At 38.5% G+C, this 144179-nt stretch overlaps 2 protein-coding genes across 2 annotated transcripts; one reads left to right on the top strand and one right to left on the bottom strand.

The window, feature by feature from the left end:
• Window positions 1–2204: 2204 nt before the first annotated feature.
• ENPP1 (ectonucleotide pyrophosphatase/phosphodiesterase 1) lies at window positions 2205–69448 on the top strand. The gene is made up of 25 exons (XM_030853434.2): window positions 2205–2444; window positions 34252–34324; window positions 36528–36644; window positions 37416–37541; window positions 38446–38506; window positions 40658–40755; window positions 42635–42714; window positions 43616–43735; window positions 45259–45368; window positions 46742–46807; window positions 47115–47187; window positions 48339–48447; window positions 49427–49558; window positions 51679–51710; window positions 52468–52595; window positions 53845–53914; window positions 54781–54868; window positions 56338–56507; window positions 57345–57396; window positions 58757–58911; window positions 60454–60583; window positions 61656–61736; window positions 62573–62705; window positions 64307–64469; window positions 66059–69448. The coding sequence occupies exons 1-25, from the start codon at window positions 2205–2207 to the stop codon at window positions 66227–66229; spliced, it is 2778 nt and encodes a 925-aa protein (XP_030709294.2). The 3' UTR covers window positions 66230–69448.
• A 41486-nt stretch (window positions 69449–110934) lies between these two features.
• On the bottom strand, window positions 110935–114020 carry CCN2 (cellular communication network factor 2). The gene is made up of 5 exons (XM_030853433.3): window positions 113861–114020; window positions 113530–113752; window positions 113020–113271; window positions 112677–112888; window positions 110935–112279 (listed from the first exon to the last, which is right to left on the bottom strand). Exons 1-5 carry the CDS (start codon window positions 113924–113926, stop codon window positions 111983–111985), a joined length of 1050 nt encoding a protein of 349 aa, XP_030709293.1. The 5' UTR covers window positions 113927–114020; the 3' UTR covers window positions 110935–111982.
• Between the last annotated feature and the right edge of the window lie 30159 nt (window positions 114021–144179).

Below are 144179 nucleotides of genomic sequence, written 5' to 3' on the forward strand. Positions count from 1 at the left end.
TTGAATGACACATTCATTGTTCACCTTTACACTAACCGGAGAAGTTTTGTTGCAATTTCTGTCTCTTGACCTTATTGTGCTTTGGAGTGTGAAGCTGTCCCTCAGATCATTTTGAATATAAACAAGATGGAGACAAGACTTGTCTATAGCTCAGCGTGTGGCTAAACAACATGCGTGGCCCACTTGATCCACTTTTATTCTAATTTTAGGGTTTCAACTGGATTTTTATAGTTACCCATAAAAGTCCCAGTTGGGTGCTTCCCTGGTGGCGCAACGGTTGAGAGTCCACCTGCCAATGCAGGGGACACGGGTTCGTGCCTCCGTCTGGGAAGATCCCACAGGCCGCAGAGCGGCTGGGCCCGTGAGCCATGGCCGCTGAGCCTGCGCGTCCGGAGCCTGTGCTCGGCAACGGGAGAGACCACAACAGTGAGAGGCCCGCGTACCGCAAAAAAATGATTTTTTGACTTGGGATGCAGACAATACACTTATTTCATTTGTTTTCTCAAGTTCAAAGCCACTTTGGAATGACTCTGTTGAGTTGCTTTCAGAAGTTTTTACACTCATTTGACCAGTCTCCGTAAATCTTTGTCCTTGACTCTGATTTTTGGAAACAGTCAAAGGAAAATTTAGAGCCACGTTTGGGGTAAAAAATTGTGTGACTATGTGGTAGTGAAAAGCTGTTTCTCTTGGGTGGTTTGGTTTGAAAGCTGACTCAAAGGTAATTAAAAAAAAAAAAAGAGCTCAATAGTGCTTTGAGGGATGGCCTTTACTTCTTCCAGATGTCAGTTACCCTTTCCACTAAGCTCTCGTAATATACTATGTGTGATTCTATTATGCATATATAATTTGGGTTTTAGTTTTTTGTTTACTGCCTTCACCCTGTTTGATCAGACTGAGAGCCACTTGGGAAAGATATACTTCTGTGCATCTTTGATATTGTTGGAGACCACTGACATTGTTGGAAGCCAAGAGATTGAACTGAAGGATTCATTATTAGAATGAATGAATCAATCAAGCAGTATAAATGGAAAGCATCCCAAGTTAACTATTTTAAAGGGGACAACACACACCTTATATGTTAAGCATCCATTCTCATTTAAAAAAATATTTGTATATATTCCTGAAATCAAAATGAATTGAAAATTAATTGATATTGGATGGTATAACTTTCCTTGGTCACTAAAGTCAGTTCCGGGTATGGAAAGTCATTGTTTTCCGCTTGACAACCAAGACTCACGTCACTACACACTTGTGGCTTTTCTAATTGATGAGCAAGGAAATGTAAAAGTTGTAGAATCAAAGGTGAAGCAAAACCCACCAAGAATTATAGCCTACTGTTCGTGTCCTAGTTCAAAAACAAAGTATCAAAGTATTCCAGACTGTTGAAATTTTTGACGTTGCTAACAAGTATTGGCGGCAATCTCAGGAGAGTGCAGCGCGGACACTTTGAAGCTTTCGATGTATAAGGTCTAAAAGAACTAATAAACAAATAAAGCAAGAGCAGCCCTCGCCCCCAGCACAGAAACCACAGAAAATTATATCTCTTTTATGTGTGCATTTGTAAATTCAGGTATTTTAAGGTTGGATAGTCCTGAGTAGCGTAGGTAGTGGATAGCAGGGCTTTGAGCGAATTCTTGTCTGTTTCTACGTAGGAGACAAAGGTCGCTTCCCCCAACGCTTGACCCCATAGCCTCTCTGCTTGTCCATCCAGAAACACACACGTCTGTCCTGACTGCACTCTCCCGCCTTTGAGAAGCTGCACTGGCCCGGAGGCCGGATCCTTCCTCTCCTACGCTCTATTTTGAGGCCCCATGATCTCATGCCCTCTGCAGACCACGCTCTGCAGTTCCAGTCCAGCCCGCGCCGCGAGACCATGCAGGGCGATTCCTCCAAGTGTTCGGCTGGTGGCCGGGGCGCGAGGCGGGTAAGGCTGGGGAGTGGGAGGTGGGGAGTTAAAGACGCGCCCACGTAAAGGACCCAAAATAACCCACACGCAGAGCGACCGCCATCAGACAGGAAGCCAAATAATCCGGGGCGTTGAGCTGCTTTCCCCTCATTCGCAGCGCCGGGCCGCGGGGGCCGAGCCAAGGGTCTGGCGGCGAGGGGCGGGCGCGGCGGTCGGGGCGGGGCGGGGTGAGGCGGGGCTCGTGCGGAGCCTATTAAAGGAGCGGCGGGGCAGTGATAGCCGAGTGCCCAGCGCCACGATGGAGCGTGAGGGCTGCGTTGGGGTTGGGAACCGCGGCGGCGAGGGCGGGCGCGGCTCCCGGGAGGGCCCTGCGGGGAACGGCCGCCACCCGGGCCGTGGCTCTACAGCCGAGGCGCCCGGGGAGCCGCCGGCGGCCTCGTCCCTGCTGGCCCCCATGGACCTGGGGGAGGAGCCGCTGGAGAAGGCGGCGCGCGCCCGCACGGCCAAGGACCCCAACACCTATAAAGTGCTCTCGCTGGTAGGTCCCGGCCGGCCCGGCGCGCGGGAGGGCGGGGAGGGCGGCACCCGCTCCTGCGCTCCGAGCGGGCGCGGTCAGCACCCGGGGCCCGGAGAGAGACAGCTTTTGTGCCGCTCCTCTTCGCCTTCTCGCTCTCCTCTACCGGCTTTATCGGTGCTCATCACCGCCGAGCCTTCTCTTCCCCCCGGGGGAATAGTTCACTCTCACTTGTATTACTGATGCTCAGAAGGGCCTGTTTATGAAACCAGGCTGTTAAAAATCGAGATCTTTAGAAATCCCATCTCTCCCCCGCCCCAAGAGAGCACAAGGTTTTTCGTGGGGAAAACTGACCAGCCCGAAAATTGTTGGTCTTAGGAAGGACGGACAAGGTGTTTTTGTTTCGTTTTGTTTTTTTAATTTTATTTTTTAATTTAATTTTTTACCTCTTTTGGGGGAATCTGGGTGCAGTATTGATGACTTTCCTTGCATTAACCGATTCCACTTGAAAAGATTTAACAGAGCTCTTTAAGTTGTATCAGGAACTCTAGAAAATACTTTTTCTCTTGGCTCTGTGTAGGAATTTCCATGCAGCTGTTCAGAAATTCCGTCAATATTCATGTTATGTGAATGTGAAGAAAAGTTAATGATTCTTCGTCTACTCTTTCAATCATAGGTTACACGGTTTTCGTTGCTAAAAGAAGTACTCACTCTCTCTCTGCTATTTTGTCGTGACAGTTGCAGGATCCACAGTCAATTTTATGAAGTGTGGGGTGGCTTTTCATTCTACATGTATGGTAGGAAGTGCTGGGCTGAGAGTCAGAAGCCTGGGTTCTTGCTTTCATGGCCGCTATTAATTGCTGGGGCCTCCTATAACTCTCCCCAAACCTCAATTTCTTCTATGTTAAAATGAGGACAACATCACTTCTATGTGCATCAGATAAGATTATTGTGAGGGTCACTGTGCAACATTGCATGTGGAGGAGTAAATTCGAAAACTACAAGGAGATACAATCATTTTACTGTATTATATGCAAGTGACAGTTCTATGTATAGTGTACCTTAAAGCATATAATCACTTACATATTATGATTAAACAATGCAGTGTAGAGGATATCTTTTCTGATTTTTGAAATCTTTCCTTTCATAAGCATTTCCATTTTCACTACGTCTTGGGTATCGTGGAGATGATACAGTGCTCTGAGGAACCAACATTCCTAGACTAAAGAGATGGTGTCATATAATTAGTACTTAAAAATAAGCCTAAGATTCAAAGGGTAAGTGTCCCAAAACACATACTGTTTGTATCTCAAGATACATTTCTGCATCATATATCACTGTTTAAGAATACCTGATATTGATGAGAACTTAGTTTTAGTCTTTTGAGTCACCTTTTTTGTTTTTGTCAATGGAAGACCTTAGCTTTTGCAACACTATCACTTAACTTAGTATCAGTACTTTTCAGTGTTTGGCAGGCATTCAATAATTGTACGTCGAATCTGTAACTCCGGTGTGAAATCACTTCAACGTGCCAATCTACAGTCTTGAAAGTTTGGTAAATTGCCAGTTGCTAAATTCCATTTTAAAATCTTTCCTATTCATTTACCCATAAATCCACAATAGGTATCAGCAGAGATCTGCCTTTGGAACATGCATTTCAGTCTTTGACACCTGCAGTCAGCTGGTCAAAAAGCATTTCTTTATGCTCTGATGATGCAACTCTGGGCTTTGACATGGAAGTGTCTTTAGTACTTTTACAAGTAGGACAATCATGAATATTTTTTATGCCATTAGGAGGGGGTCTCTTGCTGTAACACACGTTGAGTTGGACAGAATTCTTACTTCATGACTTTTGATGAAATACAGTGGGCCATTAATGTACACCAAAACTCATTGCTGTATTTTTGAAACTCTTAATTAATGGTTTCAGGTGAAAGTGAAACCTCTTACCCATTCTTCTTTCCCTTCCCTACTTCAATACCCTTCTTCCCTCTAGACTTTCCCAAATGATGCATTTCTAAAGGGAAAAGTCTCTAAGAGGAGCCTGACAGTTGTCATCAAAGAGCTCTGGGACATGTCTTCTAGAGAGAAGCTGTAATTATGGGATTCCTTTTTCAGGTGAAACATCAGCACACTTTTCATAAACCTGAAGAAATGGGTTGACTAGTTGCATCTGGGATTGGGATTACAAGAGCCCAACCACTGAGGTGGTCCTCAGCCACACGGTTGTTATCTAGTAGGATAAACACAAGAGTTGCCTTCTGGAGAGATAGGCAGTGGTGACACGACTGTTGCATTTTTCTGAAAATGTTTCGGATAAACTTAAATGCCGGAGGTATGTGAGAGTAGATGCAGAAGGGACGATCCCGCCCTACGCTGGCTTCTCCCCATTTGATCCCTAGGAAGACCACAGGCTCTGCTCTGGAGGCTTTGGCCCTGGGCTCTGGAAGTACTCATGCCTAGGCCCTAAGCCAGACTGTGGAAAACCCCAGAAGGGCAAATAAGTACATGCTTCAGTAGATATGTTAGATCTGGATGCCTTTACTGGTTCCAAGTTAAGTTTTGAACTGAAATGTCAGCTTCCACTGAGGTTGGCCACGGACATTTATTTGAAATAACTTTCCTGTTCCCTGGCAGGTATTTTCAACCACGTTGCAGTACACTTCTCCACTGTACAGTAAGCTCTTCCACGGCATAATTTTGTGTTTGTGACCTTCTGCTGTCCTTATGAATACATATACCTGTGTGTGTGTTCATAAGGGGCCTTGTGTGTGGGTGGCTGTGAGTGAAGACAACTTTCACCTTTTGATGAAACAGTTCTTTGTAAGTGGCAGAAGTTGCCTTGTTTATTAGAAATTTGAGTGTGAAAGTTATTAATTCTGTTAGCTTTTCTCTCCCTCTTGCATCATATCATCTTATTTCTAGAATACAGCATGGAGAATATTCAAGACAGTCCTCTGCTCTTAATCTGACTCAGAATTGACATTGCTTTTTGGTTTGTAAAATTTTATATCTGTCCAGCTATAGTTGAGCATTTTATTTCAAAAATGACCAGAACATCTTAGGGGCCAGAGACATCTCCTGTTTTCCCTTATGGTGTTTGTTGCACATGTTCTAATAAAATGTACCCAAGGTTTTTAGGAACCCAGCAAGACTGTTGTGTTTACTTCTGGGCCAAAGATGGTACCTCACACTCAGTGTCAGCTTTTGGTCAAATGAATGAAGTGCACTTTTACTTAGACTGAGTAACACTTTGACTTGGAAAAGGACAAGATGGGAAGACTAAATACACAACCACATACCCATATGGCCAGTTGAAAGTCAGGAATCCAAATACAGATGCATTAATAGAGATGACATTGGGTATCAATTCAGGGATAAGATCAACCTGAAATATCATTTGTTTAGCACATAGGGAGACGGAAGAGGCAGTGAATGAATGATAAACAAAAGTTCCCAACTAAGGCCAGCATATTGAAGAGGCCAGCAGGGCCTCCATGATAACTTGGATTCAGAATCAAGATCTAGCTACTGGGCACGCCCTCAGAAAGAAACAAGGCAGGTGCAGCCGTTTGGCAGGTACAAACAAGGCCATCCTTCAGGTACAAATGGGTCTCCCTTGCTTATACCAAGGCATCTTCTGTTTTGGTGACTTTGCTGTCACACCCCAAATGCAGTCCTTGTGGCTCTTGTGGGGAACTGTTTTCTTCAGCATTGCTTTCTGTGACTTCCTTTCTTCTGCTTTGAGTCATATTCTGGTGTTTCTCTCTCTCACCATTTATATTTCAGCGGTTTCTACTTCATGCAGCCTCTTAGGAATACACAGGCACCCTTTCAACCCCTTTTTTTTTTCCATTCTATTCCACTTTTTCAGTTACCTCTGGGCACTCAGTTTTGCTGTCTCCTGCCCCATCATATCCTAATCATGACTGTGACTCATGACTCTCGCTAGAGCCATGTTGAGAGACCTTATGCATTTTGTATAATAAAGATCTTGGGACCATTAGCCTTTTTAGAATATTTATAGGAATTTTTTTATCAGCTTCTTATCTTCCTCCAGGCAACTCTTTTTCTCAGATATCAGTATTAAAGGCAAATGAAAGTAGTTTTAAATTCAGTTTTGTTTTTGAGTTTGATCATTTCCATTGCAAAATATCTGTGTTACTCTTAAGACATAGCAAATGTATTTCATCTATATTATGGACATTTTAGACAAGCCAAAGAACTTAATCATGATTCATAACTTTGGGGGAGGGTAGGTAGGGGGAAAGCCACTTCAAGTTTCAAATAACATAGGAACAAAAACCTTTTGGAATACAACTTGTAATTAGAGATCTGCCTCTGGTTAAAATAAACATGCCTCCACCAACCATGAAATATCCCCCAAACAACAAAAATAAACAAGAAACCTTTTAGCAGATGAGCCCAAGGCAGAACATAGGTTACTCTTCTAAGTTGTGTGCAACAAGAACTGATACTCAGAGTGCTGACCCAATATGAAAACCCTTTGGCATCAAACGAGAGCTAAGTTATGTATTTACCAAGGAAAGAAAGTATAATAATATATTTAAAAGGGCTTCTCAAAAGAATGACCCGAATGTTCAGCTAAATATTAACTGGAACATTCTGTTTCCTGAGTGTTTTAATTGTATGAGGTTTGATTACAAGAATTAAGATATTATCGCTATCATTATAGAAATCAAATAATGTGACATTTGTCTAAACTATGAAGTATACTAGAAGAAATAACTTAATAGTTAGTGAAAGAATACCACTATTAAAATCTAACATTTCTCTTTTTTTAAATTTCATCTCATAAGGTGAGATACTAATTTTACCTTGATCTTGAGCAAATTCAGAGATGAGAAAAATATTATCAAGCTGCGCATCCGTAGGTAGGGGAGCATGGGAAGATGTAACCGTCTCATCTTTAAGCAAGTATAAGGTCAGTGACGTAGAAATCAGTTCTGAAAATCCTTTCTAGTTCCATCTAAGTCAGTCTATCTTGTGCTGGGCCCCCTCCCACCTCCCTGAGAGTCTTCATTAACAAACAAACAAACAAACAAAAATATATTATTGATAGTATTTTTCATTTTATCCTCCCACTTTTGGTTTTTAGAATAACGTTTGGTGGAAAAGTAGGCGGTAAAAGTTCAGATGATTATTACATAGCACTTTGCACTTTCAGAAGCATTTTCTCATATATTTTTAATTGATCCTTGGCATATCAGCAACTCTGAAATAGGAAAGTATGGTGACAGTCAATCCTAGTTTACAGATAAGGAAACTGAGGCTCGCAGAGGTGTTTCTTAAACATTAGGGCGCATAGGAACCAGCTGGGAACTGTTAAAAGACCATAGATTCCAGGGCTCCAATCCCAGAGATTGTGATTTAGAAGATCTGAAATTCTTATGGACTGAAGGGTTGTGTCCCTCCCAAATTCATATGTTGAAGTCCCAACCCACCAATGTGATGATATATGGCAGTGGGGCCTTTCAGAGGTAATTAGATTTAGATGAGGTCATGAGGATGGAACTCTCATGATGGAATTTGTGGCCTTGTAAAAAGGGGAAGAGAGAGAGGAGGTCTGAGCACACACACCCACCCACAGAGGAAAGACCATGTGAAGACATAGTGAGAAGGCAGCCATCTGCCAGCCAGGGAAAGAGCCCTCACCAGGAAGCAAATTGGTCAATTCCTTCATCTTGGACTTCTGAGCCTCTAGAACTGTGAGAAATACATTTCTGTTATTTAAGCCACCCAGTCTATGGCGTTTTGTTATAGCAACTTGAGCAGACTAAGGTAGGAATGGATCTAAAGAATCTGTATTTTTTAAACAAGTACCTCAAGTTGTTCAGATGTAGTTGGTTCAGTTATTCCACTTCTAGAAACAGTGGGTTAAAATTATAGGCATAAGTCACATCATTTGTAAGTAGTGAACTGTGATAACTGAAAGGACTTTTAACTACAGAGTTTTATTCTGGACTAATGGCTAACCCCCCGTCCCCCATTTATTTCCCTTTTATCAGTGTGAAGTCAATAATCATGTTATCATGAGCTTCCAAAGTATACAGATTTGGGGAAAAGTGACTTCCTTCTTAATCTGAGTTTCCTTCTTAATATATCTTTAGGTGTACTACAACAGGAAAATAGAGTCATGATAGTCGTTTTGGAGTGAGTGAATTTTCGCAAGCATATCTCATTTGTGGGTCAGTCATTTTCTCACCATACCTTAGGACTTTACACAGATTTAGGTGGCAAATATCCTGTCACTGATGTGGTTTGAGACCCTTAAAGATCACTCTATCTTGGTTTTCAGGGAATAGTCCTGAGAAAGTATTGGGCTGGCCAGAAAGTTTGTTCGGTTAATGAATATGTTGTTCAATAAAGTTCTTGGTGAAAATGAAAAATGTCTTTTATGTTTACTTAAAACCGAAGGAACTTTTGGGCCAACCCAATAGTTTATTCCTAGAGCTGACTTCTTTCCCTTGATAAGTTTTTTGGCATTAGCAAGCATCTGGAGCCTTTGGTCTCTCATGGAGAGAGAGAACTGAAAAACTCAACAGTTTTTTTATGATGCTATTATACAATAAAATAAATTTAGCTATTATTATGTGATTTTTTTTTTTTTCCAAATAGAGTTTCATATTACTCCAGAGTACCTGTAAGTGATTTTGGATAAATATGTTTAGAAGCAAAAGGCAAGACAGGTAGAACAAAGCTTCAGCCAGAGTATTTCAAGCAACAGTTCTCAAAGTGTGGTCTGTAAATCCCTGAGGGGTCCCTAAGAGCCTTCCAAGGGGACTGTGAAGTCTAAACCATTTGAACATTGATAGACATTATTCACCCTTCTCACTGTGCTGCCGTTTACACTGCCGGAAAACTGCTTGCCCCTCAGCAGGAATCAGGGCAGTGGCACCAATTGTACAGGTCCTCATGCATCTGCAGTTAAAACCAAAAAAGCCAGTTTCACTTAATGAAGAAGTGAAAATGTCCTCAACGAAGCAGATTTTATTAAATTTGAACCTAAATTACCTTCCTTTTTAATATTCTGTGCGACGACATTGGAAGTCTGCCTTTAGCACGTCTGCTGCAGCCTGAAGTACTGTCGTTTTCTGGAGGGAAAGCAGTCGAGCTGCTGTTTGAGTTGTGAGCTGAGCTAGCTGCCTTTTTCATGGAACACCATTTTTATTGGAAAGAGCAACTGACAAACCAGTGATTCAGACTTGGGTATTCGGCACATACTTTCGCAAAAATGAAAAGCATTAGCTTGTCACTTCCAGGAAAACAAAATGAGGTACCTGCTGCCTGTGATAAAATTCGATCTTTTAGGTAAAAATTGAAATTTTGGAGAACTTGTTTCTGCCACTGTAAGCTTGACAGCGTCCCAATCCTTAAAGAATTTTTGGACGAAATAGATGGAGATAGTAAGGAATGTGATTTTTTTCATCTGGTACAATGACATGTGTCAACATTTGAAAGAAATACGTAGCTCAGTGAACCAATATTTTCCAAAGGACCAATGGATGATTCACAAAATTATGCATGGCTGTAAGTTCCAATCAAACTGCAAGATAGACTAATGAATTTTAATATAATTGCATTTGCCCCTTTCCTACCTTGAGCTTAAGAGGCACATTGATTAAAGTAGCCCCACCGCTCTTGTGTCTACAGGACATTTCATACACAGTCTGTTTGTTTCTTTAATTGCCTTTCCTTACCCTGCCTTGGCTTGTCCTTTAATTGCTCTTTATTGCTGTCCACTGTGCCAGTCTTCTGCCTTTGCTGTTATCTGATAACACTCCAGTGTTCTTTCCAATTCAACCATCCATCTGTCAGAATATCAAGTAGATTTCACTTTACATTGCTCCATCAATAGAACTCTTCAATTCAAAGTTTCCACTTCAGTACATTCTCAACAATCTACAATATGCTTGACATAATACCAAAACAAAGGAGTCTTAGACCAGGGCTTTTTCCAGTGGTGTTGATGTATTGAGTCAGGTTTGATGTGTTTGGCACAGAGTTTACTCCATAATACTTCATCGTCCAAACACACTGGCTTCCTGTAAAGTGCCACCCCGCACCATTTAGATTAGAAACTTCCGAGACCAGGAGAAATAGGTGAATGCAGTATATCAGGTGGGAAGGGTGTAGGTTAGGAGCACTGTGAATAGACTGTTGATCTTATCTCCTTTTGGATTAACCAGAGAAACAGTACAGAACAGCTCTGCTTGTACACTAATTAAATACCTTACTGATCAGCTCACAGGAAGTAAATGTGAAGAACGTTGACATAGGAAAGTATTTATGCCTTTGTCATTTCTTGGAAACTTTCAAAGGAAAAGAGAACATTGATTTTTCTGGGAAGCTTCAAAGATCTTGAGAGACGGGTCATGTGAAGGGTACTAAACCTGGAGTCACAAGAATTATTTGCTCTGTGACCTTTGAGCAGTTGTTTCACTTTCTGTGACCATAATATGAGAGTTTTGGATTAGGTGGATTTCTTCTAGGTTTTAAATCTTTGTATAGAGAGCTTATAATATTTCCCCCTTGTTATAAAGATACTACGTATTGCAGAAATTTCAGAAAGTGTAAAGGAGAAAATAAAGATTGTGTACTTGTTATTAATAATTTGGTTTTTTCTCTCAGGACTTTTCTATGTGCATGTATCACTTTTTTTTTTTTTTTAACAAAAATGGGATCATGCTGCATATACTGTCCTGTTTTCTTTTTTAACTTATATTTCCATTATGAGATTTTCCCATTGCTAGATGGCTTTTTTTTTTTTTTAATTTTTGGCTGTGTCGGATCTTAGTTGTGGCACGCAGGATCTTCGTTGATGCTCGTGGGATCTTTCATTGCAGCGTGCGTGCTCTTCCTTGCGGTGCGCAGGCTTCTCTAGTTGTGGCGTGCAGGTTTTCTCTTCTCTATTTGTGGCGCGTGGCTCCAGAGTGCCTGAGCTCTGTAGTTTGTGGCACGCAGTTTCTCTAGTTGAGGCGCATGGGTTCAGTATTTGTGGCACTCGGGCTTAGTTGTCCTGCGGCATGGGGGATCTTAGTTCCCCGATCAGGGATTGAACCCGCGTCCCCTGCATTGGAAGGCGGATTCTTTACCACTGGACCACCAGGGAAGTCCTGCTAGACAGCTTTTTAATGCACCTTTCATGAATGGGATTTGAGACTTTTATCAACTTTAGTTCATGGGGTAATCTTTGAAAGCATCTCTACTCATACCTCAGACATAATCATTCCCCAAGAATTTAAATATTTTTTAGGACACAGTTTTTGTTTTATTCATCCCTCAACTCCATCTCCATTGCCTATGTCTCTTCTTATGGTTCAATTATTAGTTTTCTGAAAATAATTACTTCCTTGCACTTTGTTTCCGCTCAGAATTTCTCAGAGACTGCCACAACACATGTGGGAAATTGTGTACTCCTAAATGCACTCTTCTTTTCAGCCTTATTTCTCGTCACTCAGGTAACAGTGTTACCACTGAGGGCTTAACACTTACAGCTTCATCCATTCATAGCAATCCTGCAGGCCTGGGACATATATGTGTAGCTATTTATTAGTCCATATTTGTTAAGCACTCAGAGCAGACCCATCACATAGTAAGTGCTGTGTGTTTGTTGAATTCCCATAGGCCTCTGTTGAGTTTACTACATGTCAGACCCTATGTTAAGCCCTTTATCTGCTTAATTGGCACAGTTGTGTGAGGCAGAAGGGAGCAAACGTGTTGGCTGGTGAGTGAGTCTGGTATGGAGCTCACACCTCAGGGGACTCTATGTCCCATATGTTATAGGGGACTCACACATGTTATATGCGTAACTTGGATTTAGAAGTTCAAAGGGTTCAGGTTATTTTTCAGCTTCTGCTCTGGTGGTACTTTCCAATTTAGAGGGTCAGAAAGGGTCTCAAGATGCCTATCTCACAAAAGTTCCAGCTGTGTTGAAACACACCTTCCATTACAGCTCAGATTTTTACTGTTCCCCAGATACACTTTACAGGGACCATTTCTTTTCTCTACCCCAGAAGTGGTCTTTCACCTCCTTTTTTCTCACCCAACACCAGGTACCCCCTGGAATCCAACTGAATTTATCCTCCCAAAGGAAACGCTCCTTTACTGCTCTTTGGCTTGTATCCCCTGTCCCTGGATCACTTAACCGCAGTTGCCACTTAATCATATAAAGGCCGTAGAGCTTAGAGGTTAAGGGCCAGACTGCTGGAGTTGAATCCTGTCTCTGCCCATAACTGTTGTGTGTCTTTGGGCAAGTCCCTTAACTTCTCTATGCCTCTGTCTCCTCACCTATGAAATGGAGATAATAATAGTAGCTACCTCACAGGTTTGTGGTTTTTTGGGGGTTTTTTTTTGCGGTACGTGGGCCTCTCACTGTTGTGGCCTCTCCCGTTGCGGAGCACAGGCTCCGGACGCGCAGGCTCAGCGGCCATGGCTCACGGGCCCAGCCGCTCCGCGGCATGTGGGATCTTCCCGGACTGGGGCACGAACCCGTGTCCCCTGCATCGGCAGGCGGACTCTCAACAACTGCGCCACCAGGGAAGCCCTCACAGGTTTGTTTTGAGGGTTATATGAATTAATCTATGTAAACTAATTAGAAAAGTGCCTGAAAGATAGTAGAGGCTAGATTAGGGGTTATTGTTATTATTATGGTTATGGTTAGTAACTTTTTCAACAAATATTTAGAGTTCCTATTGTGTGGGCAGTAATGGTTAAGAGGCTGGGGGCTAAATGGTGGTGAGGGGAGAGGAAAGACTTACTCCACGTTCTCATGGTCCATCCCCACAGGACTGGATGTTTATCAAAAAATCCTGCAAGAGTGTCTCTCACTGCAGCTGTGATTGGTGTTGCCTAGAAATTATACGCAGGGCTGTGAGAGAGGGTAGTGACGGGGAGTTGGCCTAGTCAGAGAGGTCTAAGAAGGTGTCCAGGAGGAAGTGACAGGCGAGCAGAAGAGGATTCTGAAGGGAGGCAGCAGCACATACAAAGGGCCTGGGGTAGCAGTTAGCATGGTGTGACCCAGAATTGGGAGATGACCAGGTAGCTGGTAGGCAGAGAGATGTGTGATGGGTGATGAGGCAGGAAAGGTAGTCAGGGGCCAGGTCCAGGCAGGGCCTTGCAGACCATCTTAGGGCTTTTGGGTTTTGTTTTAAGAGCAACTGAAAATCACTGACATATTTTTCTGTTTGCTTGGTTTTGTTTCCACTTTTGTTCATAGTGACAAAGTCTCATTTACATTTTGGAAAGGTCATTTTAGCTTTAGCGGCAAGAACAAATTAAAGAGAGCATGTTGGGTGTAGAAAGAGCACCGTCTTATTTTTTTACTTGGCTATTTCATAACTACTTTCTCTTTTCTACTAGATTTTTAAGTTTCACATGTGACTATGCAAATTAAAATTTGCATGAATTAAAGTTCAAAAGCGTAAAAAGGAATTCAGTTCGTCATCATGCTGGCCACTTTTCAAGTGCTCAGCAGTGATGTGCTGGTACCACCCTGTAGGGCAGCACAGACAGAGGGAACATTTTATCATCTTAAAAACTTGAATTGAATCATGCCAAAGATGGTGATATCATAGGGTTTTTTACTTTTATGTTTTTTTCCAGCAAGTAATAATGAAAATGTACGTAAAACAAATGTTGTTTGTTGAAGAAACATTTGTTAGAAGAAAAGAAGTTGCTTAAGAGAGCTAAGTTGTGAATGCTTTTACAAATATAATTTTAAGATTCCTTATCCAAATGAATGCATGTAATTTTGTTGACTTAAGCCTAAATATACACATTAAATGGTGACACTTTTCTAAAATTATGGTTCCCTCCTAAATTATAAACCTCTGTATCCATTACCAGATTTTAAGTTCTGTCTTTAAGTTGTGACTGTAATTGTGATTGAGTGTAATTGTGATTGAGTACCTAACCACTGGATCTTTGAAGAAAGTAAATGGTCATTTTAATCTCCCTGTTAATCCCATTCAGTCCTCAGGGAGAATACCAAAAATCCTCTGGAAGTTTTTTTTTTTTTTTTTTTAAAGTGAATCATGCTGTATGGACACAGCAGGGTTTTGTTTGTTTGTTTTTAAGAAGATGTTGGGGGTAGGAGTTTATTTATTTTTGCTGTGTTGGGTCTTCGTTTCTGTGCGAGGGCTTTCTCTAGTTGTGGCAAGCGGGGGCCACTCTTCATCACGGTGCGTGGGCCTCTCACCATCGCGGCCTCTCTTGTTGCGGAGCACAGGCTCCAGACGCGCAGGCTCAGTAGTTGTGGCTCACGGACCCAGTTGCTCCGCAGCATGTGGGATCCTCCCAGACCAGGGCTCGAACCTGTGTCCCCTGCATCGGCAGGCGGACTCTCAACCACTGCGCCACCAGGGAAGCCCCTGGAATTTATCTTTTTGTTGTCTATTTCCACTGAGCTCATTTTTCAAGAATAAATGCAAGGTGCTCTAGTCATTATGTTCCAGAAATTGTTTCAGAAAAAACTAGAAATCAATCACATAAACTTAAATGAATATGATGTTCTTTCTCTTTTTGTGTTTCTTCGTCTCTGACGTACCACCTGCATAGGCAGGAAACCTGCCTAAGCAAGAAAAACAATGTCGTTTAGACAAAGCCCATAGCCCTTTACCTCTTAGTCCATCTGTTTCACCCTCCGCGTGAGGGTGGCAAGGGCTGTCCTGTACCATTAATAAACTGGTTTTCTCTCTTTCCTGTCTTATGAGCTAAAACAAAACTTAAAACATTTTTTCCTAAAATGACTTAATACTCCTTTTATTTAGTGAGTCATGTCTTTCTTGATTGTAGCTTCTAATGAAACAAACTGTTTTCAGGATTATTTTGGCAGTGCTTTTGTTGTTTCCCCTTGAGATCCAACTGAAGCAAGATCTAATTAAAATATGTTTTGCATCTAGGAGACTGAGAATTAAAAACAAGTAAACTCTCAGAATGAAAAGTTCTTTGCCTATATTTAATTTAGCTTCGTTTATGCCTTGGGGTATGTGTATGTGTATATCTGATGTCTGATCATTTGCTGTATGGCCAATTAGAAAAAGAAAAGTCTATACCTGGTAATTTAATCAAGAGAATTTAATATAAGAAACCAGTTACAAAGGTGTTGGAAGAGCTGAAAGTCAAATATTGGAAGAGCCGAAAGCCAAACGGGATGGTATGGCAATGTGGCAACCCAGGGAATGGTACCAGAAAGAAGCTTGTGCTACCTTGAGGGCAGGAAAGGCAAAGGGAAAAGCTGATGAAACCCAGAGCTGGCAGCCAGGACTTCCCTGTAGGAGCTGGGACTCTGGAGAGATGCAGCCCCTGCCAGGGGTCCTGTCTGAGGCTAGAACAGGGAAGATGTATTCTGACTTCTCCCGTCCTCCCACCCTCCGATCTTCTGTCAGTGTTTCCCATTGGCTTATCCTGGTCTGATGCTGGAACCAGGGAGCCTGGGCAATATACTGATATTTACTAAGAGGTCCTTTCTCTGAGATAGAAGCTCAGGAGAAAGACAGTGTCAGAGTTTGGGTTTCTCAGGAAACTGACTCTGAGATGGAGACTGGCATCCCAGGGGTTTTATCAGGTGTGCCCTTGAGATCAGTTCCTATGGAAGGAAAAGGACTGCGGGGAGGGTGAGGTGAGCTGTGAGGCAGTCTCTCAGTGGAGGCCTCCCCCCGACTCCGTGAACTCTTCCTCCTAGCATGACCATTTAGAGCTGTCCAGGAGGGAGCTGGCTTTCCTGGGAAGGGGTGTGGCATTGGGCAAGTGCGCTCTTCAGTTTGAGGCAGGCCCTGCCGGCTGGCACCCCCAGCAGCCAGGGGAGTAATTCCTTCCTTCCCGAAGGCAAATCCAGGCAGCTTATCACAGTCTCCATCACTGACGGCGGCAGATGTGAAAGCAGCATCTGCACATTGTTTAGTTTTAAAAATCACGTAGCACTGAAATATATAAAGCGGAGGTTCAGCTTTTTCACTTAACAATACCACGTATTGTTTAAATGGGTCCATATCCCAACCTATGGCTCTACCTAAATTTAATAATATATATATATTTTAAAGAATTTATTGATAAAATAAGAAATGCTTATGAAATAATATTACATACAAAAAAGAAACAAAATTATGTATAGAATAATTTCTTGATTAAAAAATGCATATAGAAAAACTTGTGTACATTTACGTGTATGCATTTTTTTAAAAATTAAAAGTAGCCAACGTTTTTAAATAGTGGAAATTTTGTGGTGGAATAATATGGATTCATGCCTATTTCTTTTTTTCCTTCCCTTTTTAAATAAACTTTATTTATAGAATGGTTTTAGATTTACTGAAAAGTTGCAAAGCTAGTACAGAGAGTGTCGATATACCACACACCCAGTTTCCCTGTCACTAACATCTTATATTAGTATAGTACATTTGTCACAGCTAGTGAACCAGTGTTGGTACAGCCTTATTAACTAACGTCCAAACTTCATTCATATTTCCTTAATTTTTTCCCGAGGTCCTTTTTGTTTGTTGTTCTGGTATCCAACCCAGGAATACCATGTTACATTTCAATGTCACGTCTCGTTAGGCTCCTCTTGGCTGACTTTCTCAGACATTCTCAGACTTTCCTTGTTTTTGGTGACCTGGACAGTTTTGAGGAGGCCTGGTCATGTATATTTGTGGAATGTCTGATGTTTTCCCCATGCTGAGACGGGTATCATGTGCTTTTGGGAGACAGACCACAGAGGTAAAGTGTCGTTCTCAACATACCATATCAAGAGTCTATGCTATTAAGGTGACTTAATCATCGATGATGTTAACTTTAATTACCTGGCTGAGGTAGTGTTTATCAGGATTCTCCACCTCAAAGATATTGTCTTTTGTGCCTTTCCATTCTGTACTCTTTGGCAGGAAGTCACTGTGTTCAGCCCACACTTAAAGAGGAGAGAGTTCTGTTTCACCTTGAGAGTGGGCTATCTACATAGATTGTTTGGAATTCTTCTGTACTGGAGAGTTGTCTACTCTTATTAATTTATTCAATCATTTATTTATATCAGTATTAACTCATTGATATTTATTTTACACTTTGGATTATAACCTAATAATATGTTGTTCATACTTTTGCTCAAAATTATTCCAGCTTTGGCCATTGGGAGTTGGCTCCTGTGTCCCTTTGACATACCCCCATCATTGTGTATATGTGTTTAGTACTCCCTTACTTTCTGGTGCTAGAAGATGAATCTGAAAGTCTAAAATGTCGTCACACATGGTTACAGTTTTTTGTCTTGTGATGAAAAATTTTAAGTTCTACTCTCTTAGCAACTTTCAAATATACACTACAGTATTAGTAATTATAGTCACGATACTGTATATTACATCTCCAGCACTTTATCACTTATTTATTATATAACTGGGAGTTTATACCTTTTGACATACCCCATCATTGTGTGGGTCTGTGTGTGTGTCTGTATGTGAGTGTATGTGTGCCTCCCCTTATTTTCTGGGATAGGATTTTTAGGCTCCTCTTGTCCTATTTTTTCTCCCCTAAATGTTTACTAACATTCTTGCTGCTATAAAGCTAGTGAGTGTAACCAAAAGTCCACTTCTCCACCTGAAAATTAGAAGTGGACTTATGTAAACATATATGCCTAAACTCTCTGTGCATTTACCAAAGGGAGAAAAGTACACATCACACCACTCACATCCCTTTATCACTCTGTGGAATAGTTTCCAGACGTTTCCCTTCTCTGTGAAGTGATGAAGAACCAGGTGGTTACCTCTGAATGAAGCTGGCCAGCTGTGCACTTTCAGCAGAATCAGCTATTAGATTCCTTCATTTACCATTTTGCTGTGGAAACGGTTTAGGCATAAAGTCTGGGAGAAAGAAAAGCAAGCATGTTCTCTCATGTGGTCAGGAAGCCATGTTGGTTAGTACTACCAGCTTGATAAATTCATCTCTGTTCAGCATCTGGCCATCAGCTCTGTAGACTCAAAAGCCCCTAGTGGTTTTTGATGGGTCAGGGATTCAGGAAAGGCTTGGCTGGGCAGGTGTGGCTCAGGGTCTGTCATGCAGTTGCAGTCACATGGTGGCTGGAGCTGCAACAGGGAATGGAGCATCTAGATGCTGGCCAGGCATCTCTCTCCCACTTCATGTAGTTTCAGGACTTCCCCACTGGTCTCTGTGCCTGGGATAGTCTGGGCTTACTCACAACACGATGGCCTCAGAGTAGACTGCCAGCAAGGGGGCTGAAGGCTTTAAGAGTAAGTATTTCAGTATGGATTTACATAATTTTAAAGTAATTGGATAGTATTTTATATTGTTTGCGTTTACCATAATGCATTATATTAACTCAGTTGTTTATTAACAGAAATTTAGGTTATTTGCCTGTCTTTGGTATTACAAATAATGCTGCAATAAATAAATATCTCTATGCATATCCTCATCTGCTTATGTGAACCTTTCTATCAGATAAGAGATTTGGAATTGCAAGAGTGGAGGATATGTACATTTTGAATTTAGATAGATTCATCTAAATGACCTTTGAGAAAGACACTTATGCTTCTATGAAGACAGTGTGAAAGTGCCTGTCTCTCCTTATATCCTTGCCAGCACTTGTAATTATCAATCTTTTTAATATTTGTCAATTTCATTGGGTAAAAAAGGGACTCTTTGATTTATACTTCTTTGATTTTTAATGAAGGCATATGACATATTTTTATTAGCTGTTTTATTTCCTGAAATATCTGGTTTATTACTTTTGGTATTTTAAAATTGTGAGTTATCTTTTTCTACTTAACTTTTATACACTCATAATCTATCATGGAAATTAACTTTTTGTCATATGTTGGAAAGTTTTACCTTAGTTTCTCCCACCCTGATTCTTCTTGTGTTAGGGGTTCTTTTTTTTTGGAATTTTTACAGAAATTCCTAATTTTTATGAAATCAAATATATCAGCTTTTCCATTATAATTTTTGGATTTTGTGCCATGCTTGTAAAGGTATTTATCACCCTAAAAAATAAAAATATTTGCCTATATTTTCTTCTAGTGATTTCATGTTATACCTTTAAATATTTATTTCAGATGTTATTTTGTTGTAAGGCAAGAGATAGAAATCCAGTTTACTATATACTTCCCTCAAGATCTCTTTTCTCAATAGATTGCTTTTCTTAAAAAGCTAAGGTAATTCTGAAGGTTAGATAAAGAGAGGCCACAAAAATGTATTTTTCAATACTAACAGTCCTGTTGAAGACAGAAGACGGTTAAATAAGCCATCAGACTAAGAACAGTGTTGATATTTAATAATTCTGTGATCCCTTGTGGGCATTACCCATTGGTGGATGTAAATAGAAATTCTAGGGGCAGGAGGCTATATCTGAGGAGTTACCCACCAGCTTTTTAAGAGGATCCTGCTTTGTGTTGAGGTGTTTGCTGTTACTGATCTTGTTGATTAGGTGCTTGCATCTCAAGATTCAGTGAGGGTGTGGGAGTCATGGAAGGAAGCTTGCCATCAAAGCTGACTCTCTGCTGAGACCATTACTTTAAACTACCAAATGGACTTTTATCCTTTGACCTTTAACTTCAGAGGGAAACAGAGGGAAAAGTCTGTGAAGGAAAGTCTTCAGAGGGAAATGTCTGTGAAAGCAGTCACTGCGATCTGGGAGAAGTGATTTGCTCACTCAAGCAGAAGTTATAAGTACTGGATGTTTTTTCCTTTGAAAACGTTTGGTACTTTTGGAAACAAAAATAAATGATCATGTTTTTCTTTTTATTGTACCTGTATGAGATGATGAATGTTAGCTGAGCCTGTTTTGGTAATCATTTCACTATATATTTAAATCAAACCATCATACTGTGCGCCTGAAACTTATACAGTGATATATGTTAATTATTTCTTAATAAAACTGGGGGGAAAAAATGAACACTATAGGAAAGGAGAATTACTGGCCTAGATAAAGCAGTTCTCTGGAGGCCTTGCAGGGTCCCCAGGAAAAGTTCTGATACGGAGGATATGGCTCAGGTGAGTTTCTGACCCCCTTTCTGCTTCACCTGGGAAAGTAAGGCTTGCAGGCTAGTGTTTCAGGTACTTCTCATGACAGGCCTAATAGTTTATTCCAATGGCCTGTGTCAACAAGAAATCTTAATACATGTATATATTTGGGGTAATATTCCTTAAGAGAGGAATGTGGGGCTAGGGGTGATCCAAATAAAGGTAAGATCAAATGTCAGGGGAAAGTAGATTCATAGATATTTTAGATTTATTAGGGAGAAGAGAAAATACCCAGTCCAACCCAATAAAGGGGCTACAGATAACGTGCTTTTCTCAGTATCACAAAGCTCCAGAAGTAACTCACATCTTAATTTGGACATAAAGGCATGAGAGTTATTGGTCTCTTTGAGATTAGGGCTACAATTCTGCCAGACTTATATTTTTAATCAAAAATGGATAGAATTTAAATAATTTACTTACAGTTTATGGTAAAGTTCTAACATTGTTTCTGTTTTCTTAAGCTAGAGTTTTAATTTGATATTCCGTTTTAACCTGTTCTCCTAAAAAAATATTTTCCAATTATCATTACTAGCACCCATGGGCCACTAATTTGAGCTTTCTTTGAGACTTTTCTTCAGATGCTTATTTTACCAGGATAATTCATTGAAAATTAGGGAAATGATGACATGACTATTTGCTTGAATATTAGAAGTGCCAAAACCCTTCTCTGGACTATTAAGAGTTTAGACAAGACCCTCATAGTTTTATCTGCCCGGGAGACTCGTTCAACCAAGTGTGTACAGCACTGTGCTTATTCAAGATAATTGTTTTGAACTGCACTTTCTATTATCAGCGACTCCTAACAGATTTATGTTTGATTGAGGGCATTATCTTCTCTATCTTTCATGTACATAGTGTCATATCTGAATGGTAAAAAATATGTCTGCCATTATCTTTCTTTCTCACTTAGGAAAGGGTTAAAAGCTCAGAGCTGCTCAGTGACAGATGGGGGGAGCCTTTAAGAGCCAGTGTTAAAAATAATAATAATATAAATATTACATTAAATATTTAAATATTAATTTAATGATATTTTGTACCTCATAAAACTGCTCTACTGCCTTCTAAGTTTATTTCTCCTGTGTTCTTTTTTAAAAGGATATGAGAAAAAAGAATACCAAGGAAGAGTGTGTAGTTTCTCAATGTGAATATATTTCTTTTTACTCATGACTAGAATTCACTTTGGTAAAGTCTATTAAACTCAGCCTGCTACTGATTTCCCCCATTCACTAAATATGAGAAGTAGTTTGTATCTTAAGAAATGTGCCAGATTTCATGGCAATATTTCTGACATAAATTGGAAGAAGTACTGTTGGAAATGATGATATACATCCAGCAATTCTGTTAATCATTATTGTAAAAAATTGTGTCAATGATGAATTCTTAGAAAGTCAACCAAATTTTCTGTGATACGTCTTTGAAGCTTGTTTTTGTGGACTCCTGTCTTAGCATCTCTCATTTTAAAGGTAATATTTTCCCTTTTATAAAGTTTGTGGAAAATATAGTCTCCTCAGAGCAGAGGTTCCTTCTATCCGTAGAAGTAAGAGTCTCTCTGAGGGGGAGTGCTACGGCTTGTGATCTTAGCTTGCTTATAACTCATACAGAGGTCCTAGAAGTGCTTTAGCAGCTGGCCTTGCGCAGGTAGTGACACGTTCTTCCCCACATGTATGGATCTGTCCAGAGTCAAAGGAACCCACCATGGTGTTCCTCTCCGTTATGTTGTCATTAGCCTTGTGACTGGTCCTTCTAGTTACTCTTATAAGCAGTGGTTTGATAAATGGCCTTGATCACCAAGACCCTGGATGTTTTTGGGGTTTTGTTGTCATTCTTTGTGTGTGTGTGTGTGTGTGTGTGTGTGTATTATAGTTTAAGAAATTGCTAGTTATTGCTTGAAACTTCATAAAATGACTCCCCCATTACACTTTTATTTTAGCACCTCTTCTTCCCCTCTGTCATTGTAATCTTCAACCTATGCTAGTCATAAGCTGGTATTGTGATAATGATTTCTGTGACTCCTAATTGAGACCTGTCAATAAGAGAATAAATATTATCATTATTTTCTTAATTGCCAATGCTGATGTAATTGTGAGGGTAAAGGACATTCAGCTTAATACAGTTGTCGTATGAGATATTTCCTGGAATAGTACTGGCAGGGACTAATATTTCTTAAATTGAAATTGAAGAGGTTGAGCATGGGCCAGAGAGACAGAGATATAAAATATATATTTTTGGAAACTATCAGAAATCAGAAATTGAGATATGGTTTTGAAGTCATAATTTCATTTTATGAAGAAATTGTGCACGCTTATATACCTTATAAGCTATGTATTATAAGTGAATTATCTTATATATGTAATATGTTGTATGAAGTTGGAACATCCTGTGGAGGACATAGGTATTGTGTAATTTATGGCGTATCCTCCATATATAAAGATATATGCAAGCTGATCTCACTTTATCTACCTCAAGTTGTGAAGGTGCTCTCAAACTTGAAATTTCCCCAATGTTTTTGGCAGAAGCAAAACATAAATCCTTTTTGGAGGAAAACACCATCATCCTCAGCGTCAAAGAATCCTGAAAATTTTTAACATCGATGAACAGAACACAGTTAAAAACAACTAAGCACACAAAGGAAAATGGCAACATGAGCAAAACCCAGCAGAAGTATCACACAGCAGAAGCAAACAAACAGTGGCTTCAGATGGTAGCGTTATCAGACACAGATTATAAAATTCTTGTCCTTTTTAAAGAAAATATGGAAGAAATAATAGTGAATTGAATTAGAAGGATAATTTCTTGTGACCTTTCTTTGTGATACATGCTAGATGATGTCTTCCGATCTATTTTTCAGCTCACAAATTCTGTCTTCCACTACTCTACATCTCTTCTGATGTGAAGCCTAATCCCTTAATTAATTTTGTTCATTTTATTTTTCATTTTATTTCTAAAAATTTTATTTGGTTCTTTAAAAAACTGTCTAGGTTTCCTGATTACTGATAGTATTACCCCTTTTACCTTTTATTTTGGACACTATTTGAAGAGATGACAATTTTCTAGAACTGATGAAAGACATCAGTCCTTAGATTCAAGTAGCTCATTGAATCGTAAGCAGAATAAATAAAAGAAATATATGTCAAAAAACAACAGAATAACATTGCAGAATACAAAGGTAAAAATAAAAATCATTGGAGGCATAGGAGAAAAATGGCAAATTTTCTTCAAGTGTGACGGACTGACAGCTGAATTCTCATAGTATAATGAGATCTTCACTGTGCCGAAAGAAAACAATTGCCGGACTGGAATTGTATCCCCTGCAGAAATACCGTTCAAGAACGAGAGTAAAATAAAGACATGTATATACTAACAAACACTGACAGAATCTGCCATGAGGAAAATTTATAAAGATTTCTTTATGTAGAAGGAAACTGATTCCAGATGTTTCCAGATGAAAAGTGTAAAGGAAAAAATGCATTAAAATGCATAAACTTGTAAATATTTGGGTAAACCTAAATGTACTTATAAAACAACAATGTCTTAGGGGTTTAAAAGTTAGAATAAAAGTAATATTAAAAGAGAATAAAGTCTGAAAAAGCTAAAACCTAAGCGTCCATATCAACAACTTAATAAAAGAAAACCCAGAAGATTAGACCTGGGATATGGAAGGAAAGAAAAAAAATAAAGATGAGACCAGAAATCAGTAAAATAAAAAAGAGACTGACAAAGTAAAAAGCAGATTCTTTGAAAAGGTATGATCCCCCATGGTGAGCCTGATTACCTCGAAAAAGAGAGAAGGCACAAATTACATCAGGAATGAAAAAAAGGAACACAAATTCAGTGCTACAGACACTGAAAAAATAACAAGTGATTATTGTAAATCACTTTATACCAATGTAGTTGAAAATGCAGATGAAGTGAAAAATTCCAAGAAAAACTGAGTCAAGAAAAATGAGAGAATCTAAGTAATTCTATAATCAATGAAGAGATTGAACCAGAAGTCAATAAACTTCTTGCACAGACCTTTCTAGGCCCAGAGAGCTTCCACAGTTAGTTCTGTCCTTCAAGGAAAAACTAACTCTGATCTTATACTTCTTTACTGCTTATTGTGAAGTGAAGTTGGCATAGCCTTTCACTTGAAGATCTTTTTATTGTTAGTGTTCTGGTATTTTATAGTGATGTGAATAAGTATGAGCCTTTGATCTATTATTCTGGTTACTTGATATTAGTAGTATGAGCCTTTTGATTTCAAGATTTGTATGTAACTTCTTGAATCCTATTGAGAATACTATTTAGATGGGTTTGTTTTAAATGTTTTTCTCTCTTCTCCTTCCTGTTTTTCCTTTGTGTTGATCTTAGACCTTTCCTTTTTGTTGATCTCATATTGTAGGCTTACCTCAAATGACTGGTGAATCATGGTGATTCATTGATATTTAAGAATGAGGGATTAGGTAGGTTAAATGGAGGCAGAATTTGTTGATTAGAGTTTGCTTAGAGTAAGTGGGCAGGGAGGACTTCTTGTTATGCTGAAGATCACTAAAATGCCAGAATGAGGTAAACTTTACTCTGGGTCACTAGTATCCATGCTAGCCCCCTGGGTTCTCCAGTATACTGATTCTAAAAGTATATGGGTTCATTGTGGAAACTGGAAAATAAGGGTAAGTACCAAGAATCACTGTGAGCCCATCAGCCAGAGATAAGACTATTTGTAAACTATGTATTATGTATAACATAAAATTAGCACCATATTGCCTATTCTGTTTTATAGTTTGCAGTTCATACTCAACGGTGTCTTTCCCCAGGTCATTAAATATTCTTCTAAATCATAACTGTTAATGGCTGTATAATACTCATATACATAGTCCATATTTTCTTTAGCCATTTTCCTATTATTAGACATTGTACATATGTCTGTTTTTGTTATAAATAGTACTGCATGTATATATGTATCTAAATATTTGTACGTAATTTTTTTGCCTTAGGATGAAGTGTAGGAAGTGTAGTTTTTGAGAAGTATGTATACTTTAAGGTGTTTGTTTCAGACTTTTTCTAGAGATTTTTATATGCACAGTGCTTGGATCAATCCACAGCTAATCTTTGTTAAGTGTGCAGATATGAATCTGTAGTAATCTCTAGTACACAAATTGGTGTTTACACGGATCCCTTTTTCAGTGGCATGGGTTGGAGAGCTGCTGTATAGGTACAACTGAAGTTACCAGTACAGCCATTCCCTGCAAAATAATAATTTGCTTTTCTTCTCTATTACACCTTTTTGACATATTTTCTTTACCAGTGCATGGTCTTCAACCACTGTTAAACAGATTACTGCAGAATTAACCACCCCCCCAAGAAAAAGGGAAATATTAGTATACTAGTTTATGGCATTTCTTTTAACAGCAAATAAGAAAGAATGCCCTGAAGTTTGATTAAACATTGATAAGGTTATATTGTTCCTGTGGAAGAATCTGTAATGTCTCAGTGCTCTAAGTGAGTTGGATATTCTTAGTAGGAACTGTCATTTATGGAGTACCTCAGTGCCCCAGTCACCAATCTGGGTACTTTCTGTAAATTATGTCCAAGGCTTGTGCCAATTTTTTGAGGTGTGTATTATCACCACTTCATAGATAAAAAATAATGTTTAGCAAGGATATGAAACATTTCTAAGTCACATAGTTGGTGGTTGTCTATAAGTCACAAGAAGGTAAGCTCCATGAAAACACTGAAATGTTTCCATTTCCTGGTGTATACCCAGCACGAGACTCTTCTTTTTTTTTTTTTTTTTGGTACGTGGGCCTCTCACTGCTGTGGCCTCTCCCGTCGCGGAGCACAGGCTCCGGACGCGCAGTCCCAGCGGCCATGGCTCACGGGCCCAGCCGCTCCACGGCATGCGGGATCCTCCCGGACCGGGGCACGAACCCGTGACCCCTGCATCGGCAGGCGGACTCCCAACCACTGCGCCACCAGGGAAGCCCACGAGACTCTTCTTAACACGTGGTAGCCTCTCAGGAAATATTTGTTGAATGCTGAAAAAAAGGAATGAACGGAGGTGGGATTTGAACCCTCACCGTTTTGAAACAGAACCCCTTTCTGCCAGGTAGATGTCAACTTCTTCAGCGTGTTCAGGTTTCACGGAGAGGTTGAGCGTGAGGTTTGCCTCTAAGTGATGTGCTTGTCCAGTGCGTAGTATCTCCTTCCCCCTTTTCATTTGACCAGTTATATAAATTGCTTCACATAAAATTTCACTGCCGTTTGGGAGAATCTTCAGTTAAGTCAAATGTAACTAAAACGATACTGAGTATATAAGAGGCCAAGCAAAAGTTAGAACCTTGTCTTCAAAAAACTTCTCAATACACTCAAGCAGTTGTTCTAACTTCTACACTGAACTTTGTAACACTTCCAAGTTCTTCAAAAACAAGACATTATCTTTGAGCGTGCCATCCCTCTGAGCCGCCGGTGGGAGTTTCTTGGCACTGGGCTCTTGCATTAGGATCTAATCCTTATCCTCTAGGAAAGGAAATCCCCCGAAGACTCCAGCAACGCATAGGTCTGAGTTCCCACAGAGTCGTTTCCAGAAAGCATGCTGCTTGAGTAAAAGATCAGAGGACTGACTGATAGGCCATGTGGTCAGCTAATTCATCTTCAAATTGGAGAGGCATCTGTCACATTTGAATACCAAATCCAGCAGTTGTCCATTTCCTAAAAAAATGCTTTTCCCCTATATTTATTATAGGCACCCTTTATATAAAGGCACTTAACAAACTGATTGACTTTGTCAACTCAGATGAAGAAAAGGGGGAGATTTATAGTTTCCCCCCAAGTTGTTTAATTAAATCAGTTTACTGATTTTTCAGGCCAACAGTTATTTTGAATGTCTATGCGCTAGGCGCTCTGCTAGACCTAGAAAATACAGAGATGAGTCAATAAATCCACGCCTCCCTGGAGCTCACAGTCCAGTCAAAGACAGACAGATAAACAAATCTCCCAGAGCATGGTCAGGGCTGCAGTAATTGGAAAGACCCAGAGGAGGACAGAGCATCTCCTGAGAGAAGACAGGCAGGTGAGTGGCTTACGGCACAGCCTTTCACAGTGTCACCAAAGGATCTTTCTAGAATTTATAAATCCAGTCATGTCACTTTCATGTTTAAATCCGCAGTAGCTCCACACTGACTGCCCCGAAGGCCACAGTCACCTTTCAGCCACTCCCGTGTCCACCCTCCTGCCCCACTCCCTTTACAATCTGACTGCTTCTGACTGCTTAAGTCCTAATCTTGCCCATGTCGCTTATCAACTCTGTGAATCTTGGCAAGTTGCTAACCTCTCTGCGGCTAAGTTTCCTTAAACTGGGTAAATACAATAATCTGTGTCACAGTGTTATTGTGAGGATTAAATGATTTGATAGAAAACTCTTAGAAAAGTGCCTAGCACATAGGAAGTACTACAGAAGGGATGGTTGCTGTTGTTCTGTAGAAGTGATGGCTACTACTCTAATCACTGTTATTCTCTCTTTCCCAGACTGGTGTTATTTTCTATACTTCCCTGGCTTTGCACAAAGCACCATTGCATAGATTTGTTACTGAATTAGACACCAGGCCCCTCTCTTGGGGCGCTAGCTGAACTGAGGCCCCCTGGCTGGATCAGGGAGTTCTTTCCCGCGCTCAGGTTCACGCTGCCAATAACGAAACTGAGTTTGGTGCAAGCAAGACAGGCTTTTATTCAGTGGCCAGAGAATGGAGAAGGGGAGCTCATGCTCTAAAGGCACCATCTCCTCTAAGGGAGGGGAGTGAGGGAATCTTAAGGGTCAGGAGGCAGACAGGTCATCAGGGCACTAGGAAAGGGGTGGAGATTTCCAGGGGCAGCCCGGGCATGTGCGGTCTTCCACACTCCTTTGCACACGGCACCAGTTGTGCGAGCAGAGTACCAATCCCCCTATTGGGCAAAGATCTTAGCATGGTGATGAAGCAAAGGTAACTCTTGGACTCCTCCAGGTTTCATCTGCACAGATGCGGTCCTGTGGTCAAGTCAGGGCCGGGTTCTGAGCGGTTGACCACTGTGTATCTCTCAAAGCATGTATCTCTCCCAGTAGAGCTGCAAACCATCGGCCCAACACCAGGTACTTTTGAAACAAACACAGAGATAAATCAGGGCAAGTGTCCTTCAGCTCTCAGGTGTTGATATGGAAACACAGAGATAAATCAACTCAAGGAAAATGGTGACCATTAGCATACTTTGTCTGCCATCTTGGATCTAGCTGGTTCAGTCTGGTTTTGCCGCGGGCCTTTGTGGCATCTTGTTGATAAAACACAGCTAGCCTGTACAGTTAAAAAATAGTTTCTGTACCTATGCATGGGTGCACGGGTAACACATTGTCACTATGTAGTTTAATTCTTAGGTTACTTCTCACTGTCTCATGTCTTTATCATCAACAAATTCTAGAGTTGTTGCCCTGAGTAGATTATCAACTCAGATTAGGGATTTCACCACAAATTCTTTTTGTTTTAATTTTGTGCTTCTCCACAGAGTCGAAGTCCAGTGCATGTTGCAGGCACTCCAACATTTGTTTATTGATTGAAGGGGAAATTCCTTTTTTCCCCCTTTCTCTTTGTGAAGCCTTTTGTAACCATTCTCTCCTTTTCTTCTCTCCACTGTGCTGGTAGCATGTTAACATTTTTTACATATTTCAACTGTAGCTCTTTTCCACTTCCATTGTAATCATTCATTTTAATGTCCACACGCTTTCTCTGTCAGGGGAGGAATTGCTTTCATTTGCATCTCTGGCCTTTAGCAAAGGCCAGTAGACACATTTGTATGAATACTTGATAAAGAAAGAATAATATTATGTTAACGCCACTGTGTTTGACGGAATTTATGAGAAAAAAAATTGAGTGATTTCTTTATATCTGTTTTGGTTCACTAAATGTCCAAGAAATGATTCAGGGACTCTAACTAAACAAGCAGGAAACTCCAAATAAATATTGTTCTAACATAGAGGCAAAACATTCCAACAACTTTACTTTTGCTTATATGTCTCCAAGCTTCATGTTTTCTAAGATAAAATATTTTGTCTATAGCTTCTAAGAAAATATCAAAACTTGAAAACTACCTAAATTGTTATAGAGATATGAAAGGATGGTGGATTTTGACATTGTTGGATTAAACTACTTTGAGAAGAAAATTCAAATTGAATTAGATTTCACAGCTCTGATAATCGTTGGAGAGAAATTTCCTACTAAAAACTATTCTGATTGGGTGTTGTGTAACAAAGTAGTAGGTAATTTAAATTTCATCTTTTTTTTTTTTTTTGCGGTACGCGGGCCTCTCACCGCTGTGGCCTCTCCCGCTGCGGAGCACAGGCTCTGGACGCGCAGGCTCAGCGGCCATGGCCCACGGGCCCAGCCGCTCCGCGGCATGTGGGATCCTCCCGGACCGGGGCACGAACCCGTGTCCCCTGCATCGGCAGGCGGACTCTCAACCACTGTGCCACCAGGGAAGCCCTAAATTTCATCTTTTACAGAGGTGAAATGATTGTTTCTATGGTCATACTTCAGTTTCAGTTTCATGCTATGCATTATCTAAAAGGTAAATCTAAATAATATATTTTAGTAACAAAGAGGTGATTAAAAAAATCAGCATGCCTCTTCTGTAGCTTAACAAGAGGGCAAAGATTTTCATATATCATGTATGCTTTAAACTCATGGTTGCAATTTAAATGCTTGCTTACCACTAAATCTTTTCATAGTTTTTTTCAAGATGAGACTTATTTGTAGCAGAACTGTTCACAAGTTTTGTTTTATATTTAGTTAGAACAGTAAGGTTATTGGTAATACATCTTCATGACTGAATTTCTTCAGCAGTGAGGGAATATGTATTGTAAGTCAATAAATTTGAGAATATAAATAACTTCTCTTATCATGATTTTCATTCATTGTCAAAAGGTTAACTCCGATTACTAGTAAAAGTAGTAGAACTTTTTCGTCTTCTTACTTCCAGCAAGTACCTTACGCCAATTTCAGGTTTGTACTTTTGGGTTCACCTCCACTCCAAACCGTCCCACTTCTGAGAACTCAGACTCTGAAATTCTCTTCAGAGTCCATAACTTCTGTTCTTCTTCCTTCCTCACTCCCTCCCTCATTCCCACTCCTTCATTCGCTCGATCCTTCACTTCTCACGGTTCTCCAGGCAAATACCCATGTTCACATGGTCCTAACCCTCCCTGTTCAGCTGTTGCAGTCACACCTTGACTCTCTTGTTCCCTTTTCTGTTTCCCCTCCCTTCCTATCTCCCCATGCCATGTTATCTTTTTACCCCACTCCCCCACTCCCACTCCTGGAATTCCAGGCCTCTGGGTCTTATTACAAACAATTCATAATCTCAGTTAAGCTGGGCCCCCAGAGCTGGAGGGTCTGTTCACTCTTCCATTATTGACTCCATCTCTGTTGTCCCTACTGATTTGCTGCCATCCTTCACGTGGGGTCTCCTAAGCCCCCTTCATCACTTCAGAGCCCCACCTTGGCTTCCTCACTCTCCACAGATGCTTCTTACTTACAGAGAAGGATTGAAGGGCTGCTTCCAACTTCCTATGGCTACCCCTCAGCTTTTTTTGGTTTTTGTATCTTTAAGCCTTCTTCTCACCCACCTATCTCTGAGGCTAATCCCCTGAGAGTATTTTATTGTATGATTAACCTGACTGTTTAAACCAGTTTCTTATAATGAACTTAGGTTGTTTCTGGTTGTTTTTTTTTTCAAATACAAACAGTTCTGAATTAAACATCCTTGGATATATATATTATTATGTTACATACTATATTACTGCCCACTTATGAGAGTACAGGCAGTGCTAGCTTTGCATGGTTCTCTGACATGTACAATTTCAGTTCCCACAGTTTAATTAAATCACACCAGTCTCCCAACAACATGGTTCAAATTTCAGTAACTAAGATTTATTGACCATGAGTAATTGCAAAGTACAATCTTTGCTACTAGCTTTTTCAGTCCACAAAACACTATGCAAATAGCAGATGCATATCATGGTCAGTGACCAATGTCACTTCTTTTAAAGTGTGTCAGTGATTGGTTACTATGCATCTGTTGGTCAGTTCAGCACAGACAGAAAAACAAGTACTTGTGTTGCTTTTTTATCTGCCAGTGGTAGACCTACATCACATTTTATAGAAATGAGTAATTGAAAGAGGGAATTGGCTGATAAAGTGCAGTTAAAAAAAGAAAAGTGATGGGCTTCCCTGGTGGTGCAGTGGTTGAGAGTCTGCCTGCCGATGCGGGGGACACAGGGTCGTGCCCCGGTCCAGGAAGATCCCACATGCCGCGGAGTGGCTGGGCCCGTGAGCCATGGCCGCTGAGCCTGCGCGTCCGGAGCCTGTGCTCCGCAACGGGAGAGGCCACAGCAGAGAGGCCCACACACCACAAAAAAAGAAAAGAAAAGAAAAGAAAAGTGATAATGCTGGAAATGAAATTCAGATCAAATGTGGATGGGGTTACGGAAGAGATAGCTGACTGTGGGTAGGCTAACACTGCCGCTGTTCAACAGACTCTACATATGCAGCCAAAGGAACGTAGTGACAGCGAATTTATTGACATGAGAAGCATGGTTGTGATGGAAAGGATGAAGATGTCCCAGAGGAAGCGACAGTGATACAAAGGTTCATATTAATGGAATTTTTGGAGCTATTTCATGATATTAAAAGTACAAAGGTTAAAACGTTGGAAACTTACCTAAACTTAGAAAGGAATGTGACAATTTGCCAAGGCATATAAAAGATTCTCACTCTGTATTGTGAGAAGTGGATAAAACACTGTTCAAACTATTCTTGATAGGTTTATTACAAAGAAATAAAACTTTAATTTTCCATGGTTTAAATTACAGGATACTAAATACAGATTAGTTTTACTATTTTTTCATTTCCCTATATATTTATAATTGACAGTAAGAGAGTTTTTATTGTTTTTGATAGATTCTTTAGAATTACTCTTCCATAAGTTTGTGTTAGTTTACACCACCATTAAAGGCTTAGGAGAATCCATTAGTACTCTTACGACATTGTTCTATTTGCCATTCTTTACTTATTTGTTCAAGCTCTTCTTCTGATGCCTCTTTATTTTAATGGACATATATACATTTGGGTTTTTGATTTCCTAAAAAAAGAACCTGACCTAGACCCTGTTGTATTTTAGACCCACTGTACTTTCACTCTTTTTTCCTTTACCTTCGTTTTCTTTTGAAATGAGTTAGACCTGCTTCCTCAGTTTATTTGCCATTCACTTCCTCTTTAGTTCTGCAGTCCCTTGACAGTAGGCATGCTGAGGACAGAGGTCATGTCTCTTTTATTACTGAGTACCCAGTACCTAAACTACAGATCAGCATACAGTCAATACTCAGTATTTTATTGGAGGGAATGAGTTCAGAAAACATAAAAACGCCTCTACCCACCACCCACCCTGTCCCATTCACCCATCCCTCCTGTCTTTAGTATCTCTTCATCTTGGCTTTGGGGAAATGCCACGCCACCTTTCCGTACTGTGTCCATTCCCCTTTTTCATATTCTGGGTTCCAGCCAAAGTAGGCTGTTCATCATTCATCTGCCACCTCCCGTATGCCTTCCTTCCTGCAAGCCTTTCCTTATACCGGCTTTTCTCTGCTCTGCCCTCTCTTCCCTTCCATCAGCTCTGCCTGGCAATATCATGCCATCATTTCCCCTCTTCAGAGTCCAGCCCAGAGGCTTCCTCTATGAAGTCTTTTCTGATCTCTTTCTCACCGGCCACCGCAGCCTTTCTTCTTTAAACAGCGATAGAACTCTGCAACTAGAGTCTACCAAATATGAACCATTTGTGCTGTTGCTTTTGCCTTTTCCCAAAAGTAGAAGCTCCTTGGGGGGTCTCTTATTCTTTCCTTCAATGCATAATATAGTCTTTACACATAGTTGGTGCTCAATGAATATTTTATTGAATTGTCCTGAAATGTGACATTCCAGAGAGCCGCTCCATTCCACTGAAAAATATTGAGGACTATTTTGTAGATTATTCTGCTTTTTTTTTTTCTAACTCATAAATAAACTTCTGTCATTGTTCTTGGGAGTTATATGGTGTAATCGCTTACACCATATTCACCAAATGATCTAGTTAAAGTCAAATGTCAAAGTCCAGAATAGTGGAGAATGAGGAAGTTGCAAAATGTTAGAGCTGGAAAGATTTTTAGGGATCCAAGGAGTCCAGCCCTTTAATTTTATAAGTGAGTAAATTGATATCTGGAATGTTAAAGTGACCTGCTCCAAATCTCTACACAACCAGTTTGTGGTAACATTTGGGTCCGGGATGTAGTCGTCCAACCCTGTCTGTTGCTCATTCCCACAAGCTGTCACAGTGAATATGAGAATAGTGTTTAGGTTTGTGTAATTAAACTGTTAAAAGAGGCATCTGATATTCTCATATTGCCTTTTATGGATTAACAAGTAGAAAATTGTTAGGTTTTCTTTTCTCCCTACCTTAATTATTATAAGTTTTTGGACTGGATTCATTTACATCAACTGGAAAATTTCTGGCAACATTAACCTAGGAAGGCATAGATTTGTTTGCTAATATTTAAGTAAACTTTGTTGAAGTATGACGTACATACAGAAAAGTACCTGAAGCAAAAATGTGGTTTGAATTTTTCCAAGGTGCACACATCACGTGACCAGCACCAGATCAGGAAACAGAGCAGCACCAACAAGTTTAGAAGTATTTAAAGAAATAAAACATTTGAAGAAATAAAAGCGCTTGGAAACTACATCTTTTTTTTTTTTTCTCTCCACAGGTATTGTCAGTCTGTGTGTTAACGACAATCCTTGGTTGTATATTTGGGTTGAAACCAAGCTGTGCCAAAGAAGGTAATTAGTACAGTAATTTGTGTGTGTGTGTGTGTGTAGGGGTACTAGTCAGCCTTTTTCAGAATATGATTGAGATAAGCATTATGTCCTAATCCCTTGAGTACTCCATAGATAGTGCAAATTTGATGCTGGTTTGAACCTTTTTCTTGAAGCTCTTTTATTATTTTAGCCATATACTATTTTATTTACTTGCAGAACTTCATCCCATAATGATGAAGAGGGGCTATGACCAAAAAACCAACCAACCAATCAAACAAACAGAAAAACCTCAAAACAGCAAAAAATAAAGAACAAAGACACAAACAGGCAGCTGGCTGACAGGTTCTGGTGCTGTGCTCCTGGAGCCTGTCTCCCTGACTTCCTCCAGTGACTCCCAAACACTTTTTCTCCCTAAGGAGTTAGCCCTGGAGGTTACTAGGTAACCAGTTAGCATCCCTGGGCAACCAGAAACTTATCCTTACATGCTTTTAAGTCTTTTAAAATTGCAGACATTTCAAAGCAACAGTGATATTTTTAAGCTAATATATATATATATATATATATATATATTTTATTGAGTGCAGAAATCTAGCCAACACTGACAAGATTACTATGAATAATAAAACTCTGAATCACAGTACACTGTAGCAGTCATTATTTTGGCTCTGAGGTAGTTTTTATTTTTTCCCCGTTAAAATCACTGATGGTCTTCCTAGGGAATTTGGTTTTGAAAATTGAACAAATCCTTCTGTTCAACTATTCTGTAATTGTAATATTAGTCATTTAAAAAATTTTAGTGATTGTTAAGCTGTCATTTATTGTTGAAATGAATGAAATGTAATTTTATATATTTAGTCAGCAACTATTCAGAGCAAACTGTCAATGTTTAATAAAATTAAAAAGCTATAGACTTTAGTGTTCACCTGTGTAGCCTTTAGACACAAAGTAATTCCCCTTGAGTTCAGTTTGGCATGTAAAAATAAAACCGAATGATTGAAAACAGTAATTTTAATCTAAACTCAACATGGAATGCATATTATTTTTTAAATGACTAGGAGCATATTAGTGAGCTCCAAGTAATAGCTATTATTATAATAGCTTTTTCCCCTTGGGTCAGGAAAGTTAATATTTTTGACCCTAGAAATTATTATTGTCATTTCATCTCCTTAAAATTGCCTAGTTTCCCGGTGTTAAATGAGAGTTAAACTCTGTGGCAGTGACTTCTTGGGTCAGGAGACCATTGCAGTCAAGAGCTAGGATTATTCATTTTTTTCTTTTGGACTTCCATTATTTTATAAGTGGTTTTTTTTTTCTTACCACCCTGAATTTTTAGTAATCCAATAAAAACCTAGCTTATTCTAGGTAACTAGTAAAGAGTTACAATGTAAAATTGTTTCTAATGAAAAGTATTTTCCTTCCATATCTGCCATTTATCCATTTAACAAAAACTTATTAGTACCAGCTATAGTCAAGGCTCTTGCTAGGCACCAGGGATACAGTGTACTGGCTAACTTCCAGATGTGGTCTTTGTTCTTAAGAAGTTTGTGCTCTAGGGTGACACTGGGATATTAACCAAATGATCTAGTTACAAATGGAAGTAAGTGACTGAGATGAAGGGTAAGGTTTTATACAAACTTAAGAAAAGGAAAAAGGACCTAGACTGGGAGTTTGGGAAAGTTTCTCAAAGGGAGCAGGCTGGATCTGAAGGTGCAATGGATGTTTTAGGTGATGGTGGGAGATGGGTCCCACAGAACATGTTCTGTACAAACACATTACTTCTCCTTTACACCAGACTGAGAGTGATGTAAGTCAGGTATTCTCTGTCTTTCTGAAATATTCATAGATTATCACTTTTTAGAGAACTCTGCATAAAATCTTCAGAACAAGCTCTTCTTATTTTTCTTTTCTTTATTATTCAAAAGTATTTAAGTTTTATTACCCCCAGTAGGGTTTATAACATATAAAAGAAAAAAAGTCATCTTTTTTTCCTATGGCAAGAGATAAAATTGCAAACTCTGTAAGGTTACTGCCTTATATACTGCCTTACTGTGTCACTTTCTACATGTATTTGTGAAAAGATTCTTGGTTAACTTTATTGCCCACCCCATCTGTGTTTTCTAAAACAATATTTGAACCTGACTATAACTAACTTAGGTGTATTAATTGATGTTTGCTTTGTAATTATATAATGATTAGAAACATCTAACTCCTTCAATATTTTCAGTTAAAAGTTGCAAAGGTCGCTGTTTTGAGAGAACATTTGGGAACTGTCGCTGTGACGTTGCCTGCGTTGACCTTGGAAACTGCTGTCTAGATTACCAGGAGACGTGTATAGAACCAGGTAAAAATATGCAGGGGAAAAGATGGAGTCATGGGCCTTGGTAAAAGAGCAAAGAAAAGTTCTGCATCTTTTAGGTATGTGATTTACCTAACCCATTTGAGATTTTTAAAAATTTGGCCTTTATATTTTCTGAGAGAAAAAATTTACATATTTTGCCTTGTTAAAAGTTTTATGGATAGCAAAACTGCCTGTTTTTAATGTATGCTGACAGCCTATTTAGTCTAATTTGCATTTCACCTAAGTTCAGAAAGGCTGCTTAAAATATATGAATATTTCTATGGGCTTATTAAAGCAAGAGTTCTGAAGATGTCCGCTTAAACTTCAAAGTAAAACCATCAGACTATGGAAATTTTCTGTCTGATTTGGTCTTCTCTACGTATGACATGGAATAACATTTAAATGAGAGCGAGCCAGGTTTAGATTAAATTTTGAGAACTCTGACAATGACTGGTGGAGGAAGCCAAGATGGACATGGGAGTTGTATAATAAGAATTATGTTTGTTTACATTTTAAAATGATGAGATTCTGGCTTTTTAGTGAATAATAATTACTGAATTATTAGTGAATAATAATAGTGAATAATAATTAGTGAATAATAATAATTTCTCTCAGTTCAGATTGACCACTGTGGTGGCAGGTTCTGTGACTGACTAAGGGTTAGAAAATGGTCCATTGTCTCTTCATGGATGATGTTCCAGAGACATTTTTGTATTCACTTTGGACATGTTGAATTTGGACCATGAAATGTATTATGTTGATATTTGTTTCTAGAACGGATATGGACTTGCAGCAAATTCAGGTGTGGTGAGAAAAGGTTGTCCCGAAGCCTCTGCTCCTGTTCGGATGACTGCAAGGACAAGGGCGACTGCTGCATCAACCATGGCTCCGTGTGCCGAGGTCAGGAGGTCATGCCCTCACCGGGTTCAGAGGCAGGCTTACATCTTCCTAGGTCCTAGCGGGGTTTAGCACAGATGTATTTTTTACATTAGAAGTCATAGTTATTGACCCACCATATTAGCTGAAAAAATATTTAAAAAACATTGTATTAAGGAAAATTTCAAAGATATATACCTGAATAGAGAGAATATGTGATGAAGCTTGCATCACCCAGCTTAATAATTACCATTATCTAACATGGCCAGTGTTGTTTTATCTGTAGTCACTCACTCTTCTGCTACAACCCCCTCATGTTATTTTGATATTAGCTGCATATTTAACGCTGTACTTGTGGAAAGATCACTTTTGCGGTCCTGGCTGACTATATAACAGGTTCCTTTATAGTAAGTGAGGGCGATGTCTGCTGTGCATTGAGAGAATGGACGTGAAGTTAGGGCATAAGATTCTGTGTAAACTGATGTTATGATGATGTCTCGTCTAGGTGTTACAGGGTTCCTTGAAATTCTTTGACAGAACCTGGCTCTGTATGAGAGGAACTAAGACATCAAGGATTTAATACCAGAAGATTTTGTTGGGTGGATAGAAGGAGGGTTGTAAATTTTGGCTGAAAATATTAACAATTTGAAAATGGAAAAGGTGCCTTCAAGTTCTCCCAAATACAGTAGTATGTTTTCATCTTGCAATTATACATTCATTTTTTAATTCCTGATATCAGCTAACCTTTATTTTGAAACAGAATAACTCCCTTTATTTGTTTTGTTTCCCTAGAATCACATCCCATATTATCTATGTATCTGTTAACATATTTTGTTTTTGGAATCTGTCCTAATGTGTCTCACAGGCATCACAATCATTGTTTCTATTGAGTATGTTTAACTCATTGTACTTCTTGAAAATGTTTTAGGTGAGAAAAGTTGGGCAGAAGAAACATGTGAGAGCATTAATGGTCCACAGTGTCCAGCAGGGTAAGATTATATTCTGAGATACTAATTTTTTTTAGGAGTACCATTTTTTTCTCTTTCCAAATAAAAATAATAATTATTCATTGCTTCAGTAAATATTATTTTTAGTTAAGCCTTCTTTTGGCACTGGTGGTATAGAGATGATTATGGCATGACTCCCCACGGTGGAAGCTAGTGGAAAAAAGAGAGGTCATAAATATTTCGTATTCATGAGTGTTGGGTGAAAGTATTTGTGTTTTCCTTCTTAGGAAGGAAGGATCTTTACATTCATTTGAAGTTTTTCAAGTTGAACTTACAGCAAATTACAGCTTCTTCTTATTTTTTTTGTGTGTTTTGGTTCATTTATATATTTTTGGGATAACATGTCTGTGAGAAGATGTTACATAATTTTTATAATTTATACTTGTTATTTTTGTATTTAGAGTATTTTTATAATACCTTATGTTTACAAGGTCATCAAAAAAAATTGGTGTGGAATTCAGAAGGTAGAAATTTGGTGACAGTATTAAACATAATCATCTTTGCTTCACTTGAACAAAGATATATGAATTCAAATTCATATAATTTGAATTATTAATCTTCAGAAATATATTTTTATGTCTTTAAAATAATGATTTTTCCAGACTGTTAAACATTTTAAAGCTGTATTTTAGCTTACTTATGTATATAATTTATTTTTGTTTTTTAAATATGTATTTTTGTTTTCTGTTGGATGGAAGAGTTCTTTTCTGTTTAAAACAACAGTAATAGCAGCAAAAACTAAACCCAAAAAATTCCAACAGAAGAGACTTTTTTCAAAGAGGACTTCTCATATATCCTAAGATGTCTGTTAAGTCCAAGGTATATTGGAAATTTTACACTTAATGAATTTTGAATCTTCCTTTTCCTTCTAAACATTGACTATTATTTTCCAATTGTAATGTTGACTCTGTTAGTGGAAAATATAAGTCCTTCTTTCTTTACAAGAAGACCATAATTTAGGACACATTTTATTATACAGGAAATTATTATACCCGTATATTTACCTGGAGGCCCAGCAAACTGTTTTTATGTTTTCTGTTGATTGAATAGAAATAATTTTATACAGACATGGACCATTGAGACTATATGCAGCTGATTCTGCAGTCTCCCAACAGAACTCTGGTACAAATACTAGTTAGTGGAAATTATACACAAATTTCCTCCTTTTTCCATTTGTGTTTGGGTATGAGAGTAAGCTGGGGAGGCAGTAGGGTTGGAAAAGGCAAGGTAAGGTAAATCTTTGTGCTCAGATTTTTAAATTACTGAGTAAACTTTCAGTAGAAAGTTTTTTCATGGTTATCCAATGATATACGACTTTCCTACTGTCTGTCTATCAGATGTCATTAGAAGCTGCAAAATTTCTGAACCATGCCTGTTTTGCTGTAGCCATGGAATGGTTGTCCATAGTTATTCTCTTTTGTTGGGAATATCATTATACATTTTTTTTTTGCTTCCCTCTTTGGATTTCCATACCACACATGTAAATCTGTGTGTGTGTGTGTGTGTGTGTGTGTGTGTGTGTGTGTGTGTGTGTATGTGTACCTTCATTGTTTGTTCATTTCTAGCTTTGGATCATTTCTTTGTTGTTTATATATTTAAATGTAGTAAATACCTCACCAACTTCTCTATTAAATATTAATATCTTTTAAATATGGTAAACTTAAAAGCTAAATATTGTATATAATTTATGTGATATGAGATACTATCTACTAGTTTCAAGTAGAGACAATATCAGAAAATGCTTTTACAGAAAAAAAATAGTGGAAACAAGAAACATAATTTAGAACATGCTATTTGTTAACATTTATTCTCTTGCAAGTTGGGAAAATATGATTACATTTTAGTTGGCTTTGGTCTAGCTTTTGGAATAGCAGGAATCATAAATGATGGTCTCTGTGTGGTGGCTCAGAATGGTATGAGTGCTTAATCAGTACTATTTGATGATATATATGATAAAATATAAAAGCATATATGTGAATATAGATGCTTACAAAATATTCTTTATGAGGATGTTTGCTGAGCTTGTTAGTTTACCTAAGATTACATACCAACCTCAGTGGAAAATCTTCACTGAATCTGTGTCTTCTTTCTTCTTCTTTAAACAATTTTTTTTCTTTCTTTCTCATTATCCAGGTTTGAAATGCCTCCTACCCTCTTATTTTCTTTGGATGGTTTCAGGGCAGAATATTTACACACTTGGGGTGGACTTCTTCCTGTTATTAGCAAGCTGAGTGAGTAACTTCAGAGTTTACTATTGGAGTGCCACAGTTTCAGTGAGATAGACTAAGGAAGGAGTCTTTTTTTCGAAAAATACTGGCAGAATCTGTTTTACTAAACTCCTCTATTGAAAAAGAGTTAAACCTAATGATAAGGAACTAGTGTTTAATATTGTAATTGTTCTGAAACTGCCTTTTAAATAATTCTGAGATAATAGTAGTTATTTTAGGATTTTTATGCCTTGGTGATAGATGTAGATATAAGGATGAGATAAGATATACTTTTTTTTTTTTAGACTTGGATTCCTTTTATGGACAAATTATTTATATATTTATCTGATATGTATTACATCTTAAAATAGCATTTCAAAAACTGAAGATATTTCTGCTACGTTTCTAGTAGGGTAGATATAGAATATTTGTTATTTATCTTATAGTATCATGTAGCATCCTTCCAACTTCTTTATCTCAATAAAGCCTTAATTGAATGATTATTGTATAAGTTACTAATGCAATAGTAAAATTGTCTTTTCTCAGTATTAATGCCAAAGTTTTAAATCACATTAACCACCAGTAATATGAGCATCACTTGTATCATCATGGTTACTGAGAAAAGAAAAAATTAAATATGGGTATAAAAACCATAGAACATTGCTTATCAGTGATCAGTATGTAAGTAGCCACAGTGTAATGCTGGACTGAACTAGAAGTAAGTAAATACACTGTTTTGGTGTTCTTCTGGAGTTCTGAAACATTATTTACTAGACTTGAGTATATGAGGTTGGTTTAAACATCAAAGTCACTCTCAGTAAATACATAGGTACGTTTATTGTACTTCTTTTGTGACAAACCAAAATAATATTTGGAGAACTTTTAAAAACTTCAGTTTCTAATTTCTCCTGGGAAGAAAATAGTTTTTATAAATAATCATTTGACATAAAAAAGTCTTTAGCAGAGAGCTTGCTTGGGCAAGGAAGGCTCTGTTCTTACCAGCCAGGCTCATGAGCTTTGAGGTTTGAATATGGCCCTTTGTTATCATCAGGAGGAAAGTTTGTTTCCATAGCACCAAATATGAGTTCAGAACCTGAGTTCAGAATTAAGGAGCTGTAGGTACCTATACATGAAGTTGAAAGGAAATCAATACACAGTTAGACTAAGTCCTCTCTTTGGGTAGTTGGGGAATGTAGCTTGTAATTCTGAACTATTTGGAAGACAGTGAGATAGACAGACACATGCCAATCTGAGGAATATTTTCAGGCAATGGGGTATTGATATGCTAGAATCATTAGTTATGTATTCCCTCTTCAGTAGTAGAGGCAGAAGACGAATGTGACACTAGGGCTAAATCAGCAACAGTTTGACTTCTGTCCTTTCTTGTACTTGAAGCCAGAAGATGCTTTTTATCTTTAGAGCAGTGTTGAACTTGTCTAGAGTTAGCTAGATTGGATTTTTGGGATGGGACACTGTCATCCCAGCTACTGCTTCATTCTTGTTTTAATTTTGCAGATTTAGCTACTAGTGCAGTTTTTTGTTGTTAAAATATAACTACTTCCTATAATTTAGTATGTTACCACCAAGTAGTAGCAGACAAAGATCTAGCAAGAATCATTATGGTCCATCTGGAACTTAATGTTATTGATAAGTATGGGATAATTATTTCATTGGCTTAACTATTTTGTTTAATGATTTTCTAAGTAAGAGAAAAACTAATTCTTAACATTGAATTCGAATCCAAAATGTTGCTTTGTAATTCACCCTGAATTTTTATATGGTTGTAAATCCCTTCTAGGTTCACTTTTTAGTACTATTTAGAAGTCTGTGGTATCAAAGCTAAATGAGGGAAACAGATTGTTAGTTGTATTTAATAACAATATTTAATTTTTTTCCCTTGTAGAAACCTGTGGAACATATGCTAAAAACCTGAGACCAGTATATCCAACAAAAACTTTCCCCAATCACTACAGCATTGTCACAGTAAGCTCTGCATTTCAACTGTTATATGTTCACAGAAGTGAGATGTAAATGTAATATTTTTCAAGAGAATAAGTAGATTTCAGATCAGAAAAAAATAACTTCTTTTTCATTGTGTAGTTAAGCAAGGAAACCTAGGATCTGGTCTTAGCTTTTCTACTAACTAGTTGTGGCCTTGGGCAGGTCACTTTACTTTCTGGGTCTCCATTTCCCATCTGTGAAAAGAGGTGACTAAAGACTCCAAGAAATGATTTCTTGGTTCCCTTTCAATTTAAGAGTCTCTGATTCTTGGGTCCTGTTTTTTCTCATTAGTTTTTATCTTACTTTATTTGAGCCCCAGACTGTCTGCACTCACATGTTCTCAGCTGTCTTTCCAGTCATCTTGATGTATGAGTTCTAAGCAAGCCACTTTGCCTGACTTTAGGTAGGATTACAACTCTATTTTTGTTTCACTCAAAGTTTGGAGATTTAATTTGAATCCAGAAAAAAAAAAGTAGAATTCATTAGGCCTTAGGGTTGAAGCCAGAGAATTAATACTTTAGCTTGTGTTGGTACAAGCTATTCTTGGACCCAACCAAAAAGGAGTTTGTTCTGAAGAAATGTTTCACTGAGCAATGCAAAAGGACAACACAGTACATTTTTCAAAATTAGGCTGCTTCTTTATATAGAACTTCATCCATATCATTCCTAATTTATTTTCTCCTATTACATAAATTAAAACACAAATACTCCATAAAATCTCGAGTGGTTGGTTGTGTTTTAACAATACCCATTGTTTTTTTCTCCTCTCCTTAAGCTGGATTAAGTTCTGTGTAGCTAAAGTTGTCTATTTCTCTTTGATGATTTTGTTCTGTAACTTTAAAAACTTAAAACTTGCATAAAACTTCTATTTTATATTTTTTAGGGACTTTATCCAGAATCCCATGGCCTCATTGACAATAAAATGTATGATCCCCAAAGGAATGCTTACTTTGCACTTAAAAGTAAAGAGAAATTTAATCCTGAGTGGTACAAAGGAGAACCAGTGAGTTGTTTGTTTTATCTATTAAAATTATTTTTATTATTCTCATCTGTTTCTATCAGAGTAAAATCCCAGATTCCCTGGAGCTTTTAATAACTCATTTCATTTACTATGTTTTTTGCCATCCTTATGCAAACAGAGATGAATTCAGGTAACTCTAAATATAGCTTGTATCATTATGTAGTTTATTCCAGGGTGGGGTTTGGGTTATGCTGAGCCAGTTCTCTTTTCTGCTTGATCTTAACCTTTTTGTCCTAGTAGCGAAGAGCAGTAGTCTGGGGGTAATATTTTGATCTACACAAAGCTAACTGTTTCTACAGGTGTAAACTTTGACTTTGTTTGCATTTGCTAACTTAGAAGATTCTCTCTGATTGTGATTTAGATGTGCTCTCCTTTTGAGTTTTTATAAATTGCCATGACAATTCTATAAGGTCTATTTGGATAGTCTTGCTATTCCTCTTGGAAGGAGAAGAGCATTTGCAAGTTATAAATTCAGATTTTAGCTCTGACATTTAAAGCTGTGTGACTGTGGGTAAATTATTCTTCCTGTGCCTCAATTTTCTCATATCTGTACTGTAAATAATACTGTAAATACTGTTAACTACCTCATAGAGTTATTGTGATGATTAGTTGAATTGATAATCTAGGATGCTATTAGTTGAATTAATTCATTGATTAGTTGAATTAATAATCTAGAATACTATTTAGAACTGTAATTGGCAATAATAAGTGCTTAATAAATGTTAGTTACATAAGCGAAAATGTCAATAAGTTAAAGATATGTATATTTGTAAATTTTTCTTTTCTTTTTCCTTTCATGAATTTTTCTTCTTTTAAGAAGGAACCTATTCTAGTGGGAAGCAGCCGCATAGCACAGGGATATCAGCTCGGTGCTTTGTGACCACCGGGAGGGTGGGAGGGAGGGAGATGCAAGAGGGAAGAGATATGGGAACATATGTATATGTTTAACTGATTCACTTTGTTATAAAGCAGAAACTAACACACCATTGTAAAGCAATTATACCCCAATAAAGATGCTAAAAAAAAAAAGGGGGCTTCCCTGGTGGCGCAGTGGTTGAGAGTCCGCCTGCCGATGCAGGGGACACGGGTTCGTGCCCCGGTCCGGGAAGATCCTGCGTGCCGCGGAGCGACTGGGCCCGTGAGCCGTGGCCGCTGAGCCTGCGCGTCCGGAGCCTGTGCTCCACAACGGGAGGGGCCACAGCAGTGAGCGGCCCGCGTACCAAAAAAAAAAAAGAAGGAACCTATTAAGTAGAAGTATGACTATAAAAGTTGCAGGAGTTATCAACTGTTCATATTTTTTAGGTTAATTTCTGATTATTTAATTTCTCTTTGCTGCTGTTCACAGTCATATTACATTGTTATTTTGTAGTCTAACTGCTGGAGCTTATTAACGTCAAAAACACTCTGGCATTTGGGAGGAAAGCATTGGGGTTGCGTGAACAGATGTTTTCCTAAGAAATGAATGCTTGCATAATTTCCTAACTTTCCTTCACTGGCTTCCCCAGATTTGGCTTACAGCTAAATATCAAGGCCTGAAGACGGGCACATTTTTTTGGCCAGGATCAGATGTGAAAATTAATGGAATTTTCCCAGACATCTATAAGGTGTATAATGGGTATGTATAGCTGTACTTTTTCTAGGACCTATAACATAGAATTTTTTATTTTCTTATCATAGCCTGAGTTCTCTCATTTGAATGATATGTTGTTTGAAAAATGAGACCTGTCAGAATAAGAACTCTGTCTCAAAGAGTTTTAGATGGATGATAGATAGACAGTAAAACTATGACGAGTTTTTTCCTGGAGGTTTTCTAGAAAGCACTGGTAACATGTTAGAGTTTGCATTCAGATCTTTGGGCAGGAATAAGATAAGTCCTGGTGAAAGTAGAGGTCCTGCACATTTTCACTCTAGGGAGAAAGAACGAGGAGAAGGAGGTGAAAGTATTAAAGGGACACAGGTAGGAGTGACTCTCTGGTATCTGGAAATATTATTTAAAAGAAGATATTAATGGTACCCCTGGATTTGCATTTTCAAATTACTTTGTTAAACGTTCCATTTAATGTGAGAAGTGATTGAAGTAACCTCCCTGTGATATTCAAAATCCATGAGGTACCACGAAAAAAACAGAAACTTCTTTTCTGGAAAACTCTCTTTGGATCATTTTAGGGAGACTAGCAAAATAGTTTGGTCTCTCACTTGGGAAATTATGTCATAAAATCAATACGATAATGTATTTGAGGGACGAAAGGAAAAGTTCATAAATTCCAAACAAGAAATGCATAATGATTTTCTATGGTGACCTTATGCTGTTGTTTATTCCTTAGGGTACACACGGGCACCTTGTTATTTGCCGTTAGTTTCATTCCATAGATGGTTATTGAGATTCTATGTGACAGGCACTGTCCTAGGCCTGGGGGATTTGAAGAGTAGTGATATATATTCTCTGGCTTCTCAAGGTCTGATAGAGACCTTCTCAAGGTACAACTAAGTGTACTTGAGGTTGGGCAAGCACTCTGATGGAGACATGTAAGCAAAATCCTGTGCCCACAGGAAGGTGTCGTTAATTCTGCCCAGAAATTGTTGCCTGGAGAACTGTCTGCTCATTAGGTGTCCACTTCCCAATTTTACCAGGAGTCATCAATGAGTGAGTTCTTCGTGAGGTCCTCTTTGAAGAGTGTATTGACACATGGGTTATTCATGCCATAGCAATTGCTATTCTCAGGTCCAGGAGTAAGATCCTGAGGTAGAGTATAGGAAGCAAATCTTTTAAACCCGGCTACAACTTCCATATGTGTAAAATTTAATGTTCGTTTCTTTGTCGAGAAAACAATTTTAAGTTTTCAGATGAAACTCTTACATTGCTTGGAACACATTTGATGCCTTGAATTGTTTTAGTCTCTCTGCAATTTTCAGTGAGACACACATTTATACCTTAAACCCAAACAGTTGTCACAGATTTGTTTTCATTTTGTTTATCTTTCATATTAGTTCAGTACCATTTGAAGAAAGAATTTTAGCTGTTCTTAAGTGGCTGCAGCTTCCTAAAGATGAAAGGTATGTAGACGATTAATTTCTGTCATAAAATACTCCTTTGTTTTATAAAAACGTCAGAATATTTTAAATAGATGACAGGAAAACTTTGCTATTGGCTATGATGTTTTATATCCAAATTAACTCTTTAGTGTCCTATTACAGCCACATTTTGAAGAACTCTAAACATGTAAATCATTTCTCAGCAATTTTAGAAATGTTACCCCAGTGTTGTATTAACTTTTATTCACTATCAGTTGTTGAATTATTCTTTCTATTCTGTTTTACAATGTGTTCGTAAAATATTACATTTTGATACTGTTTGATTTAGACCACACTTTTACACTCTGTATTTAGAAGAACCAGATTCTTCAGGTCACTCTTATGGACCAGTCAGCAGTGAAGTAAGTACATTTTTATCAGTGATTACTTCATTAAACCTGGTAATATCTAACTGAACCTTGCTTTGAAGCAGGTTTCTAGACCATTCTATAAGAATCCATGATTTCTGGAAAGAGTGAGTATTAAGCACATTTTTATTAAACCAAAAGATGCACTTTAATCAAAAAGAGTTGGGAGCATTGTTTTACGCTATCTACAGTGTTAAATTGAACCAGTGATGAGTTAAATTCTATATTTTCAATTTCAAATGAGACTTGTCACACTCCACCCTTTGTACTCTTTCCATGAAAACCTATCTCCAGTAATTTCAGTGTAGTTAACAACCCACATGCCCTTGCTTTGATTCTGTCCTTCAGCTAAGTAGAAATGCTCCTTCTTAGGGGTGGGAGATGTGTGGCCGTCAGTGCGGCCATGTCATAATTAGACAAATGGAAGTTTCCTGTAGTTCTTATCTTGGTTCGAACAATTGGCCAGATGCTAGTATAATTTTTATTCTTTCACTATTAAGACCTGTGTCTAGGTCAGTTTGGCTACAAGAAGTCTAAGGATCATTTTGTAATTGATTATCAGATCACATAAGTTTTAAGACCAGTGCTATTTTTTCTATTCACTAAAGATTTCCCAAAGTACCTGCTTTTCTGTTTCATCTTCAGTCAAGGTCGAGCCCATCGCTTTTCAAATCATATTCATCAATTTATAAACTCAGTTAAACGCTAGTATTATTTGCTCATCGAAACCCACTTTATCTTCATACTTAAAAATTCCAGTCCATGTTGCTTGGATATCTTTGAGTGAAAGAAAGACCATGTTGAAAGAGGTTGTTTCATAATACAGTGAAATACACAGACTATAGATAAAGGTTAGACTGTTTTGATACAGTACCGAAGACACAGGCAAAACTGCACAAGAATTTGCCTCCCGTGGTTTTGCCCGGAGAGAGGAGGAGAGAAGAGCCAGAGGTAATTTGCCAAAATCATACACCATTCTGTGTCCTTGTGGTATTCATATGCAAAATAATACAGTTTGTATGGAAACAATGGGCTGTATTCCTAGAATTTTAATTTTAATTTTAAAAAATTAAGTACATAGAACTATAAGAAGCATTTCATGAATACTTTTAACTGCATGACATGAGGTTATTTCCCTTTCTTAGGTCATCAGAGCTTTGCAGAGGGTTGACAACATGGTTGGCATGCTGATGGATGGTCTAAAAGAGTTGAACTTGCATAGATGTTTGAACCTCATCCTTATCTCAGATCACGGTAACCTGAATTTGCATCATTTTTCCTTCAGGTTAAATGGTGCCCCCAGAAGTTTACTTGATTGATTATTGTTTTATTATTTCCTCTGACTTTTGTAGTTAATTCTTTCTTTTAAATGTGATTTCTTGTAGAAAGCCTTTAGAAAATACTACATTAAATATAAATCACAAGTGAAACGTAGAATTCACAGAAACCTAAGAGCCTATTAACCACAATGCACTCATCTCCTGATTTGGGGTGGGATTACACCAGGAACTTGGAGAGTTAAAACAATTTTTTTAATATTAAATTTTGGTAAATCTACTCTAAAAATTTTAGGTGTAATTTGAATAGATTATTATGTGCTGCTTCTGTTTTCTCTAGCATGATAAAGCTGACTTTTAAAAGCAGTATGTATTAATTTTGGCAATATTTTAAGTTAACTTTTACTTACTGTGACCTTTAGAACATGTATGTGTATAGCCTTGGGACTGTAAAAGCAATGTATATACAAGAAAATAGGAAAGACGTTCTTTTTGTTTGTTTGTTTTTGTTGTTATCATTGTTTACTTCAGAAATAATTACTGAAAACTATTTCTAGAAACAGTCCTAAGAAGCTGTATCCTAAAGAAGCCCCCAGTCCTGGAATGAGGTTGAGAGTTTTATACTCATAGTTAATATGCTAGGTGATTCTGAGAAAGTAACTACGCTTTCATATTCAGTCTAAAACTGTGATATTCCTCATCACTCACATAAAGATACTGTAATATATAAATAAGAAGAAATACTAATTTTGGATGAAGGAAAGGGAAAATTTTTTTTTTAAGTGACGTGGTAGGTATACATGAAATTCTGTGTCTTACCTATTAGATGTTCAGCTGTCATGAGTGCTGACCTCATGTTTATTGATTTAAATTCTGGAAGGGAAAGAAATTCTGTCCTACATGTTAAATGTTTTTTATTAAAGTTGTAACATGTTTGGGGATTTTTTTTCTCCTAGGCATGGAACAAGGCAGTTGTAAGAAATATGTGTATCTGAGTAAATATCTGGGGGATATTAAAAATGTTAAAGTTATATATGGACCTGCAGCTCGATTGAGACCCTCTGATGTACCAGATAAATACTATTCATGTAAGTATATCTCTATGCTAATTTTGAATATGATTATATTCACAATACATTCCTCAGAATCATTATGTCTCTAAATTAAAGAGGATCAGTTAATTTCCTTTTCATGATTAAATCTCCAGGGCTGATCTTCTGGGATTTTATGGAACTAGATGTGAGGGCACAAGTCTAACCGCTTATCTGTTATTCATGGCTAAGAATATTATTTGATGAACTTGGTACAATTTTATGTTATCGTTGTATCTTTTGCTTGTGTTGGGTTCAAGATTACTTGTACTAGAAAAATAAAAACTTAAGAGAAAAGTTCGACTACATTTATTCAACTTTAATTAATGTCATTTCATTAAAATAATTTACCGATGTTATAGGATAATATTCCATTATGAGGAGGAATGCTGGCAGAGATGATTAATTCTATAAGCAACTAATTTTTATTCTCAGAAATGACTTTCTTAAAGTGTTCCAAAAAACAATGAGAATGTATTTTTTGAATAGAGAAGAAGAAATTTCACATTCTCTCTTGACCCCATGTTGTACTCAAACTAAACTACCAAGAAATTTTAAATATTCATTCTTTTGAAAGTCAAGCCTATTTCAGAACTGATTGCACCTCTATTATACCCCTCTTTTTGATTACCATCCTTGGTAATTCGCAAATACTAAGGGCAGTTTTGTTTATCTTTTTGTTACAATTACCTTTGAAATGGAAAGAGAAAAGAGCTTTTCTGGCAGTCGTCAGCATTGGATTAGGTTTGGGTATATGCGGTGCTATATGTTTCAGTAGATACTGTTGAATATTCATGAGAAGAAGTAGATTTCCCTGCAGGAAAATAGTTATGCAAATATATTAACATAGTAACCCAAAGCACAGACACTAACTTGTACAATAACAAGTTTTAATTAGTGTTTAAAAAATTTATTAAAGTAGTACATGATTGTTAGAAAACCTGTTATAAAACTATACGGGCAATGGCAGTCCCCAGAGATGTTTAGGATAGAATGGCTAAGCTTAGCCACACCCTTATCTCAATTAGGCCCCTAAGTTTCCCAATTTCAAGTAAAAATTACATATCTCTGTATCTACATTCACACATTAAAATATATATACAGTACATATTCTTTTATCTGGATAATTTTCTCAAACTTATGTAAAGTATAGCTAAAAGAATCGTAGGGAGCTGGGCAGTTACTGTTTACATCACAGAGTACACTAAGTAAGTACACTGTGGGCTTGCTGTGAAAATTCAGTTTCAGAGCTCTTCTACCTGCCCTCACTTCTAAATCCCCCTATGTCCTTATCTGGAAATTCTGGAATTATCCTTGAATATCAAGGTATGTAAAAAGTAACAGTTTTCCACCCTAGATCCCCCTAATTCACAGCTCAGTTCCTCTCTCTAGAGATAAATACTTAGATTTGGGATGTATCTTCCCAGGTATTTGCTATGTATATGTAAAACACATTCATTTTAATTTTTACAAAGTGACATTATACAGGATCTAGATGGGTGGATGGAAGGATGGATAGATATTTGGATGCATGGACAGATAGATAGATGGATGGATGGATAGGCAGATGGACAGGCAGATGGATGAATGGACACACATATGAATGACAGATGGGTGAACTGATGTTCTATAACTTGCCTTTTCACTTAACAATAGGACATAATTTCACAGGCATGGTGGTAGTGGAGGTTGGGTGGTTCCTAAAGATCTGTCTTATTCCTGTCAATGGCTAATATATAATAATTGAAATCAGTGGTCCCCAACCTTTTTGGCACCAGGGACTGGTTTCGTGGAAGAAAATTTTTCCACGGATGGGGAGGGGGGATAGTTCAGGCAGTAATGCGAGCAGTGGGGAGCGATGGGGAGCGGCAGATGAAGCTTTGTTCACTAGTCCGCTGCTCACCTCTTGCTGTGTGGCCCAGTTTCTAACAGACCGCAGACCGGTACCGGTACGTGGCCTGGGGGTTGGGGACCCCTGATTTAAATGATGGGTTTGAAACCAGCTTTGGTATTTAAATATAGGGTTTGAGTCTGACATTATATATTTTTTGTATTATTTTTATTTCTAATGATAGCATACCATTCAACTCTTAATTCTTATCTTTGCCCCCCTTCAGTTAATTATGAAGGCATTGCCAAAAACCTTTCTGTGAGTATCTTTTTTCCCCCATTACTTTGTTATTACTAGTTTTGTATAAAATATATTTAGAAGAAAGTTTCAGTATTTGTTCTTGGGATTGTAGAATTTAATCTAATTTTTTGAGTATCTGGGCCAACATTTAAATGCTCTGAAGTTTTTAAAGACCTTTAAGGACACGCCCCAATAATGTAGGTTTCTAAAATTTTACGCATTTATTTATTGACATTGTTAAATTTATATGACAGTACAAGAAATAACTGAAAACAATAGAAGGGAAAACCCTAGAGCTGTACTACCATAAACACTGTTAGCATTATGAGGTATTTTCTGCCAGTCTTTCTTATGCCTATTTTTTAAAATAAGCTTTTGTCCTAGTGCTGATTTATCTATACTACATGTTTTTACTTGATAGAAAATTCTTAAGATTTTAAAGAAAATTCTTAAAATTGTTATAAGAGTGTTTGAAAATATGATCATCAGTAATAACACAAAGGTAAATGAGTGACTCAATCTAAGCATCCTGGGACTCTTATGTAATAATTATGATTTTTCTAGAAAAATAAGAATATTCAATAGTTGGGAATATTCAACTTGTACTTTATATCGCTAGTAAGAACTCAGGTTATTTGCATCTGTGACTTGTTGGGCATACTGATTAAATGTTTGTGAGAAAAAATTCATATGGGGTTAGGAAGCAATTTCAAGGGAAGTTTACACTTACGAAAATATGGAAATAATGGTTTTTCTTTGCCTTCTACAATTTCAGTGCCAGGAACCAAACCAGCACTTCAAACCTTACCTGAAACATTTCTTACCCAAGCGTTTGCACTTTGCCAAAAGTGACAGGATTGAGCCCTTGACATTCTATTTGGACCCTCAGTGGCAACTTGCATTGTAAGTTCTGACAATCTCCCAGGTAAACTTAGCTTGATCTTGTAGTAATTCAAGGTAACCACTGGGCCCTTTCCAATGATGTCGTTATATGAAAACTACAAATATGATTCTCTTCAGTCTATCCCAGGGTCTCTCAACCTTGGCCTATTGACATTTTGGATCAGATAATTCTTTGTGGTTGGGGAGTTGTCCTGTCTGTTGTGGGATATTTGAAAACATCCCTGGCTTCTACTCACTAGATGAAAAAACACCTTTTCTGTAGTTGTGACAACCAAAAATATCTGCAGACATTGCCTGAAGTCCCCTGGGGAGGGGAGTCACCTCCAGCTGAGAACCACTGCTCTGTCCCCTCACATCCGTCTTGATTATTTCTTATGCTCCACATTTGTGTAACCACTTGCCATTGTATCTCTTCTGCATGTTACAGTTGTGCCTAATAATACCTTCAGAGTCTGACAAATAATTGGCAAAACTCTTTATAATAATGAGCCATTATCTTCTTCATTAGACAAAGCTGTTTTTTCATTCTTGTTATACTAGTCCATTAATAAACCTCAGTTTATTGGTGTGTTCAGCAAATTATTTGGATGGTTCGTATTGTTAATATCTCAAAACTTGATCATTAACTCTGTATGGTTGCCAGGAAGCCAGGGATGATAAATACCCCTGTCCAGCAAAACCTAAGCAGGGAACCAGAATTCAGTCAACAGAACTGCACTGTCTCTGCTTTATTAGAGAGCTGTGCTTTCAGTGTTTAGAAAAAGAATATGAAAGAAAAGGAGGTCCTTACCTTCATGGGAGAACTAATATTAGTGAGCATCTACTGTGTTCTAAGCACTTCTTTAGTACAAACCGTTTAATTTTTATAAACCCAGCATGACAAATTGAAACCACGAGAAGATAATTAAATCGCCAAAGTCACAGCTGAGTAAATAGTACGGTTAGGGTTCAAAACCATGCTAATGGTTTTCTCCTTTATACCATATTGCTTATAATTGATTCGTCTACAAAATGAAAGATAAAGGTGGCTGTCCCTTAATGCTTTTCAAAGACAAGTGTTTTATTTACTTTTTTTTGATTCGCTTAACAATAGTTACTTATTTTTTATCAAAGAATATTAAAAATGTACAAAATTATTAAAGAAAAATATTAAAGAATAGTTACTTTATTAATGGAAATAATGTCATGATTGTCAGTTTTGCTTTATGAATGGACTTTACATTGTTAATTTATATTATGTGAAAATTAGGAATTCTTCAGAAAGGAAATATTGTGGAGGTGGATTTCACGGCTCTGACAATGCATTTTCAAATATGCAAGTGAGTAAACCTATTATACAGTAAAAATTATAGTTTATATCTGAAGAAAAAACTGATATATAAAGTTTTAGACTTAAAATCATAGACTGTCATTATATGTCTTGAATGAGAATTAATGAAGCTTATAATTTCATGTAGCTGTTTTACTTTGGACATTAAATAACTTAATAGAATTTTGTTAAATATTTATATTCATGTTTTATGAATGTGACTTATACCTCATACTAAATTTCTAGTAATTATTTTGTATGTATTTGTGCTTCATTAAGAATGTTGCTCCACAGTAAATGAAAGCCAGTAATTCAATAGGTGAAAAGATATCATAGTTATGTTTCAAATAAAGATAATGCCGGGAATTCCCTGGTGGTCCAGTGGTTAGGACTCCGTGCTCTCACTGTTGAGGGCCTGGGTTCAATCTCTGGTCAGGGAAGTAAAATCCCACAAGCTACGCAGCGCGGCCGCCCCCCAAAATAATAATGCCCTCCATTTACCTGGCACTTTAAAAATTTCAAAATATACTCATAATAATTTTCTGATTTGATCCCTACGGCACTGTGTGTGGTGGGAAGAATGAGATTTAGATCCCATTTCACAGTTGAAAAAAGATTTCATCATCATTCTGTTCTGATTGTCACGTTAGGAATTATAATGCAGTTAAGAAAAAACCTAGATGTCCTTGGATTAAAAGTGCAACAGGTGTTAAAATAATATCCTAGAAAGTCCACTGGGCACAGTATTTTTCCACTTACCTTAATATAACCAGTTTATATATGTACAATGGGGAAGATATAAAATACCTCTTTGGTGACCAACTCCATACATAACTGAAATGAGTAGATAAACTGTTTCTTTTCTGGCCAACGTAGGCCCTCTTTATTGGCTACGGACCTGGATTCAAGCATGGCATTGAAGTTGACTCCTTTGAAAATATTGAAGTCTATAACTTAATGTGTGGTAAGTGTGAACAGGCATCTTTTCTCCCTTCTGAACACAGAGCTGGGGTAGGATTATCAAAAGTAGGTCACATGTTGGGCACCTTTCTGGAAGTGATGATATGGCAAGACAGACCCTTATATTTCCACCTTTCTTCTTCCTGACCTAGAGTCATTGAAAAAATGTGCAGAACATAATCATCTGATGACTGACCTGTTCCTTCCACTAGACTGCACAGTGGTAAAGTACAGCACTCAGAGTAGGGAGGTCTGTACATCCCAAGCGCCCAGTACTTTGCCAGGCCCTGGACTTCATTAAATGACAGTTGAACCAGATCAGGGTGGAAGCCAGAGAAAAGAGTTTGGGGTTGTGAAAGGTAGACAAAACAGGTGGATCCTCTGGTAGCAATAATAGTTGAATGGATGGCAATGTCAAGGTTATAGAAATGGAGGAGGACATATTGAATATGTTCTTAGTTGACTCTGTACCTTCCAAATTAGTACTTTTATGGTTGAGTATTGTATTTTAAATATTACTTCCTTTTTCTGATAACAATACTGGGCATTTGTAAAACCTTAAATACGTTCTAAGTATAATTATTTTAGTGAGAGCCTGTATACTTAAATGAGTTAGTATATCCTAAAGCACTTAAACAGTGCCTGGCATATAATAAGCGCTTTAGTGTATAAGTGTTTGCCATCATTATTTTCAAGAGCGTGAGTCTTAGACTTGGACAGAGCTGGTTTTGAATCCTAGGTCTACTACATTAGTAGCTTGAAATCTTGAGCTAAGCACTCTGGTTACAGGCACACCTTAGAGAAATCGCAGGTTCAGTTCTACACCACCGCAGTAAAGTGAATACTGTAATAAAGCAAGTCACGTGATTTTTTTGGCTTCCCAGTGCATATAAAAGTTACATTTATATTATACTGTAGTCTATTAAGTGTGCAATAGCTTCTGTCTAAAGAAACAATGTACCTACCTTAATTAAAAAGTACTTTATTATTAAAACATGCTAACCATCATCTGACAATGTGGGGTTGCCACAAACCAATTTGTAAAAAATGCAGTGTCTCTGAAGTGCAGTAAAATGAAGTACAGTGAAACGACTCTGCCTGTACTCATCTACCAGGTGTTGACAATAACTTATTCAATTGTTTTGAGGATTAAGTAAGAAAAATATATTAGCATACTGATCGGCATATAGTAAGCATTCAACGGGAGATAACTATATTTATTGTATACATTAAAATTTAGAAATTTTTATAGCGAAGTACAGCATGCGTATCAGTATTTCCATTGAGAATAGCATGGTCATAAATACTCTACAACCTAAGAGAGAGAGAGTTATAGTTTTATTTTAGGTACAGAGTTAAGGACTCTTAAATAGATTCGGCTTTAAAAGATAAAATTCATAGTGCAAGTCTACTATTTGTTTAGTTTTGAAATTTCTAAGTAAATCTTTATTTACCATTCTTGAAATTATGCAGATTTACTGAATTTGACACCAGCTCCTAATAATGGAACTCATGGAAGCCTTAACCACCTTCTAAAGAATCCTGTTTATACCCCAAAGCATCCCAAAGAATTCCGCTCCTTGGTCCAGTGCCCCTTCACAAGAGCCCCCAGGGAGAGCCTTGGTTGCTCGTGTGATCCCTCGGTAAGTAGTCCCAAGAAGTTTAGCCCAGTGGGTATGATTTTTTAACACCCTCTGCATAGCATATGTTGTAGAAATACATAATGATTAAATTAAAATTTATGAGTGGGAGTAAACATATATTTATTTTCAATTCCAGTGACACGTGCCGACCGTCTTATTATTTATTTTTGCTGCTCCGGGTGTTTGCACTCTCGCTCTATTTTTATCCCCCTGTGTCGAGACTTGAATTGGCTGCAGGCTGGGAGAGGTCTAGCCGAGTCCTGAAATGTCCTGAATCCCAGAATCCGTGCTGATATCCTAGCAGTGAGGTCTTTTATGAACCAATCACAATATTCCTTTTCTAAAATACATCCCAACCTATTTTAAATTTAGAGGGAAAATATCAGTTTTTGGCATGAAATGGATTTATGACACTTTTCCTTTTTTACTCCTATCATAATATACAGTTGTTGTAAGGAGATGAAAATATATGACAAGTTATGAACAAAATTGATAGTGTCCATAAAAATAGACATTTGAGTAGTTCATCTTATGCTTTCCATTTTGTTTTAGGTTTAATTTAGACTTGTATAAAGACTGTTAGAGTAGAGATAAGAATTATAAAGCAGCAAGTACATTCTTGTTTTCGATGACTTGTGTTATGCTATGCTAACAATTTTGTCTTTTTGCAACTGTTATCCCTATTCTTTTATCTCTTCTTCAAAAAAAAATAACTTTCACTTGCACAGAATGATTTTAAATTTATCTTTGTTCTATGGAGGAATACTGTAAAATCCATTTATTACAAAATGAAAGCATGTTTCTCAGTCCTTAAAAATTGTATCATTAATTTTTTAGATTTTGCCAATTGTGGATTTTCACACACAGTTGAATCTGACAATGGCAGAAGGTAAGGCATGCTTAGTCTTGAGCCTGGGATGTGGAAGCAAGCTTTTTCTCAACAATGTGAACCACAGAATTAGTTTTGGGTCATTGTTTGGGAATAACCAACAAAATAAGGTGGTAATGGAGGACCACCTGATGAACCGGAGAGATTTCTTTGCTTGATAGTCTAGACTATTAGTCATAAGGAAAGAAGGCGTGTTTACAGTGGAAACAGCATGTAATATAATTAGTGGAAGCTGAATCACTCTTTATGAACTTAGTGGAGTGTTTTGAGATTTTGAAGATATTTATAGGTTTATACACTATTATAATAATAGAGCCTCAGATTTCCATTTAAAATACCCATTAGCTTTCTATCTTACCTAATTCTTAGTTAATTATAAGGGAGTATAAATTGATTTATTTATCTAAAGTTATTTCTTTATAACTTTTGAATGAAAGTTAAGAATATGCAGGCAGCTGATGAAATGTGGATATTAAGTATCACTTTGACACAGTCTCTGACCCTTAAGTTACTTGGCTCACAGCTTTTTCTTGCTGGAATAAAAAGGTGAATTATGCATTCATATATGCAGAATGAATGAAGTTCTGCATTCATTTATATGAATGAAGTTCTGTTCATATAGAACTTCTCTATATAAAATCTCTGTAAATGTTCAGATTAGAGAAATCTCTGATGGCCCCATGGTGGCAAAGTTTTGTGGTGAAAAGTGACACCTTGGAACTGAGCAGATATGGGTTTGAATATGAGCTTAGGAACCGTATGTCCATTGAAAAAGCATTTACTCCCTATAAATTGCTGTTTTCTCATCTATAAAATGGGCATATAACCTTAATTCTTAGGGCTCTATAAGAATTAAATTCAATGATGTATACAAAGAACTAAAAAAGCATCTGATGCTTGGAAAAAGGGGCAGTAAACGGTATACATACTATTGTTGTTTCATTCAGTGTAGTCTCATCATTTCAGTTTTGAACTTTTGCTTTCCAGGTACACACATCATCCAGAAAATTTTCCTTCTGTAGTGTATCCTGGAAAATAAGTAATAAAGACAATGTTAAAGTATTTTAGTAATATAATTTAAGTCCTAATTGCTGAAATTCCTAGCAATTTCATGTAGTGTCTTGTGATATCTTAGTATTACATTGATCTTTCAGAATCTTCATAGGCAAAAACTGCAGTGAACTCCTTTTATTGTAAATTGTTTATAGTTCTGCTCTTTGTAATTAGTTTATAGTTACAAATAATTTTTCAATAGGGTTAAGTAGAGGAAAGAATTAGATCAGTGTATCATTATGTATTATCATATCATGCACACTAAGTATATTTGAATGGTGGTTTCATTTTCCCCCTATGACCCAAGAGAAGGCCATTAAGCGTGGCACTCTACCTTATGGAAGACCCAGAGTTCTCTGGAAGAACAGCACTGTCTGTCTGCTTTACCAACACCAGTTTGTGAGTGGTTACAGCCATGACATCCTGATGCCCCTTTGGACAGCCTACACCGTCGACAGAAATGCAAGTATTTGTCACCTCTTTATCTCTGTGTGGTTATTTTATATTATCATTAAGCAAAACATTGAAAGCATCGTTTCTCACTGTCAATCTTGGCTCTGTAATCAGTTCCCAAATTAGAAGATCACTGAACTGAGAGTCAGAAAAATTAGATTCTGGTTCTAGCTCTGCTGCTAACTAGCTATGTGACTTTGACACTCAGAGCAAACTTCTTTTGTGAAATGAGGGTGTGCAGTGAAGATTTCTCCCTTGCTTTTGTTTTTTCTCAGTTTTAATATTTGATGATTCTAATTTCTAATTTAATGAACTCAGTTTTACAATCAATTTATCTCAAAATACATAGCTGTGTAAGTACAAGGATCTCCCTTGGCTGCCCAAATCATAGGGGGTCCTCAGTGATGGAGAAGGCCATTAAAGTTCACTTACCTCACTGTGTGTACCACCTATAGGAAGACATCCACACCAAACCAGGGAAAGGTCAGGGATCCTGTCTACCACCCAGGCTAGAAGAGTTTGACTTTGAAAGAAGTAGGGGAAAATATCCCAGAATAAGACCACCATTCCCCCTCACTCTCATCCCTTGGGTGCAGTGGTAGAAAGATAAATGATGAAGGAAATAGGCCTTGAGAAAGAGAATGGGGGGAGGAGATGAGATTTAGATCTTATCCGGAAGTGAAGTTTTAAACTAGGCTGACCAGATTTTCAAAAACTGAAAATGTCTGGCAAGCTATAGGATGCCCTTAAGGGATGGAAAGGGGATTTGAGAGAGCTTAGTTGACTGTAGCAGTTAGATTTTAAAAACAGAGCTTTTGTTACTACTCACTAAGACTGCTAAATAAAAAGATAGGGAGACGTGTATATATATGTAATTTCGGTATATTGAATACACACAGACATTTCACATATTAACATGTTTTTACCTTAATTTGATTTTTAATTTTTAAAGAGCATCTTCAAACACTTTAAACACATTTTACTTGACTTTGTAGTATATAGCAGTTTACCCAGTGTTTTGTAGGTCCCCATCCTATTTATTATTGTTTAATACCTTAATTATGGTGTTCTTGGACTCTGAATTTTCAGTCTTCTTATATAATGAAAGCTGCAAAAATTCAGAGTCATCACTACTCCTGAGATTTTCATATTGAATTGCTGTTCAGTGGCTTTTCTCCACCCCTAAGCCCCACTACTTTTGTTGTTGTGGCTGTGTTGGATATGAAAGAGTCTGATCTCTAAAAATCAGCAATTCACTACACAAAAGTTTGAAACTGAGTAGACAAAAACATTATAAACAAAATTAGCACAACATAGTAGGAAAATATTTGCACATATATGATTAATACCCTAACATTTTAAAGAGTTCTTACACTTCGGTTAGAAGCAAGATGAATACTCTCGCAGAAAAATGGAAGATGGTGAAGGACATGAACTGACAGCCAGAACTCCATGATTTTATGTTGTGGTTCACCTTTAACTATTTATAAAACTCTCTCTTTTTCTTCCGTATGCCTGATCCCTGATGGTCCTTTTCATTTTGTTCTTCAGGATAGTTTCTCTACAGAAGACTTTTCCAATTGTCTTTACCAGGATCTCCGAATTCCTCTTAGACCTGTCCATAAATGTTCGTTTTATAAAAATAACACTAAACTGAGTTATGGGTTCCTTTCCCCACCACGTAAGTCTCTTCCTCTTTGGCCTTCCCTTTCCCTTATCTTCTCTCTCTCTTGCATTTCCTTTTCTTTCTTATGGGGCAGTGTACGTCTTGTTTATTTATTGGTGAAAACTGTGAATGGGAGATAGAACTATTAGGGAAAATTGTCAAGTGTCTAAAAACTTGAGTTTTGGAAACCTTTTTACTTTTGTTTGGAGGGTGATGGATTTAGTGCAGGCCCTGTAGGTAGAACATTCTTCACTTTTCTGCATTTCTTTTCAACAGAATTTGGGAAAACTCAGGTCAGAAGGATGCATCAGGGTTCTTAGGAAGGAGGTATCATTTTGTTGTTTGAAAAGAAGAATGTGACTTGTCAAAGAATTAGGTAAAGGGAGAGCCTAAGTGTGCTTGTTCTTTCACTGATACAAGGCCCTCAGGGAATGGCTTTTTTGGAAGTTAAGTGTTCTGTGTTTTCAGTGGCAGACTTGTATGTGAATGAGAAGACAATTTGAATCTGTCCTAAAAAGGCAAAACTCAGAAGCCTCCAGGTGCTCAAATACACTCAATATCCAATCGAGTCCCCAGAGCGAGCTTCTGAAGTCAGAACTTGGCTACTGCATTATTAAAAATAGACAGGTCTAAGCCAGAAGTCCATACAAAGAAGCCTTGTACAGCATTTTGGGGCAGACATCCTGTGATGTTTTTTCTAGTTAGTAGGTGTTGTTCTGAAGCCAGATATTCTCTTTTTTTCTTTTCACTCTGAGAGAGTTTAAGGAAAGAAGATTGTTAACACTATATACTTTAGTTGAAATAAGGCAAATGAGGTAAAATTTGAATATGTTTAATTTGGGACCTTCATGTTAAAGATTCTGTTTCATTGATAAATTCATCTTGAAGAAGAAAAGATCCAAATATTTTGTTTTTTTAAGGAACTTGACCAAACACATTGCATTTCCCCTTGACCCAGTACCTGGGAAAGTTTTACAAGTTTAAGATGATACTCAGCTGATGTTTTTAAATGCCTCCCATGAGAAAGTATAATTCCTGGTGTTATTTGTGAAGAATGAAATAGTTGACCTTGTTATTTTCTTTGTAGAATTAAATAAAGGTTCAAGTCAAGTATATTCTGAAGCATTGCTTACTACTAATATAGTGCCCATGTACCAGAGTTTTCAAGGTAAAAAATTTTAATCTTATATCTCATAATTTCAATGAATTTCCCTAAATTATAGGTATGATTTATATGTACTAAGACTGATGCTCTAAATTAAATGACTAAACATCAGATATGTTCTTATAGGTTTGTTTAACTTTGAGAATACCAGTACATAAAAAATTCTACAAGTATTAGAATTATGGTATATTCCTATAGTTATTATTATGCTTTGTACTTAGGTGTTTACAAGGATTTCTGGTGGAAAAAGTATGTAATGTTCTTCCTAAGTTATATAGCTAATACGGTCTACTAGCATATATTAAATTTCAGTCTGTTGTACTATTTAACTATTTGGAAGTTCTTGATAATTGTTTTTTATTTTAAAAGAAATAGATTTTACATCATTATTAATTATTGCAGTACTTGACTCTTATAAGAATAAATACACATTTATACTTTGTGACATAGAATTTCAAAATATAGAGCATACAAGGAAATTTTTACTCTAATTTACATCTAGAATGCTTTTGAATATTTCAGAAAAATTCAGATATTAACAATAAATTTGAATAACCTGCCTTGTTTGTGTTCATGATTTTTTTTTTATGCTTAATGATGATGTGTGATCACAGCTTCATGATAATGCCCATGTTTAAGGATGGCTGAAATAGAGTTGAATTCAGCATTTGCTGGTTAGTCCTTCCAAGGGCCAAAGCTGAACAGTGTATTTTTGGCCAAACTTGACTTTATCCCTAATTATGACAGATGCTAATTTGGAATCATGGTGTTGATTTATTTCACATGACAACATGGCGCCTTGTTCTTTTGAAACTATACTGTCCTCCTCCTTGTTTCAGTTACATGGCACTACTTTCACGGCACCCTACTGCAAAGGTATGCTGAAGAAAGAAATGGTCTCAATGTTGTCAGTGGTCCCGTCTTTGATTTTGATTATGACGGACATTATGATTCCCTGGAGACTCTGAAACAGTAAGAACGTATTTCATTTCCTCTTGAAAACAGCTCTCAAGTGAGATTACCATCCAGCTGAGTCAGCAGAACCTTTTCTATCTGATACTGTTCATATTTATGTACATGACATTTCTGATTACGCTGGAAGCCCCTTGAAATGTCTGATTAATTTTGATGTTTTGCTCAGTGTTAAATATTTTTTAGATGAAAGTAGTGCTTATCGCCCACTCAGCTCAGATGAATAATTCTGTGGTTCCTATTAAATACTGAACTCTGCCTTTGTTAAGAAGATAACATCAGTGTTGAAAAATCTCTCTGTGTGGCTGTTGTTAAGATACTGTCTCAACTTGCATACTGCCAATTAGAAGATGAAGAATGATATAGTGTGGCTGGAGGCACCCCGAGTCAAGGAAGCAGAAGGCTTATAAAGCGGTAGTGCCCCAGGGTTGCCCCTGGTCTAATGTCACAGCTTTTACCCAACTCTGCCGGGAGGGGAATGATACAGTGACCTTCTTGAGAAACCATCAGTGGTGCTGTTTTTATAAAGGAGAGGGGAAGAACATTTTAGAGACTAGTTAATCTTTATTAAAACAATAATTAACAATATTTTGGGGAGCAATTTTGTTGCTATTCAGACTGTAAGAAAAAGAGAGTGAAACATCCACTGAGGTTCAGCCCCTTTCTGAGAACCACTCTCTCAGGCAGATTTAGGGATTACTGTTTACACACATACACCTGTGACCACTTTAGTTTGTAAAATTACATTTTTCTTTTTGTTGTTTTTACTATATCCCTTGAGGCATAAGGGTCCCATGTAAATGCCTCAGAGATGACAGCAGTAGAGCGGGTAAAGAAGAGAACTTATACCTTTCCCATTCACAGCTTCAACCAGAGCGCTGTTTCCATCTATTTTATGTATCATGGTTCCACATACGATTATGTTTAAAAACAATGATACCACTACCTTAAATTTTGAAAGATGCTAAAATACCACCCAAACAAACCTAGGTTGTCTTTTTTTAAAATTTCAAACAAATCTAGTTTTGAGACCAAAGGAAATGGCAGAATTAAGGTGAGGTAAAAGTGTCACTTGGGACATCTTTGAGAATATGCTTCAATTAAAAAAAAAAAAAGTTATGGGATAGGAAAGAAGATCCAGGTAAAACATAGGAGAGTTCATAGGTTCTCTGAAGGATCTAGAATAAAAAAGTCCCAGACCAGTTCTCTTTCACTCTCTGTTCATAACTGCCTAGAATATAAGAGACTATCAGTAATGCTTTAGGGTCTTGGTTGTACAAATTCAAAATTGATATTTTTCTCTTTAGTGTCTCAATTTCAGTTTGTTAATGTAGAATTACCCCCCAAAATCCAAAGTTTAATAAATTTCTGTAGAAAATCACATTATTTGGATTGTGTTTAGCTGTCTTCTAATTCTTATTCTTTCTCCATCTGGCAGAAAATGTTGAGGTATTATGATAACTAGCTTCTTACAGTATGTTTAATTATTTGACTGAATTTTATTTTGGGATGTGTTGTATTAACAATATACTTGAGTGAAATATTCAATAAGAGGAAGATAGTTATTTCTTTCTTAAAGTGAATATTACCATATTTTACAGAAACAGCAGAATCATCCGTAATCAAGAAATTCTGATTCCAACTCACTTCTTCATTGTGCTAACAAGTTGTAAAGATACATCTCAGACTCCCTCACAGTGTGAAAATCTAGATACCTTGGCTTTCATTTTGCCTCACAGGACTGATAACAGTGAGAGCTGTGCTGTAAGTAACCTTTTTCAATTTACCTTAAACATTGATACATAAATATGTTTGTGTGTGTCATATCTAACATAACTGGTACATACATGTACTTCGAAATTATAGGGTGGTTTTAAATTTGACCCCCTAAGATGACATATCTTCAGAGAAGATCATTCTTGTCTGTTAAAAGCACTAACAGTAAGATCAAAATGTCAAAACTTAGTGACTTCGTATGGCTTAGCCATTAAATCCATGTATGAATTCTGGGCCCTTCCCTGCAAAAAAAGGCAGCAATAGACTTATGCTTACATTTCACTGACCACAGTGATGTTAAGTGCCATGAATTAGGCATTGAGTTCCTTTTCCATCTGTACATTCCAAAAGCTATGGTACCGATACCTTAAATACAAGCGTTTAACAAATTCTATAATGGCAGTGTAATTAGAAGACACTAAATATTGAACGTGATCCAGAAAGAGGATTATTTGAAGGTGTATCACACATACTCACAGAAATGGTGACTAAGGATTAGCTGGATATTGGCCTGAGAGAACAGATCCCTTGTGTGTACTTTTTATTTATTCCTGTAAATATTGGAACAGATGGCAGATATCTACTGGCCAAGTAGTCTATTGAGTCAGAGAGTGAGGACTGCTGCCGAGGAGGAGACCGAGTGGAGCAGCAGTTTTGGGTAGTGGATGATTGGAGGCTAATGGGAAAGTGGAAATTATTGGTCTGTTCCTTTTTATGTGAAACGTCTAATATTTGCCATTTCCAACTAACAATATCTTAAGGGTACATGAACCTTTATTGAAGTATGCCTTTAAAGTATAATCATAGCACACCAACCAGTGGATATATTCTTCATCTGACTTTCTCCAGTAGCCATTTTCAGAAAAATGTATACCAGCACATGGATGTATGATTTCTATCCCTATTACCTGCCTTAGCTACCATCTCTGCTTCCATGTGCCAGAGCCTAAGGCTTTAATTCTTTTTCGATCTCGTATTAGCTAAAACTTCACCACCTCACCAGAAATGAAAGTGCGTTCTACCACTTCCCCTAATCCTTTCTTCATCGCAACCACATAGATAACTGATTCGGATAAGAACTAGCGTTTGTACGGTGCGTTTGCACACATCATTACATTTGATCTTCAGAGTAACCCAGTAAGGAGGGTGCAGGTAAGAGAATTAGGATTCAGATGTTAAATAACTTGCCTCAGTTTACCTGGTAGGATAATGGTAGAAACAGGACTTGAATCCAAGTTTCTTTATGCTAATTTCCATATTCTTTCTACATGGCATGTTGCTTCTGTTTTCTAACATTTTTTAACCCCATACTGTTGACGTTTCTTGCACCAAAGTAATAGAGGAACATCTGTTCCACGTATACTTTTCCCAGATTTGATACATCTATTAAACAAGCATGCATGGTACGTATTAGATAGCGAGCTACTCAAGAGGGGATTGTGCCTAACAACTGTCGTGGTATATGCCATTTAAAAGCCAAGGTGTCACGGCTGATTAAAATGGGGGAGATGGAAAGTTCATAGGGAAGGTTAATTGACTGCTCTCCAGTGACTTTTCTTCCTTTCCCACGCTCATAGCATGGGAAGCATGAATCCTCATGGGTTGAAGAGTTGTTGAGGCGACACAGAGCTCGAATCACAGATGTTGAACACATCACTGGACTCAGCTTCTATCAAGAAAGAAAAGAGCGAATTTCAGACATTTTAAAGTTGAAAACACATTTGCCAACCTTTAACCAAGAAGGCTGATGTTTTTTATTCCAAAACCACGCCGTAAATCTTTTTGAAAGAACCTTCTATTTTATACATCCTCTATTTACACTATTGCATTGTTTGGAGACTGTTGACCAGAGTTAGAACTGGGAATCCTCTTGTGATACACAACCATCTCAGGGAAACTTGTGGCCTCCGCATAACAGTAGGAAAGTGTTCCTATTGAGTCACGCACGTGTCTGAATGTGTAAGAATTGTTCAGATTTGGGAATAAAGACAGACCATACCTAAAACTGCTCTTCTACTTCTCTTAAGGGCAGAAGTAGCTGTGAACATTCTCTGGACACCAGATGTTTGAATCTTACTATCATTAATAAACTTCTATGTTGCTGGCAAACACTACACTAATGAGTAGGATTGGAATAGGCCATGTTTCATTCGTTTCTTCATAAGAATTGAAAAGTGATTCTGGATTCTTTTTAACTTGGAGTTTATTTTAATTTTAATCATAAAAGTTAATGGAAGCAACAATATTTGAGGCCCCATTTCTATCTTTTCTGTACAGCCCCTCAAAAGCCAAAGTATGTAATCCTGTGTTGTTTTTTAACTGTGACTGGGCTTCTTCAGATTTAATGATTCTTTCAAGTTAAACTTTGAGGGAAGACCTGTATTGAGTACATCTTTTTTATAAAATTTTACTCAACATGTGTACCAAAGAAGAAAAATATTCCCATCCTTCTCACTGGTATTTAACATAGGTTGAAAATAACTCCCCAAATGGTGGTTTTAGACTGTTAAAAGTGTGTCTTGTCTTAGTGAAGCTTCACAGAGCTTGTCAACTCATGCAAGGTGGCATTTTTCATCCAGATAGTAGGAATGTTTTCCTCTGTGCACAAAAAACGATGCTACCAGCAGCAGAGCTATACTGTTCTGAGCTGTTCATTTTGAAGTTCCATTGATTTGAAGAGAATGTGTTATCATCATTTTATATCTTCTCGGTAGTCATGATAAATGAACTTGATTTCTCTGCTTCATAGACTATACCCTTTAGTACCAACCTGTGGACTTTCAAAAGCTACATTCACTTTTAGGCTACGTGGGTCTGATATAAGTGCTATATTAATTCAACAAAGATCTGTATTTGTCCTTCATATGATACTTGTTCTTCAAAAGCATAGGGGCCACAAAGACCTAATTTAGATAATACAATTTGCATCTGAAAATTATTTACTAATTTACAAAGTCTCATTGGTTTTGTTTTAGTCCCACAGATCCCTGAGGTTCTGTATATTTTTTTTCCCCAGTCTGTTTTTTTCTTTGTTGTTCATATTGGGTAATTTCTATTTTTCTATCTACAAGTTCACGGATTCTTTCCTCTGTCTAATCCATTCTGCTGTTGAGCCCACCCACTGATTTTTATATTTCAGCTATTGTGTTTTTTTATTTCTAAAATTTCCATTTGATTCTTCTTTGTAGCTTTTATTTCTTTGCTGAGAAATTTTATCTCTTTGCTGAGACTTTCCATTTTTGCATTTGTTTCAAACATGTTCATAATTGCTTCCTGAAGATTTTTATGATGGCTGTTGTAAAATCCTTGTCAGATAATTTCTACGTGTGTCATCTTTGTGTTCACATCTATTGTCTTTTTTCATTCAAAAAGATTTTTCTGGTTCTTGTTGTAGTGAATGATTTTCAGCTGAAACCTGGGTATTTTAGGGATTATGTATGAAACTAGGGATCTTATTTAAACCTTCTGTTTTAGCTGACTTTCTCTGTCATCACCCTAGCAGGGGAATTGGGGGCACTGTTTCATTATTGCCAGGTTCCTTACGCAGCCTCTATTGACATGGGGTAAGAGGGGACCCTTGTTACTAGGCAGGGTGAGAATTCAGCTTCCCACTGGGTCTCCGTTGATGCTTCCCTGGCTGAGATGTGCAGGGCACCTTGTTACTGCCCCCATGTGGTCTCCACTGATGTTGTGGACAGGGGTGGCAGGGAAAACTTTATTATCACTAAGTTGGAATGAAATTACCAGTTTCCTACTCAGTCTTCTCTGATGCTATCCTGGCAGAGGACTTGGGGCACCTTTTCACAACCTGGCAAACCACTGTCTTTGCTGGCATGGGTGGGATCATGGTCTTTTATGTGCTGTGTAGTTGGAGTGGAGCAGTTACTGTTTTCTCCCTTGCTAGGCCACTCCTCTTCTGGTCCTTTGGCTGGTGAGATAGCAGGCCTTTCTTGGGACTTCTTTTTGTCTGTACTCGTTGACATTTCCAGGTTGCTGACTTCTTCAGCAACAAGTCTGGCATATATGAACTAAAAGAAAACCCAGCAGAACTCATTACAGTGTTGTTCCTTGGGTCCCGAGATCCCTAGCCTGTCTGCCTTCTCCTCTCCACCTTTCAGAATCTTCCTATGTTTGTTTTATATATAATAACGAAGATTTTTATCTGCACTTAGCAGAAGGATATCTACTTCTTTATAGAAGTGTCTCATTGATTTTTATATATTTTTCAAAACACATGCAGACACAGTTGCCTCTACGTAGAGCATCTTAGCAGATCTTAATCAAATGGATAGATGCCTTTCTCCGTTGCCAGACAGCAAGAATACAGAGAAAAGCGAGTTACGATCCTTCCAGTCTTGGTGAGAGAGAGGAGGCAGCAGAAGTGTAAGTGATCCCTAAAAGATGGTAAATGTTACAGTGGAGCCATGGGCAGGGTGCCAGGGAGTACAGAGCAGGCACTGGGTCCTGCTTGGCAGTATCAGCAGTGGCTTCCCAGAGGTGGTAACGATTGGGCTAGGACTTGAAGGACGAATTGGAGCTCTGCAGGTGAACAGGTGAAAAAACGGCATTCTAGCCTCCCTTGGGTGGATACATTTGGGGCATTTTTCCCTTGACTGCTACTTCCGATACTTTCTAGAAGTGTCACTGTGACCAACTTACTATATACAACTATTTCATTTTTCTCACTTTGTTAATCTCCCGTTCTTAAAGGAAATGTCAGACTATAAATTCTGGGCTGATTCTTTAAAGGAAAAGGCATCCACATCTGTTCCTGCTTAGCTTTCAGTTGCTCTTATACAATATGCTTTTTTTTTTACCTCTTGTCTTGAAAGAGACCCTTTCTTGCACTCTTTCATCTACTTAAGACATGTGACTAGTCCTCAGTTTGAATGGTAAATTCACATGATCATATATGGAAATGTATGTATCCTACTTTTTCCAATAAAGGCTATTCTTTCCTTTTCAAATGCACAACAAAACCTTTATTTATCCCTAATTTTGCTGCCATGCCTCCAGTCAGTACTTCTTAAATGAGGGTAAGTAACTCTCATGCATAATTTTCTAGCTGGTTAGTTTATTCATGGCAGAGCAAAAAATCAGGTGAAACCTAAAGATATTTCCAAGAATCAGAGAAAAGAGGGCAAACCTTAGGGGGAAGAAGGCGAATGTTCAGGTTCTAGCAGGGTAAGGAGGTATGCAGAGCATGGTTAGGCCACTTGGCCTGGTTGGTCCTGTTTAAGGAGATAAGACCCACCGGGATAGAGCTGAACCACTGAGTCCTCCAGGATAGGCTACGGCCACCACCCCCCCTTGACTATTTTCTGCCACTAGCTGCAATAACTGTCCAGCCCGGATCTGTGGGTACGTGTTTATCTGTAATTGAAACTGTTGTTTGAACTTGGAAACTAAATGTGATTATACTTCACGCTGAAGCCTGTCACAGGAATTTGGTGTGTGGGTGCTTTCATAAGCACCAAGTTAAATTTTGTCATGGCTGTAGTCCAAGGGCATTTTCCCTGATTTTTTGGCCAGTCTAAATATTGTAAGGTAGGGAAAAAAAACCAAAAACCAAAAACCAAAAACTTCTATAGAATAAGTGTCTCTAAGCTAAGAAATGTGAATTTACAAATAAAAGCTGTATATACAGAATCTTGGCTGCTTTCCTGCCTGGATGTGGGTGTGTGTTTGGAGGGTGGGGTCAGGAAGGGCGGGTGGTGGTGTTTCTCCAGGGATTGGTGCTGGGTTGTAGACAAATAACTCCAGCTGTGTTGTCAGGAGGAGGAAAAAAGATCTGAAGTTCATTTCAGGTTCACAGAGTTAACCATTTCTGATTTGTGACCTATATCCTTGTTTGTGTTATTTTAATTACATTTAGTCATACTTCTAGGTAACAGCGAGTGACAGGCATATATAAATATCTTTCCAGTATTTCAAATGGTCTGAAACCAGGAGGAAAGTCTCCAACTTGTAACTTCCATAGATTTTTTTTCTACATAAAATTTTTGCATTTATCCTTTCTGTGATAGATAAATAATGAGTGAAAGAAAAGATATTTGCTAGAAATCATATCTGTACCAGAAACAGTAGAGGTATGAAATACGTTTTAGTGTACTAGAAATGAAAGAATCTCTGGAATAGGTATTATACCCATAGGATGGCAAAAGGAAGCAATGTAATCCTACCCCAACGTGGTTGTTTTAAATTTAACTTCATACTTTCACTCAAATCCTCAATTCAAGGGACTATTTGAGGATTTTAATAAAGATATCTAACACATTACTTTAAAAACTCATATCCAATTTCATTATATATCAGAAATTCAGAACTCAGAATCGACTTTGACTTTCACAGAATAGAGATACAAAACAATTCAATAAACATCCAGGAAATGAGATTTTTACATCTCTTGATAATTTTGTCCCATGATGTCCAGGTATTTTTCACTATCAAAAATCACTTAGATGGCATTGCGCTGGGTTTAAATAAAGGAAGCAAAATGGGTCTCAGAACTGAACGTTTATAAGCTAATAAAAACTCGAAACAATTTTAAATAAATGAGAACAAAATTTTCTCAGTCCAATGAGTAGATCTCATTGCTCAAATTTTCACAATTTAAAAAATCTCAAAATTCTCAATCATAAACTATTCTATACCTTGACACAATTTCACTCTTTTGAAGAGTTACTCACTTTTATTAAGGTCAAAACAGAAACAGGCTGGTAGATCTATGGGGCTTTTATTTGTGGACTTGTTTGTTTTTAAGATAACGCCACTTTTTAACTTAATAGCACACTTTAAGACACTGCAACTAGATTAGATTCAATTAGATCAAGATTGACAATAAATTTCAAAGCTGTGCTTACTCTGTGTCAAGGAATTAGGCATTAGAGATAAATTGGGGAATAGGACAGATGGGATGCCTGCACCCCTGGTACTTACTTATCAACCTCTTAAGTTCTAGCCCAATGCACATGTCCTTTTGAAACCTCGTCTCTATCCCGCTAAGGGATCGATCATGGGATCATACCCTCCTAGACTTTGGAGATTATAAATAGCACATGCCCTCAAGTCTAGACATTCTTAGGTAGTTGCACCCAACTGCCCATGTTCCATAACCTGGGCACAGTGTTGCTAGATGGCATTGAGACCTACTAAGAGATTGTCCCCAACCCCTCTCTTCCCCCACCACCCTGCCCCCCCCCCCCCCATTCTAGGTCTAAATACATGGCTTGCTAAAGGCAACCTGCAACCATAAAAGGAAATACAATGATTTTAAGGTGATGTGGTTATAGGTATCAGAGGATCGTTGGCTTCTACTTGGGCCTTCCAGGGAGGGACCTGGCAGGATTGTCTCCTAAAGAGAACACATTACCACAAACCATACAAGGAAAATGAGAAGTCCCAAGAAGCTGCATCATCTATACTTTTCCCAGCCTGTGATCTTCTGTTAAATTTGCTAAGACTGTATCCTTTGAGCTTATCTCCAAAAGCTATAACTTTGATGAGATATATGTTGAGTGATGTTGAATGTGCTCTTTCGCCAGGAGTGCAACTCTATACTGTGAGATTTCTTTCCTCCCAGTGGTTGTAACCGTCAAAGAAAATTAATCAGTCAATCTAAGAAAGAATTGGAAAATTTTATTGGAGCCAAATTTGAGGATTATAACCCGGGAAGAGCATCTCAGAAAGCTATGAGAACTCTTCTGCCTGTTAAAAGTCAAGACACAGTTTATATAAGTTTTTTGAGACAGATGGCTGTACATTAAATGATGTATTATTGACAGTTTACATAATCCAGATTTAAGTGCCATGATGGTGGGTCACGTGATCCTTTACAAGATTAAGAAGGAATGTTATCTTCTAAGGACTTGTCTTGTTGATGCTAGGAGAATGTTGCTGTTTATGGTTGAGCAGGTATTCCTGCTGAAGGGGAAGGTTTGGTAAATGCATAATGCTGATACACAATGCACAGTGGGGGGAGAGGGGAGGACAAAGGGCAGAAAAGAATTTTTATGTTTAAATTTTTCCTGTCTTGCCATAAATACGAATTTTATTTCACATAACTCTCATTTGGTATTTAGCATGTTTCTTAAATTGATATATTCCTTTCATGTATTTATTGTCTTGTCTGCAAAGTCATCTGTCACTGAGAACAGAAATAATCTTTATATCCTCTGTTTCTAGCACAATGCCTGGCACATAGTAGTTGCTCAATTTAAAGAATGCCCAGGTGAATAAAAACCAATGAGATGATCCTAGCAAAATATCCATTTAAGATAGCCAAGGAATCACAGGTTACAGAAATGCAGCTGGAGGACAATCACACTGAAATTAATTATTCTTTGCATCCCTAGTTTTTAAGCACCAGATGGAATTTTCAATAGGATATTTTTTAAAAAGAGTTCATCTATAGATACGTTTCTAGTGCACAACGCAGATTTTTTAAAAAAATAATAAACAAAAGATCAAGAATGCCTTTCAGAGATCATTCACAGTTGTTTCATTGACTACATCCTGTGGAGAGTATGATGTCTGGTGAACTGAAAACAAAACAAGGAACTCTTCAGAGTTTTGACATGTCAAACGAAAACCTCTCCATAAAGCACACAGCATTTCTCCAGTAACAAGCTGCTGTCATAAACATTCAATGGCAAAGGTGAAGGTGCATGGGAGTGTCATCCATGCTATGTAGCCCAGGCCCCAGGAGCAAAAACTGTTTTTTTAACTATACAGGCTAGTTGTGTTTTATCAACAGGCTGCCACAAAGGCCTGGGGCAAACCAGACTGAACTGGCTTGATCCAAGATGGTGGACAAAGTAGGCTAAATGTCACCACTTTCCTTGCCTTGATTTATCTCTGTGTTTCCATACCAACACCTGAAAGCTGAAAGACACTTCCCCTGACTCATCTCTGCTTGTTTCAAAAGTACCTGGTGTTGGGCAGAGGTGCTTTGCAGCTGTACTAGGAGAGATACATGCTTTGAGAGATACACAGTGGTCAGCTGCTCCAGACCTGGCCCTGACTTGACCACAGGACCGCACCTGTGCAGATGAAACCTGGAGGAGTCTAAGAGTTACCTTTGCTTCATCCCCATGCTAAGATCTTCGCCCAATGGGGGCATTTGTACTCTGCTTGCACAATTGGTGCCGTGTGCAAAGGAGTGTGGAAGACCGCGCATGCCTGGGGTTCCCCTGGAAATCTCCACCCCTTTCCTAGTGCCCTGATGACCTGTCTGACCCTTAAGATTGCCTTACTCCCCTCCCTTAGAGGAGATGGTGCCTTTAGAGCATGAGCTCCCCTTCTCCATTCTCTGGCCATTGAATAAAAGCCTGTCTTGCTTGCACCAAACTCAGTTTCATTATTGGCAGCGCGAACCTGAGTGGGAAAGAAGCCCCTGACCGAGCTTGGGGGTGGCGGTGGGGGCGGGGCCTTGGTTCAGCTAGGGCCCCAAGAGGGAGCCTCACATCTCATACAGGAGAATATCTTAGTTCTCATGTTCATCAACTCCAGGTAACACCTTCTGCTGTGGGGGAAAGCAAATCAGCCTGGAAGAAATAGGTAGGTGGCAGCAACCACACTAGAGCTTCTGGAACAGACAGACTTCAGGCAACGTCCCTTTACCAAAGAGGAGAGATTTTCCTCTTTCCCACACCTTCCTTCTATCTTTGAAATTTAGGGCAATGGAATCTAGCATTGGCTAAGATAGTAGTGAACCAAGAAGTGTTAGAGGCGGGTGAAATCATCCCATCCATCTCTGATGGAAGGTTGACAAATGATTAAACTTAAATTTAAGTTTAATTTAAATTCAAATAACCAATGAATCAGTAATATTATTATGATAACAAAGATCTTGAGATCAATCAAATATGATGTTAATTATAATAAATACCCATTACTGGGTACTTATTTTGTTCCAGACATTGTGCTAAATGATTTACATATATATTCTCAACAATCCTGTAATGTGAAAATACTCACCTAACCATAGCTAGTGGGTTATCCCTGGCAGGGATTTGAACCCAGGTCCTGGCAAAGTTCATACATTTAAGGAGTATGTCATATTGCCTTCTTAATAAACACAATGAAAATGTTCAAGTTCATCAAGTTGTACTCCATCAGTAATTGAACTCTGAAACAGTTCTTGAAATAAATTTATTAATAGTGTATTAATAGTACGACATATCACCAATTTTTTTAAAAAGCACTTAAAATAAAACAAAGATACGTTAACCCTCAATTGAAAAATGGGCAAAAGTCTGGATTAAGACATGCACAGGAAAGAAATGAAAAGGGCAAACATAAATTCATTAATTAATGTATTTTTGTGCTTACCACGTGGGAAAAAGATTTAAAAGATGCAGATCTCCAGTGTTTCAAAGTTATAGGCAGTCAGACCTTGAGGAGGGCAGCACAACATAAGATGCTATGACATCTCTGACGGCAATTTGATAAATGTGTTCTGAAAGTCTAAAAATTGTCCACAAACACTTCAGTCTTCGGTATGAAGAACTTTTTAGTTCTTCAAATTTGTTCTGAAGAAGCCATGATTCAACTGCTGGAAGATACAAAGTAATGCTCAGTCTAAATGGTTGACTGTTACTAGAGAAACAGTAATGGTGTAGTATATTCATATAATAGAATAAACTCTTAAAAAGTGATGCTTATCTAAATTTACTAAAGTGGAAAACTTCACACCATAGGAATTCAAAATGACAGCTTCTAAAATAGCATATGATAATTTATCGATTCTGGTGAAAGGAAAAATAAAATCCCTTTTCCTCCTCTTTCCCCTTCTTCTTTCTTCTCTCCCTTTTCTTCTCTTTCTCTCCTCTTCAGTGTCACCCCTCTCATTGTTCCCTCTGGAAGTTAATGCCCTAAAATATTAACAATATTTGTATCTGAGTGGTGGGATTTGGGGTGATCATCAGTTTCTTGTTCCCCTATAATGCATTAATTTTATAATCTGGAAAAAAACAGTAAAATTCATTTAGGCAAAAAATATTTTGAAAATTCATAAAGTATTTGAAGTGTCTTTACCCATGTCTATATAGGTGGTAATAAATGTCTGAACAGCAGAAAGGATCCAGTACCAAAGGATATTGACTAGGTACAGATTAATAGTGTGTATGTGCCATTCCCTCATTACATTGCTGTCTGCCATGGCGATGCTAACGCAATTGCAAAAGGCCCATTCTGACTTGAATTCTGCCATACTGCACAAGACATGTGTCTTTTATCATCTTCCTTCCTGTTTTCTGTGTGCACACCTGGTCCAACTTCCTTCTAATCCATCATAGAAGAAGTGTGATTCTTTTTTTTTTTTCCCCCCAGACCTGACTCCTCACTTCCTCCAGGGCTTTGTTTTCTTAATGATTAATTCTTCTTTCTCACACACACATCTGTGATTCCTGCCTCTGGACTGATTCCACATCTCTGTTTTGACTATGCACGTGTCCTTCTTCTATTTTTCTAAAGTATTTACCCTGTGGCATCTGTTCCCTCTGGCTCCCTCAGTCTTCTCTCACTGTAGGAAAGGACAGATAAGTGATTGGTTTTTATTTCCTGATGTTATTTCTTCACCAACCTCTCCCCTTTCTTGGAAACTCCAATAAATTGGTTTCAGACCACCTCTCCAAACTTCACTACTTTTTATAACCTCTCTTAAAAAAAATAACAATTTCCTAATTGACAGATTTTATTTTTATTTTGGCAATTTAAAAAATATATTGTAAAGTATAAGGAGGAAAATAACAATCATCCAATGCAGCCACCCACTGTTAACATCCTTTCCAATTTATTAACTTATTGATAATTGCATTAATCTTTTTGTTTTATATTTTCAAACACTATGATTATCTTAAGCCTCCTTACATGGCCCAGATTCCATTTTTCAGTAAAGTTTATTTTCTTCTTTCTTATTTGTAATTTATGATTTCTATATTATTACTTCTTTGAGCCTACTATCCCTCTTTTAAAATCTCCTCCTATTGTTTTATTATACCTTCCTTAAGTTTATTTTTATTTTTTGGATTCACATTTCTGTTAACCTGTTCTGTAATGGGAAACATTTCTTTTGACCTATGTGTTTTTCTTCTAGATGGGATTGATGTAATGAGCTCTTCCTTTCTTCCCTCCTTCCTTCCTTTGTTCCTTCCTTCCTCCCTCCCTCCCTTCTTTCCTTCCTCTCTCCCACCCTTCCTTCCAGCCTTCCACCTTTTATATCCTGTAGTAATTTGCTGAGCTTGATGCCATTTCTTTTCATATTACTCATCCTATTTTGTTCTGAGATGAAGCAATCATCTTCCAGTGGTATCTGAGAGTTGTTTGTGTTTTCCTTTAAACTGTGTCAGGGAGGAATATTTTATGTCCTATCCAATTTTCTGAAGTCCAAGGGGAGTGTAGGGATGGGAGGAAAGATGGACTGAGGTTGTCTTAGACTTTCTAGGATATTTGAGATCTTTCCTTCTTCAGAGATTGTGTCTCAGAGAAAGGTACAATTCACCTTAGGTTAAATAATCCTATGTTGGATAATTTTAGACTTTGACTTATTTCTCCAATTTAGTGCATACCAAAGAGATTTCACATATCTGTCAACCATATTTTCTCTTTCTCTGTTTCACTGGTTTTCCTCCCATTATGTCCCTATTTAACCATTATAATAGATGGTTGGCTTTTTCCATTCCGAATGCCTCTTTGCTATGTGACTTTGCTGCTCCATCCCTTGAATGTGGGTTAGCCTTGTGACTTACTTTGACCAACAGAATGCGGCAGAAGTGACACTTCTCCACTGATGAGGTTGTCCACCAATGAGGTCACCTTGCCACTTATGCTTCTGGCTCTGAAAATGCTCCTACTACCAGGTAAGGAAGTCAGTGCTTAACTACTGAATGATGAGTAACTATGTAGGAAAGAGGCTCAGCTCACAGCCTGTTCCAAGGGCCCAAATGAGAGGATGGCCTCTAGCCCCAATGGAGCTGCCAGATGACTGCAGCTGTATGAGTGGCCCCAAAGGAAACCATCAGAAGAACCACCCAGCTGATCACAGTCACAGAATCATGAGAAATATTAAATCATTATTTTAAGCTACTATGTCTTAGGGAGGTTTTTATGCAAAAATATATAATTGATACCTGAACATGGATGGTATCATAAGGCCAACTTGAGACATGTGACATTGGCTTTGGGACCAGGCAGTGGGCAGAGGCTGGAAATGGTAGAGACTGTTGAAGGTAGAAGACAGGACTACTTGTGTTATGTGTTATACGATGTTGCTGTTCTTCAAAATCTGTCTCCAGTTGTTTGTGAAACACTCTGAAGGGGACAAGACTGAGTTGAGAATTGAGACATAAGGCATTTGTGTGCGAGTGTTGATTCCATATTTGAAAGGACACCTTGCTGCACATCAGTGTTCATTGAAGCATTATTCACGATAGCTGAGAGCAGCCCCAACGTCCATGGACAGATGAATAGATAAGCAAAATGTTGTCGATACATACAATAAAATATTACTCAGCCTTAAAAGGAAAGAAAATCTGTTACATGCTCCAACATATATGAACCTGGAGGACATAGGCGAATAAGTCAGTCAACAAAAGACAGTATTGTATGGTTCCACTTATACGGGGCTTCTAAAGTGTCAAATTCACAGAAACAGAAAGTAGAATGGTGGTTACCAGTGGTGTGTAGGTGGGGGAAATAGGGAAATGTTAAATGGGCATCTGTTTTGCAAGACAAAAAAGTTCTGGAGATCTGTTGCACAACAGTGCAAATATATTCACCACTACTGAACTGTACACTTAAAAATAGTTAACACGGTATTTTTTCCTTTTTTTGTGGTACGCGGGCCTCTCACTGTTGTGGCCTCTCCCGTTGCGGAGCACAGGCTCCGAACGCGCAGGCCCAGCGGCCATGGCTCACGGGTCCAGCCGCTCCGCGGCATGTGGGATCTTCCCGGACCGGGTCACGAACCCGTGACCCCTGCATTGGCAGGCGGACTCTCAACCACTGCGCCACCAGGGAAACCCAACACAGTATATTTTAAGTAAGGTGGTTTTTGTTTGTTTGACCACATTTTTTTTTTTTTTCAATCGAGGGGTGGGGAAGGACATGGTGACAAGATAGGTGGTAAATCCTGATTGTAGATGGGGAATTTGCAAGTTTACAGTTATGCTTCACAGCAAAAATAAATATAGCAGGAGCAAAAATAACAAAAAAAAATTGTCATTTTAGAAACATTGTTAGCTTTGTAAATGTAAACATGGGATAAAACTGAATATAGGAAACTCCTGTAGCCACGGTACTTGGTAGATTTCAGCACTAAACTAAGGAGCAGTTCGCCTCCTGCTGGCCATCTTGGAATTGTTCCATTTTAGGAAATAACCAGGACTGATGGAATAAGCATGTTCCCTGTAAGATTAGGTGCTTTCATTTACCAAAATATTTCCGGTGGAGACTCTAAACTCCCATAGCTGTTATCTGCAATTATTCACTCATTCATTCTTCCATTTTTTAAAAATGAACGTACAGTTCATTTGGATATAGCTCACTCATTCACCAACCTTTATTTAACCCCTAATAGGTGCCAGGAGCTGTGCTATACTCAGGTTTCAAAGATGACACTGGTGTAGAACTGAATTTGGCATCTAACAGAGTGACATTGACACGTAAATCATTAAATTCAGTAAAGAGTTATAAATGTGATAGAATTTGTCTGTGTACTAGAGAATAAAAATTGGGGCATAAAGCGACTCAGCAGAAGTATAATTAGTAAATGGGATCCCTGCCCTTAGAATTCACTAAGAAGAAGTAATCTGATCATACAAATATTAATATATTATTTGTACATTAATACATTCTTTTTTCTCTAGTTGGATTTTTCAAGAACGGCTCTTTATTTTGAAATAATTATAGATTCACAGGAAGTTGCAGAGGCAGTACAGATAGTCCCACGTATACCTCATCCTGTTTTCCCAGAGACTGCATCTTCAAAACAGAAAGTTGATAATGGTATAAAGTGTGTGCATAGTTCTGTGTCATTTTATCAGGTGTTTAGATTTCGTAAGTGCCACTGCAATCAAGATTCGGAAGTATTCCATCACCACAGACCTCCCACAGCTAACCCTGGAGAGTCACACTCACCTCCTCCCTCCATCATCCCTAACTCCTAACAACAGTTCATCTGTAAAAGATGACATTGGCCCCCAGAGATAACAACTAATAGAAGGATATAGACAGGTAAATCGTGTAAATCAAATTCAGGAGATATATACATATATTAAGGTAGTTTGTCATTTCAGGAATGTTATATAAATGGAATCATATAGTATGTGGCTTTTTGATACTGGCTTTTATCTCTACACAGCACAATGTCCTTGAGATCCATCCTAGCTGTTACATATATCACTAGTTTGTTCTTTTTTTTTTTTAAATTGCAGAGTAGCATTCTTGTTATGGATGCACATGGTCTGTTTAAACATTCATCTATTTTGGTTATTTCCAGTTTTTAGCTACTACATGTAAAACTGCTATGAACAACCACGTGCAGGTTTTTGTTTAGACATAAGTCTTCATTTCTCTGGGGTAGATGCCCAGCAGGACAGTTGCTGGGTCGTATAGTGAGTGTATGTTTAGTTTCTCTGAGAAACTGCCGAACTATTTTCCAGAACGACTGTACCATTTTACATCGCCACGTGTCATGTATGAAAGATCCAGTTTTCCCTCATCCTTGCCCACAATCTGGGTGTCAGTATTTCATTTTTGCCATTTTGAGAGGTGTGCAATATCTCATAGAGATCTTAATGTGCTTTTCTTTATTTGCTAATGATGTTGAATGTTTTCATGTCCTATTTGCCATCTGTATATCCTCTAGTGCAATATCTCTTCCTGTCTTTTGCCCATTTTTTAATTGGATGGTTTATTTAATTAATTTTTTTACTGTTGTGTTTTGAGAATTCTTTTAAAAGTCTGTATATGAATTCTTTATCAGATATGTGGCTTGGAAATATTTTTCTCTTGGTCTGTAGATTGTCTTTTCAGCCTCTTAACGGGCCTTGTGAGGAACTTTTGATGCACTTACTTAGCAAAATTAAAGTGCTTTTAATTTTGATGAAGTCTAATTTATCCTTTTTTTTTTTTTTTAAATGAATCATGATTTTGGTGTCAGGTCTAGGAACACTTCACCAAGCCTTAGGTCCTGAAGATTCTCTCCTGTGATTTCTTCTAAAGCATTATCATTTTATGTTTTACATATAAATCTATGATCCAAAACCTTGAATTAATTTTTGTACAAAATGTGTGTTTAGTTTATATTTTTGCCTGTGAGTATTCAATTTCTCTAACACTATATGTTGAAAAATCTATCCTTCTTCCATTGCATTGCTTTTGTACCTTTGTCAAACACTAATTAGGCATATTTTTGTGGATCTATTTCTGGGTTCTCTATGTTTTTCCATTGATCTATGTTGTTTACTGAACCTATACAGTAAATGTTGAAATCAGGTAGAGTGAGTCTTCCCATGTGATTCTTTTTTTTGTTTTTCTTCAAAATTGTTTTAACTATTCTAGTTACTTTACCTTTCCATATATATTTTAAAATAATCTTGTCCTTGCCAACAAAATATCTTCTGGAATTTTGACAGAAATTGCAATAAACCTGTATATCAATTTGAAGAGAATTGACATCTTTTCTATGTTGTTTTCCAGTCCATGACAGCAGTATGTCTCTTCATTTATTTAGATCTTTGATTTCTTTCATTTATATTTTACAGTTTTCATCATGTTTTTATTAGATTTACACCTAAGCATTTTTCTTTTTTTCAGCAGTTGTAAATAGTATTGTATTTAAGATTTTGATCTCCAAGTGTTCATTGCTAGTGTATAGAAGTACAATTAGTTTTTGTATGTTGCTCTTGTATCATGCAATTTTGCTGAACTCTTTTACTAGCTCTAGGATTTTTTTGAATAGATTTCTTGGAATTTTTTATGTAGATAATCATATCATCTGCAAATGAGGACAGTTATATTTCTTCCTTTCCAATCTGTATTCCTTTTATTTCCTTTTTTGCTTTATATCACTGGCTAGAACAGACAGTGTTATGTTGAATAGCGGTGGTGAACGGGCATCCTTACCTTGTTCCCAGTCCTAGCAAGCAAACATTATTTTTCACCCTTAACAATAATGTTAACTGTAGGTTTTTTGACAAACGTTGGTTGATAGAAATGCCATTTTATTTAATTTTTCTCAATCAGATTAAATCTGAACGTTAGTTGCTACGTTGTTGATGAGCATCCACTTTTTATGTTTATAAAAACAGTAGGTTTATATAAAACAATTAGAAAAAATAATACTGTGTGGAGAAAGAATTTTCCTCTACTCTTCAAAGTTTCTTTCAGCTCATCTAATAATCAAATTGATGCGAAACAGATAAACAGGAGAAAAACAAAGTTTAATTTTGAACATATGAGGACTCCACATACATGAGAGGTTCAAAGACAGAAAGGTAAAATGAAGTCTATATGCCATTCTGAGCTAAGGAACGGCTTAGGGGCCTGAGCCTTCCAAGGTTAGGGGGGTCATTCCCAGGACAATAAGAAGAAAAGCAGATGTTGGGTAATAAGATGTTTGCCCTGCCACACAGATGGGCCACTCAAATAAAACTGATCTCTGGCAATAGCTCTAAATCTGGGAAAAACTCCTAATTTAAATTCTTCCAGGTACTCACAGGAGGGGCAAAAGTTTCTCTTGAATCTACAAGTTCTCCATTGTCTTTAGTGCAAAATAATCCACATACCACAGTGGCACATTTTGGGGAGACTTGTTCTGAACCCCTTCAATACAAAGAAAACTCATTGGTAGAATTTTTCACCTTGCAGTGATTATATGAAAAGCAGTGATCACATTAATAATTATTTGACCAATTACTTTAAGATATCTTTTGTATTTTCTCTTGGTTATTGTTTTTCTTCTTATAACAAAATCCTCATTATTATGATTAGATTAAAGTAAGAAAAGAAAAAGTCAGCAACTATAGTTGGCCCTTGCCATTATGTTTATGTAGAATTGATAAGCCGAAATCACTTTGCCAAAAAATTGAGGTGACTCTCATTTTGTTGATAGGATAAAGTGGATAATCAAAACCTTTAAAATGTTATTAGATCACAGTGAAATATCACCATAGGATCCCTTCAGTTTGGGAAATATTATGGTGCTCATGAACTAAATATACAGATGCCATGGGAATTCCTTGGGAAGCACTGCCTATCATTTTGAGTATCCGTTAGAGCACTGACCACTGAGAGGAACTGTTTGGAAGAGTGTCATATAGGAGAAGTACCTCCCCTTGTATCTCACAAGTCACTGAAGTCTGGGCCAATCAGCAGAGACCTTCAGCAGGCATGTAGAAGCTCTCAGAACAGCCAACGATGGCTGCAGATGTCCGTGGAAGGTGCCATTTCTCTGAACTGTCTGTACTATCTTTATTCAGCTGGCTTTTGCTTTAACAACAACAGTGACAGAGGACAAACAGCCCAGAAGATATAGCTACTTAAGAGTTCAGTTTGTCCTTGAGATACAGTTTGTCCTTGAGCGCTGCTTCTCTTCATCCAGCAGGTGGCGATAAGTGATTATGGGAAGTACTGTAACAAGCATCCGCGTGAAGGACCTAGGAGTTTACTTAGGCTGCTTAGAAAGGGTAATTCTAAGGGCATGTGGGACATAATGCTAATCTGAAGGTATCTTTTAACTTGAATATCACCTGAAACCCTGTTTTATTTGGTGCTTCTAGTGAAGTGGTACCTACTGCTTAAGCATAAAACAGATTTAGAGCTGAGCTGCTTTAGTTGAAGAGGGGCATGAAGCCACTCTCCCCCAATACAGCAGACCTGTGGGACTTTGAAGACCCTGCGTTGGCTTAGCTTCTCATTGGAACAATTGACCTGTAATTCTTACGACTAGGTGACTAACCTCTGTCTAGATGTCTGACAGTCACCTCAAATTCAACGTGTTCAAACCAGGCTGTTCTGTGTTGTGTCCAGCCTCAGTAGGCTCATAAAAGCTGATTGATAATTTGTCAGAGATTTTGCAAGTGGGTTGACTTTACATTGGTAACTTGAAATTGTCTATCACAGAAGCATTTACAATAGAAATTTTCTGTTGCTACAAACCAGTACCTTCCATCTCTTCCAGCTAGTTGTTAAATATTTACCAATATTCTGCTGATACAAACACACTTGCTTTGTCCCTTAACAATACCTCTTGTCTTGCTCACACATCCTATCAATCCCCAAACCTCTGATTATCTCACTCTCCAAAGCCCAATTTAAATTCCCTTCCTCCCATGGTCAACTAGTATTTGACAAGGGAGCTGAAAAGACAGTCTCTTCAATATGGTGCTTGGAAAATTGGATATTCACACGCAAAAGACTGAAACTGGGCCCCTATCTTACACCACTCACAAAAATTAACTCGATATGGATTAAAGACTTAAATATAAGGCCTGAAACCATAAAACTCCTAGAAGAAAATATAGGGAAAGAGCTTCTTGACATTGGTCTTCACAATGATTTTTTTTTTTTTTTTGGATATGATACCTAAAGCAAAGCACAAAGCAACAAAAGCAAAAATAAGCAAGTGGGACTATATAAAACTAAAAAGCTTCTGCACAGCAAGAGAAATGATCAACAAAATAAAAAGATAACCTACAGAATGGGAGAAAATATTTGCAAACCACATATATGATAAGAGGTAAATACTCAAAATATATAAGGAAAGCATACAACTCAATAGCAATAATAATGAATAATAATAATAGTAAATCCAATTTTAAAGTGGGCAAAAGACCTGAATAGATATTTTCCAATGACCAACAGGTACATGAGAAGGTGCTCAAAATCACTAATCATCAGGGAAACGCAAATCAAAGGCACAGTGAGAATGACTCTCATCAAAAAGGCCACTTTTTGATGAGAGTACAGCCACTGTGGAAAAGGTATGGAGGTTCCTCAGAAAATTAACAAGGTACAGCCACTGTGGAAAACAGTATGGAGGTTCCTCAAAAAATTAAAAATAAAGCTACCACATGATCCAGATATTCCACTTCTGGGTATATATGCAAAGGAAATGAATTCACTATCTGGAAGAGATATCTGCACCCTCATGTTTATTGCGGCATTATCTATAATAGTCAAAACACTGAAACAACCTTAAGTGTTCCAATGGATAAAGAAAGAAATTGTGGTGTAAATGTAGAATGTTATTTGACCAAAAAAAAAGGAAATCTTACCATTTACAACAACATGGATGGATATTGTTAAGTGAAATAAGTCAGAGAAAGACAAACGCTGTATGTTCTCACTAATATGTTGAATCTAAAAAAACTGAACTTACAGAAACAGAGAACAGATAGGTGGTTGCCAGAGTTGGAGACTAGGGGAAATAGGCGAACAGGGTCAAAAGCTAAAAACAGAAAAAACGAATTCACCTCCTCCTGTAGTGATACTGAACTTGCTTCTCTGACCCCTGCACTTCCCCCCATGCCTCTGACTTCCTAAGACACTTGGTTTATGTCACAGGGTAAAATACCCTTATTTTATGATGTGTGTTTCTCAAAAGTCTAGTAAGTAGATACTAGACTGTGGGTTCCTAGAGGGGACTTTGAGCCCATGCCTGAGACATCATGGTAACCTCAGTGGCTATGGTAGAACTTGGCACATAGTAGCTACTCAAATGGTTGTGGTTTTGGTTGTTGCCACAGAATAACTTTGCAATTCTTTTACGTTGACCATCTGACCCCAACCAGATCATTAACATCACTTTTTACTTCTCATCTTCATTTATCCTGTTGTATTTGTTACATTTTACTCAAACCATGACCCTTGATGTACCCCATGGCCACCTCCGATCGTCTCCATCTTTGTGTGTGCTCTGCCCTGTCCCCATGGAGTATCTTTATCCATTTCCCTCAAGGTCCTACTCAAATGCCTTATCTTCTGTGGAGCTTTTTTTTTCTCCTTATTCTTTCGATTCTGCCACTCTAAGTAATCTGATCTCTCAACAGCACGTCTTCAAATTTGTCCACTAACTCCTAAAATTCCGTGAAAAGGGGAAACTGAACTAATCCACTGTGGTTGACTGGACCGCAAAGGGGAATGCCAGAGTTCATGAATATTCTGAGAGCCTTGCCAAAGTCACTCCCTTGTCCAGACCAAACAGGAGTGTGAGTGATAGATAGAGATTTTGGATGTGGGGTATAATGAAGGGAAGGAGGGAAGGGCTTGAGTTCTATCTCTTTAAACTGGTTGTCTGTTTGGCAGCCCTCCCTGGAGGTGAGACGGGCATTTGTGCTCTCACCCGTATCAAAGGTACCGTTAACACCCTCCAGGCCAGGACTGTTAGCCTTCCTCATAAAACCATGTTTGGAGAGATATCTCTGGGGAGGGAATTTGGGGTTGAAACTGGAAAAGAAAAAGAAAGCCTGAAACTTAATTGGGAAGTAAGAGATATATCAAGGGGAAAAAGGCAACAATTTTGATGTGGAAAATATCTTATGAGGAATAAAAATAGTAGCTTTTAGGTGGCACATGAGGCAGTTGGGCTGCTAACCCTTCCATTAGCTGACTTCCTGTGTCCCAAGGGGACTGTCCTCTGAAGGCTAATTGCTGCCTTCGGCGCATCTAACCATTTGGTATCACTACCATGGCCATAGAATCTGGGTTTCCAGAAAGACAGGTAGATTAGCAAAGAGTTAAAGAGCTTTGTTTTGAAAAAGCTGATCCATCAATCACTTATCAAGAGTTTGTTAGAGGGAGATATACAAAAACAAATATGTGATTCAAATTTTGTTTGTTTGTTTTTTCCTCTTTGGTGCTTTGGATAAAGTGAATGGTTTTCGTTTGTCTGGCAAGACAGCATAAAGAATGAAGTGGTTGCTTATGCCCCATCGCTCACTCCTCTCCCTCAGTTCAATTCAGCACACTTTTAGTAAACCCATGCTCTGTGCTAAGTACTTTGATAGGCCCTGGGTATACACATTTGAATGAAACATCATCTATTTTTCCTTTAAGGAGCTCACTGCCTAGTACAGGAGGCAGATCTGTACACTTCTAATATTAGTCCCTGATAAGTTATAATTAATGGATGTACAAAGTGCAATGGAGACTTGTAGGAGGGAGTAAGTTGGGGGAGGCATTATGGAGGACTGAGAATGCTTCACTGCTATTTTTGTCTCTTTTAGTTACATACTTTATTATCTCAAACTACTTGTTAGGCCCTCGAATCCCTGATCCAGAGAGATAAAATAGACAAACAAACTTTTCCAATAAGAAGAGAACACTACATAGGACAATCAGGCTTTTCCACTGAGCCTGGACGCGGCCTCAGAATCCTCTCGACTCAAGAGCTCAGGGGAGCCATTCACAGCCATTGCCATTTGCACAGAGTAGAGACCTATTTCTCACCCCAGGACCCCTCCCGAACTGATATGCTACTCCCCCATTACATTAATTTTTAGGGGTCTAAAATTTCTGTTTTTGTGCCCTAACATTCCCTCATGAAAGATTATTTAATCAAGGTTTTATAATTTTGAATTGTGAACACATATTCCATGGAAATTCTCCACAGCCTGACTTGGGAATATGCCGCTCCAAAATGGTTTCCAGTTTGCTTTAGTCAGGCACACTGAAGATATTAGCATTTTGGGACTAACCTTTATATTAATCTCCTAGCTTGAGGGTTCCCAGACTATATAAGTAGTGCTCCTTCAAACCTCAAACGACTTATGGGAAAGCCCACAACTATTAATGCCAGAAGAGACTTTTTTTTCCTATCCAGTCAGACAAAACTGTTTCTCTTGTGCTAGTAGTTTGATTTTTTTTTTTTCTAGACCACCCTTTCAAGTGTTCTGGCTTTACTGGGAGAAGAGCTTGGGGTGGTGGTCTTATTTTCATCTCCACCTCCTGGCATCAGAGCTTCATATGCTGTGTTCATGTGAGTGCTAAGACCCCAGACTTACGGTTCCCGGGGCTGGAACCCTCTTCCCTCCCAGGATAACCTCAGTGTTATTTTGCACTCATAGCTTTAGTTTTTAATATCTTATTATTTGAAGGCCCTATAGAATTCCTTCTTTTCTTGAGAGCTCAACCATGCATTTTAAAGATTGTTGGCTGTATTTTACCCAGAATTTCTAGGCTTAGACATGGTTGGAGAATGTTCAAGTTGTCTACTGCCCAGAAACAGAAATCCATCTGGCAAACACTTAAAACCTAACACCATTCAAGCCGTCCTTAGCATGCATAGACATACATGAAAACAGAACGGGACCTGTGACAATGTCTTCCTATCTGATTATTTGGACCTCTACAGGCTTAGATATAGAAGACTGAGTCCTGCCTTCTACTCCTCATGGCAGAAACAATATAGTTCAGACATGAACCAAATCACCAATTTTTAGTGTACAAATACAGTCACATTTCTTTATTTTTCTGTGGAATCACTTTAAATCCAACTGCCTTTATTGAAAAAGTCCAATATCTCTCTTTTGAGGCCTCACCCTCTCAGCAAATTATTCAAGAACTCCTAGGGATTATTTAATGCAAAGGGAGTCAGTCCTCTTCCAGCCCCAGGCGGAGAGAACTGCCCTGTACCTCAACACAGCTATTGTCAGTCATTGCCACATGGTGTCGCTGTTGAGCGTGAGTCCCGCCGGGTCCAGGGACGGTTGTTTACTGCTACAAATTTCTTCCTTGCTGGTAGCCTCATTTGGACGGCAAGGTTACAGCTCTTTTAGTTCACTCTCAGATTTTCAGCAATTGTTTTCTAAAGCTGTGACAGAGTAGCTGGTCCTTAGGGCCTTTTCGCCTCAGCCAACCACTGTGCCAACCGGCTTATGCTCACTCAGATTCTTGCCCTCCTGTTTTGCCGTAGTGTTTAGACTGTATATTTTTCTCAAGGATATTAAACTCCCATTCTTTTCACTTCTCACTTATACTAAAAAAGAAAAAAAAACTTTTTTAATATAGTGATTACTATTTAGTAATTTACTGATACTCAAAACCCACTCTATGCAGGCAGCACTGGGACCCAGAAAGAAGTGACTTTCCCAAGAGAATTCTACCAATTACTGTTAAAACTGAAACTCCACTGTTCTCTGCACCAATGTCACGTCTTTCAGACACTAACTCTTGCCACGCAGTAAGCTGTTTGAGTACAAATCAAACATCTCCTGTATATCTTCACACATGTTTGCTTATTTAAGCGCAGTCCCCTCACTAACGGTCTGCTCTAGATTGTCTCCATTGTAGTAGTTACAAACACAACACTAATGATTCTCAAAGCGTGGTCGCTACACTAATAGTATCAACATCACCAGGAAACTTGTTGGAAATACAAATTCTCATATTCTACCCAGACGGGCTGAGTCAAAAACTCTAGGTGCGGGGACCAACAGTCTGTTTCCACTAACTTATGAGAAACCCCGCCTCACAACACATACAGTCTTTTATCTGTTAGATACTCTGATACAGTGCTTGCCCAGGTACATAAGATTGTGAAGGCCTACAAAAACGTTTGTAATTTGAAAAACAAAGTTTCATCTACAAGTCACAAAAAGAAAAGGCCAAACTGTAAATCAAAATTCATAAATAGGTCACTATCTACAACACAAAACAATATGTCAGTCAACCAAACCTCAATTCTTATAATTATCTATATGTTTAATTAGGAATGTGGGTGCATTTTAATACGTTTGATATGATGTGCACCGTCAAAATAAGTGTAACTTTGGTCTTGTTTCATTATTTACTTCTTGAACATAGAGACTCAACTCCTCGTATGGCATCCCTGCAGATGAAGGTTAAATATGCAGACGGACAATCGTCAATTTCCAGACATGTGTTCAGATGACCACAAATATTGGTGTAATTAAAGGAAAGAACAAATGACTATGCTGCAGTAGACTCCCACTAAAATGTCTTTCAAAACTAAATAATTACAGGCAAATGAAACGAGAAAAAAACCCAAACTATATAGCCCTATTTGTCTGTTTTGACAGAGTATCATGCTTGATTTCTATTTTCTTCTTATCTCTGCTCTTTTTCCTGTGCGTTCTCTAATGTAATGACATTAGATGTTTAAGTACCATAAATGAAAAAGAAAGAATATTTACTGATTTCTTACCTTATAACAGCTACTATGTGCCTGCTACCTAATAGGCGATTGAGAGAATTCATTGAATGCAATACTAAATTTGATGTTCACATTGACGAAGGAGGCATTTACTATTGTTACTTTTTAAGGATGGGAAAACTGAAGTTTAGAAAGGTTAAATTACATTCTAAGGCCACACAACCATAAATGTCGATCCAGGAGTTAAATGTCTTAGACGCTAGAAACTCATGATTTTTCCACACTACCATGCTACTTCTCTGAGAAGTAGCATTAACAGTGAATGTTGTCTCTGGACAGTTTTTACCGTGCAAGGCATATTGTTGCCATTTACTATTGCTTTGGGATCTGGAAACCTGTGCAGTAACTAAGCCTTTCTATGCCAGTATATGTAGGCATATGTACAAAATAATTATTCTTTATGTATGAGAAGTCCAGATTTGCTATATTTGAATTGAACTTCAAAAGTTGACATTTAAGGGGAAAGTTTCTTATAGGAAAATCTATTTTGAGACTTTATTATTCCCCATTCTCTTATAAGACTTTAAATGCAGCACGTCCCATCAATCTGTTTTATACTGGTTGCTTAGAGGCAGTCTGTAGCTATTTATGCTTTGTCAACTCTACAGAGTCATCTCCTAAAAATAGTATTATTGCTTGATGATAAGCTTGCACAAGAGAATAGCCCACAGCTACTACTGACAGACAATAGTCTGTTATTGTTACTGCAACTAGGGCAAGTGTAATATGAAAGGTTTAGCTTACAAACACTCCTTTCATCCAAGTCTCTACTCTGTTTCCTAAAAACACATCTCACTGAATGGTCCAGGACTCCCCCACCTACTAGCTCTCTGCCATCAATATTTTAGGAAAAAGTCTAATTAAGGAATGGAGATTCAACTCATAATTTGCTCCGCAATAAGCTCACCCAACAAACAAGGATCTCATTTATTTTAGTCCTGATGAGGTTGTAGATGAATATCTATTCATATGACAAAATGTTCTTAACGTCGAGAAGTGGAAAAAAGTTATTAAAAAGTTTGCATAGTACTTGGCCATTAAAAATTATGTCTATTTAACAATCTAGAGGATATACATGAATACATAATATAGCAGCACTGTTCAATAGAAATATGAGTCGCATATATAATTTTAAAGTTTCTAGAAGTCACATTTAAAAAGCAAAAAGAAATAGGTGAAATTAATCGGAATGATGTATTAAATGTTCTAAACTATATTAATTTTACATGTATGTATTTATGTAATTATATATTTTACACAATATATAAATGTTATATTTATATTTAAATATGTTAATTTATTCTATTAATAATATATTTTAACAATATATTAATTTATATAATAAAATTATTAATGATATATTGACTGATTTTATTTATATGTGAAATCAATATAAAATTATATATAGAGAGATATACTTTACATTTTTTCATACTTAGTCTTTGAAATCGGGTGTATATTTACATTTACAACCCATCTTAATTTGGACACTAAATTTGATGTGTTTAGATTTCATAAAATTTATAGCTAAAAATAGGTTCATATACTGAGTTATTCCATTTCATAAGTCATACATAAAAGTTTTCCAATAACTGAGTTGAATGTCAATTTTAAAGTTAAATTAATTAAAATTAAATTTTAGGGCTTCCCTGGTGGCGCAGTGGTTGAGAGTCCGCCTGCCGATGCAGGGGACACGGGTTCGTGCCCCGGTCCGGGAAGAGTCCGCATGCCACGGAGCGGCTGGGCCCGTGAGCCATGGCCGCTGAGCCTGAGTGTCTGGAGCCTGTGCTCCGCAACGGGAGAGGCCACAACAGTGAGAGGCCCGCATACCGCAAAAAAAAAAAAAAAAAAATTAAAATTTAAGAATTAGTTCTTCAGTTACACTAGACACACTTCAAGTGCTCAATGGCTACATGTGGCTAGTGGCTGCCTTTCTGGATGGTGCAGTAATAACATTATTTTCATGAAGTCTCTGACTGCATAATCACTTCCAGACCGCAGAGGATGGTCTTCCTGTTCTGAAGCCCAGGACAGCTGAGGCTCTGCCCTCCGCTAGCTTGGCCTGCTCCCAATGCCATTTTTCTCTTAGCAGACACAGTTCCCTTTGTCAGGCCCACAGTATACAGTTACACAGATGGCATGCAGCATAATTCCAGGGGATACCACTCGCCCTGTAGTGCCCTGCTAGTGGACTTTGATGCTGCTGCAGGTCAGTCTCACCTAAAGACCGTCCTGGTGGGCGGGCCATCCAGAGCACCCTCAGGTCCAGGTTTTCCCTCCATCAAATCTCTCTTGTGATGTGCTCTGCTCCAGCTCCTCAACTTTCCTCCAAGTCTGCCCAGAATCCAGGCAGGCAGCCGCGTCTCCTCTGAAGATCTCTTTAACATGAACGGACACCTCCATAATAGCTCTGTGATTAGAAATTGATTGAGACAATGTCCTTATGTTCCATGATGAAGAAGGGATGAGATTAGACCTGGGAGTCAGACTCATAATCTTGGTCCTCATCAATCAAGGTGAAAAAATATTTTTTAAAAAATGTGAAACAGTAATTAGATTCCAGAAGTTCTCTTGCTGGAATTAGGTGAAGAGTCACCTGATTTTATCATTAAAGAGAAGCTATGGAAACAGTTTTACTAATGGTATATCAATCAGCTCTGCTTCAAAATCAAGAGGAAACCTAGTGGTGTTTTCTTCAGACTGGAAACGTGAATGCAACGGGAAATGGAAAAAACTAGAGGGCTGAGATGCTCCATCACAGTAAGAGAAATCCATTAATTACTGAGGTCCTATGACTCTAAAAGTAGTAGAGTTAGTTCTGTAGAGTAATAAAGTGAGAGTGGGATGTAGAAATCACTTTGAATCTTGGGAGCAGAAATGCAGCTTTACTTATAGAAGGAATCTGCCTCAACAACTGAACAGTTGCCATTGGACAAGTTAAATCAGGAAGAGGAACTAGGCTTTCCTGGGATCAGAGTCAGTGACCCTTTATTGAAAGTTCAGGACAGCCAAATGCCCGAGGGAGAAACCCTTGGGGCCACTCAGGAAAAGAAGTACCTCCTGCGAGGAGCCCAGAAGGGGGAGCTACAGAGATCTCTTGGAAAGATGGAGAGAGTGAGAATGGTGTCAGTGCAGGAGTTCTGGAGTCTGGGGGAGCAGTCATTTGGGGCCAGAAAGTTCAAGGCACATTTTTGCCCTGGGTCAACCACAAAAATGTGCTGGACTTAAAAGCCAGCTTTTCAGCAGCTCCCACCTCCCCAGAGGCCACGGAGCATCTCACTGCATAGCATCTCTTTCCATGCTTCTCCCATTCACTCATATTCCTCAGGTTCAATCTCAAACTTCTCACTTTTGTCCTGCTGTCTCACACATAGATTCTACTCTTTGATCTTTGGATGATATCTGACTTTTAATTTCTTCTCGAAGCTCTGTCTTTGGGCTCCACGTTTTGAGGATGTGTTTTTCCTCACCCAGAATAGCTCTAGGATAAAGCATTTAACCCACTGGGCAGCGCATGCACAAATCCTGGAGCCTATAAGCATTTTAGAGACCTCTCCTCCACCCCCTGCAAAATATTTGAGTCCTGAAAAAAACACGTATGGCTCCAAATAATATAAGAAGACTGGAAAATTGAAAGTAATAAGTGTTTAACTAAAATCTACAAATATAGCACCATGTCAACTGTATTAATTGTCAAATTTAGTATTTATACCAATTTCATTGCCTTTGAATATAATTTTGGTATTTGGAATTTCTTACTTTGAAATACTTCCTAAGTATACATGGTGATAGCTGACAAATCCTAGTCAACCATCAATCAAATGCTATTTGTAGCCAAATAACTTCAAAGGTAAAATTATAAGCATCCTTTTAAAAAAATTTACAGCTGAAAATTATATTTAGTGTGGGATGCGGATTTGTTTTGATATGTTTTATGTGATGCAGTGTGAAGCCTCCATAATAAAAGAACTCAGGGCCTACCAAGGCCTTAAAATGACCCTGAAGACCCCTCTCCACCCAGCCCATACCCGGCCTTTCCTGTTCCTGGATAAGACAAGTCCACATAGCAGACAGCATGATGTGTTAGAAAGTCCATGAAGTTCACATCCTGGACAAATCAATTTCTAGCAGTGAGAAAGTTGGCAACTTCATAAGCCTCTCAGACCTTTCATTTATTTGAATATTCAGAGATTCCTGGGAGGATTACATAAGATGACAATTGAGTTCAGTATCTAGCAGGTTGGTAGGACAGTCTAGAAAGAGAGAGGATAGGTTAAATCCTTGTATCCCATGGCAGAACAGAAACAGAGGAATACAACTGAACTCGTCATCAAGGACTTAACTAAGGAGTTAAAAACTGCAGGAGGTTCCAGAACCACAAACTTTACAAAATTCAGCATCATTTACTGCGAGAAAGATACACTTAAGATACCTACGTTAATTGACTCTCGTGGTAGTTGCATCACTCTACCCACGACTCAGTCCCCTTCCCTGTAGGATAATTATGCATTCTCACCCATTGCCACAGGACTTGTAGAGCCACCCTATGGGCTGAATACACTTGGCCCCCATGTCAACCTGGCCATGTGGCTTGTTTCAGCCAATGGAAATGCAAATGCCACATCCAAGTAATAGCTTTAAGGGCAGTTGGGTGGTTTGGCTCTGCGTCTTGCCCTTTCCCCTTGGACTCAATAATGATGCAGTGTCCCAAAGAGGGGCTGCTCTTTTAGCCCTGTTCCTGGCATGATAAGGCACATGGAGCAAAGCCACAGCAGCCAAGGCAAAGCTACTAACATGGAACTGTGCGAGAAATAAACATTTGTTGTTACAAGTCACTGAGATTTGGGACTTGTTTGTCGCCACAGGAAAGCTGATTAATATAGGCATTTAGGAGGTAGACACTTCCAAGTAAGAGGATTATTCGCCTTGTTCTTTTATTGATCTAATTTGAAAAAGACGATTTTTGCATTAATAAGCAGTAAAGAACACCAGCATGTTTCACTCTCCCCAGAATAGTGTTGCGCATAATTTATAGTAATTAACACTTTAACAGAAGTAGTAAATTAACATTAAAGGTATAATCCCTGTGCCACCTGTCACATGCCACAAGGGTCCATGTCAGGATGGAGTCATAGAGATATTTGAACTCCAATAAAATTACTTATTTGTCCCTAATGACATCTTCTGGGATTTACTGACGTAGGCATTTTAGGTTTTTCAATTATAAGTGTGAAGTATTTTTGTTGCCAATTTTGCTAGTGTTAGGAATTCTTTGCAGGGTTCTTCCTGTACTTAGAAAATCAGCATTAATTAAATCAACTCATTTCCCAAAGGCTTAATTTAGCACACTACTTATTTCTTTATGGTGAAAATCTTGTTTCTTCTCTGAGCTCTAGATAAAGTACCTTGACTCAGAAGAACGTAACCTTTCATTAATTAAAGTAGCAACTGCTAAGATTATTTTTTTGTGGTTGTTGTTTCTGGTTTACTTTTATTTATTGAGTGAATGCTACTTTTAATTTTTCTTAGTGTAGCTCTCGGACCAGACAGTAAAACTTTATACAGAGGGATGGTCTGTCTTCTTGTGGAACCTTGGAATTCTTGCACTAATCTGAACATTTCTGCGTTATCCCATTGTCTCTGTGTCTGCCCTTATTTTTCTCACCACATTTGCCTCATTCATTCATTCAGAAGATATTTATTGACTACATGTCAAGTACTGTTGTATACCCTACCGATATACAAGAGAAACAATATCTTATTCCATTGGACTTAACATTGTTAGAAAATTCGTAGGAAAAGATCTGCCTCAGTAGAGGGAATAGAAAGTCAAAAAGCCATGAGGCATGGTTGAGCTTAGACCATTTAAGGCATAGCCAGAAGATAATGTTGCTGAAATAGAGCTGAAAAGGGGAGAGTGTTAGGAGATGAGGCTGGGAAAGTTGACAAACTCTAGATCATGGGAGCCTTGTGAACTATGTTAAGAAATCCAGATTTTTTTCCAAGCGTAATGGGAAGCCATGGGAGGATTTATATTTTCCAAAGATCACCCCACTGCTGAATAGAGAAAGGAGCGTAGAAGGGCAAGAGGACATAGGGAGACCTCTGGGAAGGTGGTTAGAGAAATCCAGTAGAGGGACCGTGATGATGTGACGTGGACTGGAGTTGTGGCAGTGACAGTAGGAAGAAGGAGTCAGATTCAGAATGTATTTTGGATGTAGATCTTGCTGACTGGCTGACTGTGGGGTGTGAGCAGAAAAATATTCAAGGACGACACCTCAGCTTTAGGTCTGGATGATTGGCTAAAAGGCAGTAGCATTACCTGGCATGGAAAAGACTGGGGAAGAAGCAAATTATTTGGGTGTGGAGCAGTGGGGAGAGATTATATATCTTAGCACATGAAAGTGTTGTATCCAGAGGCATATTATCTGTTGCTGGAACTGGTACTTGTTATCATGAAGGCTGTCACCTTTCTTCCTGGGTTTCAAGTATTTGTAAGAGCCACCTGGACACTCAGTAGACTATTTTAATATGAAGCCAGGTGGACTTAAAGGAAAAGCAGCCTCCTGAAAGTCGTCTGTTAAGATTCTCATTACAAAGAGGGGGCAGGGCTGAAGACTCAGAGAAGCAGGTGTACCTATATTGTACTATGCGTGTCGTAGATACCTACTGTTTGTTTTTTTGTTGCCTGACTTCCATCCTGATAATTGTATTCAATTTCTCTCTAGTACAGGGCCTGCCTCCTGATTTTGTAAATAAAGTTTTATTGGTATGAGGCCATCCCCATTTGTTGACATAATGTCCATGGCTGCTTCTGAGCTACAAATGACAAAGTTGAATAGACAGAGACTGTATGTTCCTCAAAGTCTAAAATGTTTATTATGGGGCTTTTTACAGAAAAAGTTTGCTGATCCCTGCACTGGTGGAATCATCATCCTCCAGCTTTCAACCCAGGTGCCTTGGGTAACGCTGATTCCACTCATAGACTCCAAGGTCTGCCTGAGTTAAACCACTCTTCACATTCCCTTCCGCTGGCATGAGTGACCAGTTCAGGAGTGAGCGCTGACCTCAGCTGGTCTAATTTATGAGAACTCAGAATTTTGCCTGGAATTCTGGGTCAAAGACTACAGCTTTTTGTGAATCCAGAAGGCTGTAGGTCTAGAAGTGCTGGTACCTCTTTTGTTGGCAACAAAAGAATACAAGATGGAAAATAAGAGTTCTGGAGAGAGAGGGGAAGAGGAGGTGCAGAAGGAGGGGGGTGGGGGGAGAGAGAGAGAGGGAGAGAGAACCAAACCCTGGTCATGTACTTTGAGTTCTTTCATCCAGTCCTGTCTCAAACCAGTGTACCTAGGACTTTTCTGTTAAACTCCCTTTTTTTTCAATAAATCCCCTTTTTGCTTAAGCCAGGGTAGACTGAGTTTTTGGTCATTTGCCACTGAAAGAAACCTAACAGATGTAAATGGTTATCATGCTGGGTCATAATATATGTGATTTGTCTGATATTGAGATGACATTAAGAAATGTATGCCTTAGACATTTTATCTTTCCTAGAAAACCCAACTCAAATGGTTCCTTTGTCATAAAGTCTCAGCAGAAAGTGAATTTTCATTCCTTTCGTCTCCTATAGGATTTTTTTCCAGTGCAACACTTGGGAAATTTAACATGTTCTACCTTACTTTGTGATTAATTGAGAAATATTTCTACTCTGTACATAGGTTTTAAGGTCTGTGAGAGCAGAAACCACATCTTACTCACCTATGCATCTCCCCTAGAACCTAACACAACGCATAGCACTACCATAGTAAGGACTTAAAAGAGGGTAAGCAAATCACTGAGTGCGCCTTGGTAGCAGTTTAATTTGAAGCTACAAATTAAAGATGAGGCAAAATGAAGTAGAACAAGTTGAGTGAAAGAGAAAACAAGTGCCACCTCCCTCCCCACCACCCCTGCAAACTTTGCTCCCTACTTGGAAGGAGAAGATATTTAAATTAGATGCAGATTATAGTTTTGATTTAGATTGGAATAGATTTTTTTTAAATATCTGAATATAAAAATTGTATAATAGCTAAAAATAAACCAAATCTCTGGGATCTACCTAAAATATAAAGAAATAGGATCAGGATACTTATAAAAAATGTGTAATGTCTAGGGGTTAGGGGGTGGGTGAGAAATTAAACTATTTCCTAAGTGTACTCTACTGAATTCAATCCATTCAATAAGCTATTTACATATATTATGCCTGATTTGTCTTGCATTTCTAGCTTTGGAATTTAAATGCAAATGATCAACTCTTTAAAAAGATATTTAAATTTTTAAAATTATTCACAAATAAACATGAGACCTGATTAATTTAAAGATATGACCCATATATTTATGTACTCGCATAATTAAATAACCCATTTAATTTAACCCATGTTTATTGAGAATCTTCCATGTTGAAGCTGAGTTTCTGAGCTCAAGAACTTTGGAGTTGATAGAGAAAGTAAATCTATGAACAACTAGAATGGTGCTTTCAAGTATAACTTTCTGTGATGATGAAGATGTTTGCGATATCTGCGTTGTCTGATCTGGAAGCCACTGGCTTCTGAACATTTGAAATAATGCTAATGTGAGCGAGAAGCTGAATTTTACACTTTATTTAATTTTAATTCATTTACGTTTAATAGCCACATTTGTCTATTGGACAGCAAAGAACTAGAATATGGGTAAAATTGACATAAGTGACACAGTACAGATATAAACAGAATGTTTGCTAGATAGTTTTAAAGAAAAGATGGCTGCTGATAGGTCAAGGGAACCAGGAAAGGATTTGTGCAAGTGACTTCTGGGAAGCGTTTTAAAAGATGTGTAGGGTTGACATATATAAATGTATTTATGCATTTACACACATACACATTATGGAAGAATCAGGGGAAGAATTTTCCAGGCAGAGGGACTAGACTGAATGAAGGCAAAATGTGGAAACTATTTGGAAAATATGGTAAGCCCAGTTTGGTTTTGGCATAAAAAGTATGTACAAGAGTAATATGAACTTGGACTTCCCTGGTGGCACAGTGGTTAAGAATCCGCCTGCCAATGCAGGGCACACGGGTTCGAGCCCAGGTCTGGGAAGATCCCACATGCCGCAGAGCAACTAAGCCCATGTGCCACAACTACTAAGCCTGAGCTCTAGAGCCTGCGAGCCACAACTACTGAGCCCACATGCCACAACTACTGAAGCCCGCATGCCTAGTGCCCGTGCTCTGCAATAAGAGAAGCCACCGCAACGAGAAACCTGTGTACCACAACAAAGAGTAGCCTACGCTCGCCGCAACTAGAGAAAGCCCTCATGCAGCAAGGAAGACCCAATGCAATCAAAAAAAAAAAAGCAAAAAACAAAGTAATATGAACTTATTCTGAGTAGATGCTTTGATGTTATTTTGTAGATCTTGAATACCATCCTGCAAAGATGGTATTTACCTTGATAATAACTTTTGCATCTTTTTCAGAGCACAAAACTTATGTGACCAGAGATGATAATCTGATGGCAGTAATTAAGAAGAATTGTGGAGGAACAGGAAAACTAGTTAGCAGACTCATACAAATATTGCTGGCAAAAGTAGTGAAATCTGTAATAAGAATGACAGAAATGGAAAGCTGGAGATGGTTTAGAATTTTCTGAGTTTGGAAGCATGTGAATAGAAATTGGTACCTACCATTTGTCTATAGAGATTTGTGAAGGTAGGCATGCAGTAATAGCTGCCACCATTAAGGTAAGAAGGGATTTTGACACCTGGGAATAAGACGGAGGGAACTGCAACCCAATTAACAGTTTTATGAAGATTTCAGAGAGAAGGAAAAGAGGACTTAGTAGTTTCCACTGTTCACTGAAGCATCTGAGAGGTTAGAGAAGCGGAAGAAATAGTAGAACTACCCAGTGACTGCTTGGGCCCCATTAGGAAGCCCTACTGAGAGAATCATTTAATTCAAAATATTTTAAAATTTCTCTTGAGAGTCCTTCTTTGACCCATGTGTTATTGCAAATCTTTCTGTTCTTGATTTCTAGTTTAATTCCATTGTAGTCTGAGAGCAGACATGATATGATTTCAATTCTTTTAAACTTGTTAAAGAATATTTTATGGCCCTGAATATGGTCTATACTGGTGTATGTTCCACGTGAGCTTGAGAAGAATGTGTAATATGCTGTCGTTGGATGAAGTAGCCTATAGATGTCAATTATATCCAGTTGATTGATGGTGCTGTGGAGTTCAACTATGTCCTTACTGATCTTCTGCTTGCTGGATCTGTCCATTTCTGATAAAGAGGTATCAAAGTCTCCAAGTATAATAGTGGATTCATATATTGCTTTTCATAGTTCTATTAAGTTTTTGCCTCACATATATCAATGCTCTGTTGTTAGGTGCATACACATTAAAGATTTTTATGTCTTCTTGGACTACTGACCTCTTTATCATTATGTAATGCCTCTCTGTATTCCTTATTTTCCTAGTTCTAAAGTCTGCTCTGTCTGAAATTAATATACCTACTCCTGCTTTCGTTTGATTAGTGTTAGCATGGCTTGTCTTTCTCCACCTCTTTACTTTTAAGTTACATATATGTTTACAGTTAGAGTAGGTTAATTGTAGACAACTTATAGTTGGGTCTTGTTTTTTGATTCATTCTAATAATCTATGTCTTTTAATAGGTTGGAACACTGACTTTTAACGTGATTATCTATATGATTCCATTTTCACTCCTTTCTTAGCACATCAGTTATACTTCTTTTTAAACTTTTTTTCGTAATTGCCCTAGAGTACACTATACATTTAAAATAATCCAAGTGCATTTTCAAATAACACCATATTATTTCATGGGTAGTACTTTATAATAAAATAATCCTAACTCCTCCCTCCAGTCTCTTGTATCATTGATGTTATTTAGTTCATAAACATAAGCATACATAAGTATATTGTTGACAAATTATTATTTTTAGATCAACTAAAGAAAAGCAAAAGTTTTAATTGTACTTTACTTACTTCTTCTTTGATGCTCTTTCTTATAGATAGCTTCACAAAGTACAGAAGTCTAGGTTTGTGGGCTTTTTGCTGGAAACACATCGATTGTTTCACTCTACTCTCTTCTTGCTTGCATGGTTTCTGGGGAGAAATCAGATGTAATTCTTAACCCTGCTCCTTTATAGGTAAGGTATTTTTTTCCTCTGGCTTCTCCCGAGAATTTTTCTTTATCTTTTATTGTCTGAAGTTTGAAGATTATATGCCTAAGTATAGTTTTTGGGTTTTTGTTTGTTTGTTTGCTTGCTTTTGGTATTTATCCTGCTTGGTATTTTCTGAGCTTCCTGGGTCTCTGGTTTAATGTCTGACATTAATTTATGGGAAATTCTCAGTCATTATTGCTTCAAATATCAATTCTGTCCCTTTCTCTCTTTATTCTCTTTGGTATTCCCATTATGTGTATGCTACATCTTTTGTAGTTGTCCTACAATCCTTGGATATTCTGGGTTTTTTTCCAGTCTCTTTTCTCTTTGCCTTTCAGTTTTGGATGTATCTATTTCATATCAAGCTCAGAAACTCTTTCTTTAGCTGTGTCAAGTTTACTGATGAGCATTCTTCATTTCTGTTACAGTGTTTTTTGATCTCTAACATTTAATCTTGATTCTTTATTAGAATTTCCATCTCTCTGCTTACATTGTCCATCTGTTTTTGCATGTTGTCTACTTTTTTCATTAAATTCTTCAGCATATTAATTATAGTTTAAAAACATTTCCTAGTCTGATAATTCCAATATTTCTACCATATCTGACTCTGGTTCTGATGTTTGTTCAGTCTCTTCAAACTGTTTTTCCTTGTTTGTTTGTGTTATTTTTTTTTTTTGTCTTTCAGTATGTTTTGTAATTTTTTATTGAAAGGTAGACATGATGTACTGAGTGAAAGGAACTTCAGTAAATAGGCCTTTAGTAATGTAGTAGTAAGGTGTTGGGGGAGGGGAAGCATTTTATAGTCCTATGATTGGGCCTCAGTCTTTTGGTGAGCTTGTGCCTCTGTAAACATCAACAGTACTTTCAGTCCCCCCTGTCTTTGGTGTGATCACATAGCTAGAGGGAGCTGAAGTTAAGTATTTTCCTTCCTCCATGTAGGTTAGATTCGAACAAAATCCCAATAGGTAAGGCTCTAGTAAAATAATTTCTCCTTGGGCCTGGCCTTGTTAAGAAGAACAGAGTGCTCTGGTTTATTTTTAAATGGTTACTTTTCCCTTTCCCCTGCATGAAGCAAGAGGGGATTTTCCTCCGATATTCACAGAGCTCCTGGAGGTAAGATTCACAAAAGCATGGGACTGCCCTTATGACTGGGTCTGGGACTACTTTCTCTATAACTAAATTTCTAAATTGAAGTTAAAATATTTGAGTGTGAGTAAAAGGAAAGTGGAGGATTCCATGATAATGGAGTGTTCCCACCAGGGTAACAAGTAGAGTAATAGTGCTATTAATAGAAATGCAGAGTCACATGGAGAAGTTGATTTTGAGAGAAATTATGATGTTCTCTTAGTGGGGAGCATAAGACGACCAATAGTATTCCTCTTTTTTCCCTAACATCAAGGATGATTCACCTAAGCATATTTACACAAAACAAACAACATCCTCCCTCAAAAAGCTCTTCAAGCAGATGATCCCTGGACCCAGCTCTCTATTAAAAACACCCAAGGGTGCTTCCAGTCAACATCTCCCAGGAGAGCCTCTTGACTGTTGCTCTTGGCAATGACCACTTCTTGGCCACTACTTCCAACAGTGGTCAGCCAGAATTTCCATAGCAGCAGCTTCCAGTGGCCACCCATATGGTCACAGATGCTAACCAGCAGCAACACATCCCAGCAGGTCTTCCTTCCTTTCTTCCTTCGTTCCTCCAAGAGATTGCCGACAGTTTTACAGCTTATCCTTGGAAGCCCATTAAATTCTAAAAGATTTAATTGTAAAGGATCTCAATCCCATACATCTTCTCAAAGGTCTTCTGGTTTCCCTCAGTGACTAATGGGAGCATTAGACTTCCAGCATCACTCCTCAAGCCCATATCTCAATAGGCTGTCTATTAAGCCCTTTAGGGGCAGTTAAGATGTCACACTGTTCTTTCAAAGTCCTTTATATCTCCATTGGTTACTCTACATACCTGGTAGGAAAGTCCCATAGACAGAGATGCTGGGCTTCTGGCTTGAAGGACTGATGGGTGTTTACTCATTGTGGGGTCCTCTATGGACTCCAGTTAGCCGAGCAATCTCTGGGTATAGGAGGTCACTAGACAATCATGTTTGGAGCAGAGAAACAGAAAGACTACCTGGAAAAGATAGTTAGAAAATTGACAAAGACTCAATCCCAAAAGGATGAAAGCCACCAGAAACCAGAAATGAGAGAACTGAGAATATGTATACTATTCTGTATACAGGACACCATTTTCAGTTGTCTTTCCCACTTTCTTTTGCTGTTCACCAAGGCAGAACACATGAACTGACTTCCCCAGACTTCCAGCCAAGCTCCCGTCTTCCTTAAAATGTATCTCCCAATGGTCACATTATAAATCCCATAACTCCCTCCTCAAATCTAGGCAATTTTAGTGTTTGGCTCATGCCCCACACACGTCCCGTCTCTCACCACATCCCTATTTCAAGGTGTTTATGCAAATGGAGTTCTGGGAATTTCTCAGACTTCTCAGAGCTCCTTAATATAAACATGGAAACTTGCCTAGAGTTACAAATTATCAGTGACATGAAATAGTTTTCATATTAAGATTCATCAGCCCAAATTATAGGTAAAGTTTAAAAACCAGCAAATAAGCAAAATGCAAAAACAAACAAACAAACAAAAAACAGTCATGTAGAAAATATTTCCTAAGCCCTTGGATTTAATGTCATTTTCAGTATTTCATAATAACTCACTAGAGAGGATACAACAAATACTGACCACAGATCAGAAAGAATCCAGGAAGGGAAGAATTGGGGAGAAAAATAAAGAGTTGAGCCTATGCTTAGTTAAAAAAAAAATTCCTCTGGAATGATATAAAAGAACATTTGAAAAAAGAATAAAATAATAATAGTTTGTCTTTTTTTTAATGCTAAGGGTTTCAATTTTAAAGGACTTCAATCTCAAAAATAGAATAAATCAATATATATTGGATTGAAAAATGGAGAATATAAACATTGTTAGCAGTTAACGTAGAAGTATAAATTTAAATTTTGATCTCAGTTTCCCAGTTTGAATTAACCCAATTGTGTTAACTGTGCTGACAAAAACTGTGTTAGAATTTGTTGACCTAATGCAAATCTTACATATGTTTTATATTCTTGAGACATAAATTTGAATTAATCAGTGACATTCTACATTTCTTACTATTCTTTGTCTTTTAAATATCTAATATGGAAGAGGATCTCCATATCTACTGTTTTGGATTCTATATTTAGATTTGGAATGTGACAGTATTTTAAGAATACATTTTACATTGCTTACTTTATTCTTAGTCCTAGCAACAGTCTAAATATAATCAGTATGATTCATGAGATAAAGAATAGTTATTGTAAATTTACAGAAGAAAATCTTCCATGAATTTATTTATGGAATTGGAAAATGAGGTAAGAGAATACACTTAACATACATGAATACATGTAGCCTAGAGGTTATATGTGTGTTGCGCATGCTCCTGGGAACCTGGCACATTAAGGAATAGTGACTTGAATGGCTTAGCCATCTGTTTATGTATCGTGAGCTGTTTATCTAAATCTGAAATCATGAAAAACTCTAACACTTTTGGGCATATTCTTGCTATTTTTTTAATGAGGAGTTAAAAGATTTGTTTTTTAAAACTTTTTCTGATTATAAAATAATGCATGTTCATTTTGGAAAATTATAGAAAATTATTTTTAAAGAATATAAAATTACATTAAATTGAATATCATGAGATGAATACTACTAAGAGATTTATTTCTCTTAAAAGTCATCTCTGGATTATGTCTGGAGTTGGTACAGATTAAACCAATCTCTTCTGAAGCACCATGAGCTGTGTAGAATAACAAAGATGTGAACAAAGATATGAAACCAAAGTCATCATGGAAGTATTACATTTAGTGTATAATGAATAGGTTTCCTAATATTCTCAGGTGGTCAATTAGACTTTTTCTTTAGCTATCATAATGAGCCAATCAATTTAAGGATAGATGATAGGCTTAATACACTGCAATTCTTATTCTCATAGAAGCTCAAATTGCCCCATCTTTAGTAGGAGTCTCTTCAATTTGCCTCCTGAATCCTTTCAGTATGATCTTAATGGTCCTTGTTAGCTTCACTATTATCCAATATATAAAGGTGTTCCCTGCATAAAAGTATTTATCTTACACATTTACTGCCCCAGTTCTGGAGTCAGCCATTCTCCAAGAAGCCTTAGGTTCTTTTAGTGGAAAATAACAAGAGCACAATCTGGACTTAGGGATGCTCATTGCTTTTTAGTTGTCATTGTAGCTAAGCTTTTTCAGTGAGCAGACGTAGGAAGAAATGTACATACATGTGTGTGTTTTAAAAGATAAAATACATCATAAGTTTACACTGATATTTCTAATTCAAAGTCAGGACTACAGAATCTAACTTAATCACTTTTATATTACATCTGTATTTTCTGACTTCCTCACTAAGAATCCTAGGAACTCACCACCACTTGGGATAGTGTTAGAAAGTCCATAATGGCTAATTTGCTTGATTTCACCTTACACACCCCACAGTCTAAGAATAACAATACCACCACCACCACCACCAATAAAAGGAGTTAAATGTGTGTGCATGTGGCATATGCTACTTTCATTCTCTCCCCAAACATTTTATGGTTGCACTCCACACTATCAGAGTATATAGCCACTGTATACTATACTTTTTCCTCTTTAGCCTTTATTTAGTCTTAGTTCTAAAGATAAGCTGTATTTAATGCTCACCACCAGTCCTTACGTTAACATCTCTCAGACATTTTTGTTTTTTGAGCTTCTTCTCAGGTAGGCTCCTCAGAAAGTGTTCATAGGAACAATATGCCCTGAGGTCTTACATGGTTTTGATGATTTGGCTGTGTCCTTTATTCTTGAATATCAGTTTTGAAGGGTAAAAATTCTTTGGCTCACATTTTCTTTCCTTCAGTATCTTAAACATGTTATTGTAATTTTTCTGATTTGAAGTGTTGCTGTCATTATCAGAATAATGAATTAATTTTCTTTTACTTATAATGTTCATGTTCCTTTTGCCTAGATGTCCCAAAAGTTTTTCCTTTTTCTTTATAGTGAAGCAATTTTACTAGAATATGTCTTAGTGTTGGCTGATTTTATTAAGTATATGGCATGCTTTTTCAGTATCACTTTCTTTCTTTCTTTCTTTTTTTCTTTCTTTCTTTCTCTCTTTTTTTCAGTATCACTTTCAAATCACTTTTTATTTCAGTTTTCTTGATTTATAGTTTTTGGGTTTGTTCTTCTTCAGGAACTCCTACTATTCATATGTTGGACTTTCTTTGCCTATCAGTAATATTTACCACTTTTTCTTGAAACCATTTAATTCTTTTTTTATTTAAAAAAATTTCTCTCCTCATTATCTCTTCTTCTTAAGGAATTAACTGTTGTCTTTATTCACTCTTGTGTTCCTTCTATTTTTCTAACATTTCTTTAATTTCTAATTCTTTCTTGAGTTTTTATCATCATATTTCCAGGTTTTACTAACTCATTTATGTTGTTATTTTATGTCATTAATCATTACCTTTTAATCATTTATGTCCAGTGTTATTTTCTTAATGTTCTTTTGAAATAGTAGGTTATAGTTTTGACATGTTTTCTGGGCATGTATTTCTGGCATGCTTTTACTATCTGTAGATATGTTATTCTGTCCTTTATTATTTTTTTCATATAAAGCATTGTATGCATTTGGCTTTTTTTTTTAAACATCTTTATTGGAGTATAATTGCTTTACAATGGTGTGTTACTTTCTGCTGTATAACAAAGTGAATTAGCTATACATATACATATATTCCCATATCTCCTCCCTCTTGCATCTCCCTCACACCCTCCCTATCCCACCCCTCTAGATGGTCACAAAGCACCAAGCTGATCTCCCTGTGCTATGTGGCTGCTTCCCACTAGCTATCTATTTTACATTTGGTAGTGTATATATGTTCATGCCACTCTCTCACTTCATCCCACCTTACCCTTCCCACTCCCTGTGTCCTCAAGTCCATTCTCTACGTATTATGTGTCTTTATCCCTGTCCTACCCCTAGGTTCTTCAGAACCTTTTTTTCTTTTTTTTAGATTCCATATATATGTGTTAGCATATGGTGTTTGTTTTTCTCTTTCTGACTCACTTCACTCTGTATGACAAACTCTAGGTCCAACCACCTCATTACAAATAACTCAATTTCGTTTCTTTTTATGGCTGAGTAATATTCCATTGTATATATGGGCCACATCTTCTTTATCCATTCATCTGTCAATGGACACTTAGGTTGCTTCCATGTCCTGGCTATTGTAAATAGAGCTGCAATGAACATTGTGTTACATGACTCTTTTTGAATTCTGGTTTTCTCAGGGTATATGCCCAGTAGTGGGATTGCTGTGTCATATGGTAGTTCTATTTTTAGTTCTTTAAGGAACCTCCATACTGTTCTCCAGAGTGGCTGTATCACTTTACATTTCCACCAACAGTGCAAGAGGGTTCCCTTTTCTCCACACCCTCTCCAGCATTTATTGTTTCTAGATTTTTTGGTGATGGCCATTCTGACTGGTGTGAGGTGATACCTCATTGTAGTTTTGATTTGCATTTCTCTAATGATTAGTGATGTTGAGCATCCTTTCATGTGTTTGTTGGCAATCTGTATATCTTCTTTGGAGAAATGTCTATTTAGGTCTTCTGCCCATTTTTGGATTGGGTTGTTTGTTTTTTTGTTATTGAGCTGCATGAGCTGCTTGTAAATTTTGGAAATTAATCCTTTGTCAGTTGCTTCCTTTGCAAATATTTTCTCCCATTCTGAGGGTTGTCTTTTCATCTTGTTTATGGTTTCCTTTGCTGTGCAAAAGTTTTGAAGTTTCATTAGGTCCCGTGTATTTTTGTTTTTATTTCCATTTCTCTAGGAGGTGGGTCAAAAAGGATCTTGCTGTGATTTATGTCACAGAGTGTCCTGCCTATGTTTTCCTCTAAGAGTTTGATAGTGTCTGGCCTTACATTTAGGTCTTTAATCCATTTTGAGTTTAGTTTTGTGTATGGTGTTAGGGAGTGTTCTAATTTCATTCTTTTACATGTAGCTGTCCAGTTTTCCCAGCACCACTTATTGAAGAGGCTGTCTTTTCTCCACTGTATATTCTTGCCTCCTTTATCAAAAATAAGGTAACCATATGTGCGTGGGTTTATCTCTGGGTTTTCTATCCTGTTCCATTGATCTTTATTTATGTTTTTGTGCCAGTACCATACCGTCTTGATTACTGTAGGTTTGTAGTATAGTCTGAAGTCTGAGAGCCTGTTTCCTCCAGCTCTGGTTTTCTTTCTCAAGATTGCTTTTGCTATTCAGGGTCTTTTTTGTTTCCATACAAATTGTGAAATTTTTTGTTCTAGTTCTGTGAAAAATGCCAGTGGTAGTTTGATAGGGACTGCATTGAATCTGTAGATTGCTTTGGGTAGTATAGTCATTTTCACAATGTTGATTCTTCCAATCCGAGAACATGGTATATCTCTCCATCTGTTTGTGTCATCTTTAATTTCTTTTGTCAGTATCTTATAGTTTTCTGCATACAGGTCTTTTGTCTCCTTAGGTAGGTTTATTCCTAGGTATGTTATTTTTTTTGTTGCAATGGTAAAGGGGAGTGTTTCCTTAAGTTCTCTTTCAGATTTTTCATCATTAGTGTATAGGAATGCAAGAGATTTCTGTGCATTAATTTTGTAGCCTGCTACTTTACCAAATTCATTGATTAGCTCTAGTAGTTTTCTGGTAGCATCTTTAGGATTCTCTATATATAGCATCATGTCATCTGCAAACCGTGACATCTTTACTTCTTCTTTTCCGATTTGGATTCCTTTTCTTTCTTTTTCTTCTCTGATTGCTGTGGCTAAAACTTGCAAAACTATGTTGAATAATAGTGGTGAGAGTGGGCAATCTTTTCTTGTTCCTGATCTTAAAGGAAATGGTGTCAGTTTTTCACCTTTGAGAATGATGTTGGCTGTGGGTTTGTCATATATGGTCTTTATTATATTGAGGTAAGTGCTCTGTATGCCTACTTTCTGGAGGATTTTTATCATTATGGATTTGACTTTGATAATTTTGTTTTTCTATTTTTTAGGTAAAGTTAGTTTTCCTGGACTTTATTTAGGAAGGAGGCTTGGTTTAAATAGCTTTTCTGACTTCGTAGAGCTCCCTCTTTGGTTGTTTTCATGCAGCATTAAAAATATGGTCATTTGCTTCCTGAGATTTTGAATCTGTTTCTATTCTCATTTTTACCTGGACCCTGTCTCTCAATGTTTTTGCTGTCTCTGACTTGCTTAATTTTTATTTTACTCCCAAGAATGTGGAGTCCTCCCTTGGGAGAGAGCCTTGGTTTCTAAGTTTTGTTGGAATGGGCAAAACTCCTACCAGTTTCATAAGCTATCCTCAGATTGATCTCCTATATTTCACTGTTGGATATTTTGGAGCTCTCCCCTTCTCAGAAGCATCAGATACTCTGCTGCATGCCTTTGCTTTTTCTCACATTTATGCTGACATAGTGTGGGTCTTGTGGTGGTTGATGATTTGCCCCCTCTCTTATCTTGGGGCAAGGGATGCTTTGTCATCTAATTTTGTTGTAAATATGTCTCATGGTGTTTTGATTTTGTAATCTAGTTACTCTGTTTTTATGTAGAGATTTGGAAAATCTAAAATCTATGCTTCTGTTATTACTACTATCTTCCCAGAATTCTCAAATTCCTTTTTAAAGAGTTAGGCTCATTTACAATGGCCCTTCATCTTTGCAGCTAGGAGTCAACTGACAGAAAGGAAATGTAAAGCAAACAGTGTGCTCTGTGTGTGTGTGTGTTTGCATGTGGGTTTATTTGGGGAAGTGGAGTGCAGCTACTGATGGCATTGCTGTATACGTATGTAGGTGTATTCTAAAAGTCCAATGTTTTGACCAGAAATACTTTTCACATTTTGAACATGGGAAGCTTTCCCTTTGGTTTGTGGCATGGGTACTGTTTGTAGAACTAGTCTTTATTTTCGGATGTATTTTTGTCTCTTAGAATGACACTGGCACTACAACATTGCTAATTACCCTGTGAGGGCTTTTTCTGCCTCCAACTATTTTTTTTCCCCTAGAATCCACAGCTATTCTGATCTAGAAAAAAATGGGCTTTTAGTTGTCCCTGGAGTGTTTCTTTTGTTTGCCACTTATGTCAGTTGATTTTTCAGTGGAGACCTGGTGAGGTCCAATATCATTTCTACACAGGGCTTCTTGAACAATTTCATTTTGTCAAACCATTTGCTAAATTATTGATTTTGAGATCTGATAAAGTGAAAAGCTTGGGGAAATGGAGGAGTTGCTTTTAACTTAAGGCAAATTTCTATGATACAAATGAATGGAAGATTTGCTTATCCTTCTTTTTCTACTTATGCCATCATGTATTTGTGATTTGTTTTCTGGCAACTGAAAGCAGAACTATGCAAAATAAGACTTATTCAGTTGTTCCACTTTAGTGGAGATTTTATACTTTTCCAGACTTAACAGTAAGATATTAAAGTTCAGAAATAGATCTACAGTAGAGCATACAAATTCAAAAAATAGTTAAAATTTTTCTATGTGCAAGGCACATAGGCTAGTGTGTGATCTACAGTAGAGCATACAAATTCAAAAAATTTTTCTATGTGCAAGGCACATGGGCTATTGTGTGATGACAGGTTGGAAATTAGATGCCTACAATGGCCAGAGAGGTATTAAATGTAAACAGGACCAAGTGTAGTACAACAGGGGTTAGTGGAGACTGAAATAATCTAGAGAGAATTGAAGTGTTTATAAAATACTGTGAAGATAACAAAAAAATGCCTGTGTACTCAATACAGTGTATATGCCTGCAAATTTGTGACACCTGATTCAGTGTGATGTGTATTCATGTAAAAGTTCTATTGAAGGGATTAACCAATTGATTAGATGATTAAAGATATCTAGAAAATTATAAGTGAATTGTTTTAAGACAAACAAAAGCTTTCCATTTTTACTCAAGAAAACTCAGAAATGTTTAGAGAATAAATGAATAACCAAGCCCTTTGTAGAAAAAATATATACTTTATTTTCAACTAGAAAGGTGCAAACATGTAACTTTTGGTCACACTCTCAACAAATAAACTGTCCAAAAAAACAGTCATAGTCAAAGTAGAAACAAATGCTTCCAGGTGGAAAAACCAATCAGCTATACAGAGCCATTCATTTTTTAATAAAGGTCATTTGTACATTAAAAGTGAGCCTACCACATTTCCAACCTACAAATCAGACTTCCAAGGACATTGCTGCCTCACCTTCAGCAAAAATCCTGTTTTGATGGACTGCTGCTCTAACTGAGCAGAATTTCCATTTGAATATCCATTTCATGCTTTGAGTTATCAGACAAGCTTTACGTCCTACCTATGGTGTTCAGAATTGAGGCTAACATTTGAAATATCAAAGCATTAAAAACATAAACAAAAAGGCACAAACAACTTTAAATTAACTTAGATAACTGTACAAATATATATATATTTATATATATATACACAGTATTTACAATATCAATAAAAAAAAATCTGGCTTGTTACAGGCAAATTAGCTTGCCACAAGCTGTCCAGTCTAATAGACAGGATTCTGATTCCTGAACACTGTCATCCGAATCAGAAGGTCAGAGCTGAATCTGCTGTTATGACCTAGAGAAGAACTTGACTCATCCTCATGAACGCACATCCTAGCTGTCACTGGAGCTACAGGCAGGTCAGTGAGTCTTCCTTCCAAGTGACACTCCAAATAGCAGGGACATCACTACTGTAAGATGACAAGGCTTTCTGTTGGTCCCCTCCCACTGCTCCTAGCATACATGCTGGTGCTATGCACTAATGCAGTCCCACAGTCAAGTCTTACTTCCTTCAAACCAGTGTCTGGGGTTGACAGACTGTTTGAATGTCATAAGGCACAAGATTTTGAATTTGGTGGGAATTTTTCTTTTCCCCAGTTAGAAAAACAAATTTAAATAACCTGTGCTACTGAAATCATGTTTACACAAAAATGAGATGTGAATCAGTTCAAGTGACAGCCTAAAGAGTTCATGTCTCACACTCTCTCTGGCTTTAGGCCATGTCTCCATACATCTTCCTGTAGTACAGTGACTCAAAGATGTCATTGTCTCCGGGGCAGTTGTAATGGCAGGCACAGGTCTTGATGAACATCATGCTTTTCTTCATGACCTCGCCGTCAGGACACTTGAACTCCACGGGAAGGGTTGCGGTTCTGTGTGGGGTGCAGCACCGCCCATCGGTGCACACGCCGCAGAATTTAGCCCGGAATGTCTTTACGCTGGTGCAGCCAGAAAGCTCAAACTTGACAGGCTTGGAGATTTTGGGGGTCCGGATGCACTTTTTGCCCTTCTGAGGAAGACAAGGGAGGAGAGAAAAATCAATGACTCTGCAAGGGGTGTGGCTTTCTTCAACCTCTGTGTGTTCTCGCCTTAGGGCTGTCTGACTTCTGTTTATATTTTGAGGATGGGAAGGTTGAGTCTCATTTGCCAGTTTTCCAAAAATAGACATGGCCTCTTCTGGGATGTCTTGAATGAACTAACACTGTGGAGGATTTCCGAGTGGAAAATTGGTGGCTCCTATTACATAACATCTCATTCCATCAAAACAGTTCAATGGCTGGATATTTTTGGAGATGACAGGCCTATAATAACAAGGGTGGTAAGAGACCTAACTTTGGTCCTGTCCTAACTTTGGTCCTGTCCACTCTTGTTCCATGATTATGAGTTAATTGGAGGAGAAAACGTACCTTAATGTTCTCTTCCAGGTCAGCTTCACAAGGCCTGACCATGCAGAGGCGGCTCTGCTTCTCCAGCCTGCAGAAGGCGTTGTCATTGGTAACCCGGGTGGAGATGCCCATCCCGCAGGTCTTGGAACAGGCACTCCACTCTGTGGTCTGGACCAGGCAGTTGGCTCGAATCATGGTTGGGTCTGGGCCAAACGTGTCTTCCAGTCGGTAAGCTGTGAGAGCAGGGAACACAAACACGAGGTAAGACCCCAGGCTAAGACATTTCCCCCTGCCCTTGGCAAAGTCAGGACTCAGCCCCAGGGGGGAGAATCACGAGGCTGGCTTAGAGGAAGACTAAGCTCACCAGCGAGGGCAGGGCCGACCACGGTGTGGTCCTTGGGCTCGTCACACACCCACTCTTCGCAGCATTTCCCGGGCAGTTTGACCCTTCGTGGGAAGGGGCAGTCGGGGCTGGGCAGGCGGACATCCATGCTGCACAGAGGCACGCAGCCCACCGCTCCGTCCAGGCAAGTGCACTGGTATTTGCAGCTGCTCTGGAAGGACTCTCCGCTCCGGTACACCGACCCTCCGAAGACGCAGGGGGCACCATCTTTGGCTGAAGGAGCGGAAGGGAAAAAGGGGACGTGCAGGGGTCAAGCATCGGTTCTCGAGCCTGAACAGGAAGCGCGTCGGGGATGCGAGCTGGGAGCAGGGCTCCAGGGAAACAGCCTGAGGAAAGGACGCAATTCGAGCGGCTTTCTTTTCCGGAGGGACGGTGAGCGTGAGGGAAGAGGTGGTGGGACATCGAGTGTCTCCCGGCGCCCCGGTGGCGGTGGCGGTGGCGCGGGGCGGGGACGGGGGCTGCAGGTCTTACCGGTGCACACGCCAATCTTGCGGTTGGCCGGGGAGCCGAAGTCGCAAAAGAGGCCCTTGTGCGGGTCGCAGGGGTCGCGCTCGGTGCACAGCTCGCCCAGCTGCTTGGCGCACACGCGGCAGCAGCCGCAGCTGTCCAGTACCAGGCTGACGCCGGCGGGGCAGCGCGGCGCCGGGCCGGCAGCGCACTGGCACCGGCCGCCGCAGTCCTGGCCGGAGGTGGGCTGCGGAGGGAGGCGGCTGTCAGCCGGACGCACGCCCTTCGGCGCCGCCGGGGTCCCTCCCGGTCTCCCGCCCGGCCCCGGCCGCCGCGGGGGGTCTCCGGTGCTTACCCGGCTGCAGAGGGCGAGCAGGAGCACGAAGGCGCAGCGGACGGGGCCCAGGCCAGCGGCGGACATGGTCGGGGCGCTATGGGCGGCGGGAGGCGGCGGGGCGGGCGTGGCGCGGCGGGCCGGGCTGGCGGCTCGGGTTCGGGCCGGAGGCGGGGTCGGGACGCGCCGGGCTGCTGTCTCGGGAGCTGTCGGCCTGGGCGGCTGCCGTCGAACTGAAGGCAGTGGGTCGCCGGCGGTGGGAGTCGTACTGGCTGCCTCCTCTCGGCGGGGAAGAGTTGTTGTGTGAGGCCAGGACGGGCGGCCCGAGGCTTTTATACGCTCAGGGCGGCCCCGGCTCGCCAATGAGCTGAATGGAGTCCTACACAAACAGGGACATTCCTCGCATTCCTCCCCACCTTCCTGCCTCATCAACTCACACCGGATTGATCCTGACCCCTTGACACTCAGCATTCCTCCCGTCTGAAAAAGCTGGCACACTCCAGCTCACCAAAAAAAAAAGGCTCGGTATTTCCAGCCACCAAATAGGATTTTTTTTTCTCTTGCCTCTTCGCATCACTCCTGATTTATATCATTTAAAAAACACATCGGCAGTGATTATCATTATTTTTATGCCACTCACTTCTGTTTCTAATAGCTGTGCCTGTTCTGCACACTGACATAAATCCTTTGTAGGAGGTAGGTAGCTGAAGAGGCTAATAGCAGGGATTCCTAAAAAATTCGAAAGGGTTTCCTTTTTTATTGGTTTGGTAATGATTTTTAGTTTTAGAGGCTGTCTGCCTTTGAAACTCTTCAGAGAGCAGAAAAGGAGTTCGTTGCTTTTAACTGCTTGAAATCCCCTAGAAGCAGAAGCATACCTGCAAATTCCTGAATCCCACATTGGAGATGCAGGAATTTGATCATTTGTCACTTGGAATAACGGTTTGGATGCCCATGCCAGACGAAAAGGAGAATAAAGCTAGGGGTCTGAGTATGGATGCAGTTTTCTGGGAGGGATTTCCACCACTCTTGCTTTGTTTTCTCTTAATATGTGTAGCAGTTTTATCGTTGGGGCTATAGAGAGGGAAAAGGGATGAGTGGACATCAACACTTCCAGAAAAATCCATCTATTGTTATGTCAGAGCAATAATGTTGGGTAGGTAGAAGCCCTGGGTGTTGGGATGGAAAAAGGGGTGGGAAGACAGGGGAACCATATAGGAGGGGAGCAGCAAGAAGCTTGGGGTTCACTCGGGGAGTTTTAAACACATTGGTGGGTCTTTGAGAAATGAGTGATTTTTCTTATGCTAAAACCTATAATCTTCAAATGTGAAGATTTAGTTGTCTTGCAGTTAAAAAAAATCTGATTATATAACGAGAACACTGTACCCCCATTATATTTGGTTATAAACTAAGAGTGTCAGTAAGTAATATATTTTAGTGACTCTCCACACATCTGTGAATAGTAATTGTTACTTCTTATTACCCAAGGAGCCTGTAGCCTAATGGAGGGAGATCAGGACAAGGAAAGAATAGGTTTTATTCCCTCTGCTTGTGTGCAGATGTCAAATATGGCCAATAAAGTCTAAACATATGTCCCTTTCCTAATATTGCTATTTAGCTTCAATAAGGAGTCAGTTAATTAACTGTGCTTCCCTCTAGAATCTATAGTTTAGTTTTTTGTTTGTTTGTTTGTTTTTGCGGTATGCGGGCCTCTCACTCTTGTGGCCTCTCCCGTTGCGGAGCACAGGCTCCGCACGCGCAGACTCAGCGGCCATGGCTCACGGGCCCAGCCGCTCCGCGGCATGCGGGATCTTCCCAGACCGGGGCACGAACCCGTGTCCCCTGCATCGGCAGGCGGACTCTCAACCACTGCGCCACCAGGGAAGCCCAGTTTAGTTTTTTTTGTTGTTGTTAATAACTCCAGTTTCCACTTTATGTAAAGAGAATGATTCCAGGGCTATGCCATTTTTTCCTATTGTAATGCCACATCCTTTGATGCTGGTATTACCCATGAGTAGATTCATTTTAGTTGCTGATGCTTCCTTGTATAGGCTGAAATTAACCTATCTGTTTCAGATGCAAAGGCAAGCTTTCAGAAGCATTATAGATTTATAATTTGAAAATAGCCTGTTTAAACTGGCCACATTTTTTCAAGTTTCATTTCATTCTGTTGAAAAAGAGCCAAGAAAAAAAAAACTACTCCAACTTCAGCACAGACCACATCATCTGTGCACAATTACCTTGTTAAGCAGTCCACATGTTGTACAGTGTAGTTGCATGTCAACAGTGGGATTAGCCAGCCAACGATGGGGGTCTCTGAAGCTCAGGAAGAATTTTCATCATTGTTATTTCATGTTCTTTCCAAGCATTCCTCAAAGAGAAGAGGCCTTAAAAGTTCCTATTTAAAGAAGGAACATTCCGAGTTACGTTAATAGCTACATGTGTATTAAAGGCAACTTGGCCCCCAACTTTTTCTTCCCCTGTGGATGATTTTAAAAGTCCAAAATATGTGGGAAGCCACAGTGAAATCTTTCAAGACCTAACCCCCCAATTATATCTACCACTAATGGTTGGAAAGGTGTGGTGGATGGAGAAGGGGAGGGATGTGAAACTGGGACCTCACCCAAAGTGACATGTGGCCTGGGCCATGAGCTCTTGTGGCTTGCAGGGTGAGGTAGATGGGAGAACTGGTTGGGAATTTTTGAATACTCTGGAGAGTCTAAGAGCCACCACTTCATGCCCAGCAGAGTGGAGACTCTCATTCATGGAGGGGCTAAATTGCTGGACTGGGTTACAGCTGGGTGACCTGGGTTGTATTCTTGGAGCTGCCATTCACAAATCTTAGGGAAGTCACAAGTAGGAGTCATATTCCCGAGTTTCCGTTTATAAAATGATGATTTAATGATAGTTAATTAGACTACAGTTCTCAGAGAACTGGTGCTTTTTTATTTTAGTTTATTTTTAAATTTAATTTAATTTAATCTTTTTGATCTTTCTTGATTTTCTCTTTCTCCACAAGCATAACAAGTGTATTCCTATTCTGCTGTGTTGTTAAAAATATCGGGAAGTATTATAAAAAGAATTTGGTTTTAATAAAATCCACGTGGTCCCTCAAAGTCTCAAAAGTCCATAGTTAGCTCCAGTTGGATGGTTTTAATATTGGCTAAGAGAAAATAAGCATATTGAAATATACCGAACATGGAATCTCAGAATAGAAAAATATGCCGTGCATGTAAGGTTAGATTGGGACTTTATGATCAAAACTCTTTTGAAAGGTTTAAAATGAAAGATTATTAAGACAGTGACAGAAAGAGGGCGGGAGAGAAAGAATGAATACACCCAAGACATTCATAGACTCAAAAGTATGTTTATATTGTGATATGGACCATCAAATGCCAGGAAATTCAAAGGGAAAGGCTGACACTCTGTCCTTCACTCATGCCATGGGGTTTGAATTCTTGCACTATTATAAATGACTCAGCAAATGTTTGTGTGTGCCTGGGCAGTAAAGTGGAGATCGTGGCTTCTTATAACTTCTTCCAGCTCTGACTTATCCCAACCCTTTTGATTGACAGCAGGTCAGAATTGGGAGAAAAAGTCCTTTGAATTTGTGTGTAAAATGGTTAAGATGCACTAATTTTGTCTTGTAAGCAAGTGTTTATCCAGCAAATGCTTTTTAGAGAGCATTTTTTCTTTTTCCTGGTAGAATGAGGAATTCACTGAGCTGGCCACTGAGTCCTATTTACAGAGCTATATAAGGTACGTGTGTGTCTACTCAGGCATCATTTGTACAGGTCGTTTGGTTAAGGCTTGTAAGATGTTCAGCTGCAATGTACTACATTCCTTCCCTTATGTTTTTCGTTGTTTTTTTTTCTCCCTGAAAAAAAGGTTACTTGATCAGGTATCAGACAGAGAGAAAACCTGGCAGGACTATAGGAAAGTGGCCAGACTTGGAGTGTTTGTGTACTTGAAGAAGGAATCTTGCACATTTCAGCTTTCAGTCGTAGACATTTTCTTATACGAGCAAGCAGGAGTCTGTGCCAGCCCTCAAAGCGGAAATCAAAGCTCCCAGGGAATGTGACTCAGAGCCAAGACCCATACGCAATGCATACACTAAGCCATCAGATTTATAGGAAGTCTGGCCGTATAAGGACATCTGGACGGGGAACGATCTGTCGTGATGGTCAGTTGGGAGTGGGCTTCCGATATTTCTGACATGCCTCAAATCCAATCATGTAAATGAATTCCAGCAAAAAACATGGTGTGCCAGAAGGCTTTTTGAAAAATAGTCATAAATATTATCCTAAAATCTTCAGGGACCCTGGCTTGGCTTACATTTCCTTGTATTTGCTTAAAACGAAGGTTAAAGAGAGGGCGTACTCCCTGGGAGTTCAGAGGTGGGAAAGAAGCACGGGTGTTTACTATCTAAATTACATCCATTTCCTTCATGTTTTTCCCTCCTTATAATTAGTTCTCTGACTTTCTTAGGATATTTTCTGATGCAAAGTTATTTGTCAGAAGGTAGTCAAGACTGTTGCATGTGGTCTGTTTCATGTTTGCCTGTTCATTTACTTGCTGGTAAATGGAACTGAGGCTTAGACGAGTGAGGAAGGAAAAGAATTTTTAAAAATATGCTATTTCCTTCAGTTTGCTACTTGTCTCACTTATCCTGTTCGTTTAGTTAGAATCCTGTGTTGCCTGTAGTCTGCTTGCATTAGTCTGAGATGGTGCTGGAGGATACAGATGCTTCTACGTGGAGGCGTCTCTCTAACACTTTTCCTGACAGATTAGCAACTCAAACGTATTACCACAGCAACCAGGAGTATTTACAACCCCTTGTTTTCTCTACCTAAACAGGTAGAGTCCCCTCGGTGATACTTACGGAGATAAGTGAGTAGGTATGAAAAGAATGGAGGTAACCATTCTTTCAAATGTGTGATTTGGGGAAAGCAAATCAAAAGGTTTAAGAGGAAGACAGAATGGAGATGAGAATTTATTTCAAAGAATGGGAGTAAATGAAAGGATAAATATTTTGAAAGCCCCTTCTCACAACTTCAGGGCTTCCTGGAATACTTTTTGAAAATCACTAGGTAGGACCCAGAGAACCGGCTAGGAGGGTGGAGGTGTGAGTTCCACACCTGCCATTTACCTGCCATGGGAGCTCAGTGTCAGACCTAATCTTCCCTGAGCCCCCAATTTCCCACCTGCTCATAGTTATTTTCCAGCCCAAGGAGACCATGTTTATGAAAGTACTTTTAGATAATGTATGAGGATTTTTTTTGACATCTTTATTGGAGTATAATTCCTTTACAATGGTGTGTTAGTTTCTGCTTTATAACACAGTGAATCAGTTATACATATACACATGTTCCCATATCTCTTCCCTCCTGCGTCTCCCTCCCTCCCACCAGCCCTATCCCACCCCTCTAGGTGGTCACAAAGCACGGAGCTAATCTCCCTGTGCTACGCGGCTGCTTCCCACTAGCTAGCTATTTCACATTTCGTAGTGTATATATGTCCATGCCACTCTCTCACCTTGTTACAGCCTACCCTTCCCACTCCCCGCATCCTCAAGTCCATGCTCTAGTAGGTCTGTGTCTTTATTCCCATCTTACCCCTAGGTTCTTCATGACCTTTTTTTTTTTTTCTTAGATTCCATATATATGTGTTAGCATATGGTATTTGTTTTTCTCTTTCTGGCATACTTCACTCTGTATGACAGACTCTAGATCTATCCACCTCATTACAAATAACTCAATTTCGTTTCTTTTTATGGCTGAGTAATATTCCATTATATATATGTGCCACATCTTCTTTATCCATTCATCTGTTGATGGACACTTAGGTTGCTTCCATGTCCTGGCTACTGTAAATAGTGCTGCAATGAACACTGTGGTACATGACTCTTTTTGAATTCTGGTTTTCTCAGGGTATATGCCCAGTAGTGGGATTGCTGGGTCGTATGGTAGTTCTATTTGCAGTTTTTGTTTTTTTTTGGCGGTCCACGGGCCTCTCACTGTTGTGGCCTTTCCCGTTGCAGAGCACAGGCTCCGGAAGCGCAGGCTCAGCGGCCATGGCTCACGGGCCTAGCCGCTCCACGGCATGTGGGATCTTCCCGGACCGGGGCACAAACCCGCGTCTCCTGCATCGGCAGGTGGACTCTCAACCACTGCGCCACCAGGGAAGCCCTATTTGTAGTTTTTTAAGGAACCTCCATATTGTTCTCCATAGTGGCTGTATCAATTTGCATTCCCACCAACAGTGCAAGAGGGTTGCCTTTTCTCCACACCCTCTCCAGCATTTATTGTTTCTAGACTTTTTGATGATGTCCTTTCTGACCGGTGTGAGATAATATCTCATTGTAGTTTTGATTTGCATTTCTCTAATGATTAGTGATGTTGAGCATCCTTTCATGTGTTTGTTGGCAATCTGTATATCTTCTTTGGAGAAATGTCTATTTAGGTCTTCTGCCCAGTTTTGGATTGGGTTGTTTGTTTTTTTGTTATTGAGCTGCATGAGCTGCTTGTAAATTTTGGAAATTAATCCTTTGTCAGTTGCTTCCTTTGCAAATATTTTCTCCCATTCTGAGGGTTGTCTTTTGGTCTTGTTTATGGTTTCCTTCGCTGTGCAAAAGCTTTTAAGTTTTATTAGGTCCCATTTGTTTATTTTTGTTTTTATTTCCATTTCTCTAGGAGGTGGGTCAAAAAGGATCTTGCTGTGATTTATGTCATAGAGTGTTCTGCCTATGTTTTCCTCTAAGAGTTTGATAGTGTCTGGCCTTAATTTAGGTCTTTAATCCATTTTGAGTTTAGTTTTGTGTATGGTGTTAGGGAGTGTTCTAAGTTCATTCTTTTACATGTAGCTGTCCAGTTTTCCCAGCACCACTTATTGAAGAGGCTGTCTTTTCTCCCCTGTGTATTCTTGCCTCCTTTATCAAAGATAAGGTGACCATATGTGCGTGGGTTTATCTCTGGGCTTTCTATCCTGTTCCTTTGATCTATATTTCTGTTTTTGTGCCAGTACCATACTGTCTGGATTACTGTAGATTTGTAGTATAAATTGAAGTCAGGGAGCCTGATTCCTCCAGCTCCATTTCTCGTTCTCAAGATTGCTTTGGCTATTCAGGGTCTTTTATGTTTCCATACAAATTGTGAAATCTTTTGTTCTAGTTCTGTAAAAAATGCCAGTGGTAGTTTGATAGGGATTGCATTGAATCTGTAGATTGCTTTGGGTAGTAGGGTCATTTTCACAATGTTGATTCTTCCAATCCAAGAACATAGTTTATCTCTCCACCTATTTGTATCATCTTTAATTTCTTTCATCAGTGTCTTATAATTTTCTGCATATATGTCTTTTGTCTCCTTAGGTAGGTTTATTCCTAGATATTTTATTTTTTTTGTTGCAGTGGTAAATGGGAGTGTTTTCTTAATTTCACTTCCAGATTTTTCATCATTAGTGTATATAAGAATGCCAGAGATTTCTGTGCATTAATTTTGTATCCTGCTACTCTACCAAATTCATTGATTAACTCTAGTAGTTTTCTGGTAGCATGTTTAGGATTCTCTATGTATAGTATCATGTCATCTGCAAACAGTGAGAGCTTTACTTCTTCTTTTCCGGTTTGGATTCCTTTCATTTCTTTTTCTTCTCTGATTGCTGTGGCTAGAACTTCCAAATCTATGTTGAATAAGAGTGGTGAGAGTGGGAAACCTTGTCTTGTTCCTGATCTTAGAGGAAATGGTTTCAGTTTTTCACCATGGAGGATGATGTTGGCTGTGGGTTTGTCATATATGGCCTTTATTATGTTGAGGAAAGTTCCCTCTGTGCCTACTTTCTGCAGAGTTTTTATCATAAATTGGTGTTGAATTTTGTCGAAAGCTTTCTCTGCATCTATTGAGATGATCATATGGTTTTTCTCCTTCAATCTGTTTATATGGTGTATCACATTGATTGATTTGCATATATTGAAGAATCCTTGCATTCCTGGAATAAACCCCACTTGATCATGGTGTATGATCCTTTTAATGTGCTGTTGGATTCTGTTTGCTAGTATTTTGTTGAGGATTTTTGCATCTATGTTCATCAGTGTTATTGGCCTGTAGTTTTCTTTCTTTGTGAAATCTTTGTCTGGTTTTGGTATCAGGGTGATGGTGGCCTTGTAGAATGAGTTTGGGAGTGTTCCTCTCTCTGCTATATTTTGAAAGCGTTTTAGAAGGATAGGTGTTAGCTCTTCTCTAAATGTTTGATAGAATTCGCCTGTGAAGCCATCTGGTCCTGGGCTTTTGTTTGTTGCAAGATTTTAAATTACAGTTTCAATTTCAGTGCTTGTGATTGGTCTTTTCATATTTTCTATTTCTTCCTGGTTCAGTCTCAGAAGGTTGTGCATTTCTGAGAATGTGTCCATATCTTCTAGGTTGTCCATTTTATTGGCATAGAGTTGCTTGTAGTAATCTCTCATGATCTTTTGTATTTCTGCAGTGTCAGTTGTTACTTCTCCTTTTTCATTTCTAATTTTATTGATCTGAGTCTTCTCCCTTTTTTTCTTGATGAGTCTGGCTAATGGTTTATCAATTTTGTTTATCTTCTCAAAGAACCAGCTCTTAGTTTTATTGATCTTTGCTATTGTTTCCTTCATTTCTTTTTCATTTATTTCTGATCTGATCTTTATGATTTCTTTCCTTCTGCTAACTTTGGGGTTTTGAGGATTTTAAATGTACCCATCTCTTCTGTCTTTCAGTGGCTCTTCCTCCTCTTAAGTCCAACTAAGCCTTGATTTGAGAAAGCCCATCGCAGTCTGACTTGATAACACCATTCATCTTTGCAGGGATTTCTGAGTGTTAAAATTCCGTGAGAGCTTAGAGAACATCAAATCTGACTTCTTCATTTTTTAGATTAGGTGCTCAGAATTGGTAGAGACATTTAACAAATGAAACTTTTAGGTAAAAATATCATGTGGAAATATTCAAGAGACAACTAAAAATTTATTATTATTGCCTGTTTCAGTGAAGTTTTCTTTAGGTTATTTATTCCTCAGAAACCAAGATGGTATTTTTTTGCTTAACATAATGCCAGAGAGATATTACACTCTACATTAGACTTTCTTCTTTCATTTCCTTTTTTTTTTTTTTTTTTTTGCGGTACGCGGGCCTCTCACTGTTGTGGCCTCTCCCGTTGCGGAGCACAAGCTCTGGATGCGCAGGCTCAGCGGCCACGGCTCATGGGTCCAGCCGCTCTGCGGCACGTGGGATTTTCCCGGACCGGAGCACGAACCCGTGTCCCCTGCATCGGCAGACGGGCTCTCAACCACTGCGCCACCAGGGAAGCCCTTCATTTACTTTTAAATGTGAACTATGCTACCATGATAGTGACAAGCAAGTTTTCAAATTGAATGGAAACTGGTAGCCACTACATGCTAAAGTGTTAAAAACTAAGTTGTTCAGAGCTTCCCTGGTGGCGCAGTGGTTGAGAGTCCGTCTGCCGATGCAGGGGACACGGGTTCGTGCCCCGGTCCGGGAAAATCCCACGTGCCGCAGAGCGGCTGGACCCATGAGCCGTGGCCGCTGAGCCTGCGCATCCAGAGCTTGTGCTCCGCAACGGGAGAGGCCACAACAGTGAGAGGCCCGCGTACAGAAAAAAAAAAAAACAGAAAAACCCAGAAAAACAAAACTAAGTTGTTCAAATTGTCCAAAGACTTTCGAAAATATTCCTCTATGTGGGAATTTTTAAATAACTATGCCTATGGGAATCATATATTAAAATCTGAACAGATGGATAAGGCTTTTTGTGAAGGCATCAGGCTTCTAGGTCAGAGCTTAACACCATAAAGGAAGAAAAGCCACTCTATTTAAACTCTTGACATCATCAGTTTTGAAGTAAATGTGAACTAATGCATTGTTTAATCTGATGTTAGAACTCACAATGCCAATTTTGTCTGATCAATTTAACAAGAATGCTTCTTAGTGCTCTGTCAGGGTGCCTGAAATGGATACTGTATATGGCTGTATCACCTTCCGTTTATGTAGAAATTTTAAATTTACAAAAGGCCTTTCACATACACGATCTCACTTCAGCTTCATAACAGTCCTGTGAGAGATTATTCTCCCCATTTTGCAGGTGAGGAAATTGAGGTCCAAGAAGGCTAAGTAATATTACATAAGCTTGGGCAGAGGTGGAGCAGGGACATGTGAGTCTGAATTCGGTTCTAAAGGGAACACTTCTTTTCAAACCCCACTGCTTCTTTTCTTCACGTTCTATATACACTGATCTCTGAACAATATATGTTCTTAAGATAGTTATCTCAGAGCTTCTTAAAACTCTTAAAGCACAAACCCTAGAAGGCATATAAAACACTGTGGGCTAATTAGTATAGTCAGTATTATGCTGCGGTCTGAGATAAGCATGAAGTAGAAAGATAACGTTTACTGATCTGTATTAGGAGAGACTCTTGGGCATAGACAAAGATTCCTGCCCCCGCCCCCACGATTAAGATTTTTGTGATTTTTGCTGTGTAGGCAGATGTGTTGCTTCTTATCCGCTAAGGAACTGATGTAGCTAAAAAAGGAAACATGAATCAAGATGATGGGTATGCTTTGGGAGGCTTAATATCAGGGTGTGTACTACTATGACATCAGCCGCAGCCCACACTGAAAATGTGCAGTCTCTAACTCAGTGCTGTCTTGTTTAGGCTGAGACTCGGACCAACCACAGGCATCAAAAAAGTCTTCTTGAATAATTGCATCATTCACTGATAAGCGACCCTTGTGCATAAATACCATGGCAGACTCTCAGACAGGCCGTTGGCATTGAAGCAGTATCTACCACAGACAGAATTTTTTCACAAGTATCCCTTAATAGGCATGTCTCAGTGTGTTATTAACATAGTGCTTATTTTATGAACTTCATCTTCAGTGAAAAAGCACTTTCCTCATACGGAATACAGTGTGCATTTCAGGCTTACAGCTTTCCCCTTCTTTTGCCATGGGATGATTTGATTTGAATCCTGATGAGTTTCATGTTGTTAACGGAATGAGGTCTATGTCGTCACTACACATGGCAGAGATTGAGAGTGCTGTTGTCTAGGAGAAGCAGGTTTGTAATGTGGGGATATTCGTACGGACCCATGTGTGTGTGTGGAAGTGAACAACTACAGGATAAAGTTTCACGGAACCATGGACTTACTTGCTCATGTCTGGAAATATTTCACCATTAAGCCATTTCTCACATATAGATGATGAAAGCTGATTTTGTCCAAATGAATCTTTTCTGGCATTTTCATCATCTCTGACTGCTCTCTGTTGATTCTTCTTGCTCATGTGTTTTGCCCTGCTGTTTCCAAATGTGGCTGATTCCTGAGACTCCCACTGCTTGCTTTCAACTCTGAAGGTAAGCAGGCAAACTTCTGGCCCAGCTTCAGAGAGACTTTGAACCAACTTTACTTTGCAGTGGGATGAGGCACTGCTAGGTGCTGTGCCCGGTGGGGCACTGTGGTGGGTGCTGTGCTGGGTACTGTGGTGGCTGCTGTGCTGGGTACTGTGCTGGGTGCTGTGCTGGGTACTGTTGTGGGTACTGTGCTGGGTGCTGTTTTGGGCACTGTGGTGGGCACTGTGCTGGGTATTGTGCTGGGCACTGTGGTGGGTGCTGTGCTGGGTGCTCTGTTGGGCACTGTGGTGGGTGCTGTGCTGGGTGCTCTGTTGGGCACTGTGGTGGGTGCTGTGCTGGGTGCTCTGCTGGGTACTGTGCTGGGTGCTGTGTTGAGTGCTGTGCTGGGTGCTATGTTGGGCCCTCTGTTGGGCACTGTGCTGGGTGCTCTGCTGGGTACTGTGCTGGGTGCTGTGTTGGGTGCTGTGCTGGGTGCTGTGTTGGGCACTCTGTTGGGCACTGTGCTGGGTGCTATGCTGGGCACTGTGGTGGGTGCTGTGTTGGGCACTCTGTTGGGCACTGTGCTAGGTACTGTGCTGGGCGCTGTTGGGCTGGGCACTGTTGTAGTAGAACTGAGCACAAAGCCCTGTTGGCTTTGACTCTATCTGCACAGGCCCTTCCTCACCAGTCCAGCAGATTCCTCCTGGCCAGCTTCTGGAGGAGCTGCCTGTGAGGGGCCCCCATAGCGTGGTGGTACCTCTTCTGCTTCTCTGATGTTCTCTTCTTAATCACGGAAGCCTGGCCTTAATCTAAAGAGGGCTCAGGAGCTCCAAACTCCTGTATTGCTCGCGCTTCACATCCGACTTTCCAAGAAGGGAAAATGACCTTATATTGAGCAGAAATGGTGATCTGTAGACTTCTGTCTACAACTGCCAAAGACTAGGGGATTTCTCAGACTCCATGTGTGTTGAGGGCAGGTGACCAAGTGCATTGACAGTGCATCACCTGGCGTCCTTTAGACAAGCACAGCTGAAGGTCATTTGCTTAGGCTCCTTCTTTTTCTTGGCAGTGGTGATCGTAGGGAAATACTACTGTTCTACTATTTCAGGCAGCCCAGTATTCAGTCAAGCCTAGGAAAGCAAAGGAAAAAACAAAGAAACCAATAGATCATGTTGTAAAAAACCTTGGTGTTTACGTTTTAAGATCTCAAGAATAAAGCCTACAAAGTGAACTTGATTCGTATTTAATTAAAGATGATTTTCAACAGTTCTAGTTTGATATTCTAGTAGGAACATTTATTACCTAAAGTAGGTTAATTCTGTATTGGAAAAGCAGTTCCTAAGATTAGCCACCATTTTGGATTTAACCAGGGCAACTTTTGTTATCTTGATTTCAAATGTGCTATTGATAGAGGTAATACAGAAGTGACATGAATATAGAATTTGCTGGACTTAGTATTTCTCTTTTTGACTATTTCAGGAGAGACCTTTTTTTTCTTTTTCTTCTTTACTTCATTAGTCAGCTGTTTTATTAAATGTGTGACATCATGCAAACTGCTTAATATATCTGAGCCTCAGCTGGTTCCCCTTAACTTGGAGATATTACCCTACCTTATAAGACTGTTGGGACAATTTGTGAGGATTAAATCCCTCAAATCTTGCAAAGTGCCAAGCACAATGTTTGTCACAGAATAAGCCCTCAGTAAACGTTCGTTAAGGTAAAATTTTCCTTTTCATTCATATCTAAATATTTTTACATGAGCACATTGACCAAATATTAGCCCCTTAGCCCAGTAGGTTTCGGGGTCATGCACTATGCAGATTGCATGGAAAGAAAAGAATGTGGTAACAGTTTCTGTTGACAGACTTTTTCTAGCAAAACGCATACTATTGTTATGTCACTTGTGAATGATTTATGACTTGTGATTCTGTCCTTAGGATCCCATCATTTTCTTTTTTTTTCTTTTTGCCATCAAATTGCCACAGTTGGGAGTATAAGTTCTTGAAAGAAGCAAAGAATACCGTTAAGGAATTTGATACCAATTATTATTGAGTGTGCATATCTAAAATATCTAAGCAGATTATATTAATATCCATGAGAAAGTAGAAATATTTATGATAAAATAATAAATTAGGCTGCTGAATAATAAATTAGGCTGCTGAATAATAAATTAGTCATTAAATCCATCTTGGATTTAATGACTTTATGATAGTTGCAAAAATAGTGCCTGGAAAATGTCTCTGTAGGACATGGAGAGATGTGTGTGTGTGTGTGTGTGTGTGTGTGTGTACACATGGGCAATATTGGCACTGCAAGAGAGGGAAGAAAATTTAAGTTTCTAGTTTTTGCCATTAAAATCATGAAATGAAAGAGAGGAAAAGAGAGAAAGGAAGTGCTGATATGTATAACACAAGGATGAGAATGGCGTGGCTATGATAATATGACACAGCCTCACATCAGGAATGATACTGAACCTACCCTGTACATATGAGAAAATTTAACTTCATGGAATTCAATTGCTAGAAAATACAATTCCAAAATAAAGAGAACTGTGCAAGTGGAAAATGAAATATCCCTTTGAATGATACAATTGCATTTAATAGCTACAAAAGACGTGACCTAATTTTATGATAATAACAGTCAGAAATGTGGTATTTCCTCTGTCTCTTTGGAGAAAGTGAGGCACAGCGAAAGTGTTAGGGAAGCTGAAGAGAGAAACTTAAAGGTTGGGTAGGGTTGATAATGGTACCAGCGTGACCCTTGCCTGTTGGGAAATAGTCACCTTGGCAGGTGGTTTGTCAACCTTCTTTCTATCTCTCTGCTTCTCCCCTAAAGTCCTCCTTCAGGACCCTGGTATGCCACAGATGAGACCACCTTTCCCACACTGCCTGTCTTTTCCCCCTCTCCAGTTTGGTGTAGAGTTTTGAAGAAACTCTGTCCTAAAGATTCTTATTCTTATCAGCGATCTTCCTGTGTGACTTATTAGCACACTTAATGATTTTCTGAGCTGTCGAAGGCTTTGTACCTGGCTTCTGTTCTTCCATTGAACCCTAACTCCTGCCACCATCATGGGTTTACCCCAGTATCCACCAGAACTTACTTCTAAGTTCTTGTTGCCAGCATCTTTAAAGCCAACCAAGACTCGCCCCAAACCTTGCCATTACCTAGAAGTGCCCCATCCCCTCAGGCCCTAAACCATCTGCTGTCTCCTGCTCTCTCTCTCTCTCACTTACCCTTTATGTCTATTCTTTGACCTGATTGAGACCGGGATCTCTTGCCCCCTTCCTTTTCTTCTAAACACACGGCTTCCTTCTCTATGACATCACGTTTTAGGTCAACAGTCTCTTGCTAGCACCTCTGGCGTTCCGCCTCCCAATCTTTTTTCCAGCCAACTGCCCTGCCTTAGTTGCTCCTACACTGCCTGCCATATATTTGTGGTCTCCAGTCTCAGCCAGGCCCTCAGTTCTGCTCTGCTGTGCTTTTAGTCTTTCTGGTCAGCCCTTTCCTATCCGCTCCTTGGTGTCGCTTCCAAACCTCCCCGCTTCCCTCAAGGTTCCTACCCTGCCCTCTCCCTCCCAGCACATCAGTCCTCCTTCCTACATGAGACCATCAGGCATGAGCCACTCAAGCCTTCCTCCCCAGGACTGGTGGGTCCTCAGCCCCATATTCACTCTAGCTTAAAGCTGCAGTGTTCAGTTCTGTAGATTCTGGTTACATATGACCATTTAAATTTAAATTCATCAGAATTTAAAATCCATTTCGTTAGTTGTTCTAGTTGCATTTCAAGTGTTCATATGGCCAGTGGCCACTGAATTGGTTGGAGTGGCGAACCTTAATGTCGTACAGAAAGCTTGATTGGACGGTACTGATTTAGACAGACTTCTGCTTGTGCTTTTGGTCCTTCTCCTGTCTACTGTGGAACGCTTTCACTGTTTCTCATCTTTCAATTTCTTTTTTTTTCTCGCAGCTTCTTCTCGGCCTATAAAGACATGTAAGTTTCTCCCACATAAAAAAGAAAAATCCCTGATTCACTTTGTTATAAAGCAGAAACTAACACACCATTGTAAAGGAATTATACTCTAATAAAGATGTAAAAAAAAAAAAAAAGAATACTCCAAAAAAAAAAAAGAAAAATCCCCAAACAAAATAAAACAACCTTCCCTTTGTCCTACACATCCCTTTATATAGTGCTTTTTCATACTCTGAAGCTCCTGAAACACACACATACTCATAGCACATGATGACAAACACACACGCATACACAAATCCTCTGTATTTACTGTCCCCATATACTTACCAGGCAGCCCACTGCAGTAAGGCTTCTGATTCTAGCACTGCAAATTGCCACCAAACAACCTACTCATTGCCAAACCCAATGGATTCTTTGCAGTCCTTATATAACTTGATTTCTCTGTGGCTTTTGTAGTTGAGTTCTGTCCTCTCTCCATCTCTTCGGCCATTTCCTTTGGTCTCCCTTGAAGTCTTATTTCCCTCTGCCTGCCCCTTTGATGAGGATGCCCCATAGTCTTTTGTCCCTGGTCCTCTTTTTACTTACATGTTTTTCCATTGCCACATTGTTGATGGTTCCCTGCTCTCTGGATCTCGACCAGAAACATTTGTGCCATGTACAGGATATTAATCTGAATGTCCTACACAGACCTTAAAGTAAGCATATTCAAAGCTACACTCATTGCCCCCACCCCCAAATCTGCTCCCTTTAATGTTTCCCAGTCTTAGTGATTGGAACCACCATACCACCATATTGAAGCCTGTATATTGTTTGATATTCTTTTTTCTCTTTCACCTCTTATATTTAATCAGTCCCAACGCCCTGTAGACTCTACCTTCTCATGATATCTTCCCAACATATCATGCCATTGGCATCTTTTGTCTGAATTACTGCATTAGTCTTTGTTATTAACTGGTCTTTGACCTGCCTTATTTGCCCTTTCCAATTTATTCCCTGCACTGCTGCATGAAGAATCTATCACTGCAAAGTATTTACTCACCTGCTTAAAACCTTCACATGGTTTCCATTGCTTCCAAGATAAATCCCTTTGTCTGGTTCCTATCTTCCCCATTCTTATTTATCACTACCCACCACCCCACCCTTATAAATTTTTATTTCCTATTTTGTTCCAGTCAGTTTCAGTAAAGTAGTTTCATCATGCTAATCATGTCGTTATAATTTACTAATCTTGCATATCCTGCACTTGGAGGAGCTGTAAAGTGTGTTTACACCAAATGAACTTTTGACTATAGTAGGAGCTTGTTTTATATTTGTTCCAGTACATATATACTTACAGATACACACACAGTGGAATAAAAAATTTATGGAAACAATATTTATCGTTACTATATGTGATAGCTTTGGTATTTTAAAATCGATTACATTCCATTAAAAAAAATGCTGATCTTGACCTCCATGATACTGTGATTTATAAGAAATATATTTGGTCCTTCAGATGACCAAAATGTATTTCTTATATATACTCAGTCTTTGTGCCATTTCTGGCTCACGGCTTTCAGAACACTTGAAATTTCCTAAGTGTTGAGAGCGATAAAGGTGTCTTTTGTTATATAAATGAGGTGACTTTTGGAAGCACCTAAGCATGGAGCTGGTTGCCATTGGCACCAACCATGAGATTAGAGGGTTGGAACTTTCTGTCCACTTCCCCCCCTCACGCCCCCATTATACCAGACCTCTGGGGAGCTGCGAGGGGCTGGAGGTGGAAGCAATTACCAATGGCCCATGATTTAATCAACCATGCCTATGTGATGAAGCCTCCATAAAAACACAAAAGGACAGGGTTCGGAGAGCTTCCGGGTTAGTGAACACATGGAGGTTTGGGAGAGTGGGGTGGTGTGCCTGGAGAGGGCATGGAGCTCAGCGTGCCTTCCCGTGTACCTTGCCCTATGTGTCTCTTCCTTCTGGCTGTTAAGTAAAGTATTTCTCTTGAGTTCTGAGAGCTGTTCAAGCAAATTAATAGAAAGCAAGGAGGGGGTCATGGGAACCTTTGATTTATAACCAGTTAGTCAAAAGGACAGGTAACAGCCTGGCATTGCAACTGATCTCTGAAGTGGAGGACAGTCTTATGAGACAGCCCTTTCATTGTTCAATCTGAATTGTTTGTTAATGTGGGGAAGCCTACACACACACACACACACACACACACACACACATACAACACACTCACTGGAATAGGGTCTAAGAACCCTTGCAATCTCTAAGCTTATTTTACTGTCTAAAAGAACCCACACATTAGAAATAAGATATATAGATATAGTGCTGCAATCCCAGTTGATCAGGATAGCCTGTCTGAATAAGCATTGGAGGGAAGTGGAAGGTCATGTGAGGATGTGAGGTTTGGGGATGCTGTAGACATTTGGGAAGCATTAAAAGAGCACCTGTAGTTTCTGGGAGACCAATGTGTGGAGTGCAAGTGAAATACAGAGTAGAGATGCAGAGAAAACCCGGGTTCTCGGTACTTAATCAGTTTTATCAGTTTCATGAGCCATTATGTCCAGCCCCGTTTTTTTTAATGGGTTCTGGGTATTGTACTCCAAAATGTCCTAGCTGATACAGACTTCACTAATGTGAGAGAGGGAATAGTTTTACTTTCACATTTATATTTTCTAATGTAATCACTTATAACATTTCCTAATTCTTTCATAGTATTAGGATATAACAATGCTTTCTAACCCACCCCTTTTAAAAAAAAGACATAATGGAATACATAGAAAATGATCATATTTTTATGGCATTTTTGGGCAAAGGCTTTCTAAAAGTTCTAAAATTTTGGAATGGCAAAGGTATAGAAATTCCTTTGGTTTGAAGATATCAAAGATCATAGGGAAGCTTGCTGGAAAATTGCTACTTAAAAAAAAAAGTTTTTAGGTAATTTAAGGTATTTCTTGGAAGTTGATTTCTGAGTATTTGTGAATAACCTCTCACACAGCATCGAGTACAAACAAATCTGCCATTGAATGAATTCCTTATATAAAGTTTGAGAACTAGCTTGAACTTTAAAATAGCCTATAAATATGCTATATTTAGCTATAAAACTCACAATTACTAAGGTTTTAGGAACTATGGTGATTTATATTATAGCGTACTTCTATCAATTTATTTATTGATCATATAAATAAAATATCTGAGGCTCATGTATTCATATCTGGTAAGTTTGTGGTTTTCAGAATACTAGGGAATACAGTGTTTATTTCATTCAAGACATAATTTATTGAAGTAAAAAATTCTCTAAAAAATTGGATACAAGGTATGCAGGAAAAGTTGCTGGTTGGCTGGCTGACACATTTTCTAAAAATTAAGGCAGTTGTCAAAATTGCCTAACCTTAGGCATAAGAAGATATTAGTGGAAAATTCTTCCAAGCTAATAAATTTGTTCAAATGCTCTAAATTAAAACTCAATCAGACATTTGTTATTGTTTCCCTTTCAGTGAAATAAATAATTCACAAATATTTTGAGCATTTGATATATTTCCAACATTGTTTTAAACACAGTGGGATATCAAAAGATATCTGGTTCTTGCTTACAAGGAGGTTATGATCTATTTGCAGAAGCAAGTTACACATGGACTAAGCAGTAAACCCATGATCTTCGCAGTTTTCTGACATGGTAACCACACGACACTGAAAACTCTGGAGGATTGGTGTGATGTAATATTTCATGACCCAAAAGTTTATTAGAACTTTTGAAGAACTTTGAGGTATAGATAATGATAGAGCCATTTGCTATGAGGCTTGAGAGCTCTTTCTCAAGTGTCAGTGGGTGAGTGGTGAGTCATTAAGTGGTCATGGAAGGATATAGCATTAAGTGTTCTGTAAGTGAAAAGGAAGGAGAAGTAACCAATGTGGAAAACCCAGCGTGACCTTTTAACGGATATAAGCTGGGTTAAAGGATGAGCAAGGACATTCCAGACCTTAGGAATGGTGTGAACAGTCTTGACTTTGTGAATGTTGTGACATATATGGAAGAGAATAGACGGACTGTTTGGACGTAAGCCAACATGGGGATAAACTGGAAGGATTAAGGAAGGGACTACAGTGCAGGAACTGCAATCTTAATTTCTTTCTTTTACTCTAATGTTGAATATATTAGTTTTAGTCCTCTAGTCTTTGGAACATATATATTGCTTTATAATAGTTTTTAGGGCTTAGAGAATGTTAAGAATACACTTGCAGATTTATAAGGAATGATTAAGAGAGGTCTCAAAACTCAGAGTTAGTAATGCTGAAATTATTGTTGTGCTCTGTTTCTCTTCTGGCTTTAAATAGTATCTATTATTTTTTCTCTCCACAACCTGCAAAGCGCCAGGGATATGGAAAAAACACAAAGCACAATAAACATTTGTTGAATTAATGCATCTTTCTTGAGAGCAGACATTGTATTTCTTCTTTTTTGTGATTCTCCATGACTCCTATATGGCATTATGCACACAGTGAACATCCCATAACTATAAAGTATTGAAAATGTTTATGTTACCAAGAAACAAACGTGACTGAAACCAGTATTACTTGCTCAAACTGTCTAGAGCATTCTTTCATTCATTCAGCCACTCAGTAATGGGTGCATTCACAGGACACTTCACTAAGAACTTTTAGTCTGAGGGTGATTTTATGCCTTTTACAGGCTGGCCAACTCTTACTGATCCTTCAGCTCTCAGCGCACATGTCACTTTCTGTTTTAGCATTCCAGACTGGGTTAGGTGCTTATCCTTTCATAACCGTGTTCTCTAACTGTATGGCAATTTGCTCCAGACGGTGCTCCACAAGAGCAGAAGTGAGTCATTCACCTCTTGGTCCCTAGTACCAAGCCCAATACCTTGTTTATAGATGTCACTTGATGAGAGTTTGTTGAGTAAATGTTTGTAGAACAAATATAATCTTTAAGGATGATGCTGTCAGGTATATGGCTTTGAATTGGCAATTTGGCTTTTAAGTATCACATTCAGAAAACTAACTGAAAAATCAAAACTGCCACAGTTATAACAGTTTGGAGACAAATGTGAGTCAACAAGGAAGAATAATTAAAAAGTCACAAAAATGTGATATAAAATATAAGATGAAAAGTACCATTAATAAACTATTCATATTATGTGGGTATGTACATTTTTTATTGCGGCAAAATTTTACTGTGTATCTAGTAATTAAAATGTAATTGTTAATGAAGGGGTGATGTTTATTCAATGTATGATTTAATAAAGACTGTCTTTTTAAATAACTAACTTAAATAACACTCAAAAATTTATTTTTGACGCTCTCAAATCAAGTAAGTAATGATTGTTATCTTTAGGCTACAAGTGGAGACGGATTAGATTTAAAATATTTTTCAAAAAGTTAGCAGTGTTGTTTGTAACAAATAAAATGGAATCCGCTAGCATGTCCCTATTTATTTGATTGTGAGTTTTCCATCCCCACCAGAACTTTTGGAGAATAAATAGAATCTACGTGTAAAGTAAAATTTGCTTTATAATCAGATGTGCCTTTACACATTTGGAAGTTAGAGACAACTCACAAGTCTTGGATTGGGTGAAGGCAATGATGCCATTTCATCCTCAGAACGCTATTTGGAAGAGCAGTTAAAACAAATGCAAAATGAGGGGGAAGACTTAGCACAAGTGGATTTTTGTCTCATGAGATTCGCTGAAGTGTATTATTTTCCCTAGAAATGCCTTAGTCCCAGCTTGTGCTTGTCTTAATTTTCTCCACAGCCCTCGCAGGGTACTTTGCATATTAGTAAGTATGAGCTGACTTGAATTGAATTAAGCTTGGTGCGATCCAGCTGCTCTTGAGGCAACTGGCAACCCAAAGGCATGGAGATAGAGCAGTCCTTTTCAATAACTAATCTGTGGAACTATTTCCTACTCTATGTAAGTCCTGGAATTCTTACAGACAGTCACAAAGTGTGGAAAATGGCTGGATATTAAAGCAGGACGTTACAGACCTACTAAGCCAACCTTGTCAGATTTCTTTTCCCTTCACCCCGAAGTAGGGTATCAGGAGTTAAAACTTCAGGAGTTACGCAAAACTCTAAGCCACATCTACTCTTACATTCTTGGGATTATTTGGGTCAATAGTTTGTCTTTCATGTGGTGTGCTTACATATGGTTGGAAGTGGTGAAGTCATTTTCACTGAGAGCATTACAAAGTAGAGAGTCTGAATGCTACAAAGGGGGGTGATTGTTATTAACAGTCAATCAAGAGAAACAACAATTGAATCAGGAGTTGAATGGGTAAAACAATATAGAGTTAGTGTTTTGTGAATTTTGTGTATTTAAAAAAAAGACCTAGGGCATTAAACCAAAAGTAAACCAACTGAAAATTGGTAGTTCTTTTAATTTTATACTCATTTAATTTGTGGACTAATTCTTGATGCATATGTTTAGCCAAAAGTTGAAAAGCAAATACAAAGATCAAATTTCCGCCTCCACTCCCCACCCCTAAAGAAGGACGTTAAAAGTACTTAACTTACACATTTTACTGGGTTGATTTATTTAAAGCTCAGTTGACCTAAATGTTATAAAACGTCTACACATAAAGATGTTAGCAGGTATTTTTATATGGGCAAATCCTGAATATGATGGAAATGTAATTTCAACTTGGAACATACAACTAGCAAATTTAAGAATAGGAGTTTTCTTTTTAGCTTGTTGTGGAAATAACACCATGTCTTTGTTTTCAGGTAACAGGGTGAAGTCACTGCCAGAGCTTGACTTCCTGCTATGAAAAAGGTAAGGTATGAAAGAAAGGAACAATCCCAGTGGAAATTCCACCATAAGATCACATACCGACCAAATCTTACTATTTAGTATTTCCACTTGTAGACTAGATTTTATTTGACATAAATATATCAAAAAATATGTGCTTTTAATTTAAATTTCTTTCTTTCTGAAAAACAAAAGGCAAGGCATCTGTTCTATAAAATGAATAAACTTAGGTAGAGTTTGCTAAGTACCGTGTTTTCTAACTGTGGCCTCTAGAGTTTATTTAATGTGGTTCATCTTCAGGAAGTTGCAGAGTAATGAAGAGTCTTACAGGAAATAGTGACAGTTTTACTGTTATCTTTAGGAAAAGTCCCACGAAACAAAGGAAACCATTTTTAAACTGTCTTAGAATTTTTTTTTAAGCTCAGTTTAGGATTGTATAATAGAGTAAAGCGTGCCTATTGTTTGCAGTTATTCCTTTAATAATAATAATTATCACACATGTTTTGGTGATTAGTAATACCATTGATATGGCTCCCTAAAAACCTCATGAATTTTAGGTAGGTTAAATTAGAGTTGTTTTTTTTTTTTTTTTCTTTCCCTTAAGGCTTGGAATAGATATTTAAAGACTTGTCCAAAGCCACATAACCAGTTAGTGGCAGAACTGGTGCTAAGGACAGGTTTGCTGACTTTAGCTTCATCTTCATTGTTTTGTTTTTTTCTCATTACTTCATCCTATCTTATTTAATTTACTATGGGGAAATATATTCTGAGGAAAATAAAAATAAATGGAAAAGAATAACATGAATTCTAAATTAAGGTTGTTGTTTTAGTAATTTTCAGCATCCTGGTTTATTTCATTCCCAGGATGTTAATGCCCTGCAGTGGCTGCTGACATGCAGCAATGAGGCTCCAGACTTGGGCTCAGGAGTCAGGCACTTGGGTGGGGCTTGTTCTGCCCCTCACTAAGTGTGAGAGCTTGTGTCTCAGCTGCCCCTTTGGAAGATGGAGAGCATAGCAAAACCTACCTTTGGGGGGTTGTTGTGAGAATTCAATGCAGTATAGTTTATTTAAAGTATTTATAATAGCATTGATGTATATACTAAGTGCTCCCCACGTTAGAGACTTTATATTTACTTTAATAATTAATATTACCAAGGAAGATGAAAGATTCATTTTCCCCAATTAAAAAACTAAAAAAATTAGGGATCAAGGGGAAATTCACTTTCTGGAGAGGGGCTTGTCAGTGCTCCAGTGATCTCATAAGCATTGTTAGTTCGCGGTAAGGGCCATTGAATGAGAAACAGAAGAATAATGTTTTCAATTAGTAAACATTTTATAAACAAGGTAAATTAGCAGCTTAGTTACTAAATTAAATTATCTTGCTTTGAAACTCAGGCTTTCTTCTAAAGAAATATTTGTTAAATAGACTAAGAAGTCCCTTTAGATGTGGCATTACTTCTCAGAATAAGCACTGTCAGGAATTCTGGGTAAATGTATTTAAGACATGGATTAAATATTCACTAAGTATGTGAGTTTAAAAATTATAAAAGTCTTGGGAATTTGTTTTAGAAAATCTACCAAAAGTAAGCACCGTGAAAGTAGTAGTTTAATTTTTGGTTCTGATTAGAGAAACTGACACTTCTTTTTTTTTTTTTTCTCAGCCAGTTAAATATATATAGAATTAGAAACTGGTAAAGTTGGAAGAAAACACTTCTGATCATGCGGTCTTATGCTTTTCAAGCTTCTCACCATGGCACCTAATTACAAAAATGTAACCTATGAAAACCAGGAGGAGCAGCTGTAGTTGTTTCAAGAGAGGGGGTTGGAGCTGGACTCACCGCTTCTGCAGAACTCTGCAAAGCCCGTGAGCGCACCTCCCCTTCAACAGGTGAGGAAACTGACTCCGTAGGCAATGTGCGCCTTACTCAAAGACACACTTTCAGACAGACAGTGGCGGAGCCAGTTCTTGAATAAATACCCTCTCCTCTTTTGATTTTACCCTATATCCTTCGTAGTAAAGGATCTATAAATTAGAGCCCTTTAACAATCCAGATCCTTTTCTCTTCTCCACTTTTATTATAGAGTTGTACTGACAGAAAGTCCATTTAGCTTGATATCAGCATGACGGGCATGTCCTTGGATCAGTGCAAATCCATCCCAATTAATGTTTAATTGATTAACTCATTAATATCTGCTAATCACCTGCTCTGTGCACCTACTGGGCGCCATATTACGCCCTGGGAATATGAAGTTGATGAAAACGCCATCTTTTCCCTCATAGGTAGAAGAGGAATGTAGAGAGAGATGCATAAATAAATACTGTGTCTCTTGTGGCTTAGCTAGAAAGTAAAAATTGTGTGAAAAATATTAATTCTTTAAACATTAAATATTAATCATTATATAATGCTCTGTTCATGGTAAATGCAACACTTATATACTGGAAGGAAAGGCAGGATTTCGATTAATTTTTATTAATTTATATTTTTATTTAAACTTTTTTAAAGCAAAAAAAGTTACTTTATTTTTAATGATTTTTTTTATTAAGTAAGTAATTTAGTTATTGCTGTGAGTCACAAATCCCATGGGCTGGATGCCCCCTGATCTCCGTTGGATGGTTAGGTCACTGATGAAGTTGAATAATGCTGAGGATGGAGGGTTCTTTCTTGTAGTCTAATCCTACACTGGAACCTGAACGGGTGGTAATGCAGTATAGATCTGATAGAAATATATCTCCTTATGTAATTACTGATGGCCAAGGTCGCTGTTTATTCTAACTAGTCAAAGTTGCTTTAAGCCTAGAGTGGTTCCTCTCAATGATTAAGCTTGATTGATTAGCCATGATCAAGACAAAATCAAAGACTTCCTTTGGCAGGGAAAATTAATGGCACCAGAGACCCGTGCAACTATGCTAGGCCTTACTTCGGGATTCCTTGCCTTCTAGAAGCCTTGTTCATATTAAAGTTCAGAATTTTGAGGATCACCTAGCCCCTGTTACAAGTGCTCACCTGACTGTCGCTACCTCGATGTTGAATTGTGCTTATTTTTGATTGTTACAGTAAATCAGAATTTCTCTATTGCTTGCTATCATAGTAGGCTGCCCACCATACAGTGAATCCTCCCTTACTTTATTCTACCATGTCGAACAATGTTTACTGCTCTACCAACCTTAGGGAGGGTATCTGGTTCTCTTTTGTATCCTGATCCATGTATCTGTGCTTGCTTCTACCTGAAAGCTTACCGCACTAAGCGTTCTCTGTAATAACGTTTGTACTGTAGACTTTAGTTTCCATGATGGAGTCATTTGTAATGGACAAACCTTCCTGCAATAAATAACTAAAAAAGCTGGACAGAATGTATAAGATAATAGATTGAAGACATTGGAGAGCAACTGACATAGTCGGGACGCAAGGATGGTTCTGATCCTTGAGAGAAGAGAAGCACATTGGCTGCACTTAAATTCTCCCTGGCTACCCCTATGAGAGCATTGTCTAAATTTTAGCACAGGTAAATGAAGTATAAGAAGAAAGTGGTGGGCTTCCCTGGTGGCGCAGTGGTTGGGAGTCTGCCTGCCGATGCAGGGGACACGGGTTCGTGCCCCGGTCCGGGAAGATCCCACATGCCGCGGAGCGGCTGGGCCCGTGAGCCATGGCTGCTGAGCCTGCGCGTCCGGAGCCTGTGCTCCACAACGGGAGAGGCCACAACAGTGAGAGGCCCGCATACCACAAAAAAAAAAAAAAAAAAAAGAAGAAAGTGGCAATTGTTATTGGACTAAGGAGAATGATATCAGACTTTGGGGCAAACAAAGTGGCTAGAACTAGAGGGGAAAATTTCTGGAAGGGAGTAAGCCTCAGAAAAGTAGCCCAAATATCTCCATATAAATTCTGTTCAAGTCAATTGTCAACTACTAGTCTGTACATAAGCAGGACAAAGACCTCAAGAAATGTAGCACAAAAGGACATCTGAATGGCTAAAAAACAGATCTCTGGGGGTATTTTAGCCTCATGACACCAGGGAGAGAGATAGGAATTCAAGTACAGGGGCATTGGTAAACGACCTCAGGATCTCAGTGGAGACCCTGTCGGTCAAGCCCTAGGAGTAGGGACCTTACCCTAGGAGAAATGAAATACAGCAGAGCTTTAAATCAAGCTTAGACAGGATCAGTTGATCTACCAGCATTTTTTTCCTGAATTTCAGAAAACCATTTAACTCTCTTTTAAGGACCATATCAGAGTCTCTGTGATACTCAGCAGTCAATAAAAAATTACAAGATGTCGGGCTTCCCTGGTGGAGCAGTGGTTGGGAGTCCGCCTGCCGATGCAGGGGACACGGGACACGGGTTCTTGCCCCGGTTCGGGAAGATCCCACGTGCCGCGGAGTGGCTAGGCCCATGAGCCATGGCCCCTGGGCCTGCACGTCCGGAGCCTGTGCTCCGCAGCAGGAGAGGCCACAGCAGTGAGAGGCCCGTGTACTGCAAAAAAAAAATAATAATAAATAAATTACAAGATGTGCTTTAAAGCCAGAAAAAAAATAATGACCAAAACCCAAGAGAAAAAAGACAATAAACCCATACATGATTTAGATATTGCTATTGTCAGATAGGGACTTTAAAATAACTATGGTAAATCTGATCAAGAAAATGGAGAAAATGATGTACAAAATAGATGAAAATATAACTTCAACAGAGAATTGGAATCCATATAAATTAATCAAATGGACCTTCTTGAGCTGAAAAATACAATATTTTATGTTAAAAACTTTGGATGTTTTGAACAGCCAGATGAACACATTATTGATGAACTAGAAGACACAGGATTGATGAACTAGAAGACAGGTCAAAATAAGCTAAGAGAGAATGGAAACAGAATAGAACATAAAAGACACATGGTACACAAACTGACTTCTGAACTCACTATTCTCCAGAAAGAGACTTCATACTTGGAAGCTCTATGGATTGCTTTTTTCTAGACTATTGGATGCTACTAGAAACATACTTAGACATATCTAATTCCATTGCTGATTCAAAGCATTTGCATTTTCAAGGGAACTTAGGGAACTGAGAGATGCTTTTGTTAACCTTAATGGAAAATCTATTTCCTTTAAGTTGTATCTTTACCAAAATTTGACAACTTCTGAAAAGAGAACAGAGTACAAGATCTTAGGGAGTAGAAATAATCTATATCAAGTTTTCTTCCTAAAGGAAATAATGCAACGTCTTAAGAGTGTATTTTCATGTTTTAGTTTTTTTTTTTTATTTTTATTCTAGTTTTTATTTCAAAACTATTTGGATCAGTAGCAGATCTCTGTCCCTTTTACTTTATCCTGTTTTCTTTGCTTCCCACTTTTGATCTGTCAGTGCTTGTGTTCTGTGCCTTTTTACTATATTAAAAGTCTATAAGGTTTTCTTTCCATTTCTGGAAAATTAGGCAGAGAGCAGAATTTTTGATCCAAGTCTTCATAATTTGCAGCATGAGAACTGTTTCGGTTGCAATGCATCTTTTATGGGTTTTAAACTATTTTTTCTTGAGACTTTTGTGCATTGCTTGTAGCCCACCCTGACACTGTTGGGGGAAAATAACATACTCTGACAGTAGTCTTACTGGTGTCTTGGAAAAAGACAAAAACGTGGAAGGCAGATTAATGAAGATATTAATGAAAAGTGGATAGTGTATTTTATTTCTTTCTATTCACTGATTCTCAACTAAAAATTAACCAAAAGCCAATGCTTGGTAACATAAAACCTTGGCTATGTTATATATGTGGAAATGGCTTCTGACCTAGAAATAACATTGTGTTCCCTCCCACCCCCTACCTTTTTCACCCAACAGCCTCATCCCTTCCCCTCCCTGACAAATCCTTGATGATAAAGAGATTTCCTCTGTATACCCAATAACACATGAATCCAATTGCAAAGAACTGATTACACCACAACTCTGCCTAATATATTGATACTATGATGACCCAGTTTCTGAGGCTAAGATTTTTTTCTTGATCATAAAATGCTTTCACAGATGTTAAGTCATTTGATTTTCTCAAAAATTGTGTGAGGTACGGAGAGCGAGTATTATTACACCTATTTCACAATAAGGAGACTAGGGTAGATGAAGTGACTCACCCAAGGCAATAGCTAGTAAGCTTTAAAGCCAGGACTCATGCCTTTGCTACTCTTCAGTGTTGACACCCTTACTTAGGAGGCTTGGGTGGAATGGTAGGTGGATGCTAGGAGCATTGTTATTATTGAAATGTTTTCATAGTATAAAGTAGGACTATGCCTACCTTAAATCCATGATAGGTATAGACTATATTTTGACTACTGTTCTAGCGCTAGTGGAAGAGAGATGTTCTACTTTGCAGAAGCCTTTTACAATATGAATCCCTAAATCCTTTTGGGAAATGGTAAAAAACAATAGTTTTAGAAATTTGTGCGGACCTTAATAAAGACGAAATGAATACCCATAAGTGGTTTGACAAGCTCAGGAAAATGTTCTTGGGAATGTGCAATAATGGTTCAGATTAGATGACATCCTGAATCAGAAAGGACTTTGCAGATCCACAGTTATTTAAGGTGTGGACCAGCAGGACGCCAAGCACTAAAGCATGTTCTGTGAATACTCCTAGTGTCAAGGTCATATTGGGAGGCAATTCTTGGAGTGTCTTGGAGTCTCACATTTCTCCCTGTCTTATGAGCAAAAGAAGTAACTAACTTTATTCCACTCTATTATTTCCAGAATGTTTGTGCAGTGAACAGCCTTAGAAGATGTAGATAGTGTCTCCCTTCAGAGCAAAAGGCAGGCATGCTTACTGTCCAGTATAAAAGATTCAGGTTCCCTAAGCTCAGGGTCCTTCTCCTATAATGCTTATTGTATGTACAGGTGTCACCTGACCCTCTTTGTGTTGCCCTATGGGAATTGGCTCTCTGGGAACTAGTGCAAGAAAATAATGATATTCTGGCTACCACTACTGCTGAGAGGAATAAAGTCAATTGTCTCTGACACAGGCATGTCACATATTCTTCCAGCATCTGTAAAAGTATGAATGTTAGTTTGCAAATAGCCTTCACCGCACAGTTCTGACATGTCTCAAGCCATCTCCTCCTCTCCTAATCTCTGTTCTAGTGCAAAAAAAAAAAACCAGCAAAAAACCACAAGACATTTTGAGTCCATGAATGTGGTTTTCTGAATCTTGTGTATTTTTAGCAGGATGATTCTGGCATTTCACAATGAACATTGTGGAAACCAGATATGTAGTTGGTAGAGATCAATCAGCAAATCATGACACTGCAGAGAAGTTGGGGATTCTTAGATAATTCACTGCTCCTCTTCCCCTGCAGACTTCAGTCTCTTTAAGTCCAGCCTTGAACAAACCTGGGATATGGGTCTTCAGTCTGAGGAACTGCTTTTATTTTCCCATTTTATTACTCAACATATTTGGAAATTATCCTCATTGTTCCTCAACAGGCTGGATTTTCATCCTTAGCTCATTACTAGACTTCCATTTCTGCATAGCCCTCCAGTTCTTGGCAAGATAACTGTGTTCTCTCTCTTGATTTTTTATGATGGAAATTAACACAAAAAACCATCTCTGATAATATTTAAGATCATTTAAGATGGGGAATGTTTTTTAGCATTCTAGATTAGGTAGGGGCCAGTCATGGGTAAGAAAGTTCTCCAACCTTGGACTCTCCTCTTGTTAAAGGTTAATACAATTTTCTAAGACTTAATGCTGCCTAAGGACTCTGAGGTTCACTTCTGTGCCTGACCCCTTTTATTTATGCTCTCTGTCTTCAGGATTTGGAGCTTAGTTTGAGCCCATTAACTTATGGTTTACTTATTCTTCCACAGTTCTGCCTTCTCCCTTCCAAGCCCCCAGTAAGTCACCCATTTGATTCTGGGAGCTGGTCAACCCTGATGCCTTGCAGAAGCTCAATAAATATTTGTAGAATGATTAAATGGAGGTACTGGATCTATTTTTGAGCCTTTTAACCAGAGCTCTTCAATCTAACCAGTACCTTGATTTCTCCAATAAAAAATACATGGAAAGAGAGATAATAATGCTACCAGTCATGCATAATATAATACCAATACTGGCCGAGAGCTTACCTTATGCTTGGTACCGTGCCAAGCGCTTTAGATATATTGCCTTATTTAATCCTCGCAAATTTACTACATGATTACCAACATTTTACAGATGTAAAAATGGGCACAGGGAGAGTTTGTAATTTTTCTGAAGTCACACAGTGACAGAACTGAGATTCTTCTAC

The sequence above is a fragment of the Globicephala melas genome, chromosome 14 (assembly GCF_963455315.2).
Source record: "Globicephala melas chromosome 14, mGloMel1.2, whole genome shotgun sequence".
NCBI classification, from domain to species: Eukaryota; Metazoa; Chordata; class Mammalia; order Artiodactyla; family Delphinidae; genus Globicephala; species Globicephala melas.

Coding starts and splice junctions, on each gene's coding strand:
- ENPP1 (XM_030853434.2), top strand. CDS start 2,205: ATGGAGCGTGAGGGCTGCGTTGGGGTTGGGAACCGCGGCGGCGAGGGC. Junction 49,559..51,678: donor ACCAGATAAATACTATTCAT/GTAAGTATATCT, acceptor GCCCCCCTTCAG/TTAATTATGAAGGCATTGCC. Junction 53,915..54,780: donor ATGCATTTTCAAATATGCAA/GTGAGTAAACCT, acceptor TGGCCAACGTAG/GCCCTCTTTATTGGCTACGG.
- CCN2 (XM_030853433.3), bottom strand. CDS start 113,926: ATGTCCGCCGCTGGCCTGGGCCCCGTCCGCTGCGCCTTCGTGCTCCTG. Junction 113,272..113,529: donor CAAGATTGGCGTGTGCACCG/GTAAGACCTGCA, acceptor CCGCTCCTTCAG/CCAAAGATGGTGCCCCCTGC. Junction 112,280..112,676: donor ACCTGGAAGAGAACATTAAG/GTACGTTTTCTC, acceptor TGTCTTCCTCAG/AAGGGCAAAAAGTGCATCCG.